The 144,179-nt window shown below is 38.0% G+C and overlaps 1 protein-coding gene across 4 annotated transcripts; it reads left to right on the top strand.

Moving 5' to 3' along the window:
• The first annotated feature begins 53,005 nt into the window (after nt 1–53,005).
• Nucleotides 53,006–132,298, top strand: ZEB1 (zinc finger E-box binding homeobox 1). Of its 4 annotated transcripts, none has more exons than XM_032234542.1 (9): nt 53,006–53,105; nt 106,622–106,822; nt 109,776–109,838; nt 112,553–112,684; nt 116,820–117,022; nt 123,065–123,170; nt 124,114–125,912; nt 128,357–128,537; nt 129,804–132,298. In XM_032234542.1, the coding sequence occupies exons 1-9, from the start codon at nt 53,048–53,050 to the stop codon at nt 130,361–130,363; spliced, it is 3,303 nt and encodes a 1,100-aa protein (XP_032090433.1). In that variant the 5' UTR covers nt 53,006–53,047; the 3' UTR covers nt 130,364–132,298. The 4 variants fall into 4 exon arrangements, with proteins under 4 accessions (XP_032090433.1, XP_032090432.1, XP_032090434.1 ...); XM_032234541.1 differs by having other exon boundaries at nt 112,526–112,684; XM_032234543.1 differs by lacking the exon at nt 53,006–53,105 and adding an exon at nt 55,112–55,552 and having other exon boundaries at nt 112,526–112,684.
• Nucleotides 132,299–144,179: the final 11,881 nt, after the last annotated feature.

The following is a 144,179-nucleotide window of genomic DNA, read 5'->3' as shown; positions in this document are numbered from 1 at the left end:
CTTCAGACAAATAACTCCAATATTAGAGCAGACAAGTCATTCAGACACTAGTCTTCAGATTATCCTGTGCAACCAGGGTTTCCAAGTAATAAGATTTTATTCTCTTTTATAAAGGTAAAGATTCCCCTCGCGCATATGTGCTAGTCATTCCCAACTCTAGGGGGCGGTGCTCATCTCTGTTTCAAAGCCAAAGAGCCAGCGCTGTCCTAAGACATTTCAGTGGTCATGTGGCTGGCATGACTAAATGTCGAAGGTACATGGAACTCTATTATCTTCCCACCAAAGGTGGTTTCTATTTTTCTACTTGCATTTTTACTTACCTTCGAACTGCTTGGTTGGCAGAAGCTGGACAAATAATGATTCGAACCGCCAAACTCCTGACCTTTCTGATTGACAAGCTTAGCATCTTAGCCACTGAGCCACTGCGTCCCCATTGTCTCTTATAGGACACAATTTTTTTGAATAATAAGATATGGATTCTCCCCACCAATCCCAAGGCTGCATCCTTCCCAGTGATTGCTTGTTTGTTTAGAAAATTTATATAGCTGCTTATCACTCACAGAGATTCTAGGCAGCTTACAAACAATAAAAACACAATATTGGGGGGGGGGGATAAAATAAACAATAACAACCTCCCCCGGCAACAACAAACAAGCCATTTGATTGTTCTCCATCTCACTCTGGGTTCAACAGGCCCACTAGCAAAATTTTGTCTTCAGGGCCTTATGAAAGAGTATCAACGTCTAATTTTTGAAAGCATGATATTCCAAAGGGAGGGAGCCACCACAAAGAAGACCCTTCTTCTGCCAGATGTATTTCCTTAGGGGAACGGGACCTGCAGCATTCCTTGCCTCCCCATTCTAATCGGTACCATTGCCATTGCTTCCACCAATTTCTTAGAGAAAACCAATCAAAAAGACATTCCTCCAATAGATTGTATCTTTCAGCTTTCTTTTAAAAAGTAGGAAGCAGATACTCCTGCAGAGCAGTTGACCAATGCTTGCACACATCACCCCATCTGAACAACTGGAGCAAAACACAATTGCAGTCATGCCAGCCATTGGTACAAACGGAAGTTCCCCATTTGTAAAATATTTTTAAAAACACACAACCAAAACCACTGCAGTTTGCAGCAACAGGAAGACAGAACCAAGAAGGATAGTACTGACTCATCTTAAAGACACCTTCACTGAACAAGTGGGATTGCGAATACATGGGTTAATGGCATGAATCTCCCACAGCATCCTGGGGTCTTGTAACTGTCATTTGCAACCCTCCCAGCCAGTTTCCAATAAGCAAAGTCAATGGGGGAAAGCTGGATTTATTCAATGGCCATGTGATTCACTTAATAACTGCAGTGCTTAAGTTATTTAAGATTATAAAAAGATTATAAAATTGAGCTTGATTCACTTTAACAACTGCCTCATTTAGCAACAGCAATTCTAATCCAATTGTGGTTGTAGGTCAAGTACTACCTGTATAAGAAAAATAAATCCATGCATTTATCTTTGATTTGTAAGTTTTGCTACAAGATTATAAGGAACCTATATATTTTGAGGCACAGTTAACAATGATTGAAGTCTGTGTCAATGTTGTCAGGTTATATTTGTGCTTTGTTGAGGTACATGTGATTTCTCCACTTCCCACCTATTTTGGAATTAGCCCTGCCAACATCTGGTCTATTGCCTTCAACAGATTATTTGTGATCCAGACCAGCCAAGTCCAAAAATGCCAGGGAATTTCTAGAAGCCTGGCACTCTGACAAATCAGCCATCAGTAGACACATGGACATTAACAACATCTATAGACTATGCAAAGAGACAATCAACCATCCCAAAAGAGAATAAAAAGACTCCAGCACCTCTCCACCAGCAATCAGCCCCCAGATCATCATAGATGAACTCCAAGGTTAACTTCAGACCAACAATCAAGTAAGCAATAGAGCACAGAGAGCACTAAGGACCCCTTAGATCTGTGATAGTAGCACGTAGATCCCTCTGCAGGTAGCATGCAGATCCCTTTCTGCAGGCATGCAAACCATCACCCCAGCTCAGCTTCAGAGTGCATTTATGCATGCCTCCCGCCAGCCAGTTGGTTTTGGGGTATCTGCTATGCATGCGCAGGAGCCAGGGGTCACATGGAAGATGCACGAAAATGCGCAGGGTGGTGGAGCACATATATGAGGGTCATATGTGCATGCATGGGGGTACATGCAGGGGTTGCATGCACATGTGTGAGGGCGGGGCACATGGGAGGCAGTGCATTGCATTACGGGTGCATGTGTGTGCGTCACCCACGATGAAAAAAAGGTTAGCTATCACTGCCTTAAATTATTTGTGAGAATTGCCCATCTCTGCATAGAACAGGGCTTCCAAACCTGGGTCAATTACTTAAAATTAATTTTCTTTTGGGTATGACACACAAATGCCATTACCCAATCACAATAGGGACATTTAACTTGACAAAATGTTTTACCTACATTTTAGAAACAGCATCATAGAAAGTTATCTAAAATTGCTCCAGATTAATTTCCTGCTAACATAAATTATCGAGGATATCTGAAATGCACTCCAACAACAAGATCTTAATCATATGTAATTTTTGGATTTTTCAGGCAGCAAACAACCAATTTGGTTTTACATTTGAGCTTTGCAAAATATTTCCAGGAATTGTACTACATAAATTGCAGGTTTCTAAATGTTAGGTTCTCCCACTGGGACACATTGGGGCCTTTTGCTTTTGTAATTCCAAAAAGTGCATTTGAGTACTAGCATGCCAGAAATGACCTGGGGCTTATTGGCCATAAGCCTACATGTGCCCTCAATCACAGGCCTAGACCTCCACAGATTATGTACATGAAACCACATCGTACAGTAGAACTGAATTACACTGAATGCATAACAAAGCATGCTATTTTTAGAACATGCTGCTTTTAAGTGGACATTTTAAAAGAGGAACCTACAAATGTTAGATGAGCTTTCTGGTAGTAATTACCTCCTACAAATATGACTCATTCCTGCAATTTGAACATATATGTTTGATGTCCCAAAATCAGCAGTCTTATAAATAAATCTCTGAATCACAAACCAAGAGCCTTAAAGTGTTCAAATATTTCTGGGTACTCAGAAAAGTGGTAAGGATTTTTCCTCCAGCTTTTAGCTTCATAACAAAATTCCAAAAGTAACGATGTTGATATTTAAGGTAGGCTAATAAATCAATAAAATGCAGGCTGGATAGTAAGAGGCACACGAGCATGATGCACAAGATGATTTTCCCCGGTTTTCTGCATTTAGTTTAGCATACACCTGCCAGTTTTGCAAAGATGGAAGTATAGAAACAGAGGAGGGCAAGGCTGTATATTCAGAATTACTGGAAATACAATACTTGCAGAGGGTGACATTTCTTTTATTTACTCCAGAATCAGAGACTTTGGAAAGTCCCATCTGAATCTTTAATAACTTGGTGCCAGACAAAACCAGATTCTTTAACAGCTGTTTACTATGCCATCCGTCTGGTAAATTTACAAGATTCGTTTTTCTCACCATGTACTAGACTGTGTTGTTTCTACCCACATATAATATATGTGGATATATGCATAATTTAATATTTATTTATTTATTTTGTCATGTTTATGTAGTGTATCTTGGAGGTAGTGATCCTTTGAGAGCTGCATGAAACAAACCTCCATTTTAATATATGTGGATTAGTGCACATTCAAAGTGACAATAAAGTTATTCTAAGTCTTTCTAAGGCTAAAATGCAATGCTGAGCTAGTGAAAGGAAGGACTAGCCACGTGTAATGGGAGGGCCTGGTCTGTTCCAGAGGAATATGCAGGATCACCCTTTTCAAGTCAAGGTTTACAGCAATGAAAGCTGATCAGATTTTGGTCCTTGAGACAGAAAATCCCATAAGTGCCTCTATCCTGACTACAAAAACGCAATCTGTTATATGAATAACTGTTTCCTGCCCTTTTACAACACTAAAGTTATTGGCCGAGTCAGCTGCTTCATTCTCCTTTAAGGCAGAGAATAGAATAGAATTCTTTATTGGCCAAGTGTGATTGGACACAAAAGGAATTTGTCTTTGGTGCACATGCTCTCAGTATACATGAAAGAAAAGATACATTCATCAAGAATCATATGGTACAACACTTAATGATAGTCATAGGGTACGAATAAGCAATCAGGAAACAATCAATATCAATATAAATCATAAGGATTACAAGCAACAACACAAGATATAAGAACTGGTTCACATTCAGTTTTTTTTCAGTAACTGTGCAATAGAAGAAGACGGCTGCCTAGAACTATTAATCTACAAACTGAAATAAATTAGACTGGATTGATTCAAAATGTTTAACGGGGAGTAGATTAAGGGACACAAGTGAAAGCAACTGTGTTATTCAGTGCAGGAGGTGTGGACTGAAGACTGGCAACCTTATCTATTCAACAAATGAACAACTTGGATATGCAGAAAGTAGACGCCAAGGGCGTCTGGAAGATATAGATAAGGTCTTAAGCCAATGGATGAATATAGACTACAGGTGCTGAATATGACAATTGCATCCAGCAGTCTTCTTTTCCCTGTCATTAGACTGCTTAGAATTTCTAAGATATTTTCCATTTCTAATAGAAAAAAAATGTAGTATTGAAATCATGGCTAGTATTATAATATAAGACTTTATATCCACCTGCTTCTTTAAGTTCCTTCCCAATTAAAAAAAAAATATCATGGATTTTTCTTTATTGTCAAGAGATTTACCTTTCTCTTTGTATAAATTCCAAAATATCAGTCACATAATAATGGATTCCTAAATTGAAGATGATTTTATACCCTACAAAGCAAACTCACGCATTTGCCTTATTGGAATTTACATATTGCAAACATATTGCTACTTTCGTTTGACTACTTAAGTGTATTTCAGTTTTTCTGCCTTATACATGTATTTTGTTTTTTGTTATTTCCTTCAGCCTCTTAAACAGTTTGACCTGTCTTACCCTTCATTAATTTGTTGCTAAATTCTACTCTGAGATTTTCAGTCTTGGTCTCTCTCTGGCCTTTATCTTTTCCTTTTCCGTTCTCCTGGGATAGTTTTCCTGAATATATTTGTCCCCCCCTCCCCCCGCAACTCTCTCTTTTTGTTTTCCTTTCTCTCCTAAATGTAGTTTTCTTCTGTTTTCCAAGAGATTTCAGTTTAATTCACCAGTGTTTGTTAGTTTAGCACTATTTAATTTTTCAAAATATATGCAATTATTTGCATAGTAATTCTGTCTGTTCTTTTCCTTTTACATAACAGATTCATTCACTCGCCATTAATTTTTTTCTGCTTTTTTCAGTCTTAGATTATAGAAGACCAAGTGCAGGAATTTGTTTTTCTCACTTGTAAGAGCAACTGTCGTGTCTCTGAATGAAAAGAAAAAGAAATCAAAACTGTTCTGTAGAAGAGTACAGTCTCTTCTCAGGAAATTGTGAACTTCAGCACAACCTGAAGAAACACTCCAAACAGAAAAAGAAATCCTTACTTCAGTTTCAAATAAGACCATTGACCGAAAACAAAACTTGAAACATTTCCTTTAAAAAAAAAAAGCATGCATTTTAACATGCATATAGCCATAATAATAAACGTATGCTTTATATATTTTATCTACTTTTTCACTGGTTGTAGGCCATTGTGAATTTTGTACGTTGAAAATAAAGTATGAAAAGACCATAGTTGAAAAATTATTTAACTGCCATTCTGGTCTGTCTTAAGGAGAAAGATATATTTCCAGGAAATAATAGCTAATAAAAAGGAGGATAAAACGTTTGATAAGTCCTTGGTCCTTCGCCTAAAAATCCATTTTCAGCTGCTTCTAGTTTTTCTGAGTTGCAGCTGTTCTTTGTGGCTGAATTTGCCTGCATGTCACTAAAGAATCCAAGGAAACACATAAGCTCTTTTGCTGCTAAAGGAAGGAGCTGTGTTGCCAGAGAAAGAGAATTGCTGATGCTGGAGGTCACTGCCAGCTGCCAAAACCCTACAGCCAGAATCTGAACGTTCTTAACTTACATCAAAAATATTCCTTTCTCTGTGAGGTCATGCTTTCCTCTGCTTTTATTCTGAAAACCATGGAATGCTCTTACAAAAAGGCTGCCCTGCCTAGCTGGAGAACACATTCTACTTGCAGTTCATGTATCAGGAAGCATATGCTCAAGTAGGCATTAAAAGCACAATTCCTACATACACCGTAATTTTTGCTTCCCCGCCCCAATCATTTCAAATAAATCTGTCCATCTATAACAGGGGTGTCAAACTCACGGCGTCAGGGCGGCATCACATAACATATCGGGACTTCCTCCCCCCTCCCTTCGCTAAACCAGCCGTGGGCATGGCCAGTGTATGATGCATCCAGCCCACGGGCCAGGAGTTTGACAACTGTGACAACTGTGAACTATACTTTCTTCTTCTTTAGTAAAGTAATTTTGGCAACTCCTTTTAAAAAAAATACATCAAACTAGATACTTGCTCATTTGCTGAGGTCAAATTTGATGGTGAAGCTAATCTCGCCTAAGACAATCCTGTTGTAGCTGCTGTATTGTAATGATTAAACATAAAGAAATTGTCACAAAGGGGAAAGTATTATTCACAATTCTACTTCACATGGGCCAATATCTTTAAACTCAGACTACTATCAAAACATTTCTTCAAAATGTGCACATTCTGGTAACTTCTTTTCATATATCCCAGTCAGGAATAACACAATCTGCTCTTGTGTTACAAACTTTCCATGCTTCAGAAACAACTGATTAATAGTATAGATCATGAGTTTAGCTTTTGGGGGGGGCGGGGGTGTGTGTCTTTGGATGGCTGCAAAGGGTATGGCTATGATAACGTACAGTGATTAGGAGCCAGATTGAATTCTCTGACTCAGTTTGAAGCTAGGATTTTCCTTATAACAGGCAACTATTTAAGAAACATTTTACGCCTTATGAATTGCTTAACCCAGCCTAACTAACTGGAGGTTTTTGTTTCACTGGGGTTTTTAAATTAAAAATGTACCAGCAGAAATCATCATTTTGCTACCTACATTTAATAGTATGTTCTTGCTTTCTACGTGTGCTGTGTTTGGATATTGCCAACATGGTGTGGCATGGCATAAAGTCACTTTCTATACTGTTGTAGGCAGACCTGAGCTTACCATAGAGTCTAGCAAAGTGACTCATTTTAAGGTTAGCAGAAAGGGGAAATGGAGAAAGATAGAAACTCAAATCTGAATTGTGCACTGACAATTTAAAAAATGCCTAACCATCTTTAATAGTTTTAGATCCCATCATTAGGTGCCCTAAAGGGAAGTTTGTCTCTGGCATTTATTATATAATCAAAATTGATTGGGGAACTTTCTTTTTTCAGGATTTTGGAGTGGTTATATAAATATATGCATGAAGTAGTAACAATTTGGGGTCAGAAAAGTTTATTCTCTTTGTTTTGCTCAGGTTCACTAATCCCACAATTTCTTAATCTCAGTGACTTCCTCTTCCTCTGTGTTAGACAACACCACTTGTTGAAAACTGCTACTGTATAATGCAAAATAGACTTTGTTCATTGTATGCCAGAAATAATAGCAATAGCACTTAGTCTTATATACTGCCCATAGGTTTTAAAGTACTCTCTAAGTGTTTTACAGAGTCAGCATATTCCCTCAATAATTTGGGTCCTCATTTTACCAATCTCAGAAAGATGGAAGGCTGAGTCAGTCTGTGGGCAGAGTTTGCCTGCAATACTGCATTGTAACCACTGAGCCAGCACAATTCTTGTAAATAGTCTGAAGCAAATCTTCTGATCATTTAAATTTCTGGTGAATCAATACCAGTTACATATTTGGTAATCAAAATGAAACAAAAACCACAGTTTCAGAACCTATTGAAGATATGAACTCAAGAAAGCATTGGGATTTATGCAGATTTATATGCACTAATTTGGCAGGATGATTTTTCTACTTTTAAGGGTCAGTTGTGAAATTGTAGGTTAAATAGCTATTTTTTAATGTTTTAATAAATGAATAATCCACAGTCTCCTAAGAATTGCTGAACTTTGACCTTCCAGTAGTCCTGCCAATGATGACTTAAGTCAAGAGTTACAGTTCCTGGAAGGTTGGATATTGCAAAAACATTCATGAACAAATCTGGATAAATACGATTTTTCTGACAGAATAATATCAGCCTGTCCTTGCAGTGATATATTTGAATTATTCAATTTCCTGGTAAAGTGGACAGTCACTAAAGTCCGGAAATTTATAAACTGAGCCTGCCCTATTATGAAGTAGAATGAAACAGCAGCAGATGCTATGTAATATCTCCTAGAATGATGTGGTTGAAGATGCTATGGAAGATACAAGAATACAATACAAGAATACAAGATATTTCCCTATTGCCAGTCCAGAAAGAAAATTCTACTGATAGTTCAGATTTGCAAACAAGAATGGATAGAGTAGTGCCTCTTTCACCTTTGGTAGAAAATCATCCTGGGAGGAACTCTTTCAGCAAACAGCAAACTGAAGAGAATTATGGCAAAACTGAATCAAGAGTTACTAATATGTAAGTCTTCTGTCTGGGTCAAAATTGTAGTTGTTAGTGAGCAAAGGCTCTTAAGGCCTGTCCAGAACTCCCAGAGAGGGGGCACCATCTGTATCTCCTGGGAAGAAGCTGTTCCACAAAGTGGGGAGGCTATGACAGAGAAGGCACAATTCCTTGGTCCCATAAGATGGCAATTTTTAATAGTGGGGATCTGGAATGCACCCAATGTACTGGAAAAGTACATATTTCCAGCAGAGCTAGTAGTGTCTATAATTTTATTTATTTTTGTCCTGTATAAATAGTCTACATCCCTGTAAAAAAGTTAGACCCCAGTCTATGTTTATAAAGAACTGGTGACAAAAAAGATTGTTAAAAGCTTTCTTTCTTTCTTCTTACTTTCTTTTCTTTCTCTTTCCTTCCTTCTCTCTCCCTTTTTGCATCATGGACAAACTTTGGTCCTTCTGTTGTATGTTTAAAATGTATATGGCATTACCTACGATAATGATAACATAAAGTATCCTTGGTCAAGATGTATCATTTCAGTTACAAAACCATTTATCCTCCTAAAAAGAATTGCCATGAAGAAATCATTATCTACATTCAGTAATGAAATAGGTCTATGCTTCAAGATAATGAAAATCCTTTCCAACTTTATAAATCAGACAAATGAAATCCTCTTTCTATGACCCATTTAGGGAATGTTTGGCTATGTTTTCTTTTTTTAACCTTATGATTATTTCTTATATGTTTTTTCTCTTAGTTTTCTTGAACTTTACCATTATATTTGGTTTTAATTTACTTAGTGCATTTTAAAATTTATCATGGGTTCTTTATTGTTTCTATAAAATGAGTGATAGTAAGTTGCCAAGAGTGATTTGGATTGTGCAAGCAGAAATTGAATGAATGAATGAATAAGCAGTAATCAGAGTTGTGGGTCCTTTTGCCTTATATTTTGTGAACCAAGCTACTTTTATGTAACCTATGATTGCTTTGTTCCTTGAACATCTGATGTAGATGATGGGATGAGTAGATAATTGCTCCCACCTTCTTGGTTCAAGACTTTGCCCAGGGGTAGGCTTCAAAATTTTTAGCAAGGGGTTCTCTGCCTGGTTGCTTGGTGGGTGTGGCCATGGTGGGTGTGACCTAGTCAGCCTCCTGCACCACATTGGGGAGGGCGAAAATGGCCTCCCCAGGTTTTGGAGGCCCTCTGGAGACCGGAAACGATCCATTTCTGGCCTTCCCGAACTTCCGGTAAGCCAGTTTTCCCCTGTCCCTGAGCCTCCGTGCATGCCCTGCACTTACTCACATTCAAAATGGGCCACATGAGGACTCCTGGGAGGGGAATTGTGGGTGGGGCCAGCATGGGATTTTGGGGTTCTCCGAACTGCACAGAATCTTAGCTAGAGGTTCTCCAAAACCCCGGTGAATCCCCAGCAGCCCACTGCTGACTTTGCCATATTACAGACAAGGTATGAACAGATTTTCTAACCCAAGTGCATCTCTCTTTGCAAATGTAGATGCTATTTAATGAGAAGGAAGCCAGCCACTTCTAATCTGGAAAATTATATATTGTAAAGTAAGAGTTGAAGTCATAAATATTTATCTAATATTAAAATTTGTATATGTGTGTATGTATGTGTATGTGTGTATGTGTGTGTATGTATGTATGTATGTATGTATGTATGTATGTATGTATGTATGTATTTTGTGTCACAATCCCTAGTATGCCCACATATGGGAGGAAGCATATTGCTTCCTTTCTCTGTCTCTCGGCTCATCCCAAGAGACCATCCAGACAGAAAGCCATTATTTTTACTGTTGCCTTTGTTACATTTGTGTTGCATTTGTGCTGATAAATAAATAAAGGGAGACTAGTATAGATCTATTTCAAGCTATTTAGCTCTCATCAGCTAGCCATACCCTTACTGGGATTTGAACCTGTGCTGTATTACATATTAGGCAGTTGTGTTAGCCACTAAGCTAATATATATATATATATATATATATATATATATATATATATATATATATATATATATATATCTGTGTGTGTGTGTGTGTGTGTGTGTGTGTGTATGTATGTATGTATGTATGTATGTATGTATGTATGTATGTGTGTATATATATATATATATATATATATATATATATATATATATATATATATATATATATATATATATATATATATATATATTTATTTAAAGTCACAACCCCTGGTATGCCCAAATATGGGAGGAAGGTCACACTTCCATTCTCTGCCTTCGGCTCGTCACAAGAGACCATCCAGACAGAAACCCAATATTTTTTACTGTTGCCTTTTTGTTACATTTGTTATATTTGTGCTGATAAATAAATAAAGGGAGACTAGTATATATATAAAGTGCCATTACCTAAGCAACACACACTATAAAAGGAAGTGTTTTCTGAAACTCATGAAGTTAGGACTGGGCTGCACTTCATTACTATTTTGTGTTCATGTTTTACAAGTTCAAATTGCAGCTTCAGAATTGCAACACTTAATTTCTACTGCTGCCGTTATATATGTCACATATTTTACCACGTAAAATATGACATATACCTCAATAAAAATGGTTTCTCAAGATAAAGCAGCATCAATGTCTTTATCTGAAAATAAAGGAAATGGAGCAATATTTTGTTGTTTAACTTTTGGATTTTTTTTTAAACCATCACAGCTCTGAAAACATCCTGAAATCAGCAAAAATGTAGTTTTAGTAGAAATAGATGTGTTCACTGAAATTTTTAAATATCCAGCAAGTCTTTGGACAGACAAAAAATGGAAAGCAGGTTTGACACTGATTAGATTTTTATTTACTAGGGCTTTGAAATTCTTATGCAAAATACTTTGAGGAGGAACCTTTAAATAAGAAATGCTTATTTCTAAAAGTGCTGAAATTTGTATTTATGTATAAAGCTTTGATGCTGTGTTGCACAGTCTGTACATGATTTAGCATAATTTCTGTCAGTGGATTTTTTGGAGTTAGCTGGAGCATTATTGTGCAGTCAACCCAGCTGCTTGCTTGATTTTTATGACGATTTTTAGCTCAAGGCTCTGAATTACATAACATTTATCTCCTCTATCCGCACCCCCATTATTTTTAACAAAGCATGCTTTTAAGTATGAATTCTGAATGACACACTCTTTTGCCCTGACCATTTTCATATGACATTTTATAATATCTGGAACAGTGCTGTTTAAAAAGACATTTTGGGGACCTGGGAGCTGATAAATATTTATAGTGATTTTGCAAGAGTTACAGGATTCTTTCAATGACTCTTTGTGATAATGATGTATCACCCATAACTTTGTAGTATTTCTTTCTCGAGGACTAGCAAAATAATGATAATAATTTACTGCATCTTTTATCTTATAGGAAGTGTTGAAAACCAGAAATGTCAGCAATTCACAGTTCCTCATTTTGTCTTTCTGGCCTAAGATTTGAAAGGAAACTTTGCTATTTTTCTGTGTACAAGTCCAGATGCATTTGCAGCCTTTTATATACAAACAAGGGTTTGGGGAGATTTTGATGCCTTTACAAGCAGTCTTCAGAAGTGGGTTCCATATATATATATACGGAATATATATATGATTATATATATATATAATCTATATCTATATATTATCAACACAAATATAACATATATATATATATAATCTATATATATAATCTATATCTATATATATATATATAATCAAATATAATCTATATATATATATATTATCAACACAAATATAACATACATACATATATATATGTGTGTGTGTGTATGTGTGTGTGTGTGTGTGTGTGTTTCTTTTTGTGCTGATAAATAAATACAAATATAACAAAGTATAAACAAAGGCAACAGTAAAAATATTGGGTTTCTGTCGTGATGGACTCTTGTGACGAGCCGATTGACAGATGTTGGAAGCAGTTAGCTTCCTCCCATAATTGGGGCTTACCAGGGGTTGTGACACTTATATATATATATATATATATATATATATATATATATATATATATATATATATATATATATATATATATATATATATATATATATATATATATATATATATATAAAAAACCCTTGGCCCCGGCCTACTACCAGACTATAAGCCATTCAGAACCGGGCTGCAGAAGTGGTAGGTGAGAACATGCACAAACATCCCCTCTTGTGTGAGAACTATGCGAGCGCATGCTTGCCCATTACTCGGGAAGAACCATATCTCCTCCTTCCCCCATTGATCTGCAAAGCTGGGAAGCTTGTGGAACTATGTTCTAGTGGCTTGTCCTGTCAGTGGGAGTGGTTCTGGTAATTTCTTGATTGGGCTGTTGTTTACTGTGAAACTGTTTGTCTGAATTGGTAGTTCCTTGATTGGGGGTATTTTTTACTTCTTTTTGGTTTAATGTTAGTCTTGATATCTTCCACAGATAGCTACCTTAGTCCTGCATTGAGTAGAACCTCTGGTCACGAATGCTTCTGACCACAACCAAATCGGGTTGGTATTGGTATTGGTATTTTATTATTTGTATGCCGCCCTTCTCCGGGAGGACTCAGGGCAGCGAACAATTCAAAGGGGGAAAAAAGGGGGAACATAAAAGACAAAATACAAATAATAAAAGTAGACAACAGTCGCACAACCATACATGTCGAGAGGGGAGGGAACTCATCACCCCCAGGCCTGCTGGCAAAGCCAGGTTTTGACGGCTTTTCGGAAGGCCTGGAGAGAGGTGAGGGTCCGAATCCCTGCGGGGAGTTCATTCCAGAGGGCCGGAGCTGCCACAGAGAAGGCCCTCTCCCGGATAATAGCCAGGTGGCATTGGCTGGTAGATGGCACCCAGAGGAGGCCAACCCTGTGAAATCTAATGGGTCTGTGGGAGGTAATTGGCAGCAGGCGGTCTCTCAAGTACCCAGATCCAATACCATGAAGAGCAATCAACCAAAAAATTCACATTTTTTTTCCCCAGTTGATTTTCCCTTCCGTGCCAATTTTTTTGTAAGCGCCAAATTTCCAAAATTAGATTTGGGTCACAACCAAATCAGGTTGCGACCGAAGTTATGGAACGAATTATGGTTGGTTGTGACCAGAGGTTCTACTATATACAGGTAAAACCACAACTACAGCATAATCCCATGTTCCCCAAATTTACTGCGTCCCAAAGATGTTGGCTTTTCCAAATTTCCAAACTTTGAAATGGCTGACTAGGAATTTTGAAGGTGGTCTAACACACCTGGTTGGAGGAAGCAGGCGTGATAATTTTTAAGGGGGGGGGAAGTGTCATTATAATCAGTAGAGCCTACTCTATGGACATTTAAATATCTTCAATGCATTACACCAGAATTCCATGTTGGTCTTTGCTTTAAAACAGAAATAGATCTTTTTGTGTGTGAAGGGCTGCTCATTATCTTCCTTCACTCACCTTTTTTCTAAGTTTATCTCCACCCTCCTTCCCTCTAAACAGCAGGCTGCTCTAAGGAAAACTAAACTTATTCCCCACCAGTAAAGTCTCAACAGGCTGCACTGAAATTAGGCTAGAGCTGACAATGAGCTTAATTATTGGAATAAAAAATGGAGAATTTTTTCTAGTTTGCAGGTAACATTTCTACAGATGCCGTGAAGTTATTTTAAAAAGTCCACAAGTTTGACTGTTTTTTCTCTTTAGCAATTAAACTCAAACTTGAATTTATCTAATTGTAGGCCTATATCTACATTAAGCTTCAAATAAATCCCTGCAAATATCTGTAAATCCCTGTTAATCATGTTTCCAGTTGTTGTAAGAAGTGTTCTTCAAAAAACCAATTAATATATTAATTTTGGTAAAATTTCAAATGCTACCAAAAACTTACAAAACTCTAAAAGTGACATAAAGTATGTTTAAATGTGAAATAATATTTCAAAAATCGGAGAAAAACATAGCAGATATATATTTTTTTTCTTAATGCCATTAAAGCTAACCAGTCAGCATGTGTTATTGGCATGGCCAAATAAGTTTTGGATTGGGCGTCACATAAATGGAAAGTCAAAATGCAATTCCCTTAAAATCATGGTTATCCCCCCTTCCCTTTCTTTGGAGAACCATTCAGAACAGTTTATATCAGGGATGGATTCCTGCCAGTTCTAACCTCTTCTATAGAAGAGGTTCCACAAATCTACCATGCCGTTTAGAACTGGTTCCAGTTCCTTCCCCTCGCCCGTCCGCACACGCTTGCCCCGTCCACCGCTCACTGATTGGCTGACTCACCAATTGTCCCGCCTACCTCTAAGAGTCCTATCTAAACCTTAAAGTCTTAAAAGCTATCAAGTTTGATCATCCCTGGGGGGGGGGTTCCTAAAGAGTTAGGGGTGCAAGGATCTTGTAACTTGACAGCTTTAAGACTTGCATGCTTCAATGCCAGAATTCCTGAGCCAACATGACTGGAGGAGGAATTCTGGGAGTTGAAGTCCACAAATCTTAAAGCTGTCAAGTTTGAACACACTGGGCTTTTTTCCCTTAAACGGTTAAGGGTGCAAGGGTCTTGTAACTTGACAGCTTTAAGACTTGCACACATCAATGCCAGAGTTCCTGAGCCAACATTTTGGTTGCTAAGCAAGAGCATTCTTAAGTGAGTTTCACAACATTTTACAAGTTGGCCACTCCCACCCGGTCACATGGCTGGGAAGCCACTCCTGCAAAGCAGGCCACACCTACAGAAGAGGTTCTAAAAAAATTTGAAACCCACCACTGGTTTATATGCTTTTATTTAGGATACTGTGAGAAACCAACCAATTGTAGTTTTAATAAACTAAGTATTCCACAGATTAGCATGTACTAATAGAACAAAGCCTTTGTTAGTACTAAAAAGACACCCAGTTTTGAAATCAGGCACTTTCTCAGGAGAGAAATGCTCTGAATTCAGGACAACACAGCTGAGAAGGCCTCTCTGAGGTTGCCATCTGTCTGACATTAAAACTAGAAGGGCCTCTGGCAAGGCTTAACAGCACACATCAACACTCTGAATTGTGCTGAGAAATGGACAAATGGCCAGGCTCATTTTGGTGCTGAGTTAATGAACCGTGATAAAACTAGTTTTGCTTTAGTCCCATTAAAGTTAATATGATATGTTAGTTACATTTTGCATATATGATACTGGTCTCAGTGGATTGAAATCTTAGCCCATGGTTTGAATACTATACACTCTACAGCAGGGGTGTCAAACTCAAGACCTGGGTGCCAGATCCGGGCAGTGGGGTGTTTAGATCTGGCCCGCAGGGCCGCTCTGGAAGCAACAAAGAACTGGCCCGCAGTGTCTCTGCCAGCAAAAACAAAGCTCAGGAGGACTTCACATGGCCCTCCCGAGGTCCGTTTTCACTGGCAGAGTGTTGCAGGAGACCGTCACAGTCAAAAATGGAGTTCGGGAACCCATTTCACTGGCAGAGTACTTGCACCACCACACGCACACCTGACACAGGTGACATTGAGCTGGCCACATCCTCCTGAGGTCAAATACAACCCTGATGCAACCCTCAATGAAATTGAGTTTGACACCCCTGCTCCACAGTTATGTTCTAATCTAACATTGGCTATGCACTTAGTCTTGGTTAGTTTAATTTGTAGGATATACCTGGAAAATGTTGGAAGTACTTACTCTAATGCATTTAGGTTTGTTTTCCTAACATCGTGGGAAAGGTGGAATGTATCAACTATACCCATGCATCACTCTAAACCACAAGATAATTTTTTTGCGTTTAACTTAATCATAATATGGAGCTTTCTTTCAGTTTTTCTATCATCGCTCCTCTCCATCTTTATCAAGTCTCGGGCATAAATTCCATTACCAGCGGTTGGCCAGCTAATTCCTCTATAAGTTTTGATTTCAACTCCTTGCCAGCAAGATCAATAACAAGGCTTTGAGAAACTTTATTTCAACATTTGGAGAACATTGAATTGTCTATTCCGGTCTATACATATAGCACAGAGTAGCCCATGAGTAGTAAATTGTCCGATCATAATATTTTACTTTTTTTTCTTTATGTGAGGTTAATAGCTATACAATATTTGATTAGAGAATCTATAGCCCAATGGATATGCACTACAACTTCTACCTTTGTCTAACTATAGATCTTGGATTCTTTGTGCTAGGGAAGGATTTAAAAAACAGCTTAAAGTAATAACGATGGAATTGTTCACATTCATTTTAAGCAGTTTTAAGTCTCTACATACAACATTCTGAATAGATTTTTTATTTTACTGAGTATAGAAATGTCACGGCGAAACAGCTCATCTCAACGAATTGCTCATCGTTTTAGAAAATAGAATTTATAAGGGGAAACTTCATTTCTAATTAAGAATTATATTCTTTATTCACTGGAAATAGTTTTATGAATAAACTATGGATGCAGAAATAACCTGCATGATCTTTTATTAAAATAGAAATATAAAATTACGTCTTTCTTTTAAACAAATTGCAAGATTCTATTACTAAATAAATTCCTTTGAAAATATCTCAAATCTCAATTCAAAATTTAAATTGCTTTCCATTGAAATATATACGCTTTTCTTTCTCCAAAAAATAACTGAACATAGATTTTAGTAGACATGTGGAAGAAATGTATATACAGATAATATGAAAAGTACATTTTTTTTCATAATAGCAAAAAAAAAGCTAATACATGCTTAGTAAATCCAAAATGGTTATTAAACTGTGCTTAGTAAATATATGATTCTTCCTGTTTATATTTTATTTAAATGTTACTAGGTAATTTATTTTTTATATAAGCACATATACCCAAGGTGTCACTCAATTTAATTGAGGGCCGCATTAGAGCTATGATTGACCTCGGGAGGCTAGGTGCCTTTGGCTGTTTGGATAGGTGTGGCCGACTGGGTGTGACCAACTGGGTGGGAATGGGTAGCTTGACATCACTCCCCAAACTGCTGGCATGTTTCCTCTTCGCGCTGTGTAAACCGGGCTGAAGCAATGGGGGTCCAATGTTTCCTCTTCGCATTGGATAGACCAAGCCAAAGTGATGCGAGCCAGCTCCTTACATTTTCCAGGACAGCCCCACAAGCCAGATCAAACTATATCGTAGGCCATGTGTTTGGCACTCCTGACATACACAAACATGTACATACATACTAAATATTTAAATACAAACTGCTCAGGGTCTTCTTCCCCTCAATGCTTCTCATATTTCATGTTCTACTTTACCTTCCCTTTAAACAAAATATTTTCATAAACATCCAAATAATCTTTCCTATAGCAGCATAGACATTGCAATTTCATCTGTAAGGATATGATATGAATCAAGAACTCTTCGTAGATACTTATAAATGTACTTTGAAAAGCGTATTGCAGTATCTTTAAACATTTTCGGTATATTATAGGCTGATTTGTTCTGTTTTAGGTTATTTGGTTTTATTGTGTCTGATTGTTTTACTTTTCACATTGTTGTATATATTTCTTATAAAAATTAATAATAAGTAGTCTTGTTAGAATTCACTCTCTCAAGATAGATTATAACTCTGAAAATAAATAAGCAACTATATATATATCTTTTGAAATTCTTGATGATATATCACAATGGATAAATATTTGAAATTGTATTTGTCCCTTCCAGTTTTATTCTCTGGATATTGGCTATGCAGATAGTGATATAAATCAAATGCGCCAACCTGGCATTTTTATGAGACTGGGTTTATGAGATTTGTAGTCCCAATATAACCGAAAAACACCATCTTAAAGATATCTATTTTAAAGTGTGCATCTTCCCCGAGAGTAATGTTATTTTCTTCTCTTTGTTTCTGAAAAGTGGATTGTGTATGCAAGTATCTAATCATGAATTAAAGTGTCATTTGAAATTCTTATCTGATTTTTTCAGACTTGACTTTACAATGAACATGTATTCCCATTTTAAAAGTTTATTTTAGCAACTAATAATTATCATCCTTAGCATAGATAAATGCATGAAAAAAAACAGAAAGCACAAGGCAGTGTAACAAGTTGTATCTGTGGGGGTGATTTCACAAAGAAATAGAAAGAAACGGGGTATTAACAATCGGAGTTAACATTTAAAAGAAAAAGACTCCCTGAAGGGAGAAGGTCCTTTTCTCATGACTTCTCTGTTTATTGATTCAGAGAAAAGAGATTGAATCCACACTGAGTTTGTTTATTAATCAGAACAGTGTTCAGAAATTTACAGTTTAAGCATTTAAAACAAGAGAAACAAATCTATTGTTCAGGTTTCTTGTTTAGTCTACCTTGAATGCCTTAGAAGTTCCCTAACAAAGTTGGAAAACAGATGGAAACATGCAAAATTGCTGTTTTTCCCAATCTTATTTATTCAAGTTTATGCTGTTTTGTTGGTTTATTTATTCATGTAACTTATATGCTGCACACCTCAGCCAGAGGTGACTCCAGGTACTTATAATTAAAAACCAATAAAAAGCATTACAATTAATACCACCATTAATTTAAAATGGACAAAAATGTGAAGAAGAGATCAAGATACAGACAAGGGGAGAGGTGGGGTCATCTCTAGTCTTTTAACTAGCTCCAGAATAAAATCCTCCCATTAGGGGCTACAAGACATTTTGCAGGGCCAACCTTCCAAAAAGCCGAAAAGGTGAGTGCATTTTTCACCTCAGAGGCGCACGATGTTCCAAACAGCACATAAACGTTATATACCCATATAATCTAACTTCTAGTTTGTTTTAATTAGCTCTAAAATATATTTTCAGCACACACTTCAAAAACTACGGTTTTGAATAATCAATTGCCTATTCTAATTGTAGCATATCGCTGCAAACCTATTTAACTCAATAACAGTGTTGGAAGGGATTTTGGAGATCTTCTAGTCCCCCCTCTGCTCAAGCAGGATACCATATATCATTATGGACCAATGGCTGTGTACAACCTGTCTACAATCCCTTCTTAAAAACCTCCAGTGATGAAGTATCCATCGTCTGGAGGCAAACCATTCCACTGGTTCACTGTTCTGTCAAAAAATCTCTCCTTAGTTCTAGGTTGGATCTCTCCAACCTAGCATGAACTTTGTCTTTCAAATGTAGGTCATTGTTTTGAAGATAGCAAAGCCCGCATTTTGGACAAAGAGAACCACTGGTTTGAAAGGTCAAAGAGGTAATCTCCCTCATCACACATTCCTTCCAGCAGTATCAAGAAGTTTCCACACCCATTTGCACTATTAAGGTGATCCTGAGGGCACAGATAAATCTCCAAGGGGCCTCAATAACTCTCAGAAAGAGTGCTAACAACCAGATGACTACAAGAAATATAAATCATTCCTTTGTCCACCATTCCTTCAGAGCTTCTTAGATGAGAAGCAAAGTGTCTTGAAGCAAAAACAAGAAGTCCAGTTGCCTTTAAAAAAAGCATCTTTGGGACACACATGACCTGGATGACCAAGATTCTCCTTAGACAGTCACTATTTTTAATTTCTCTTACAATACTTTTAAGTGCTTGTTTATTTATAACTTAATTCTACTATTATTTTAACTCACTTAAACTTTAGTTATGTCATTACCTAGAGAGTACAATCCTGTATAACATGCTGTCCAGTATGTGATTCCTGATTAGGTGGAGATAATTTTTGTGACTAAAAGTGCAATAAGTATGTGCATTCACTCTACTTGGCAGGTATTGTTCAATACTATGAAGGGGGAACCAAGAAAGGGTGTATGAAATTGCAGGATTCTGAAGTTTTAAGATTGAGACAAACCAAAAGAGAATCAGAGGACAACAAAAACAATATGGAGATTGGAAACTAAGTTATAAATACTCATATTAAAAGAATGCTTATGTATAACCTTAAGAAAAACATGTTCTGAAAGCACGTCTCTCACAAAAATATTTCATATTTCCAATATAAAAGACACAGAATAATGGTTTTAAGGTACAATTGCAAATTCATACTGAACATTTTCTAAACACCTTGTAGGCAATAAGGATAGTTCCACAGTGAAATACTTAAGGAGTTGGTAGACTCCCAGTTGCTGGATGTGTTTAGGCAGAAGTTGGACAACAATCTGTTGGGAATGTTTTTCATTCCAACACTGAGAAGCAAGTGGGATTCAAAGTCCTAAATAGCTATTTTCAATTCTAAGTATAGGATTACGAGGTAACTCTTGTAATTCAGTAAGAAATACTTTTGATCAAATATGTTAAGGAGGCAGTTGAATAGGGAGTGTTTAATTAGTTACACAATAGCAATGACTATCAATCCTGTTCACAGCAGAATTCCTAAGTGCTGAAACCACCTACATGAGTCAAGAAGCCATACTTGAATAAGAAAATAACAGAGTTGAAAGGGATCTTTGAGATCTTCTCATCCGACCCCCTGATCAAGCAGGAACCTATACCATTTCAGATAGACAGTTGTCCAATCTCTTCTTTAAAAACCTCCAGTGGTGGAGCATCCACAACTTGGAGGCAAGTCGTCCCATTGATTAATTGTTTTAACTGTTAGAAAATTTCTCCTTAGTTCTAGATTGATTCTCTCCTTCATTAATTTCCACCTATTGGTTCTTATTCTGCCTTCAGGTACTTTGGAGAATAGATTGACTCACTCTTCTTTGTGGAACACTTGGAAAAGTAGCAATGAATTGAAATTTTACATTATCAGTAATATTCTTTAATTAGATATTGTGTTTTTTAACTGAAGGTAAAACTGGTTGCTAAGCAAAAGAGGTAATTCTATTATGTGAAATAAAAATGCATTAGTTTCACTTACACTCCTATATTAATTAGAAAGCAGTCAGACAGGCTCTTATTTACTAAGTACAGTACAAGAATTTGAAACTGCGTATCTATTCATTTATTTCAGTTCTATCTGTGGGTTTAGGATTTTTTTTTTTGTCGGACTTGTTCCTTCAGCTGATTGAAGCAACCCCACTGCCTCATTGCTCTTAGTGTCCATTTCAGAGGAGAGCAGATGTGTTTGAGGTGCACACCATCGATCACTGAAACTAATGGGAAGAATAATTGGTTTCAGTTGGCTTTACACCAGACCCTTGGCTCTCCAGTACAGCATTGTGCTCTCTCATCTAAAACTTACTTCCAAAAGAAACATATTTCAATTTATGTATTAGTGTTTTATTAAAGGAGACAGGTGGATGAGTAACAACTGCCAACCTGCTCCCCACAGAAAATAAAGTTTTAATGAATAGTTCTGCTACAGGGCATAGCAGGAGAATAAATTGTTCTAAGACACATTAAGAATCAAGAAGACTAAGTCAAAATTAGACACTTGGGATGGGGGAGGGAGAAAGAATTAATCTTGGGAAAAATCAGAATATTAGTCATCACTTTGTTAGCTTCCTTGTGATTACGCCATCAAGTAACTCAGCATGCTAAAGAAATGGTCCTTAAGCAGGCACCTTTAAATTACATTTACCATATTTTTAGACAAATGGCCTTAATTGGAAACTGTACATGCTGCAGCCCAATACACTCATAGAACACTGTTTATGGAAAGTTATAATATTAAATTAATTCTCAAATTCTGTTATAATTTTAAATGATCACAGAAATTATCCTAATTGATAAGAGTTAGGAATCCTTAGCCACTAAAAATTAATTGTCAAATCTTTTAATAATTGGAAACAGTTAAATAAAATACTTTTGGAAATTTAGGGATCCTTGGCCATTATTATTTTTTTTTAAAAACCTCAACCATTAATCTGTCTGGAGATAAATATAACACATCTAAAGCAGACTGACGATGTTGTGGGCCAGTGTTCCACTTAAATCAAGTTGTGGACACATAGTAAATCATTGCCTATTCATATAGTTCTAACACATTGAGTATGACCAGTAATAAAAAACCAATTTTACTACTAGTAACAGAAAAGGAACATGTTATTGTTCTCCCATCCAATATTCCTTACCAACCTGGAAAAGGTGTATCCCATGTCAAGTTTTTCAACTGAAAACAAACTCAGGTGGAACAAGAGCCTTGATGGCTTATAAGGAGGGATATATTGGTGCCCATAAGTATCAGTTTGCATACTTCTGATATAAGTGCCATATTTCTGAATTCTAGTTTATGATTTATATGCTATTTCTTTCAGATTATATGCTATTAACATCTTTTCAAGCTATTTTCACAAACAGCTCAATATGCACTGAAATCCCAAGACTAAATGCAGGTAGTTTTTGACTTATGACCGCAATTGAGCCCCAAATTACTGTTGCTAAGTGAAACATTTGTTAAGTGAGTTTTGCCCCATTTACGATCTTTCTTGCCACAGTTAAGTGATTTACTGTAGTTGTTAAGTTAATAACACAATTGTTAAGTGAATGTGGTTTTCCCATTGACTTGGCTTGTCAAAAAGTGGCAGAAGCTGATCACATGAATATGTCAGTTGCCAAGCATCCTAATTTTGATCATGTGAGCATGGGAATGCTGCAATGGTTGTAAGTGTGAAAAGTGGTCATAAGTCCCTTTTTTCAAACAGTCACTATATGAACTGTTGAGGACTACCTGTATATGACTTGAGATATTTTTCATTCTGTTCAGCATTCTGTGCCTTCTGAGCATGTTCGGGGTTCTTCTGGACAATTTCCAGAAGCCTTTAGGGAATTTAGGCCTCCTCCGTATTCCATCGGCCAGCCAGTGCCGGCTGGCAACTACAAGGAGGAGGGCCTTCTCAGTAGTAGCCCCGACCCTTTGGAACGAGCTCCCCGTGGAGATTCGTACCCTCTCCACCGTCCAGGCCTTCCGCACAGCCCTTAAGAACTGGCTAGCCCGTCAGGCCTGGGGACAAGGATAGCCGCCCCTCCCGAATGATGAATGTATGTTGCTTATTACTTTTATTATATGTGTCTACGTTATTGTTTGTATTCCCCCTCCCTGATTTTATGTGAGCCGCCCTGAGTCCCCTCAGGGAAAAGGGCGGCCTACAAATGTTAATAAACATCTAAACAAACATCTAAACATTTGTAACTTTAGGCTGTTGCACAGGTTGAACTATGACTTTCCCCCCCAATATATAGTTCGATATATGTAGTTCATTATTAACAGGCAATAATTTCCCACAACTCCTAACTTGATGATATAATAATTGAGATGATGAGAAATGAAGTCCAGCTCATCCTGCTCATGTAGGCAGTTGAATTATATTACCTCCAAAATCCCTTCCAACTCTGTTGTTTTTTATTCTCTGTGCTATGTTCATCTAGAATGGTCCAGATTGGGGAAATATGATATAATGGAATTTCACAAACTCCTTCAAAGGATTTTTCCAGTTAAAGAAATGAAGAAAGGAAATGAAGGGAACACAATTATGAATCTGTATTCACTCCTACTGTGAAATAATCTACACATTTGTCCAGCTAAAATGAGGCAGAAGTTTAGCAAGGAAGAACAAACTTTTGTGACAAGGTCCCAATGCTATGGAAGGTCTCTCTACTCCCATCATTCTTTTGGTTTCATCATGTAGATAACATATGATTTGTGGGAGGCAACCTTTTTCCAAGGAAGTTGATTACCATTTGTGAAATTATACTATATTAATAATCTCATTTATTTCATTTTCTGTATTTCTCTCCTTTATTGTGATAGGATATTTTATTGTGATCTTTATTTCTTTGCTGTTAACATAATTCTGCTTGTTGGTAATGAATAAAATAAAGCACATGGGAAAACTTTTACCAGGATGTACTTATTTATTTAATAGAATACCTAACAGCACCATAACCACCATACATTTTCAAGTTATCCTGTTTTTCATGCAGACAAAGCTACAAAAATTCATTTACCTCTTAGTGAAAGTATTTGTTTTTCCCACAGGAAGTTACTTGGTCCCATAGTTCTAACCAATCACGGATAAACACTAGCATCCTAATTTTCATTTTTGCTTTGTTAAGATTTTCCTTTCATACAATCTTGTTTTTGCTCAATACACTATTATTTCCATTATACTCTGCCGTGGTGGATCAATAAATCCTGGTAGAAAAAAATGGAAAGAAGCATATAAGATTTTATAGCAAGTTATAGAACTTTAATTTAGAACAAATATGGTCTTGCCAAGAGTTGTCTCCAACAGATGTTTACTGAAAAGCAGTATTTATTTCCTGTTCTTAGAACCTCTTCTCCAGAGATTCCTGTACTTAGACACAAACTTTTGAAAATAACATTTTTATTCCTCTATTGGTGTTGCAATTTTAGACACTAGTACTGATGTTATAGTTGTCCCAAAAATTGTTGTAAAAACTCAGCTGAATAGACTATACCTTTCTCTCACCTAAGCCCCTTCGACAGTGCTAACAGTAGTATATCACTTCTTAGTGGCTCCTAGCTGGCAGCTATTATTTTCATTTCCCAAAGTTGTTCCTGCATAACACGTGGAACATTACTCTCCTAATGAATGACACTCTATAACAGTGATGGCGAACCTATGACACGCGTGTCAGTGCTGACACGCGTAGCCATTTGGGGTGACACGCACAGGATTCATCCCTAAGGTGACCAGACGTTCCGCTGTTGGGACGCGATGCATCTGTAGCGGAGGAGCGGGATCCCGAGGGAGGCTGTTGCAGAAGGGCGAAATCTGAGATTTCTTCGCTTCTGCGGCAGGATAACATTTGTTCTTTAGAGGAAGGGGGGGAGAGACCACTACAATTGCATTTCTTTTCTTGCTGGGGATTTAGAAGTCTTATGTTCACTTTTATTCCCGGGGAAAAAAACAAACCCGAGCCTCCGCCGTTGTCCAACCCTCGCGTTTCCTGGCAAGAAATCCATCCCCCATTATGACGAGGTACGCCGGCTTTCGATTGGTAAGGCATCCTCGGCATCCCCCGGGTGATCTCCAGGCCCCCGGCTTCCCCATCTCCTCTCCTATGGGGAGACGTGCATCATAATGTTGTAAGCTGCCCGGAGTTACCTGTGTGTGAGGTGGGCTGCCCTATGCATTTGCGTTTGTGTGCTGGAGAGAGAGTGAAAAAGAGAGGGAGAATTATATTAATTAGAAGCGGCGGTGGTGGACGTCGGCAGCGACTGTAACGACTGCTCGGGCGAGGTGCGGAGGAAGAACGGAAGGTCCCGCCCGCCCGCGATGACGGCTCCAGCCATGGACGACCAGGCTGGCCCCAACAACAACAACGCACTGCTCTTGCCGCCACCTCCGGATGGGAAGCAACCACGCCTGTGCGGCCCCTGTGCTGAGGTGGGAAGCGAGTCGGCAAGGCGTGGTTGCTTCCCACCCGGAGGTGGTGGCAAGAGCAGTGCGTTGTTGTTGTTGTTGTTGAAGAAGACGCCGGGGCCAGCCTGCTCGTCCATGGCTGGAGCCGTCGTCGCGGGCGGGCGGGACCTTCCGTTCGTTACAGTCGCTGCTGACGTCCGCCACCGCCGCTTCCCTCGTCCGTTTCGATTGCTGGAAGCAGTAACAAACGGCGCATCTACTCCGCTGTCAGCACCTTGACAGCCACCCCAGCCGGCAGCTACCGGGCCTCGCTGGAGTCAATTGCAAAACCGCGTTCAGCGCTTTGAGGACCTGAGGCATCTTGGGAAATGCAGTTCCCTATCGGAAAGAATGGAGTAGCTGCGAATTTGTAACAACAGAAGATAATAACTTGGTGCTTCGCAGGTTACGAAAATCTCAAGTTTGATTTGCACACTGTTTTTTAAAAGTTAGATAAAGAAATTATGCTGTGAAAGCGACTAGAAAGCCTCCCCTCCCCTTCCTGTGTGCGAGAAAGGGAAGGAGAGGAAGGAAGGAGGGAGGGGGGAAGGAAAAGAAGAAGGGAGGGGGGAGAAGATGGAAGGAGAAAAGATGGATGGAAGGAGAAAGAATGGGAGGAGAAGGAGGAAGATGGAAGAAAAAAAGAAGAAAAAGAAGAAGGGAGGGAGAAAAGAGGGAAGGAGGTAGGAAGAAAAGGGGAAGAGAGGGAAAGAGCAGAAAGACAAAGAGGATGAAGTTGATAGGCAAGAGGAAAGAGGAAGGAAGGAAAAAAGAAAAAGGGAGGGAGAGAGGAAAGAAGAAAAGATGGAACTAGAAAGGAAAGAAGGGAGGGAGGGAGGAAAGGGGAAGACAGGGAAAGAGCAGAAAGACAGAGAAGGTGAAGGTAGATAGGCAGAAGGAAGGAAGAAGGAAGAAATAGGGAAGGAGGGAAGGAGGGAAGGAGGAAGGAACAGAAGCGAAGAGGAAGAGAGAAATGGAAAGAGCAGAAAGACAGAGAAGGTAGGCAAAAGAAATGAAGCTGAAAGAATGGAAGGTGGAAGGAAGAGGAAAGGAGGAAGGGAGTGAGTGAGGAAAGAAGAGAGGATGGAAGGAGAAAGGAAGGAAGAGAGGGAAAGAGCAGAAGACAGATAAGGTGAAGGTAGATAAGCAAGAGGAATGAAGGAAGAAGTGAGGAGTCTCGAGGAGGGGGAAAACATTAAGTGACCAGAGTTACAATGGCATTGAAAAAAGTGACTGATGAACAAAGAAGTTACTAAGCAGGTATGTTAAATAATTTGTTTTTGGTTTATTAAATACAATTATATTGCAATTATATATTTTTGTAGTTTAAACTATAAATTGCGCAAAATTATGTTTTTGTCGAAGTGACACACAACGCGAGTTATGCTCGATTTTTTGCCGATTTTTGACACACCATGCCAAAAAGGTTGCCCATCACTGCTCTATAATGACATAATGCTATTCCTGGAATACTGGAATACTCTCTACTCATTTCTACCACTTTTAAAAGCACAGGATATCTCTGACAAACATAAATACTGAAAGTGCTACCAACTGGACTAGACATTCCAATGTTCCAAATAAATTGCATTGTATTTATTAATTAAGTGATCAAGAGTGGCATTCAGGCAAGTGCATGGAATTCCCTAGAGATTACAGGTAGTTGTTGAGTTACCACAATTGATACCAGAATTTTGGTGGCTAAGCAAAGAGGTTGGTTAAATAAATCACACTCAATTTTACCCCTTTTTTCTCTCAGTTATTAAACAAATCACTACAGATAAGTGAATCATATGGTTGTTAAACAAGTTTGGCTTCCCCCACTGACTTTGCTGGCTGGAAGCCATCTGGGAAGATCGCAAATAGCAATCACACGACTCCAGGATGCTGCAACCATTATAAATACATCCTGGTTGCCAAGCTTTCAAATTTTGATCATGGGGATGCTATGATGATCATAAGCATGAGGAACAATTGTAAGTCACTTTTTCAAGCGCTGCTGTAACTTCAAATGTTCAGGAAACAAATAGTTGTAAATTGATGACTACTTGCATGAGAAAAAAAGTCAGTTGCTTTAATAGAAAAGGTACATGGTCAATAGAAATGATGCTCCCATCAGTTCTATGCTTATTCCCCAGGTGATAAATACTTCAGTTATTTGTGAGCCTCATCTTAAAGATAGCTGTTGGGAACACACTTAATTTTTAATCCATACATTTTTAAATACAGAATCAATGACTAAGTTTTCACAAAGTGACTCACTTTCTAACCAGTGATTCAGTGACAGTCAGCCCTGTCCTGGGTTATGACTTGAGCCACTGCCACTACTGCTGAGAAAGAGCCCTGGCAGCTTCCAGTGCAGGGCTGGCAGTTTGACAAACAGTTTGAGAAACTACATCACAGAAGAAGTGGTATGTCTACCATGGAGGATGCAATCTTTATCAATTTGGATAAAGGAGGCTGATGGAGTGTCAATCACTTGCCAGGGAGGCAACAGGTGGGGCATATCCATTATAATTTGCTGTTTAATAACAACATAATACAACAGAGAGAGAGATGCATGTACACATACTATTAGACTATGTGTGAATTTTCAGACTTTGTGAAAATTTCTTTCCAAAATTCTTTTATGTATTGTTAGCAAACTATGATTATGTGACAACTTACCAACCAAAGATTCTCTTAAGAAAGAATTCTATAATGAATAATTGTAAGCAAATATTTTCTGAAATATTTTAGAACTATTGAATAAAACAATTTTATTACTTGAGCCAATGGTTAAATAAATCATGGGCTAAGAAATGGATAGAGGCAACAAACGCTGCTTCTGACAATATTAAATAACTTTAAAGTGACTGTCCATTCCAACTTACTTTGGGGGGGGGGATATTTTGCTCAATATTTTCTAATTCTCCAACTCTTGGAACAAAAACAAACAACCCAGATTATTCTTTTTTGAAACAGGAATTCATTTGCGTGTTGGGTTTTTCCCCTATAATATGCTAGATTATTCAAGTCACTTACTAAACTGAAATAGTGTAGTATCTCAAGCAAGCTAGCTCATTTAAGTAGTATTAACCCATTTCAGATACTCACTCAAATGAAATATCACCATAATGTAATGTAACCACTTCCTACAGATGTTCATATATGAAAACTAAATTAAAAACCTCTCCTAGATTGCAGCAAAGAGATGGTGAAAATTGAAGCTGAAATTTGGTAGCCCCACAGCAGATGTGTGCATCACTGCCCACGTTAACTAGATCTTATAGAGATTATGATCTAAAGGGATTCAGACAGGCTATACATGACCCTTAGACAAGATTCCTAAGAGATGCCTAGACAAAGCTTCTCCAAGCTTAAAGAGGGTGAGGAAGTCTGGAAGCTAGACTGCCTTTAAGAGAACAATACATAATTAATTTACAGTGTTTGAACACAGAACAAGCTTTCATAATTGGTTTCAGTCAACAGTTTTGCCACAGCAACTGAAGCTGGTACTGGAACCAAATGCTTGAAGGATTCTTGTTCAAGAATCCTTAACTTGAACTTAATGAGGAGATGAAAGGTCAGTTGCCATCCTGTCCATATTTACATGATAGTAAACCCAACTGAACTTTGAATACGTAAACATATATAAGATTTCATACAGTAATCCATACCTTACAAAGCAGCAATTCATTTTTTATTCTATTCATCTAGTCACTTCAGAGGCAAATAAGTTGCTGATGTTCTGATCTGACTGCCTTCTTTGCCGAGAAAAAAAACAAGTGATTCTTCTCATAGACTTAACCAAAGGAGCCTGTTTCTTTTGATCCCACTTGTGGCTGAAAGGCAAGTTAGAAATCTGTTTGATAAATAAAACAAAATGAACAGTTTCTATCTAAGAAAGTGAAACAGTTGTTCCTTAGTTCGGAAATATTGAATTGTCTCTTTTGGAAATGTTGGATGAAATAGTAGTAAATTACTGTTAGATTTCCCTAGCAGGAATTAAACACCTTGTTGTCGCAGAATGACAAGGTAAAAAGAAAAAAAATAGGTTATCAATTAAAAGCTGTTCTACAGATAGTCCTTGACTTATGATAGAATTTCCATTGCTAAGCAAGGTGGTTGTTAAATTAGTGGTGTATGATCTTACGACTTTTGCAATGGTTGTTAAGTGAATCACATGATTAAGCAAATCTAGCTTCCCCATTGACTTTGCTCATCAGAAGCCGACAGGGAAAGTCACAAATGAAGATCATATGATCCTGGCATGCTGCAATCATTGTAAATATATGCCATTGGCTAAGTTCCTGAATTTTGATCATGTGATGGGGTGGTGTCACATGATCAAAATTTGGACTCCTGGCAACTGGTATTTAAAACAGTTGTAAGTGTGAGAATTTAGGCACATTGTAACTTTGAACAGTTCCTAAACGAATTATTGTAAATCAAGGACTACCTGCATATTACTAATATTTCACCCAGGTTTCTCAGACAGGTTTCTCAATTTTATTGTTACATTCAGACATTGGAAACACAACATTTATATTTAAAAAATACACAGAGATACTGTATATACTCGAGTATAAGCCTAGTTTTTCAGCCCACTTTTTGGGCTGAAAAAAGCCGCCTCGGCTTATACTCGAGTCAGTGAAAAATTTGCCCGAAATGGAGGAGAAAAAGGGGCGGGGCCATGCCGCTGGGTGACACTCGTGAATGGCCCAGTGCCCCTGTGAGTTTCCCCTCCCTCTGTGTCAGTTTGCCGCGCAGCGCGCACCGCACCATCCCCCCTCCTCACGTTCTAATGTAATGCAGGGCTGTCTTACGATTCCCCTTCCTCCCCCTCCTGCCGCTCTGCAACGATGTCCCACCTCCTCCTTGTTATGGCAAGCAGCCACATAGCGATGTCCCACCTCCTCTGGTACAGTGATCCAATGATAGGAATCACTGTGCCGTGTGTCATAGGAGGCGGGACATCGCTCCCGCAGCTGCACGGGACATCATCATCACAGCGGGACATCAGCATCATGAGGTGAGTGAAGTATTTCATTGAATACACCGCTAGTTTACTGTTTTTCTTTGAAATAAATATTCAAAAACATTATTGGTATCTATTTTTATTTTTGAAATTTACCGGTAGCTGCTGCATTTCCCACCCTAGGCTTATACTCGAGTCAATAACTTTTCCAGTTTTTTGTGGTAAAATTAGGTGCCTCGGCTTATATTCGGGTCGGCCTATACTCGAGTATATACGGTAATAATACACATGGACTCTTTTTAAAAAGCATGCAATATTATTTCAAAAGTGAGCATTTTCAAGCCAATTTCCTGAATTAGCCATCTAGTAATTTCTATCCTTGGAACTTTTCCTAGGCAACTCAATTTAATAGTAATAAACAAGGAGTGAATAATCATAATTAGAAGAGTTTTTATTTAACTGTCTGAGCTTTCACAATATGCCGTCCCACAGTTAACCATGGTCTACTGAATAAACAATACAGTTTTTAGTTGGTCAGAACTCATGATTTGTAAAACTTGGTGGCTAGGGTATCACAATACAGTAACTCAAAGTCAAATAAGCAAAAGGATATGGCATGATATATGAATGTAGCCATTATTTTCATTTTTCTCACTACTTGAAAATAATGATTATTTTACTGTGTTGATTGAAGATCTACCAACCATGTTTATATAGGATGACAGTGGAATTGGAAATGAGATGGTTCAGAGGAATCTGTATAAGCAAGGGTTTGCACTTAATACAATACAATACAATACAATAGCAGAGTTGGAACGGACCTTGGAAATCTTCTAGTCCAACCCCCTGCCTAGGTAGGAAACCCTATACTGTTTCAGACAAGTGGCTATCCAACATCTTCTAAAAGATTTCCAGTGTTGGGGCATTCACAACTTCTGGAGGCAAGCTGTTCCACTGATTAATTGTTCTAACTGTCAGGAAATTTCTCCTTAATTCTAAGTTGATTCTCTCCTTGATTGGTTTCCATCCATTGCTTCTTGTACTACCCTCAGGTGCTTTGGAGAATAGCTTGTCTCCCCCTTCTTTGTGGCAGCCCCTGAGATATTGGAACACTACTATCATGGCTCTTCTAGTCCTTCTTTTCACTAAACTAGCCATGCCCAGTTCCTGCAACCGTTCTTCATATGTTTTAGCCTACAGTCCCCTAATCATCTTTGTTGCTCTTCTCTACTCTTCTCTTTGTAATCACCTCTTCTGTCATCTAATCACTAAGCCATTTGGCAACAGCAAAATTGTACCATTAACATTTTATAGATGTTATTATTTCTGCCCCCAAAGTCTTTCCTCTCCTTTTTACTTTACAATTTCAAGCTCCCTCTATAATTTACAAACTTACAAATTTACAGGCTTTAGAGCTAGACAATGGTTCAAAAATATATATATTGAAAGGTCTGTTCTATTCTGTGCTATTCTGTTTCACTCCATTCCATTCCATTTCTGCATGAAAGTGGATTGCTATCTTCTAAGAAGTACTTCCTAAAAGTACATTTGATGCTCTGAAAATCCAAAATACTTTTGCAGTGTAAAACAGAAGAGACAAATGACTAGAACAGATGAATGACATCTTCAGTGACATGTGGTTACAATAAAATTATAAACATGAAAAAGAATCCTGTTTGCTAAAATAATTAAAGAAATCTTGTTAAGAGTTACAGAACGGAGTGAGCCAGCTGTATAGAGACTGTTACTAAGAGAAAAATCTCCAAATGAACACGAAATGAGAAGAACAAAATATTCAGGGAAAGCATAAAGTGTACGAGAGCAAACTTGAAACAGCACATATACTACCAAAGGCAACAAAATACACCATATGGAAGAAAACATCCATTCTCAACAAATTAGTGTTTAATAACAATGAAATAGCAATCATAGCAAACAAAAAAACAAAAACATTTGTTATGCATCAAGAAACTTATTTGGATAATAATTTGTCTCAGGCGTATTAAGGTATTTGTTATAATATACAGTTTTAATCCATGAGAAGGCTTACTCTGAGGTATGGGACATCAGACACTTTTTTGCACTGTGGAAAAATAAAACCAAGAAGGCTGGAAGGGAAACATTATTTTCATTCCTAAACTATGATACATTAAAGACTCATTATTTTCTTCTGGCATGATTTTTTTTGTAGGCAAAACCCTATTTCAGAGCTGAACAATCTGCATTCCCAGGGCTCCAGGATTCCAACATAAATTCTACAGACACAGAAGCAACATTGATAGTGTTCTTGCCATAAGTAAATGCTGAAACATGGTGCATTGAGGGTAAAGGGGATGGCTGGAGCAATCCTGGACTCAAAACCATTCTACTTCTCCTATAACCTTTTGGCTTTGGCTTTTCTCATTTAAGTCAGCCTGGAACGCAGGTTGTTTATTACTGAGTTCACACATGACACTACACTGTATGTGATTTGCTTGGTTTAGGCTGGTCATCATCAACTGTGGTTTAACATAATGAACCAGATCATTTCCTCTCTCATTCAATTAAAATAGAAGGGAAAGGAGGGGGAAAAACCTGCTGGGGTCAAGGGGCTTGGACATGCCACCTGTCTACTTTGAGCTAGCAAAGCCCTGGATCTTTATAGCTGCTCTACTATTTCCCTAGTTGCAATACTCCATGGACTCCCATAGCTTACTTTTCACTGAACTAAATGGGGATAACTTAGTAGGTATGTATGGATCACATTGTATATATAAAATTTAAAATGTTCTTCAAGTTATTTTTAGTACTTGTATTTTTATAATAGAGATAGGTGGTAGGAATCTGGGAGCAGACCACACACAGCACAAAGTATTTGATACCAATTCTACTTTCTCATTCTCAGTCTTATCCCTGCTGCAAAGTCACCAGATTATCAGTGGCCTTTGTCTCCAGCAGGTATTATCAAATGACACATTGCTTTGTAGCAAGACAAAGATCCATGATCTTATTATGGATGAAACAGTCAACCTGACAAGTGTTACTAAGATTCATCCATATATGCACTCCTGGATTCTATTCATCAGTTATAATTTCAGGACAAGAGAATGTGTTGGCAATTGTCATCTGAGAAACCTTAGCAGGTTCCTGAAAACCAGATATGAGACGATACGGTTAAAGTTGGATTCTAAGGAGTAATTGATCTATGTATAAGCTGACCAATTCCATCATATAGCTGGTAGAGAAATCTCCAAAATGACCGTTGTCTTACCTGAACGGTCCTTCTATGGGTGCTGCGAAGGGAATCCAATCATGGGTTAACTTAGCCTTCTAGCCTTGAGACTGAGTATGCAAATTTCAAAGTCACGCCTCCTCTGACTGGACTTCCGTTTCCTTTCAGTTCTTTACGAAGTCCACCGAAGGAGCATTATGTCAATCCTCAAACAAGCCGCAAGTCATCCGGCACTACAGAGTCAAGTCCAGTCAGTAACAAGTCACAGAGTCACAATCAAAACGGAGCCCTGACCAGCCGAAGCTGCGGGCGGGTTTGGATTCCCTTCGCAGCACCCATAGAAGGACCGTTCAGGTAAGACAACGGTCATTCTCCTGTGTGCTGCTTCGGGAATCCAATCATGGGATATATCAAAGCAATGAACTCCCAGGGCGGGAGCTAGGCTGGTCAGGCTCCTCCGCAGACGGAAGGACCCTTTGCAACACTCTCCGCCCAAAGGACGCCTCAGCCGAGGCGAAGACATCAATCTTGTAGTGGCGAATAAAAGGCGAGGGGGATGCCCAAGTGGCCGCCCTGCAAATCTCTTCTACAGACGCTTGCGTCGCCCAGGCCGCTGTGGTGGCCGCACTCCTGGTGGAATGAGGAGTGATTCGCCTTGGAACCGGTCTGGAGTGGGTGTCATACGCCAACGCAATGCAAGCTTTCAACCATCGGCCGAAGGTGTGGGAGGACACCCTCTGTCCCATTGAAGATGGCTGGAAGGAGACGAACAGAGCCTCCGATCTTCGGAACGACGCCGTGCGCTTCACATAGCGACGAAGAGCTCTGCGAACATCCAGATGGTGCCACTGACGTTCCTGCGGATGAGACGGGTGAGGACAAAAGTCCGGCAGGACAAGTTCCTGAGTTCTGTGAAACAATGAGTTTATCTTTGGAAGAAAGGTCGGATCCAAACGAAGCACTACCTTGTTCGGGTGGAAGATGCAAAGATCCGCACGAACAGAAAGGGCTGCTAGCTCCGACACCCTCCTGGCCGATGTTATGGCCACCAGGAAGGCCGTCTTGAGTGTCAACAAGCGGAGGCTGATGGAATGTAGAGGCTCAAAGGGGGCAGCTGTTAGGGCCCTGAGAACCAAGGTCAAATCCCACGTGGGATAACGATGTACCGTCGGCGGTCGTAAGTTGGAAGCACCCTTAAGGAAGGTTCGAACTCGCGAGTGCTGAGATAAGGAGCGGCCTTGGCCACCCCCGACCACCGTCGACAAGGCTGTGACCTGACGGCGAAGCGTGTTTGGTGCCAACCCCTTGTTGAGGCCGGACTGCAAGAAATCCAGAACTTGGGGCACCGAGGCCTTGATGGGATCGACCCCGGTGCGCCGGCACCACCGGCAGAAGGCCTGCCAGGTAGCCTCGTAAATACGGGTAGTCGACGGGCGACGGGCCGCTTGAATTGTAGAAATGACTTCGTCCGAATAGTGGAGGGCCGCTAGCATCTCCCGCTCATGTGCCACACGGCTAACTGCAACAGCTGAGGGCCCGGGTGCCGGAGAGCCCCTTGGTGGAGCTGAATCTTGTCGTCCGGAATCCTCCAAGGACGCGAAACGGACAGATGGACGAGGTCTGCGTACCAGGGACGTCTGGGCCACATTGGAGCGACCAGCAGCACTTCCGCCTGTTCTGCCAAGATCTTCTGAATGACCGACGGAAGGATCGGGAGAGGAGGAAAGGCATAAAGAAGGCCGGCCGGCCAACGGCTGCGTAGAGCGTCTACTCCCTCCGCCCCCGGAGTCTGGTATCGGGAGTAAAACCGGGGAAGTTGTGCGTTGTGCGGATGAGCGAACAGATCCACCTCGGGCAGGCCGAAGCGGCGAGAGAGTTCCTGGAAGAGAATGGGGTGGAGCTGCCACTCCCCCTGATCCACAGTCGCTCTGCTCAGCCAGTCCGCCTGAATGTTGGCTTCGCCCGAGATGTGCTCCGCCCGAATCGATGAGAGTCTGGGCTCCGCCCAATGGAACAACCTTTCCGCTTCCAGCATCAGAGCTCTGGACTGCGTTCCCCCTTGGCGGTTGATGTGAGCCTTGGAGGCCACATTGTCGGTCAAGATTAACACATGGCGATGAGATACAATGTCCCGAAACTCCAGGAGAGCCAGACGGATGGCCCGCAACTCCAGCCAGTTTATGCTGTTCGCCAGCTCCTGATCCGACCATCGACCTTGGGCCACCCTGTCCAGGGCATGGGCCCCCCATCCGAATAAGCTGGCGTCCGTTGTAACTTGAACGCGGTCCGGCTCCTTGAATGGACATCCCCGGAGGAGCCTGGACGACATCCACCAATGCAGGGACCGCCTGGCCTTGCCCAGGAGCTGCACCTTGATGTGGGAGTGACTGGTATGCGCTCTTTGGAAGGGCAGCAGGAACCACTGGAGAGGACGCGCATGGAACCTGGCCCAGGGCACCGCGCCGATGCAGGAGATCATCTTCCCTAGCAGTTTGGACAGCGACAGAAGCGGTACTCGGCGATGAGATAGCACATGATGCGCCAGGTGGTATATGCTCTGCCTCCTTTCCGGGGACAGGAAAACCTCGCACGACATCGAGTTGATGGTGGTTCCCAGATGAAAGAGGGACGTGGTTGGGCGCAGATGGCTCTTGGGCAGATTGAGGACAAATCCATGGTTTCGCAATGCGTCCATCGTGACCTGTAGGTCTCGGAGGGCCTGATCTCGAGAGGACGACAGCACCAACACGTCGTCCAAATAACAATTGATGCGTATTGGAATTGAACGAAGAGAGGCTGCCAATACTGCCAGAAGTTTGGTGAACGTGCGCGGGGCCGAGGAGAGGCCGAATGGCAAGGCCCGGTATTGATAATGACGGCCGTTGAAGTGAAACCGCAGGAACTTCCGATGTGCCGGATGAATGGGCACATGGAGGTACGCTTCTTTGATGTCTATGGAAGTCATCATGTCGCCTTGGCGGATGGAAGCCAATATGCTCTTTAGAGAGTGCATTTTGAATTTTTGGTATTTGATATACTGATTGAGCTGTTTCAAATCTAGGATTGCCCTCCATCCCCCGGAGTTCTTTGGTACTAGGAACAAGATGGAATAAAACCCTAGGCCTCCCTGCCCTTTGGGAACTTGTTCTATGGCCCTGATGGTGAGAAGATGAAATATCTCGGTGTCCATAAGGCGCCGCTTTGACGGGCACCTGGGCACAGGGCACCTGATGAACCTTCTCGGGGGGATGGATAGAAATTCTAGCGTGAGACCCAAACTCACTACTTGAAGGGCCCAGGCGTCTGACGTGAGCTCCGCCCATTGGTGGGCGAAGGCCAAGAGACGTCCTCCTATGGGCCCTACCTCCTGCGAGTCAGCGGTATCTGCGAAAGGATCGGTTGCCCGCTCCTCGGAATGACCGTCTACTCTGCGCCTGACTCTGCTGGCGCCCCCTGTCTCTGGCCCCAGCTCGGTCCTGGCCACGATCCTATGCCTGGGAGAACCCCCTGGTATAGCTGGGGACATAGGGGGCGGAAGTAAACCCCGAGTCCCCAGACCGAAAGGGCTGCCGTCTACTATAAGGCTGTGGTCTTCTGGTCACACGGGCACTTGTGGAGGGAAGCACCTTACGTTTGTCCCGAGTCTCAATGAGAATGGGATCCAGCACTGAACCAAACAAGGCCCCGCCCTTAAAGGGCGTGGATGCTAGACGCCACTTAGATTTGATATCAGCTTGCCAGTGGCGGAGCCAGAGCAAACGGCGAGAAGCCACATTGGAAACCACAGCTCGGGATGCAAATTTTGCCGCGCTAAGGGTGGCATCAGCAGAAAACTCTAGGGCCGCTATCAGCTTGGTGACATCCTGATGGAGGCGCAGTTCCTCCGGGTCCAGCCTTTCCTGTAGTTGTCTCAGCCAAACTAAGGAAGTCCTATTAAAGAAAGAAGCTGCAGTAGCTGAGCGCAAGGCCCACGCTGCTGCCTGATGAGTTTTGCGAATGACCGATTCGGCCTTGCGGTCCTCGGCCTTCAATCCTTCCGAAATTTCAGAAGGAATTAACGCCGGTGAAGCAAGAGCAGCGATGGGAGCATCCACTGTGGGAAACTGGAGGAGAGTCTCCAACTCTGGAGAAGATGTGAAAAGCTTCCTATCACCAGACCCAGGGGGCTTAACTGCGGTCGGCTCATCCCACTGCTTTTGGATTAAATCAAGAAAAAGCTTAGGGGATGGAATAAAATCTTGCAGAGCCACCTGCTCAGCAAAGAGCCGCTCGGTGGCATCCAGGCCCACAGCAGCACTTTCTGCAGAAATTGCCTCCCCCATGTGGGCGGTAGTCTTGGCCTTGTACAGCAGGGATTTGAAAAGAGTGTGCCTGAAGAGCCCAGGGGCCGGAGGCTGGTCCACAGGAAAGCCCTCGTCACCAGAGAGTTCCCTATCCTGGATTTCACCTTCCTCCACTAAGGGAGATTGTGCGCTAAACACAGAGTGTAAAGGGGAAGGAGGATCAGTTTGCAGAATGGAAGAATCCCCTTGTACTGCTTGGGGAGCCAGGCCTGAGTAGGCCAGAGTAGGCCTGGAGACCTGGGATCTACGCGCTAATTCCGCACCCACCCCTCTGGAAATAGCCTCTGAGATCATGCTGTAAAAATCAGCAGGAAGGCCCAAATCCTGGCCCTCCAGAGGCCTGAGGCCTGCAGCTGTGGGGGTGAACGTGGCAGAAGGCCCAGCGCGTGGAGGTGAACGAAGAGAAGCCCCACAAGCCTCCGAAATAATTGGGGGGGATCGAGGCCCAAAAACCCCTACCTCAGGAATAGGGCCCTGGGGAAGCTGAATATCAGGGGACCAACCCTGCTCAACGACCCTCACCGGAGACACAGGTTGCTGAACCAGAACCGGAGGGGAACAAATGGGAGCCCCAGATGCCTTGGGGGGAACCTTGGCTTTGTCTTTGCGCTTGTGCAACTTATCCCGAACAGTAGATGAGGCTCGAGGCCTGCTAGTAGAGGCCCTGGTCGCGGCCCTACTAGGCCCAGGGCTGGCCCCCCCCTCGCCAGGGGAGCGGGGCTCAGAAACTGGCCCGACAGTACCTTGCACTACCGATTGATCAGCCATGATATGAATCTGAAAGAGCTCAATCAGCGAAACAAAGGAATGCAATTGAAAGCACTCGCCAAGAACGCCACGTGGAAGCAAAGACCAAGAGAAGTGACCTCCTTCCTGAGTCAGCAAACTCGAGTGAGGGAAAAGGGAGGGGCGGAAAGCAGTGCGCAAACTCAAGCACGCGGAGAAATTCTGCCTTCTCATCCCAGGCATTACTGCGCATGCGTGAAAAACGCTTCCAAATAAGGCAACCGGCATCAAAGGGGCGAAATTCAAAGAAACCGCAGGGGAAATTCCCAAACAGCCGATCCATGTAATCCTCCGGCAGCCGCTCCAGCGAGGGCACAAAGGAGGGAGGCGGGGAGGAGGGGAAGACCCGCTCCGACAAGCCACAGGCTCGGATCTGACCGCGCTCGCAGGCGGGTGCTATCCGGCGTGGAGGGCAGCGCTGGGAGACTCAGCTTCCTTGCGCGCTGAAGTTAAGGGAGGGCAGGCGGAGAACGCCCCACTCCAGCTGTAGCAATCCGATATCCCTTCAAGGGAAATAGCGAGGGAGGAATCGGCTGGCAGAAATCTGCCGCCTTACCTCCAATCCAGCAAGAAATCCACAGTGGAAACCAAGTAAATCCAGCATTAACCTTGAAAAATTAGCAATTAATCAAGAGAGAGTTGAAAATAAGTCTCGTAGGCTTTGGACTGAGTAATAGAACTGAAAGGAAACGGAAGTCCAGTCAGAGGAGGCGTGACTTTGAAATTTGCATACTCAGTCTCAAGGCTAGAAGGCTAAGTTAACCCATGATTGGATTCCCGAAGCAGCACACAGGAGAACTGATAGTTCTGGGAGAGTTACAGTTGCCCTCATGGTGTAAAGTATTGTCGAGCTCAGAAGATCACAACCATCAAGTCAAGTGTCAGCCCCACTAGGTAGACCAGATCAGGAAAACAATTCTATATCTCCATCAAAGTAATATTCTTTACTCTCAACATCAGAAATGGATGTGACCCAGATTATTGAAGGTCCAATACATATATGGCATTAGATCTGTTTTATATCTGTTTCTTTTTTAATCTCAGGGAGGTTGAAATATAAGCTAAAGGCAGAGAACATTACATTATGTGTTAGTCATGATAAAGTCACTCTCTGGTTGCTTTTTGGCTTGTTGACTTCCCCCACCCCCAACAGTTCTATTTGATCAATCTGCTGTAGCACCTTGATTAATTTGAATTGATTTCAGAGACTGTTTGAGGTTTTTCTTGGGATCTGGTAAACATTTGACAGCAATCCCTGCCTGAATGAGTGCATAACCAGATCCTCCCCCCCCCCCCAATGCAGCCTCTCTTGTTCATTGATCCCACACAGGATTCTGATTTTTCATGGCACTTCAGAAGATGAAACAACAAAAATACACCACTGGAGAAATACAAACAGCCAATTCAACCAAGCACAGGTAAGAAAGAGTCCACGTCAATGATTGTACTGTAGCAATAAGAAGAACTAAACATAGCTTCTCATCCACTCTTATCACTATTATATACAAATAGCTAGTAGCCCTGTTTAAAGTGATCCATTCTCAAGCTGGGAACAGATAGGTCACAATAATATTTACATGGCTGTTGAATAATACTCTAGGAATCTTGATTTTATTTATTGTTAAAGTTTTTAATATATTTAACATTTTCATTATTAATTGTACACTGCTCAGAATCACATTCAGTGAAATGAGCAGCCTTGGTTAGTTGTTAAATAAAAAATAAAATAAATTCGATGAATCAATTTATTTAGATCACTTTAGCACTGTTGAATCAGCAGGATCATGTGCTGTTTACTTGATAAATGCTTGATCCTCTAACTCCTGAGAAAATTGACAGCTCCTTATGTAACTCAGTTAGTTGCTCATTAGATTCATGTATCTATAGGTGAACTGTGGAAAATCCAAAGGGTGGATTTTCATTCCACTTAAGGTAAATTCATCCTTGAGCGGAGATGGGTCTGTCTGGAAGGAGGGGATAGTACACCCTCTGCTTGTGAAATCATTGCTGAACCCAACAATTCTGGGCAATGTTTATCTAGTTTTCAACCTTCTCCTTTAGGATACATTTATTGAAAGGATGATTAGACTACAGCTCCAGCAGAGCCCAGAAGCAAATCATCTGTATCCCTTTAGTACTGTTTCATGCCACGTTGCAGTATACAAAGAACCCTTTTTATATATATGTCCTTTGCAGAATCAGGGTGTGGCTCATGAAATTGTCCTGATTCTTCTTGCCAGTAGCTTTCAATATCATTGATTATGATATCCTTCTAGACTGTCTGTAGGATTTGGGAGGGTTCTCTTCATGCTCAGCTTTAGCCAATGTTGGGAAATGAAGAAAGCCCATATCAAAAAACCCAGTTTGAAGAGTGTCTCACAAGACACTGCCAACCAAGTGCTGCTGCCAAAGTTTGTATCTAAATGTAGAGGATCAAGCTTAAACTAAGTCCTGACCAGACCAAGTCACTACGCATTCATGGTTCTCCATCTCTGGTTTTTATGGGATGGCACTTATCCATACAGTATTTTGTAGTTTTGGCAGTGGGAGTGGAGTCCTTCTTGATTACAGCTTAGAGCCAAGGTGGCGCAGTGGTTAAATGCAGCACTGCAGGCTACTGCTAGATCAGCAGGTCAGCGGTTCAAATCTCACCGGCTCAGGGTTGACTCAGCCTTCCATCCTTCCGAGGTGGGTAAAATGAGGACCCAGATTGTTGGGGGCAATATGCTGACTCTCTGTAAACCGCTTAGAGAGGCCTGAAAGGCCTATGAAGCGGTATATAAGTCTACTGCTATTGCTATTGCTATTGCTATTCTGCTTAAAAAACAAGCAACTGTAAACAAGAAGCCGTTTGCACAGATTTATTTAATGCACCAATTGCTCTCCTTCCAGGACTATCTCTTTAAACCACTCATACCTTAGCTACCTTGAGTAGGGATGATTGCAATGTGCTCTGTATGGTGTCAAACCTGAAGAACACTCAGAATGCAGTGACACAAGCCATAATGGCCACACTTTAATACACCCATGTAACCCATCTGCTATATGAGATGTACTGCTTACTAGAAATTAAGATGCTGATTATCATCTATGAAACCATTTGTGGCAAAAGGGCTGAGGGACTGCCTCTTCCCATTATCTCTGCCTACCTCCAGAAGATCAAACAGAGTTGCATGCTTCATGCCCCACCCATTAAACTAGATCATTCTCCCTGCTTGAAAAGGCACATTGGTACAATTCCAATGTGTAAGGACAATTTATCAAGCACCCTTTTGCATCCCTAAAACTGGCATATATTATTGGATACATTTTTCCTATTGGATTAAGTTACTATTTTTTCCAGCCAGTCTGGCTCCTCTAATCGTGGTAGAAAACTAATTCTTTTTGAAGTCAGTTATTTTACAAGAAATTACAAATCGGCAGCTTTTTTAGGGCTGCAGTCTCCCTGATGATCTATGAATACTTATTGCTATCAACTAACATGCCTTTTCTAGAAAGATTTTCTTGAGTACCACGTAAGAACAACACAGTGTCCTACTAAATCAGATCCTGTCCCATCTATTCCACTAGTCTATATTTGCAGTGGCCAACTAATGGCACAAGGAAGTCTGTTAGTCTCCCTGGAAATGCCCTTCAGAAGCAGTCACATTGTTGTCAAGACTAATAGCTATTGATCCCCATGACTTCCATGAATTGATTCAAATCTTGTTTGAAGAAGCTGTTAGCTCTTCTCACCCATTTCAATCAGCAAGGTATCTCAACCAAAATGTAAAAGGGCCTTAGGTTTGGATAGACTCCACACTTCCCAACCTGTTACTGAGGAGAGATTTCAATTTCCTCTGTGTGTGTGTGTGCGCGCGCGCACATCCTGTGACCTGATTTTTTGGAACTTTTTTTTGTGGAAATCATTAAATGAATCAATTTTTTCTATGAGCTATTTGTTTTATGCCAGAAACTGGAAGTACACGTTGAAAACCAGCAAAAATGTCACAAATCATGGTCATGTGACCACAAGACACCACAAATGACTATAAAGGACCCAGTTGCTAAGTGCCGAAAAAGCAATCACATGACTGCAGGAGTGTATGCTGCTATTATAACATTGAAAATGGCCATTTTATAATTTTAAAGATTTTAATAATAATTAAAATACTTGTACATTTTGTGCACTTGTACTTGTGATTGGCAGTGGTTAGTATTGCAGGCTCCTTGTGCTGCCTGCCGACTGCCTGCAGTTTGGCAGTTTGATTCTGACCGGCTGAAGACTGACTCAGCCTTCCATCCTGGGTAAAATGAGGGCCCAGATTGTTGGGTGCAATTGTTGCTGATTCTGTAAATGGCTTAGATATGGCTGTAAAACACTGTGAAGTGGTCTATGAAATCTATGGAGATTCTCAGTCAACCAAGTCATGGTTGTCCCAAAGGTGCTTTTTCAAGAGGCAACTGGACTTTCTGGTTTTTCTTTGAACACACTTTGAAGAAACAAAAAGTCCAGTTGCCTCTTGAAAAAAGCACCTTTGGGATAAATCTAAGTGACATTGCTACATTTTGTTTTTAACTTTGTTTTATGCCATCCAGAATCAATTGTCTATGAAATGAATGGCCACATAAACATGACAAATAAAATGTAATTTTTTTTTTAAATTCTGTAAGTAGAGATAATGTTCCTGCAATGGACGGGCTGCCCGTAATATGTTGACATTTAGCAAGAAATGCTCTCATTTCTAGCTAAAAATTGGTTGCTTTAACTCCTATCTTAAGTTCTGTTATCAGATCAATCTGACCATATTTCAGAGAATGTTGCTAAATATTACTCTAAAATACGCTGTAAAATAAAATCTAGCAACTTATATTTCTACTCCAGTTTTTCTGATGATCACATTCAGATAAAGTTCTTATCTCTATAATACGTAGCTGCAACTTAATGTATATTTCAATTGTTCTTCTATACCTCTATACAGATCTTGGAGATATGATAAATCAGAATCATTTTATATCAAAAAAGGAGTCTCACATACAACAGTAAAACTTATTTACTTCCTTTTTACTACTTTGGGTGTTGAGTAAAACTGTTATAACTAAAGTCTAGGATAATACTTACAATTATGTTATATATAAAACTATTTAAAGTTTCAGAACGACATTTGTGAATGTTGTTCATTTACCACATAATCTAATCCAAATAGAATTCATGGGCTAAGAAAATATTTCTCTATTTAAGTCTTTAAAAATGAAGTGAAGGAAACAAACAACAGATATGAAATATTTCAAGTAATTTTTTTTGCATTCATGTTTTCATTATTTTCATTAAAATGTTAATTTTACATACAGGCAGACATATCTATTTACTAAAATACAAGCAATAGCACTTAGACTTACATATCGCTTTATAGTGCTTTCCAGTCCTCTCTAAGCAGTTTATAGAGTCAGAATATTGCCCCCAACAGTTTGGGTTCTCATTTTACCCACCTCGGAAGGATGGAAGGCTGAGTCAACTTTCAGCCTGATGAGATTCGAACTGCCAAATTGCAGGCAGCTGACAGTGAGTTGAAGTAGCCTGCAGTACTGACTCTAACCATAGTGCCACCCCGACTCAAGTAAGATTCCATAATTCCATACATGCCTATAAAGTTAAATTTCAATTTTGCGCTGAATGAAAGTAAACTGAACAAGAAAAACTAAGGTTGGTATTGTTGCCAAAGGTAAGTTATATTTAACATACAAAATAATATTTTAATAGTTCTTTTCTCACTTAGTTCTAACAAAATATCTAGGAAAGTGCATGATCAGGATAGAACCAAATGATTATTATATTAATTCCTGCATTGTAGAGGGTTTATTAGTTTCAAAATTCCACATCATTTACTGAGCCACTTATTAAGTAGAAGACGTAACCTAAAATTGCCCAAGCCCTATTTATTGGTAAATATGTTCCATGAAAGTATGTTTCTTTTTCATTTGCATTACTCTTTTAAATTACCATGTACACATTATTTCAGCACAACGCACCTGACAGGATAGCTGTTATGGGGATAATAGGAGGAAGAAGGAGCATTATGTATGTTTATTATCTTGAGTTACTTATAAAAATAATAAAGATGGGATATAAATAAATTAGTGTACTAATGCTATTCATGCTTTATTTATCTTTTTAATGACCTGTTTAAATTAAACTATGTATTATAACATTAAACAATTCCAAGAATATAAATGTAGGTATGCCTAAGGCATTAATTTTACATTTGGGCCAATGTAGTTTACATTTTATTTCACATATATTGTTTTTCACAAAGAATATTCCTACATATATATTTGTCTTCATCACACTTGTGTCTATTAAAGCCCAGAGCCTGCTCCTTTCTTAGGTTGTATAGCACATTTTGGAAAATGCATTCGAGTGTAATCCAGCCAATGCACAAGATGAGTATCGGATTTACATTACAGATTTTCATTTACATTGACTCTATTAACTTGTAAACACATGGGATAGACAGATTGACAGCTAGCTTTTTCTAGGATCACACTTGAAGAGACATGGTGGTAATAGTGGACATGGCTGTAAAGATCTAGAACTTCAAAATTTCCTTGAAAAGAGGCAGAGCTTATATTCAGAAAAGAATTGTCCTTCCTGTTCTCAAGAAATAATAATATCATGAAGCTCTGGCATTTGTCCATTTCCAAAGTTAAGTATTCACAGGCATTTCCAAGTTGCAATTGTATCATCCCAAAATTTACCAAAAAGCAATTTGAAAATCATCGATAATCATCTTCACTTCTCCCAACTTTGAAATATAGAGAACAGGAAATACAGAATATTATGAAATCATTGCCCTATCTAAGCTGCCATTGGTCCTAGAATTAAAAAAAAAAAAAAAGAACCACCTTATGTCCTTCAACATGAAAAAAGAAAATAAATTACTTGCACTTTCATGTCCTCATTTAATGTTATGTGCATTTCTCTGATCATATGCAAAAAAGAAAGTTTCCTGAACCATGGGAAACTGTGAGGCTCTTAACTCACTTTAGGGAGTCTATAGCTCAGAAGGTGGAAATCATAGAGAAGCAAGTTATTCCAAATGGGGAAGTCATGAGTTTCAGACTAGTTTTTCTGCACTCTACTGCAGCTGAGCCAGAAATAAATCAATTCAACTGCCAAATAGAAGAGATGACAGTGTAAGATCATACAGACAGAACTGATTCAGCAGCAGTACAGTGATTCAGAGCACATGGGGGAGCGTGTAGCACCTGTTGACAAATATTTAAACCAGTAGGGCCTTTGCTTGAGATTGTATGGTTACCCTCCCAGCTATTGCTCTCTAGAAAAGACACATGTGATTTAAGGAAATACTGACAAGTGCTTCATGGGTTGCCTATGTTCAAAGCACTGCACAGCCCAGCCCACAAAATAACCCTTTAGCAATACTTACAGCATCTATCCTATAATATAGTGAGAAATATTTTGCAGTCTTGTCTAATCCAAAAATTGTGGGTTTTACTTGTGTTGCCATAATTTGTAGTATTTATGTCATCTCTACAAGCTATATTTATATGATTACCAGATTATTTTTAAATGTGATTTCAAGTATTATACATACATTATCAAATCTATAAAGCAGTATTCTGTAATCCCATGCAATATCATTTATGTGTATTCTTACAATAGCAAAAATATTTCATCTATAGTGCACCACAGATGGGATTAATTTAGTTTGTATTATAAACAAGTGCATTTGTTATCGAGGATTCCCAAACTCCCAAATGTTACTTGAAATTTTCAGAAGTCTTAGTCAAAAGGCTAATTTAGCCTTTTATTCAAATGAACAAAACGTTTCATGTATAGTATTTTTTTCCCTCTGTTCAATCATGTCTGATTCTCAAAGGCAAAATGTGGACAAAACTTTTCAAAAGTAGTTTGCCATTGTCTTCTTCCTAGGCTAAGAAAAAGTGACTGGCCCAAAATCACTCAGTTGACGTTGTGCCCAAGGCAACACCAGAATTCACAATCCCTGGTTTGTAACCTCATATTTTAACCACTATACCAAACTGACTTTCAACCAGGATATAGTGTACTTCAAGAGCAGCAAACATTATTCAAGAGCTTTGAATGATAAAGTCATTCTATTATTTTTCAACTGTGAAGTGTAACCTTTAGATAGTGTCCACTATAGAACTTTTCCAATAGATTGCCACTACTATTTTATCAGGAGCCATGACTGAGAATTCTAGGAAATCACACATTTAACACATCTGATGACAGAAGAAGTTGAGAAAGATAGTTCTATAACTTGCATTGAAATTCTCTATTCATTCACCTGGGATACGTTTACTAAACTTGTGTTCAGAGTATACTGTATCAGGCTGCATTTGACTTATGGTAAAACATTTAGTAGAAATTTTTCAAATTTGAAGTCAAATTTAACCATAATCCTATACTTTTTTAAAAAAAATTACAGAATTAATGTTTAACTGTATTTAAAATGTCTAAGGCTAGTTACAGCATCTGTATAAGTGGAGGAAGTGATAACAGCTTGATATACGTCATCTCAATTACACTCAACAATTAACTAGGTAAACGACATATAACATCCTTTCCTAAATAATAATACATTTTTTTAAACTGTCTAAAGAAAACTAAACACATATTCTGTACGTTATAAATGAGGTTTTTAGGAACGAGTTCTTTTGAAGTAAATAAAATATTTTATATATACGTTTTTCTGTGTGTGTGTGTGTGTGTGTGTGTGTGTGTGTGTGTGTGTGTGTGTATCTAACATACCTGTAGCTTTCATTTAGTGACTCTTCACTTATGATGGTGATGAAAAAGTAACTTTGCGATCAATCCTCGCATGTACTGTACAATCTCTTCAGGTCTATAAAACCAAGGAAAGCTGAAGTTATAGGTTCACTTAGTGACTGCTATACTTAATGACTAAGTTGCTAGTTACATATGAGATCGCCAAACCCAACTTGGTTTGTCAATATACAATAAACAATAGATAGACAGATAAAGAATATGTATACTATGTGAAGCAGATGAATGTGATGTAACTCCTCAACAGGTAAACAATTATGCTTATCAGAAAGTTTACATAAAAATGCTTATATCAATCAAGTTTTAAAAATATTTTACATTGGGAGAAAGCACATAAATATTTTATTATAACTTTTTTCCTTAGGGAATGTGTATGAGAATAGTTATGTGAAAATGGTAGCAGTTATTAATATCTTCTGTAGCTTCTTTGAAATTACCTCAAGATTTGAATGGCTCCAAATCTAGAGTACTAGTGTTTGAATAGCCTGGAATCCTTTTGCCATGTTAGTAAGGAACTTTGGGTGCAATGTAAAGCTTGAACAATGGGAGAATATGTGGACAAAAGATTTTAAATTTACATTAAATTATGATTTAAAAGAATTTTTTATAAGATGATGTATCATTGGAATTTAACACCAGATAATTTATTAAGAATGTATAATTTCCAATGAATGTTGGAAATGCAAATGTAAAGAAGGGACTTTTTATAATTTATGGTGGATATATGATAAAGCAAAGAAATAATAAGAGTAGGATTCATATTCTATGGTAAAAGTCCTTGGGTCCAAGGCACCCTTGAATCCAAATGCAGCTGAGTGGGCTTGTCTGGGCCCGTGGTCTGCAGCTTCCTTCTCATGGCAGAAATGGCTCTTTGGGCAGCAAAGATTTTTGCTATACCGAGGAAAGACCTTTAACAAACAGTAGAACCATAGAGCAAATGGTTTAGGGTCTCCTGCTCGAGCAGGGGGCTGGACTAACAGGTCCCATCCAATCCTATGACTCAATGTTCTATGTAATACAAAAGATTCTAAAATTGAATATAAAGATAAAGCCAGAAACTTTTCTCTTGGGTGGAATGGAAAAAGACCTGGAAAAAATTGGAACATTGATGTTGTATATGTTGATGGCAGCAAGATTTACTTTATGCACAAAAATGGAAGGACACTTTGATTCCATAAATGGATGCATGGTTGCAAAAGCTGAATGAGTTAGCAGAGATGGCTAAATTGATAAAAGAAAAAAACACAAATACTTTTGTTTCCACTTGGAAAGCGCTTCTGAACTTCGTGCTTGAGGTGGTGGAAAAATGAAACCTTGATTTTTGGATTTTACTGATTAGATTTGCTGTTACAGAAAGAGCTAATTTATACTATTATGTAAAAATAAAAAGTTGAGATTCAATGTCACTTCTTATTCTACTGCCCCAAAATGAGTCAGTGCTCTACCTCCTCTTCTTCCTCCTCCTCCTCCTCAGAATTAGCAAGGGACTAAGTTGTTCTCAAATGTTATCTTGCTGTTCAGGACGCAAAAAGCTTTGGAATTGTTCCTGCATATTTCCATGAAGGTCATCTTTCCAATTCTCTACAATCATTGCATTAGAGTTAGGGTTGCAATTAGATGGGTGGCCCTGTAAATTGCTTAAATGAATAAGTAAAAGGTCATTGTGACACAAACTCTGCTTCTTATATCTGACCCAAAAGCAAGAGTGCAGAGCTCATATCATCAAATGATAGTGCACATTTATTGTTTTGAAAAAGAAATGAGTTATTTTGACATAATCAAGGTTAACTGTCTATGAGTCTGGCAAAAATAACGAATAATCAGATTTACTAAAGACACAGAAATATGTAGAATGATAAAACACTAGGGGAAAGAACACTGTCTTTAAAGAAATTGAAGGACATGGACTTAAATGTATATGAGCTTTTATATTCAGTTACTAACCATATTCTAATCCATTTCAAAACTCTTTTAGGGTAATAATTAGTATTGACTATGCAAATTATTCTATGGTATAACCTATTTTTAAGTACATGAAAAATAAATTGCTGTCACTAATCTGTAGAGGGGCTGGAGCTAACTATTATAATTAGACAAAATGAAGATGTAAAGTATTACAGATCTGCAAAAGGAATTGCACTCTAATGCACAGCTTTTTAATCAGAAGAACTCTATTATCATTCTTGTAAACAGATGAATTTCATTACCCTTGTACATTATAATTTCACTAGTTTATTCTGAACTACTTCAGTAGAATTTAAGTTTTCAAAGTGTGTTTTCTGTTTAAGATCTCAATTGCCTTTCTGGGTATTCCAAAATTCCAGGTAATCTAGCAACCATAATTTTCAATACCATTCAAGCATGAAACCAGTGGTTGTCTCTATTGGTAAAGATATACTTACCTATACATTAGTGTTTTGGAAATCTCTAATAATAGATGTCCTAGACAGAAGTATGCCAGCTTTTTTTTTAATTCTAAGATTTCGGTAATCTCCGAAAATGTTCTCCATTTTCTTTTCTTGGGCCCAAAGACTCTCACTGTAAAAAAAAAAAAGATTATTTAATAGTTTTCTTTAAATTAAGATCATTATCATATTCAACATTATTTTGCATTATATTGGTCACTGCAAGTAAAGAAAAAGGAAAAATAACTTCATACAGGTTCAAATTAGTTGTCCGTGTGTGTGTGTGTGTTTACATCTTAACATTCATCTTGAAAAATAGCTTGAAAAAGCAAACCATTCCACTTTCACCTAGAATATCTGACATGCTATTTCCTGCTTCAATCTCTTTATAGTTCAGGATCCATTCTAGAGAATTTTTGTATCTTTTACCAGCAAGAAACTGGTTGACAGGGAAAGATCTTTTCAGTATATTTTCTTGATTGCAAACTTTTCTCATTGAAAAGATTAAAGCTGGCCATTTCTTTCTTTAGTTTTAGATAATTTAATAGGCTTTTAAAAAATTTCTTCTATTTAAAGTGAATTTTACCTGGTTTAATTCTCTCATGTCTTTAACTGCAATCAAGTTGTAATTGTACATTTCTACTGTTATTAAAATTTATTGTAGATGCCCACTCCTGTCGACTCTGCGTAGCTTATAATACAATAATATAACACAATAATAAAAGCAGTTAAAATTGTTCTACTCTTTTACATTTATATGTATTTAATACTTGTATACTTGCTTAAAACTTATACAACTTTTAATTTATAGGAACTCATTTGAAGAATTTGTGCAACTGCAACTAGTCCTAGTTATGACAATAGAGCCCCAAAGTTTCTGTTGCTAAGTGAGACAGTTAAATGAAGTTTTCCCTATTTTATGACCTTTCTTGCCACAATTATTAAGTTGGTAAGTTAGTAACATGGTTGTTAAATGAATCTGATTCCCCAATTGACTTCGTCAGGTCATAAAGGGGGATATTGCAGTCATCATAAATATGAACCAGTTGTCAAGCATCTGAATTTTGATCACATGACCACGGAGATGCTGTAATGGGCATGTGAAAAACAGTCATAAATTACTTTTTTCAGTGTTCCTGTAACTTTAAGCCATCACTAAATTAATGGTTGAGTCAAGGACTACTTGTATTATCCATATTAATTAGAATTAAAACCTATTACTTCAGAAAGATTTTCTTCTAAATTTGTATGTATCAGAAGAAATTGACCAATCATATAAAATAGTATATACCAGGGCACTGACTGAAATTGCACCACAGGTGAGACTGACAGTTGTTATATTTTGATTTTACTGATTCCTGATTTTTTCATTGACATTTTTTATTATTGATAATTACTTTAGTATTGTTATAAAATAGTATATACCAGGGCACTGACTGAAATTGCACCACAGGTGAGACTGACAGTTGTTATATTTTGATTTTACTGATTCCTGATTTTTTCATTGACATTTTTTATTATTGATAATTACTTTAGTATTGTTATATACTATGGAATGTTTATTCAGAAATGGGATATAATTTCACCCAAATATACAGCAAGTGGAAATAGTGTTGGTTGCCGCTTCTAATCTATATTTATTCAAGAATGATAAATCAAATGTCAATTTGTTCCCAATTCCATTGGCCTTTCAAAAGACATGCCATAATAACCATTTTATTGCAAGAAAAATTACAAGTCTTTCTTTGTCTGAATTTGTCATGGCATAATCTTTTAGGGACTTGGATCCATATGCTAATACTGGATAGTGGTGGTCTGGGAAGTGTATTCTATTTACCTGCAGGAAATACTGCTTTCCCTTTCCTTTATCATTTCAAACACCAGAATCCACTCTGTTGATGACATGACAAAAGAAACAGATAAAAGGTTATATATGTGTTTTTCCTTCAGGAAAAACTCCACTTCATACATTTTTACTAATATGTAGTAATTAGTATACTATACTAATATAGGGGGAGGTGGTGATGTTGGTTTTTTTGGCAGGGTAAAAGTAACGCATCCCATGGCTGGAAGTTGTGCCACAGGGCAGTTCGTGCCGTTATAAATCTTCGCCAGAGCGCTCTTTTAGAATGTGTTCATTTTTGTCTTCCTTTTAACTTTTTTCCGCGTTCTTTTCTGTCACGGGCTAGAGCTCCGTGTTATTAAAAAAAGAAAATAAAGTGAGAAAAGAAGGAAAACTTCGGTAACGGAGTTTCGGGTGGCCATCTGCCGCTTTTTCGGTCCGTCCTGCTCGGCGGCAACGCCACACGGGCCATTCCCGCGCGGAGCTTGGCTTGGTGCGCCTGAGGAGACTCTCCGTTCCTCGCCCCTCCCCTTGGGTATCCCTCCTGTGAAAGGAAACTCCTCTGTGTCCCTTCGATCCCACCCCGCTCCCTGAGGGGTGTCCCGCCCCCTGCCCCCCCCCCCGCAATAAACAGTACCTGCCTACTGGCGAGCTGAGAGAAACTTTTCCCTCCTGCCGGTTCAAACGCGCTGCCGTAAAGCGGGCGTCTCCCCTGGCAACAAGGTTCCGGCGGCCGAGCACTAGGTGTAGGAAGGTGATGTAAAAAAGTAAAAAAAAAAAAAAAAAAGCACCACGCGCGCACGCATACACACACACACACACATACAGACACACTCACACCAAACCTCCCAGTGTCGTAAACCAGGTCCGGGCGGGGGCTGAGGGGGGAGAGAGAGAGCAAGGGGAGGGGGGGGAGGAGGTGACTGGAGCATTTAGACACAAGCGAGAGGATCATGGCGGATGGCCCCAGGTGTAAGCGCAGGAAGCAGGCGAACCCGAGGCGCAATAACGGTCAGTCAGCTTCGCCGGGCAGCGGCCCGAGCTTGGCTGGGGCCGCTCAATGCGCCGGGCCGGATCGGCTTGAGCTTGGGTGGAATGGGGAAGAAGGGTGGAAGAGAGAAGGGAAGGAGGCGAGAAGTAGAAAGTAATTGCCCGGGAGCTCGTCCCTAGGAGCCCGGTCCCTCTGCACCGTTAGATCCGCTACCTGCTGCCTGCCCGGCCGCCTGTCTCTCTGCGCTCCTTCCCCGCTTGGCTGCTGTTTCTTCTCCGCCTAGCGGTGCCTCCTCGCTCAGCCGGCTGCTGCTGCCCGGATGCCTCTCTTCGGCTCGGGGACCGTTACTCGCCGTCCGCAGCCACCTTGCCTCCCCTTCCTCTGCTTCGCAGGCTCCCCTCGCCCCGCTTTTTCCTCTTCCCGGGGCCAGAACTGAAGGGCTGCCCGGGGAGCTCCGATCTCCCACGAGGGGCGGCCGAGGCCGCTGCTTCTCCTCCCAGTCACCTTCGCAGCCCCAAACTTGCAAACTTATTACCTGGGCTGAGGCGGGTCTCGGCGGCTCCGAAAAAAAGGGGGAGGCCGCGCCACCCCGCTCCCCAAACTTTTCCAGGCGAGGGCTGCTGGAGGAAACGGGGGGACTCGCTCCCGACTCTTCTTCTCACCCCGGGAAAGTCGGGGGGGGGGAGACGCAGTGCTTTGTAAGGGGGGCGATCGCCCCCTTTAGCACTGCCCTTGCTCTCCCTCCCTCTCCCAACGCCCCTTCCTCTCACATTTTGGGGTGCCTGGGAGGGGACGGGGAGGACCGGTGGGTTTTGGGCACTTTTTGAGCGGAAGGTGGGAAGGAGTGCGCGCTTAACTAAGCAGAAACTCTTCGGGGCAGCGAAACGTCGGAGAAGGCAGGAGGACTGTGTAATGGGGACTCGGGTGTCCGGGAGGGTGGCGTGTTTTGGCCCCGGCGGAGGAGGAGCAGGAGATGGAAGCACTGTTGCTTGCTGCAGTGTGTATCGATTTTATTTTATTTTATTTTTTCTCTTTGCAAGGGAAACGCGCCACATGCGCACCCCCTGACATCGCCTTGAAAGGGGGACCCCCCTCCCCCTTCGCTCTCACTTTCTTCCCCCTCCCTCTTCTGCTTTTTTCTCTTCCCCCCCACCCCCACCCCGCCACTCTTTCGCCTCCGCCTCTTTTAGTGCCTGCAGTGCATGTTGATTTATCTCCGTGGCCATTGAACATATTGTTTCTCCTCTTTACACCCCGCCAACCTCCAAGATCTTGGCAGAACTATTAGAAGTGGGCTCCCCCCTCCCTCTCCCCTCGTCTTCCTTTTCTCCCCCCCCCTTTTTTTTTTGCCTAGTATCTTCTCTCCTTTATCAACGCGATGGAAAAGAAAAAGCTCCCTTCGCTGTGGGTTAGGGAGGGAGCGTGAATCAGCCAAGTTTCTCTTTCTCTCGCCCTCTTCTTGGATTCCGAGGTACCTGTTTGTATAATAATCATAATAATGGGTGGTAACGATTTGGCCGATGCGAGCCCCCCCCCCCCCTTCTCCTTCCCCCGCTTCTTCGCAATGAACTGTTAACAGCCTATATAAGGAATGGGGCTTTACTTCTCCCATTTGTCTCTTTTTGTTTCTTTTCTTTTAAGAAACGACTTGAAAAGGGGGAAATAAACACACCAAAGTTCCGCGTTGTTGGATCCACTCCCTTATTTCTTCTAGAAAATAACGGGAAAGCTGGTGATTTCATAGGATGTCAAACGGGAGGTTTTGTAACCTTTCTTGGCAGGTTTTTTTTTTTTTTTTTTTTTGCGTGTGTGTGTGTGTGTTCGTCTGGCATTTCCTGTATACGGTTATGGATAGGAAGGTTTTTAGCGGTTGGTCCAAGATCATGACGTTTAGCATGGGGTTTTGATATCCCGGAGAAGGAATTATCGTTCCCTGGGCGGGAGGGCGCCATTGGTTATGAATCGTAACGTGCGAAATGCACATATAAACACCGGCCTTCCAACCGACTAGCAAGTTGACCTGGTGTTGGTTCTGAAGTAGTAGTTTCTTACTCCGTTGTGGGTGGGTTTATTTATAGCACAAGTGTATATGTATGTGTGTGTAGCTATTTTCCTGTTTTAGACCTGTGTATATTTCATGTTGAATCTATATTATAGGTAAGTTTGGAAAGAGCCGCTCTGTTGTTACCTTATTTAAAATGTTAATGATAGAGAAAAGGGGGCTTTTCTTGCTGACGACATGCCTGTGACATGCAAGTCTGAACCACCCAGTCTCTGGGCAGGATCTGTAAACATGTTTACCTGAGCAGGAAAGAAAATGCATTTTCTATTAAAAATACTCTTGTTGGAATATTATACTTGTAAAGCTTATCAACAGATGCCTTGAGAAGTGCCTGAATATTTTGCTTTTGAGACCAGCTGGAAAAAAACCGATTCTGAGGGCTGCAGCAAATGGCAACTTGTGCAGGTAGAAAAAAAATGGTGTGTGAGGTTTCTCTTGCATGCATGTCAGCCCTCTTCTGTCTGCTGCTTTCATTCTCAAGGGAGGGATTTATTTACCATGCTTGTTGTCAGTGTTTTTCCTTTGTGCTTAATACTAGAAAACCAGATTTGAGGTTGTTTAGCGCAAATGATTTGTCTGCAGCATGCATGATTTGTAGAAAACAAAAGGTGTGTAGGATATATGCTATTCCAGGTATTTTAAATGTGATTTTGATTGAAAACCTCTCACCTGGTGTTCAGGAGCAAAACCTTTGATCTATCATTGCTTCTAATTATAATATTTTAAAATAAATAACTTAAGCTTCTATACATTAATCATCACTGGAAAAGACTAGATAATAGATGCTGGATACTAGAGATTTCTCAGCAGTAGAATTCTGTTTGACTTGCAAATGTTTACTGATCAAAATTACTGGGAGAAGTTAACCCTTAATCCTTTCTTTAAAATAGGCAGTTGAAATTATTTCCATTCTTTGTGTCTTTTATAAAGATGCCATTAATGGGTACTTTATCTATTGCTAATCTTGTGTTTTATTTTTCTTTCATTGGTATTAAGGCATACAGACTTACCAAAGTACATTTATTACCTGCATCACAGATTTAAAACAATCATTGTTTAATGGACTTGAATGTTATTTTAAGATGATGTTCATCATTGCCTCTATTGATGATAAATTGATGCCTCAACTTTTTTATTACTCCTTCCTTGACAGTTAAGAGAGTATACCCTTTTGTGCATTAACTTAAATATATATTCACTATCTTCCATTTTAATTTCTAAATATAATTGCTGTACTATTTTCTTCTTGATTGGTATGCAGAGCATGTTAATAAAAATACTTTAATACCACCAGAGGTCAATTAAAATTGTCTGATTTTTTTATCAAAGTAAATTAATCACATTTTTTTTGATAAAAATATAACTCCTTATAGTTATATAATATAAGACCATAACTATATGCAATGTAGAAAGTTCTTAACCAAACTTGTTTTGAAAGTCATAAATTTCATTCAGATGGAAGAAATTTTGTAGAAGTTTCAATGAAATTTTACCAAATTTCTTTGCTTGCTTGAATTTCTTCCACATTGTAGCTTGATGTGTTGTTTAATAGAATATGTACTTGTAGTTGTATATTTAAGTACTAAAATATTAAATATATATTTTATAGATTATATATAAGAATGGAAAAATCCTTTAGATATTGCTGACTAACTGAAAGTTGCTTTATGTAATTTTTTCTAACAGACATAATGTATGCATTACTAAAGAAAAAGATCTGAAATTGCTGAACCAAATTTGTTATCTACATTTTTCTTTAATAATTCCAAATACTTACAAATAGTAGTCTTAAATATTAACATTGGAAATGTGACTACTTGAATTAGAAAATTTGCATAATCTGAGAAGTGGGTTTCATATAAGAGTTTATATGTACTTAGACGAAATAAAAATAGCATCAAAGTATGACTTTTTATTTCATTTTATAAGAAGTCACTTTTTATAAAATATTAAACTTTATCTCCTGTTGAGTCCTTGATCTTTCTAATAGGGATGGACTAGAATCACTTTATTCATCTAGTACAAGTTCAGATACCATAACCTATGTTGTTATCGTCATTAAACTTCCAAATATAGCTATATTGCCCTTGTCCCCAAGGGAGCTGTCTAATGTCTACAGAGGTTCTAGTCAGACTGTCTTGGCCTTGGTAATGGAGCAAGGCATGTCCTCCTTTTAGACTTATCTCACTTTTCTCAGCCAAATTTAGTACTAGAACTGATGCCCTGTTTAAATTTGTACTACTTCTAACGGAAAGTTCTTTCTATAGATAGTCAGCTTTATAGCAGTAATGTTTATTATTTATTTTATTATATTTTTATCCTGCCTTTATTACTAAGTAACCCAAGTGATGAACATGTATGTCTGCATATATGTTTATTAATCATAATAGAAATCTAAATAACAGCTTCAGCCATAATGTCGGACCTGAGGTCACAGTATAGTTTATATAAACTATCTGGAGTATTTGAGTACTTCATTTGCATATTCTAGGCACACATAGAAGAGGAAGTCTTGGGGTCTGAGTAAGCTTCAACAAGACTTGAGGAGACTTCCTAGGCCAAAGGAGAAACAACTATATATTTATTTGCATGTAGATCAGTATAATTTTTACTCTAGCTGACCTCCCTGAGCCCTTATCAAATGACTACTCGCCCTTCTCAACTATGCAGTTTGATATGCTGCCATTAACAGTAAAGAATTATTCTGTACCATATATTCTCTATATAATCTGAAGCAAATCACAAGTCACTCCAATTCCTCTTATCTTAATTTGGCCCAAGGGGAATTTCAGTTTGAGTCAGTTTATATGGGAAATAATATTAGGTTTATTAGGTTTATTATTAGATTTTATTAGATATTAACAAATACATTAATAATAATCTGGTATCACACCGAAGGTACAAAAATGAGTGCTTTAATTTGTGCAGCTATAACATTAACACCTCACAGCCAAGTATTCAGATGGAAGAATGTCATGAGCCTAAAATGAAATGACAAGGAGTCTAGAACTCCTTTCCAAAACAGATCTTATTCTGCTGAAAATCTTTGCCTTTTATCTTTATCCATCTCCCTGTTGATTGCTACAGGGCTCCAAGGGAGAATCTTAAGATTATGAGAAGGTGTTTTAAATACTGAGGCTGAAATCACGGGAACCAATAGCAATAGCAATAGCAGTAGACTTATATACCGCTTCATAGGCCTTTCAGGCCTCTCTAAGCGGTTTACAGAGAGTCAGCATATTGCCCCCAACAATCTGGGTCCTCATTTTACCCACCTCGGAAGGATGGAAGGCTGAGTCAACCCTGAGCCGGTGAGATTTGAACCGCTGACCTGCTGATCTAGCAGTAGCCTGCAGTGCTGCATTTAACCACTGCGCCACCTTGGCTCTAGAACCAGCAGTTCTCAGGTTGTAAATGGCTTTTATATAAGTGTGTTGCAACAACCTGGCTTCAAGGCCACCAAGCAATGCATCAATTATAGTTAATTTTAAAGTATGGGAGGAAAATCCATGAGTTTAAATGCTTGCAAAAGATATAGAAGTTTCTGATGGCATTGCATTGCAGTGGAGTGCCAGTTTGTAGCTTCATTCTTGTCTGCACTAATGATTTTAATCTAGCCAGGATGTGTCTGTGAATCTTTTGCCAGGACAAGCTGAGAAGTTGAGCTAAGGATGAAGTGTTAGGAGATTGGTCTTTTATTGTCAAGCCCATGGGTACAATGTGACAGGCAACATTGACAACATAGGGTATTAGGCAATGGGGGGGGGTATCAAAATGATATTTGGTACGATTGACTGTATTAGCTAAAGAATTTTCGCTGGTTAAATTCTTTAGCTATTATTAATATACATGACTTAATATGTTGCAATTTGCTCATATGTAAGATTTTGGAAGCATTCGGCTGTTCAGTGGATATGGCCTAATATGCATATCAGTAACACATCAATAGTAGTAAAGCATGTAAGGAGATCATGAGAATTTGGGATTGACTTTCTGTGGTTATGTTCACCCCTTATATTACATCATTATATATGGAAACACAATCAATCATCATGGTTTATAAGTCATGGTTTATGGCTTAGTGCTGCAAATTCTGGCAACAATATCTTGTTAGAGAAACCCAAAGCTTAGCACATTATTTGGGATCAGGCAGATTTATGGAAATGAACTCTTTATTTGAGAGTGTTGAACAGCTGGGTTACTAAACCACACTAATAATTACAATTGTCCTTCAGAACTTAAATTGGTAACCTTCAGTGGGATAGTAATTTCCTAGGTAGTAATTTTCTAGGTAGATAAATAGATGACACTCTTAGAAATTCTTGTCATTTTTCAAAAAAACTTTTAAAAAATCATTACATGTAGTCTTTCATTTACAACATTTCATTTAATGACCTTTTGAAGTTACAACAGCACTGAAAAAAGTGATGTGCCCATTTTTCACACTTACAACTATTGCAGCAACACCCTGATCATGTGATCAAAATGCAGATGCTTGGCAATTGACATATATTTATGTGGGGTCGTGTGATCAGCTTTGGAACTTTCTGACAAGAAAAGTAATGGAGAAGCCAGATTCATTTAACAATTGTGTTACTAAACAACTGCAGTGATTCACTTAACAAGAATGGTCTTAAAATTGGGCAAAACTCATTTAACAGCTATCTTGTTTAGTAAAAGAAATTTGGGGCTCAGTTGTAGTTGTAAATTGAGGACTGTCTTTATTATTATTCCTTGTAGAAAAGCAGCATGCAAACTTTTTCAAGGTAAGAGCCATACTTGCTCTTTGGTAATTTAAGAATTGTACTCTGCAAATGGACAAAAGCAAGGGAGGAGAATTATGTTGTAATCATATTTTGACCATACATGAACTCATTCTATTACATAAATATTTATAATTTCATAGTGGCTTCTATACAAGATTAGGAAAGTGGAGGTTATAGTTCCCCTGTATAGAATGTAAAGTTACATATATACATCATAACACAAATTTTGATTTCCCATAATTTTAGATTTCTGTATTAATTTGTTAAACAAATAGATAATTGACAGTTTCTAATACTGCTTGAGATAGAGATTTGTCATATTTCTTGTTCCAGTTTTCATTTCATTGGAAAACATGATTAGTTGTAAGGCATTCTAAATGCACAGCTTTGTCTGTACTTGCATTGTACTGAATTCAGTGACATCCTTCAAGTTAGTATTTTAATAATGTTTTATTGAAAATCTCTATACCATTTTAAGATTTCTTAGGTGTATCATGAAGGAAATACAATTAATAGTTTCAAAATAGTCAATTATCCACTCCTAATTCTTTCATTGGTGCACTCTGTATATTTAGATGCCAATCTGAAATAATTAGTTCTGGGAATGTAGTCAAAAGAAATTTAAATTGCTCACATCATTCCAACTATATTCCAATAGCAATATCTGTAGAATACTCTAGGTAATTACTTTTTATTTTCTAGATAATTGCTTTTTATTTTCAAACATTTAAAAATAGTGCAAAGTTTACCATTAGCAAACAAAAAAACAAAAAACCCAAGATTACATTGTTGTAGTTATACAGGCTGATGTTTTCCTTTCATTTGATAAAACAGGTAGAAAGTTATTAAACATAAATGAAATCCTGTGCAATATATTAGCGCATAGGAAATCTAGGTATAATACATAGTACTGACCATGAAGTGTATGAACTATGACCATAATATTTTATTGATACTTATAGGGATTATATAACTGCATTCAGTATTTAGTAGCATACATATTATATTCTTCCTGGAAGTTTTTTATTCCACATCTCTAGTCTTTCTAGAAGGAAGGGCCATCTTCCATCCAAGCTTTGTGCAGGTGCATATAGATACAGATAATAAACCTAAAATACCACCGAATGATTTGCATCTTCACATTTCAGCATGCAGAAATCTTGCTTGCACTGTAGAAGAAATTCATCTAATACAGTTTTCTCCTTTCCAAAGTGCCTCATATTTGGGCAAATTCTTCTTACCAATCAATAGTTTTTGTGATTCTTGGGTCCTTCTAAATTTTGGTGGAACTGAAAACATTAGGATCCCGATTGGCTAGTCAGATTGGAAGCAGGCAGGTAGATTGATGGCAGAAATGTTTTGCTGTAACTAGTTTTATTACTGTTGCTGTTTCAAAAATATATCTGACATAGCTTCTTCCATGCAGTAAATAGAACAAGATCAAAAGAGAAAACCTTCTTAAAACTCTTCTAGATGTGAACTCTCAAAAAAAAGAAATGGATACTAATTTTATAGTTACATTCATTCTTACTGAAGATAAACTATAATCAATCAGGTTGACTATTGCATCAAGTTTGCAATTAAGTGAAAAATATCGAAAGGAAAATTGTCTCAAATTATATGGTTTGGTGACATTTGCACATCAGATAGAACAGTTTCAAGATTTGCCAGAGTTAGTGGATTTTGGAAGAACATCTTTAGAATCTGGTGTACATTATGAGCATTGCTTCAGCGTCTTGTGAATACTCTAAAAATTACACATTTATTTATAACTAGACCATTTGGACCTGGTGATGTGGGTTAAGATGTTTCAATTTAATGAAGGATTGCTAGATCTGGATAGAGTTTATTCTGCATGAGCAGATGCTAAATATCATAGGAAAAAGCTATAATATTTTTCTTTATGTGCTTTTTCACACAGGACCATGAAATAGGCTGAATAAAAGTTTAGCATATAAAAATGTATTTTGTTAGCTTGATACTGTAAAATTTTCAATTTAAATAAAAATTTAAAAATCTATAAAATGTATATAATAATTGCATTATACTTGTTACTATACACTCACCTCCCAGCATGCAGATTAAAATTCTTTTTCCAAAATAATATACAAAATATATTTGTTGACCACACAGACCATCAAAATTTAGAGGAAAAATTGGAAGAAGTATGGTTGTGTACAGTGGTGGGTTTCAAAATTTTTTAGAACCTTTTCTATAGGTATGGCTTGCTTTGTGGGAGTGGCTTGCTGGCCATGTGACTGGGTGGGAGTGGCTTGCAACCATGTGACCGAATGGGAGTGGCTTGGCAGTCAAGTGACTGGATGGGCGTGGCCAACTTGTAAAATGTGGTGAAACTCACTTAACAACGCTCTTGCTTAGCAACCAAAATGTTGGCATTTGAAGCACACAAGTCTTAAAGCTGTCAAGTTACAAGACCTTTGCACCTCTAACCATAGGAAAAAAACGCAGGGGTGTTCAAACTTGACAGCTTTAAGATTTGTGGACTTCAACTCCCAGAATTCCTCCTCTCACTCTTCATCTTGATGATGTCCGGATGGGCGGGGGGAGGGAGCTGGAACCGGTTCTAAATGGCACTGTGGATTTGTGGAACCTCTTCTATAGAAGAGATTAGAACTGGCAGGAACCCACCTCTGGTTGTGTATGATAGTTTGTTTAAAGAGAGTAATTCTTATTAGCTGTATATAATATTTGTTCCTTTTTTTGTTTACTCTCCTACATATTATATAAGTAAAATTTGAGGTATTCTTTGAATATTTTTCATTTCAGTCCTGTATTATGACTCTTACCTTTTGGTCCTTTAGCTTATGACCATTGTAGCATCCACAGGGCCGTGTGATCAATATTCAAGTACTTGGCAACTTGCATGCATTTTAGGCTCATATGATAGCCATTTGCTACCTTCACAGCCAGCTTTTGACAAGCAAAATCATTGGGGAAGTCAGATTCACTTAATGACTGTTGATTCATTCAACAATTGCAGTTATTCATTTAACAACTGTGGCAAAAAAAACACCTTATAAAATCAGGCACTTAACTGCTTTGCTTAGAGTCAGAAATTCTGGTTCTAGTTGTGATGTAAAGTAAAGATGTAAGTAAAGGACCACACGTAGCCAGCTCTCTAGTGGTTTCCTGAATTCAATCAATCAATCGATCAGTGACATCAGAATGGAAGCCATCCAGACCTTTGAGGAAAAGGGGGGGGTACAGGGAAGGACAACACAGAAGACCTGCTTCTTGGATCCTGCTCGATGAAAATGCTTAAACAATGGAATGTGAACACCCAGTCAGCACACTCCTATATCAGATTGAAAGAGAAATTATCTATTATTTTATTAATTATACACATGTAATTTGTTGCCATAATAAAAATGTAAAGTGTTAGAATACTATTCAGATGTAGAGGTTCTTGTTCACAAAAGTACTGTTTGAATAGATCAATAAAAGTAAAGTTTGATTTTGATGTAAGTTTTATTGTCTAACTAGAGGCTATTACCACCTTTAACATGATAAAAGAAAGTGGAAAATATTTCCAAGCAATAGAAACTGTGATGATCACAGCTATGACTTGCCCTGAAATGGCTCACCCTACATCGAACTGGAGAGAGAGGTCATATATGGAAGCTGTTACCTGATTGATCTCGGGGGTTTGAAGAGCTTGCAATTAGCTCCCTGAAGTTTATTGTCTAACCACTAAGCATTTAACTAAAAGCAATTTTACCTTAGTTGGTTTGCATATATTTATATAATTATGGGAAAGCCTAACAATTACTATTGTTTCCCTTACATCTTCATTCTTCTTCCTACAAATGGCTTATATTCTCCATGAATTTGGAAAAGTAGACTGAACAAATAGACTGACTTGAGATACATTATGATGCCCATTATTTTCTTTGAAAAAATACTAGTAGAAAAAAATAATAGCCAGTAGCTATTACATAATAATAAACATCCTTTAACTATTCAAAATGCTATTTAAATCCTAAATCCACTTATCTAAATTATGACAGCTACTTTAAGGGAAAGAAACCAATTCACATTGCAAATAGTGGCACTTTTAAATTAACTAATCAGTGAAAAACAGCAACAAAAATGAGTGTGGAATTTACAAAGTTTACCAGCAGTGACTTAGTTTGAGTTATTTCTTTTTTAAAAGCAACTAGATACCAACTTGCAGAAAGCTGCTAGTTATTGGGCTCTTGCTTAGCTGAGGATGATAACTAAGGAAGAATGTTACTGGATTTGGGATTATTTAAACAATTAGCATGCTTTTCTGATTTCAGACTGTCAGTACTGTGATATTATAAGTTTTAGACTATTCTCCTTTGCTCAAATTAAGAATTTTTTTGTATTTTTCGGAGTATAAGACGCACCAGAGTATAAGACACATCAAGATTTTGAAGAGGCAAATTTTAAAAAAAGTTTTTGCACACTGCAGACCTCCCAAAAATGGCCTGTTTTTGTCAAAAAAATGGTATGCATAGACTTTAGGAGGCTTATAGAGTGCTCTTGGGGGCTGGGGAGGCACAACTGAGAAAAAATGCACGTTTTTCGCTCATTTCTGCCCTCTTCAGCCCTCAGCAGCACTCTGGAAGCCTCCTAAGGGCTATGCACGGCCATTTTAGTGAAAGGCAGGGTTTCGGGAGGCCAAAAATGCTGTATTCGGTGTATAAGATGCACCCAGATTTTCACCCTCTTTTGAGGGAAAAGGGTTTGTCTGTTACTCCGAAAAATACGATAATTCATTCGTTCAACTATTTTTTCTTTTTAAGTAGCAGTATCCTTTACATTTTTAATGTATGCATCTTTTTCTTCATTTAATAAAATCCCTGATGTTTAACAAGGCTACAGTTAGCCTCAGCATGTCAATAAGGTGAAGTATATGTGATTACTTAAGCATGAGTATGCTATACAATAATAGCAATAGCAATAGCAGTAGACTTATATACCGCTTCATAGGGCTTTCAGCCCTCTCTAAGCGGTTTACAGAGAGTCAGCATATTGCCCCCAACAATCCGGGTCCTCATTTTACCCACCTCGGAAGGATGGAAGGCTGAGTCAACCCTGAGCCGGTGAGATTTGAACCGCTGAACTGCTGATCTAGCAGTAGCCTGCAGTGCTGCATTTAACCACTGCGCCACCTCGGCTCTAATAGGTGTGCAGCTGTGGATATATTGAAACTATCCATGTATAACTATTGCTAGTTACACTATTGGGATATCACTTAGCTGCTATGGTGCTCCAAAACCTTATTTCGGTCATCAATAATTTTAAGATTTGAGAGAGTGGTCTACTTTCTAGCACTAGGCTAGAAAGTAGGACACTATGAGTTCTAATGCCATTTTAGGCATGAAAAACAGCTGTGTGACTTGAGCCAATCACTCACTCTCAGCCCCATTCACCTTCCAGGGTTGTTGTGAGGAAAATAAGAGGAAGGAGAATTAGATAAATTCATCTTGATTTTTTAATAAAAATAGTAAAGGTAGATTTACAATTTTTTAAAAAGATCTATATCTTATCAAGGTAAAAAGATAAGTTGTTTAAATATCCATATTACATCTACTTTGAGGAGTTTTATATATATAGAATGAGGAGATATGTTCAATATTAGAAATAGTTAAAATATCTGAGGTTGTATTTACTTTAATACAGGTGTATAATTTTTTTCCAGATGAAAGGTGTGCATGGATTTTAAAGGCATCATACTCCCAACATTTTAAAGACTATATGGGACTAGGACAAAAAAGGAACCTGGGCAAAGTAAAAACTTAATACTGAGCTTATATCTAAAGCTTTTGGAAATTTCATATTACTTTTTGGTTTCTGGTTCTGTATTCCCACTTAAGAGGTTTTCTAAATTACTGGTACTTGTGAGTTAATGGGATAATTAGGAATATATTACAAAAAGCTATAGCCCTAGAAAAATAAGTATGTTTAGAATCTTTTGCTGCTGCTTAAATAGAACTAATTAACATAAAGATTAGAGCTGGTTAGCTTACTTTTCTCTATTTGAACTATGAAAAATAATAGAAAAGCTGGAATTGAAAAAGTAGTCTTTACATGATGGAATTATACTGGTTTATTTGAGCATTAAGTTATAACCATTTGCACACTGACAAATCCATTAAAATTAAATATAAAAATGACATTTAGAACTAAAATCAGTAAAACGTGTTTGTTTGTTTGTTTTGCATAACACCTAACTGAACTATGGCTTTCACTTGCTCTAAAATGTGATGATTGCTACTAATATTAAACATTTTAAAGAAAACTGGATAAATGTATGTGGCTATCAGTTGCTACTAATCTTGATTAGCTCTTTAGCTCTTGAATTGCAAATAGCACACATTAAGTACCAGACTGCTAGTTCTGTTATGCTGTCTCATTATGGCTGGGAAGAGGGGGGAGCAAAGAAAACAGGGAATGTTCTTGGCAAAAGTATATACTCTCAGCATGACCACCCAAGGTGTGAAGATAATCTCAAATGCTCAACTAAAGCAAGCAGGCACTATATTGGGTAGAGCAATATAGAAAGATGATCGTTTTAGTGACCATGGCAAAGACACCAATTTATACTGTGCAGGAAAAGGCGATAAGCCCTACCAAAGAAAATTACATGAACAGATAGTATAAAATGATACAAGATATAATGCTACATGATGGGTCCCTCAGGTTATACGGCACTCAACATGCTATTAAGGAAGAGCTCAGTATCTTTACAGTACTAATGGTGTTTAAAGCCTTTGGGAAGTCCTTTCCTGTTGCCATACAAAAAAAGAAAATCCAAAACTGCAAGAAAAGAATTATAATGGAAACTTGGAATGTACGAAGTTGAGTTAAGTGAAAAATGAAATGAATTAACTACACATTGACATCTTAGGCATCAGTAAATTAAACTAGACTGGAACTGGAGATTTGTCCAGAGTCATAAGAACATACTGTTTAATATTCAGGACAAGAAAAACAAAGAATGAAGGGTGATGCTTTCATAGCAAGAAATATATTTTGTATAACTATCCTTTAATATGACATTTATGCTCCAACAATGGATGTAGAAGAAGAGGACAGTGATGGGTTTTACAGTTAGGTTTAATCTGAAACCAACAAAACTTGAAAGCAAGATAGACTTCTTGTGATTGGACACTAGAATACCAAAGCCAGAAATATTAAGGAAAACAGTTGGACTGTTTGGCCTAGATATCTGGTAGGAAGCAAAAAAATCTTCTATTGTTTTTTGCCAATTCAATTATTTCTACATTCCAACAATTCCAACTGTCTAGGTTACAGAGATATTACCAGATGAAGTTTAAAAAAATCAAACTGATCATATTGATACAAGGGATGGAAGAGAAAATATCTACCCAGGATCTAACAATGGAACAGATCACAAATTTCCCATATGCAAATAACAAGTAAAGCTAAACTGGAGAAATTTTAGCCAACTAGTTTTCACACACTGTGCATATAGCTGTCATTTCAAGGAAAGCATCAGGAATCACATTTGACTCCTGAACCACATTTATAAGGAATCAGAGGTATTATTGAAGTTGCTCAGGGTGAATCTAAAAAAGGCAGCCAAAAATCGAAACAACCAAAAAAAGCCAACTGAATCGCAGAACAAACAGTGGAAATTGCCAAGAAGAGAAAAGAAGCCAAGCCAAGAAAGATCTTGGAAGCAATATCGAGATTTCAGAGAACTGTTAGAAGAAGGAGTATTACAACATCTGTAAAAGGCTGTATATAGAAAGGGACTGAAGATAGAAAAAAAAAGCCTTTCAAAGCATTTCTGAGTTCAGAATTCAGAACCTCAAATTAATATTCTAAAGGATGTCAGTGGACAGATAGTAATTGATTGAAAGAAGATCAAATAGACATGGAAGGAATATACATGTCAACATACAAGAGCCTTCAAAAAATATTTACTAAGTACAAGAAGTTCCAGTATTAGAAGATAAAGTTAAATCAACATTCCAGCCCAAGCCTGACATTAGAATAATTTATGATATATCTACACAAAGATTGTAAGCAACAGATTTATACAACCTATTAATATATTAATTTATAAATGATGTCAGCAAACATGCAGTATGACCTGGGAGCCAACAGATTGGAAGAAATGAATTTGCATGACAATATCAAAAGAAAAAAGGCTTAACTGAGTAAGCAAGCTATTGTACAATAGCCTTAATTTTATGTCACTATGCCAGTAAATAATGTTTAGAATTATCCCATGCAGGTTATAACCATGCATGGAAAACGAGATGGCTTTAGAATAAGCAGGGAAACAACACAGAATATCAAAAGAAAATCATCTGATTCAATGGGTATAGGTAGGTATCTATATGACAAACTGTAGGATTTGCTTATGAAAATGGGAATTCCAGAATATTTCATTGTCCTCATTCAAAATCTATACACAGGTCTAGAAGTATAATTCACACACAGCTGTGTGAAATAAATAATAAAACAGACTGGACCCCGGTCTGCAAAGAAATGAATTGAGTCTGTATATTCTTATTTATTCAACTTATATTGGAATATATATTGAGGAAATTTGGAAAGCGATTAGTGTTGTTTTAAATTTGGAAGAAGAAACATCAAACCTGAGCTATGCTGATGACCCTACCCTGCCAGTTGAAAATGATTTGGAAACTGGCGGTGAAAATCAAAAAGTACAGTGAAAAAGTAAGACTAAGACTAAATATAAAGAAGATTAAATTAGTACCGATAAATACAGCAACAAATTTAAGATTAACAGAGTTTCTGCCTTTTAGGATCAACTGTCAACATTAACGAAATCAACAGTCAAGAAATATGTTGCAGAGTAGCACTTGCTAGAGTAGCAAATAAGTTATCAGAAAAGATATTGAGATGCAAGGATGTGTCTATACCTACCAAGATCAAAATTGTACAGGTGATTGTTTTCTTTGTAACATCCTGCAGCAACAACAAAAAAGGACTTTGAAGAAGCAACATAGAGTATTTATGCTTTTGAATTTTGGTGTTGGAGAAAATGTCTGAGAATACAATGGATAGTCCAGAAAACAAACGAATCCTAGAACAAGCAGTCCAGAATTTTTATTCAAGGTACAAATGTTCAGGTTTTAATTATATTTTGGACACATTATGGAAAGGCCTAATTCCCTTGAATAGTCAATTAAGCTGTTAAAGACGGAAGAAAGAGAAAAGGAGAACAACAGCAAGGTAAATTGACTTATTTACATTTATGTTTGTAACATAACACAAATTTGGATACAAATTTGATGGATGATGTTATCATTATCCATCAAGGAGAAATAGTGAAGGAAGAGATTTATCAGCTAAGTTTGTAAAGTTCTTGTATCTCTTTGTTGGCCACTGTGAATAGAATTACTAAACTAATTGGGCCATTGATCTAATCCAATGTAGCTATATTATTGTAATTATTATTTATATTGATTTAATAACAGTGGTAGTGCCATATAACATTTTAAATCAAACAAATAAAATTTATTTTGATTCATTGTCGTGTCTAAGCCCAAAATGTCTTGTCTTTGCCTATTAAACATGAAATTAATTGGATAACTTGTTCTTATGAATGTAGTATATTGATAATAGTCAGAAAGGTAATACTGTTTTAATTAAAAGAAACACACTTTTTAATCTGCGCAGAAATAGAGTGTTTTTTTAAACATTTCTTCTACTTGCTATATTTCGGATCTGATACGTACATTTATATAGCTGATGTGATCATGGCTAGATAAGTTTCCTTACTAAAAAAGAGGGGGGAAATCACATATACGCAAAAGATTTGCCTATTACAGAATATTGAAATCTACCTATTTACTTAGCTATTTACCTATCTGTCGGTATTTCTGTCCAGCTTATTTTAATTTGCAGGAGAAACTCATGACTATGGGGTAAGTTTCTTATGAACTACTATTGCCGCATAATATATAAATCAGGATAAATAAAATGTTAGTTCATCAATCCATATTGAAATAAGAGAGAGCAAATGTAATAATGGCTTCTAGCTTGAATGATTTTTGAAGAAAATTCAATGCATCCATGGAGGATAGTTATCAATGACCTCTATGTCACACAAAATCTTAAATGTTAATACAGCTTGCTTGGTTTTGACTTACATGACCTTAGTTATTATACAAATCACGGGTAAGCCAATCATAGCATATTATATTGTATGAATCCAACTACTGTGCAATTAGGTACATTATAATTTACAATAGAGGTTGACACGAAATGGAAAAAGTTTTTTTTTATTTCAAACTTAAAAACAAACCAATGCCTCTCAAAAGTTTTGTTGAGCCATTTCAGCCTAGCTGAGGTTTGGCAGAAAGAAAACCTGAAATGATTTACCAATTAAATGTTGAGTAGAAATAAATACCTAAACAATTCAGGTATTTTGGTCATGGGAAATAGGATTCAGAGTAAGTTCTTATATTACATGTGTATGAACAAACACCAGATGGCAGTAAAGAGATAAAGAAAATGTAAACTTTTTATTGCCATCCAATGAACATGTGTATTTTTGCAGCTGAACTTTCTATAGCCTCCCTAGAATTTGAGACCATTATAAGAGTAAGCACCAATCCTGAGTTGAAGCCAATAGACCCTCAGAACAATTGCTTCTTCTATTGTTCACTTTGTAGTCATTTTATCTTCAGCTAGGTGCAGAATGGTTCTATATCCCAATTGCAAGAAATTCCAATCATAGCAGCTAAAACAGAATGGAATGGAACACCTGAAACACTTGTATCCATAAAATCAAAAAATAAACCAGGCTGTATTTCAGTCCATGTCTGAAACAGACCATCCAAAACACACATATTTCTGTTTGGCTATGGACTATTTGAAATCTTCTGTTCCATGCAAAAGACTGTATGTTCATCAAACATTTTGGACATTCTTAACTTCTACTATTACAGTGCTGAAGAAAATATGTAGGGGAATGCTGTTGCAGCTTTGTTCTCAGTTTGATATAAACATCTGTGTGGCGATGCAGTCTATACAACGGGCTAAATTTTATTTTAATGTATAAACATTCTTACTTGTCTTGATGAGTAATTACTTAAAATGCTGTGAGATTATTTGTGTAGTAGAAAACGTAAGTGGTTCTCACACATTGCTTCCCAGATAAATTCTACGTCCAATGAAACATAAGCATTAGTATATATAATCTCTATATAAAGAATCCAATATACTTAAGAGTAACATACTGTATTTTTCGGAGTATAAGACGCACCTTTTTCCTACAAAAAAAAGGCTGAAAATCTGGGTGTGTCTTATACACTGAATACAACCTTTTTTGCTTCCTGAAAACCTACCCCCTTCATCAAAATGCCCATGCATAGCTTTTGGGAGCCTTGCAGAGTGCTCCTGGGGGCTGGGGAGGGAACAAATTAGTGAAAAACTGGCATTTTTTGCTCAATTTTGCCCCCCCCCAGCTCCCAGGAGCACTCTACAAGCCTCCTAAAGGCTATTCATCCCCCCTTTTTTGACAAAAAACAAGCCCATTTTTGCGGAGAGGAAAGGGCCATTTTTTTGCTCGGTTCCCCCCCCCCCTTTCCAGGAGCACTCTACAAGGCTCCTAAAGGCTATTCATGCCCTTTTTTTGAAAAAAAATGGGCCTGTTTTCGTGAAAATCGAGCCGTTTTGGGGGGTCCACAGAGTGCAAAAACTTTTTTTAAAATTTGCCTCTTCAAAACCTTGGTGCGTCGTATATTCCAAAAAATAAGGTACATTCCTTGTTTTGTAACGGACACAGAGCTCATAACTATTAATCTACTGGGATATGGACTGAAATAAAGACTTGCTTATAGACACTCTGTAATGTCTTCCAATCACAGGGAACTTAAATGTTATATCTTGCTTATGGGCTTATCTTCTAAGATTACTATTATTTCCTTTTAGTATGATTTTGGGCCACTGTACGTCCTTCATATAAACATCATATAAACGAGGCAAACAAACAATTATTGAATAGTATCAATCTACCTCCCTATCATAACTCTATTAATTAGCCAATAGGCTAAAATTGGCCATAGTTAAATAACTAATAAAATATATTTTATGTCAAAGATAGCTGTGAAGAGATCATTTCTCTCTTATACAAGCCTATCCCTGACTACTCTAGTCCTGTACTATATGGGCGATTTGATATAATTGAGTATAATGTAAGTGGTAGATGGGAAGATCTTTTGATAGAGTGTGATGCAGATAGAGGTCCTAGCCTTTTAAATCTGCTTTTCCTAATTGTTTTAGCTTTCTTTGAACTTGAGATTTTCCACAAAGCAGGAAAAAAAAATCTTAATTACACAATATGAGTATAAAGTCTTATAAACTTACCTTGTTGCTTTAGAACTTTTATTTTTATACTTTTCTGAAAACATCCACAAAGTCAATTGAGTAGCAATGAACAGCACACTAACCAGCTACCACAAATCATAAGAAAATAAAATTTTAATATAACTAGAAACTTCAGGAAACTTAATATTACCAAAGAAAGACAACTTATGGGAAAGTATTGAGTGAGCTAGTTGGGTTACTGTCAGCTTAATGTATTGAAGTTATATCTGGAAATGCTGTAGCAATGCACATAATGCTTCAGAAAGCGATAACTATCATTCCACTGAATTGTTGCCATATGATAGCTATTGGTGTTACTGTAATTCAAAGTTACTGTGATTCGCAGTAAAATAGAGTAAAAATATCCATAAAAAGAACAAAATGTATATTTTGGGCTTAAAAATGTAAGAGTAAAACAAAAAAATTGTAGGAAAAAACAAATGAGTGCATCTCTGAAATTTCTACCAAAAGGAAGGCAGCAGAATGTGACTTTGCAAGGGATCCAAAAATAGCACTTAAACTTATATAACACTTTACAGTGCCCTCTCTTAGCAGTTTGAAGAGTCAGCATATTGCCCCAACAATCTGGTTCCTCATTTTACCCACCTCAAAAGGATGGAAGGATGAGTCAACCTTGAACCTGGTGAGATTTGAACTGTCAATTGCAGGTAGCCAGCAGGCAGCAGAAATAGCCTGCAATACAGCACTCTAACCACTGTGCCACTTGGCTCCTATCTAGAGGTGGCCTGTGTCAGACCATACTTTCTACAACCCAATTAATGGATTCTGCTCCTGGGCCAGGAATGAAAGAAAGACAATAGGTTTATCATTTGTCCTCCACTAAGGCTATGGAGATTGTCAGTGATCCTGATGCTAAGATTAGAAGGGAAAAGTAGAAGAATTGTCATTTTCACATAGTTAAAAAAACCATCCTTGCAACATCAATGCACTTAGAAAGAAATGAGGGAGGGACAGTGGGTGGAGTAGGGAAAGGTTTAGGCAAAGGATTTGCTTATGAGGAATAGCAATAGCAGTTAGACTTATATACCGCTTCATAGGGCTTTCAGCCCTCTCTAAGCGGTTTACAGAGTCAGCATATCGCCCCCACTGTCTGGGTCCTCATTTCACCCACCTCGGAAGGATGGAAGAATGAGTCAACCTTGAGCCGGTGAGATTAGGATCTCTGAACTGCAGATAACAGTGGCCTGCAGTACTGCACCCTAACCACTGTGCCACCTCGGCTCTTCACTGTAGAACTGTAGAACATTATGCAAAATGAACATCAGGGCTTGAAACGGGAAAAATTAGAAAAACTTGTTGTTGGAAGTAAACCTGAAAACCTGCACAGAGAGATTGCATTGGAATGAGAACGACATCAGGTATTCCTGCCTTCTAGATGGGTAGCTTGTTGTTGCACTGGGATAAGCTGGAAACAAATCTCTCCTAAGAAATATTTAAAATAAATATTGGATTTAGATCTTACTAGAAATAGTTTCTCCAAAATTGAAAAACAAGAATTGGTGATAGTAAAGCATCCCTGAGAAGAGATTGATAGTGTGGCACTCTGATTTTAAGTTTGGTTGAGGTCGTTTTCTATTTATCCAATTTATATAGCCATCCATCTCACAAGCAGCGGACTCAGAGAAGTGTACAACAAGCTAAAACAATGTTGCTAATATTGATATACATAAATATAAAATATAAAGTACATAGTCTAATTTGAATAACTTTTTCTTACTATGCAACGTTATGAACAGAAGAACATTCAGTTTTAAAAATTTTAAACAAAACAGTCCAAGTTACTTCGGGGATGTGAAAAGAATTTTTTTTTCCTGAAAATTGATCGATGCAATGTTGTAGATAAAGATATGGCTGCATTTTAGACTTGGTTTTGAGGGGATGGCCAGTAAGAAATTTGTAAACTAGAAACTCCAGAATGAAACTTTTAAAAAATTGCATTCCTATACAGGTAGTCCTCGATTTATAATCATTCATTTAGTCACCACTCAAAATTACAATAGTATTGAAATAAATAATTTCATATGTTGCAACTCCCCTATGGTCAATTGACCATATTTCGGTCATTTGGAAACTGGCATGTATTTATGACAGTTGCAGTATTCAAAGTTATTTGATCACCATTTATAACCTCAGCCAAGTTCAAACCAGCGGGGGAAGGGGAAGTGATTTGTTTACCACTGTGGCAACAAAAGTCTTAAAATGAACACAACTCAATTACCAAGGAGAACAATAAAGAAGCTAAAGTTTGAAATGAGGGGTCCTCGGTGCTCTCTGAGCTTGACTGTTTTATTGTAGATAAAACCAAGCTAGGCAGCATTATCAAGAGGACTAAGGACCCCTCACAACTCACTTAACTGCCTTGCTTAACAACAAATATTTGGGGCTCAATTGTGGTTAGAAGTTGAGGGCTAGCTGAACAGCATCCACTCTAAATGGAGATTAATACTCAAGTACACATTTCATACTTCATATTCATGTATTTTATATCTAATCATTGGTATTTCTACTTTCCTATTTTTTTAAGGGAGAGGTGAGATTGTGGCTGTATAAGTTAAAACTTTCTCATGATTTGCATATTGATAATAAAATATTGCATAAATAACTAACATTTAAATTGCAAAAATATTGATCTTTCTGTATTACATGTGTTTGTTTTGCATATATTCCTCCTGGTTGCGGACAGTTTTTGAAAGCAGAATTTGTTTGGGAAATACATGAATTATAAATAGGAAAAAATATATTTATTGGCTTGATATAGACTGATATTACAGTAGATGTGACTAGACAATACTAATCTAGGTATACTTCAAATAATACTCTGTTCTTTGCCTTTCTTGTACCTTGCATTTTGCTGATAACTTGAATATACCCTTCAATCTCTTTTATGGAAAGCATCTAATATTTGCAAATATATAAATTATACTTTTTCCTGGAAATTCACAGAAAGTTAATGTACAGTTCTCTTCCAATCAACTGCAGAAAGATGAGAGGTCCCTACAACATAGACCTATTGAAATCCTCTATCTCTTTCCTCCCCCTGTTGTATGTGAACCGAAATGGGAAAGAAATGTGTCTCTCTTCCCCCATGTGTCTTCAGCCTGAATGGGATACCATGGATTTTTGTTTTTCTTGAAGAGATTACAAAGAAAATGACAGATCATCTCTGAAACATTCACAAAGATGGTTTTCCCACTATGTCAATACAACACACGGTAATGTACTTATCTGTAGCCCAGCCTATTCGAAATGTCTTTCCAGATTTAGTTTGACTCAGAGATTCCAGTCTAATAAAGTTTAGAAAGGTAAAAGAGGAAATGCAACAAAAAAGTATTAGAGATGTTTAAAAAGAGCAACCTTAAGCAGGGCAGGTGATGAAGAAGAAAAAAAATCAGTTGAGCATAGCATATCTCCCATTTTTTGTGTGCGTCTTTGTTCCAATTTAGATTTTTCCTGTTTTTTCCTTTATGTGTGTGCCAGTGCAATCACTTATTTTTGAATGGATATTTTCTCGTGGTAATCTTTTATATATGTGCCCATGGAACTCTTCAAACAATTTCAAACAAATCAAAAATGTTTGGGAACTTCTGAGACAATTAGCTTATATCAGATTTTTAGATTTATTTTTTTAATTCATCTTTGAGATAGCTAGGCAATTTTTTATCCTGCCCTGGAGCTTAAAAAAACCTGAAGAATGAGAAGTCTTAAAGTTTTGAATATCAATGATAATTAGAAGCAAAGCGGTGGGTATTGTTATTATCACTTGATTATGCTGTATTAATAATTGGGAATAAGTTTGCATTTATTCTTAGAAAAAGTTTCTATTTTTCATACCAAGACAGATGAATAGTTCGTCCCATTCATTTCAGATCTTTTCTGATAGATATTTCTTAAATTCAGATATGTACCTGGCACATGCATTGAATTTTTTATGTCACTTTCATTTAATATCACATACATACTAATGTGCTCATCTTATCCCATTAATCCTTAAAAGTGCAGTACATAGAATACATGGCAAATAAGATGGAAGTAAAAGAGGAAATTATCCAAGATAATGAAGAAATCCAGTTGCATTCCAAAGCAAACCTGTGTAGAACTCTGTCTCGATGATGGAATATGGTTCTTCAGAATTTGTATATTGGAATATGGTCCCTCAGCAAAACTTCTTTCAGGTTTTATAACCTAATCTAAGAGCTACATTTAAATTTATTTTTCTTTTAAAATGTAATAGCTACTTGGAACTGTTTGAAAGCATAACAGCTGCCACATACCTTAGAAAAAGGGTTGCAAATACCTCTGGGAAAAACAGATTCTCTCTCTCCTCCCCTCCTCCCTTCCAATTAGACTTCCACATGCTATTGCAATTCTTAATTGTTTGTTTCACTCCACTCTAATATATCAGATGTCAGTTGTATGTGGATATAAAATTTAATCATTTACATTAAACTAATTATTCTGCAAAACTGGATATATAAATCATCAGAAATGTTATATCATATATGATGCTAGTTTTATAAATTCATCAGTTTTTTTAGTTATGTTCCTAAATTCCAGAAAAAGTCTTTAGCTGAATTAAAAAATAATTCAAATATAAATTTAAAACAATTCCTAATTACCAGGTCAGGATTGAATTCAACTTTGTTTAAATAAGTAAAATTCCAGACGATATGATTGTTCACACTATTAATGTATTAGATCATATCCTCCTTTGCATTTGTAAGTAAAATAAACTGCTATTCAGTTATAGAAGGATATAAAATAGAAAGATTCCATATTAGCCCACAAGGGGGCCCCAGGAAACAGCAAAATCCTTGGTAAGTTGTATGTAAGAGAAAGTGGCTTTTTAATATAATAACCAGAAAGTTACTTTTTATGGTAACAGCAATTTTGATATTTTTTTACAAATTTAGAATGGAAGGATATTTATATTTACAAAATGTAATGAAAAAAGATTAACATTTGAAATATGTAGGAAATTCCCTGAGATATTTGATGCAGAATAAACATTTATGCTGAATTTATTAACTTTCTAACAGGTATTTTAAAGAAATTAGCCTTATTTCCTGTCCAAATATATTTCTGTTTAAATCCTGGATTGAGACTCATGCCATTTTGTAGTAATAAAAGTACTAGGTATTATTTTAAAACATACTATGCAGACTAAAAAGAGCAATTATCCCAATAGCACAGATTTAAATCGGCATGTAGTTCTTATTTAGCAACTGCGTTACATAGCACCATTCACAATTATGACAGTGATGAAAAAATGATTTTGCCACTAATCTTCGCATTTATGGCCTTCACAAGTCTATAAAGCAAACAAAGCTGAAGTAAGATCATAAGTATAGTCATAATTTCAGTTAAAAAAGACTACATTTAATGACCAAGTTGCCAGTCCCAATTGTGATTGCTGAACAAGGACTATCCATATATGAAAGTGCTTTTCAGCAATTGGTCTATACCTGTTCCTAAGCCAATCTGCCTCTCCTTAGGATTCAAATCCAAACATAAGTGGAATTTCTTTGAAGGACTTTGCAAACTCTTCAGTTTACTCAATTTCTATAAAATAGATTATATGAGATTTATAAAGAATTAAAAAAAATCTTTATACAAAAATTGCTATGTGTATATAACATAAGTAGGGGTGAGCTCCATGTGATGGCAACATAAAATGACTGGGGCTAATGTATATAAAATGGCAAAAGTAGAATTGAAACAGTATGTTAAATGGAAAATACAATGGAAAATAAAACATGCGGCAAAGTTAGGGCCAAAAGATAATTAGGCTCATACCTGTGTGTGGCCAAAAGATTCTCAGAGCAGTTTACTGGTTTTAAATAAGTTATAATCACACAAAACATCTATCTTAAATGATAGCTTCTATTTATGTACACTTAGTAGAGCATCTTAAATTAATGGTGCTATAAATCTTGATCTTTCCTGCACATCTTTTGTGCAAGTGGCTAAAAGTGCTTGAATAGTACGGTAGGTTGGAGCTTTAAAGTGGACTTATTTTATTTATTTGTATCCAATCTTTATTATTTTTACTAATAACTCAAAGCAATGAACATATCCAACACACCTTACTCTATTTTCCTCACAGTAACAATCCTATGACAGGTTAGGTTAAGACTGGTCCAAAGCAGAGGTGGGTTGCCATTTTTTCTACTACCAGTTCGGGTGCGCACTCATGTGCATGATGCTTCTGTGCATGCGCAGAAACATCCAGGTGGGTAAAAAGAGCCCCCCACCGGTGCTACTACTGGTTTGTCTGATCTGGGGTCAACCGGCAGCAACCCACCTCTAGTCCAAATTTATCTGGCTTTCATGGCTAAGGGGGAACTTGAACTCACAATCTGCCGTTTTCTTGCCTAGTATCTTGTCTTCGTAGTATAAAAAAGTAGATTTTGCAATTTATTTTTATTTTTTGCCTTTTTTCTTTGTAAATTGTGAGTAGAATTTCTGCTTCATTGCTTGAGAATGTGCTCCCCCCCCCCCCGGTGCCCCGTTTTTTGTTCCAGGAGGCTTCAGGGAGGCTTGCCAGCACCAAAATGGGGATGGGGTGCACTGCAGTCCCCCAACTCCCATTTTGGTGCTAGCATCCCTCTCTGAAGCCTGGGACAAAAAATGGGGTGGGGTGTGGCATGTCCCCCTACACCCTGTTTTTGGGCCCAGGAGGCTTCAGGGAGGCCTGCTAGCACCAAAATGGGCGCGCATGCTTATGTGGGAATGGGAGGAGCGTGGGGAGGTCATGCGCAGGGTAGGGCCTGTGGGGGTGGCATTAGATTATAGGTGTTGGCACCGAGGAAAAAAAGGTTCAGGCAAATGGTTATCCAATGTCTTCTTATAAACTTCCAGTGTTAAGAGCATTCACAACTTCTGGGGCAAGTTGTTCCACTGATTAATTATTCTAACTGTCAGGAAATTTCTCCTTAGTTCTAAGTTCTCCTCTCCTCAATTAGTTTCCATCCATTGCTTCTTGTTCTACCCTCAGGTGCTTTGGAGAATAGCTTGACTCTCTCATCTTTGTGGCAACCCTGAGATATTGGAATACTACATTTCTGTATAGAAGAGTCCAAGTGGTATAATTTAACTAGTTAACGTAATACTCATGTAAATTTGAAAGTTACAGTTTGTATTTAAATTACTTCTTACGTATGTATCTTGGTAATATTTCCCTTCATCATATGCAAATCATATTTTGTCTTATTAACCTGCACTGTATACTTTGATATTCAGAAATCTCAATGTCAGGGATGGGCAACCTCAAAATTCCTTTGACTATAATTGGTGGTTTCTGCCATTTTGAGGCAGGAAGTCTGTGGAAAGTGTGGTATAAGGCTTAACACAGTTTAACCAAAAGCAAAGATTTCAAAGCAACGCTGTTAAAAGCATGTACCTGGGAGGGCAAAATTTACCATCTTTATCTTACCATATCTTTATCTTGTCTACTATGGCTTAGCTTACTATGTTAAATATAAAATTATCCACAAGATAAAGTAAAAAGTGAAATTCAAACTTCAAAAATCATTTACATTTAAACATCCTGTAGAAAGGCATGTCTAAATGTCTCAGCTAGCCTTTATATTTTTATAATTTTTTTACACTTTGTAGGATGAACTATGAAGATGAGTATTATTGACAATTTGGAGTAAATACTAAACCTCCATAATAGTACATAATTGTTAATATCTGAATGGCAGTTAGATGAAAGTAACTCAGGTGTTCTACTCAGTGCAATTGATATTCTCTCTTCTGCATTCAAGAATGTTTTCATTATAATTGACTATTAAAATATTTTGGATTTTTCAAAGATCTTGAAAAAAATTGTTTAATGTAATTCAATGGCATCTAAATTTCATAACAAAGCTATCGTATTTTTCGGAGTATAAGATGTTCCGCACCTTAGTTTTTGGGGAGGAAAATAAGAAAAAAACATCTGCCTCTGCCTACCACATATTAATCTGGTTAGCATCCTTAGCCTGGTCAGCTTCAGCACATTAGTTTGCTGGTTGTGAGCCTCATTGGGGCTGATATGCAGCTTCAAAAGCACAGCGGATCGTCGCAGGGAACTCCAGTGAGTAAAGCAGGCAGAATGCGGAAGCGATAAGACAAGACAGCAACTGTTCCGGGTTGCCATTTTGGCCTCCAGGCCTTGTGTTTTCAGCCTCCAAATGCTCTGTTTGAGACTTGTTCAAGGCTGGGGGGATAGCCAAAGCATATCACCAGTGATCACCATCCGAAAACATGAGTCTCAAATGGAGCGTTCAGAGGCCAAAAACGCAAGCCACGGAGGGGGGCGATGGACTGTGGCAATCCCTGCAACCTGGAACAGGTCTAAAACGCGATACATGGTGGCCGAAGGGTGGTGGTGCTACATTCAGAGTTTAAGACGCACCTAAATTCATCTTTGGGGGGGGGGGGTAGTTCCAAAAAATATAGTATATCATTTGGCAAACAAGAGTAATATATTTTATTCGAATATTCAGTTCTGTTTCATTCTGTAGCAAAGAATGTTGGTGCTTGTCTGATTTTATAATCTGAAAATAGTTTTCTTGCGTGTCTGCCCGTTGGTGGATGAAAAAATCCAGAGCAATGAAGCCCCAATGCCCTAAAGATCAGGTAACATTTGCCACAGGATAGACCCTGCTCCAGATAAGGAAGGATAGTCCTAAACTGTAAAAGAGGATAGATATCACTGTCATCATTAGTGTATTTCAGTTTCTATTAATGAAACTCTTGAAAGATTTTTAAAAACCCTTAAAGATAATATGAATTGGCTAAATAATTTGTGTACAGGTGGTCCTTGAATTACGACCTCAATTGAGCCCAACATTTCTATTGCTAAGTGAGACATTCGTAAAATGAATTTTTCCCCATTTTACGACTTTTTTGCCAGGCTGGTTAAGTGAATACCTGCATTAAATTAGTAACATTAGTAACATAGTTATTAAGGGAATCTGGCTTTCTCCATTCACTTTGCTTGTATGAAGGTTGGAAAAGGGGGTCATGTGACTGACCCTGGGATGCTGCAACCGTCATAAAACATGAAGCAGTTGCCAAGCATCTGAATTTTGATCATGTGACCATGGGGATGCTGCAATGGTTGTAAGTGTGAAAAATGGTCTTATGTCACTTTTTTCACAGCCATTCTAACTCTGAATGGTCACTAAATGAACTGCTGTAGGTTGAGGACTAGCTGCAATGTGAAACTTCCAGCAGGGTACTCATGAGCAGTATTGTGCCTGCTTTTTGTTTACTTTGTTTATTAGATTTGTTTGCCACTCAGGTCATTATGAGATAACTTTGGGAGGCTTACAATATTAAGTTGCTAGTTCTTTTGAGGACTCCAATTCTGAGCTTTGAATGATGTAATACATTGTATGTGGTGTGCTAAAAAAATCTCAGGCTGTAGTTTTCTACTTTTTCCAAAGAATGTCTCTGGCTCTTCCTCAGGTCTGTTAGGCAATAGAAATGTATACCAGCATATTTTTGTACTTCCTTTAGTGCAGAGCCCTATTCTGCCTCAGAGGTGAGGCCAGCAGTTGCTGTTTTCCTCACATATTTAATGCAAGACAACTTAAGGAAAGTGATTGGTGCATTTCCCTGGCATAAGCTGCTTATGGGAGAAACATTCATCATTCAGCCTAAGAGAGTGGGCGGGTTTTGACAGATTTCTAGTCCATCTATCAGATGGTACGTCTCTATGGCAGATTCTGCTTAGTAAAATACTCAGGTCTCTACTGTAGGTAAAACCTGCCTGGAGTCATGAATAGACTTTCTTGTAACATTAGTGTCTTTCTGCTAAAGGGAGGGTTTTTTAAATCAAATTATGTCTATCAAATTATGAGAATATTTATGACATTTCTAAAATTATGTCTATGTTTAATGGGGTCCTGTAATATCAGCTATTGCCTCTCAGAATTAAGTTAATTATTTTCATTAACTTGATTTTTAGATGGGTTAACATTAACAATTTAGTCATTTCATAGCATTTATTGTTAAAGTAGAATAGAATAACAGAGTTGGAAAGGACCTTGGAGGTCTTCTAGTCCAATCTCCTGCTTAGGCAGGAAACCCTACACCACTTCAGACAAATGATTCAAATAAAAGATACTGAATATACTTGCAGATAAATGGAGAATGTTAGGTTATATACCCCAAATTACATTTGGTTTATTTACAGTGGACTTATGTTCAAGTAAATATAGTAATATATAGTCACACACACACACACACACACACACACAAAATACCCTTATATACTTGTGGATAAGCCATATGCAAATGATCAAACCCTTGAATTTTTAATTTAAAATACCATGAAAAATTGCACTCCTCCAGATAACTCAATTGAGAAAATTAAAACATATGATAAGACTCTGAAGGTCACTTTAGCCATGGATGGGCTTATCCATGAATATATATGTCACTTTGTGAAAGAGATGGGTGGTTTTATAAGTTTGATATAAATAAATATACACATATTTGTGTTAGATATGTAGTTCCCTTGACCAAATCAACATATTTGTTTCTAGTCTGTAAAGTGTAACTATTATGGCAACTGTGAGAAATTAGGGAACATTTATTTTTAAATACCAATACATAGTTCTCCTGTGCGCTGCTTAGAGAGTCCAAGCAAGGGTTAAAGTCACTCTATTCGCCCAAGGACTGAGTTAATTTTCTTAACCACGCCTCCTCTCCTCATTGAGATCAGTTTAAAACTCATTCCAGCCCAGTTCAGATGTGTTTTGGAGAGTTCTTCAATTTTTGTGTGAATAGACTGGAATGATCCTTAAATAGTATAGAGTTTGTTCTTTTTGTAATTGTTTTTTTGGTAGTTAGCTAGCAGTTTCTTTCACGCTTCTTTAGTGTTTAAAGTGATTGTGAGGACTTCGGGGCTTCGTGGCTCCGCTTTTCTCCCCAGAGCTTCCTGTTGCTGGGGCGCTTGTTTAGCGGCTGCTGGTGGGCACGGGGGAAGTAGGAGGCTTCCTTTCCCCCAGCTGTCTTTTCAATTGACTGTTCATGCCGGAGACTTCGTTGGAGGCTTCGGCTTGCATTTAACAGCTTCCTCATTACCCGAAGATCGCGGCCACCATTTGGAATGGTTTTTCACATGCTTTTCAGCCGGACTGTTTTCCATTTGCCGTGCTTTGCCTCACAAACTACAGATCGCCACTGGGGAGTGCTTAGCCTTCATTTGGGCTCCAGCAAGTCTTCCTCCCCACAGAAGACCTCCCATTCTGCTGCCTGTTAACACCATGGCTGACAGTAATCTAAAAGCACCAAAGGAGCAGCTTGAACCCTCGTCTAAATGCAGTAGGCCACAGCCCCCTGACAGAGAGGATTGCAATATAGGCACAAAGAGGAAGGAAACACCCAATCCCAGAGGGGGCAAGGCCTTGCCTAAGGCTGAGGCCCGCAGGCATAGAGCTTTGGAAAATTTTTTGAAAGGGCCCAGAGACTGTCTCTTTCTTTTAGGCACTAATTCCAGGGCTCAATCCCCTTACCACATCCACAGGTGGCCAATGCCATCCTCTTCTCGAAGGGACGTTTCTCCTTTCCTGGTGGATGCGGGATCCGGGGCTCCTCTCCTGCAGCTTCCCTGGGCTACCCAGAATCCTCCTCCTTGCAGGAGGAGCTATGCCCCTTCGCTTGTTCCATTGATGAGGAAGTACAGGGACCCTCAGGGAGTTGCAGGTTCAAGCATTACCGAAGTTCAAGAGTCCAATCTGTCTTCTGCAATGCAAAAGATCATAGAGCAGGCCATTGAAAGGAGCATTGAGGCTGGCCTCCACAAGAGGCTCGCAGACCGCCCCAGAAGGCCAGCCATGGGGCTGGGGCTCAGGGACCCGCCTCTCTGGGCACTTCCATTGCCACAGAGAAATCTGTCCTCAAGGAGGACAGTATAGGGGAAAAGGAATTATCAGAGGATGAAAATCCTCCCCCTGACAAACCTGCCTTCACTGGCTTGTTCTGCCCTTCTCTTTTCAAATCAATCCTGCACAAAGCTAAAGCTTCCACTGACTAAGGCACTCCCAGCCAGGGAACAGTAACTACCTCTGGATCTCAGGATCCAAAGGAAAGCTCTTCAAGGAGAACACTCCTGCACAGGAACTGGTGCCTGTACTATATCTGTTCGTGAATGTTGTTCAGTGCCAGTGGGCGCAGCCTGGTTCACTAACAAATCCCAGTGGGGCTGATAAAAACCTCTATTCGGTTGACAGCAGACTTTCAAGAGGACTTATTGAAGGTCCCACAGGTAGATGCCCCAGTTATTTCTCTAACCTCCAACTCTGTCCTACCAGCGAACCTTCTCGAAGGTCTTAAGGCTGAAGATACGAAGGTGGAGAAGGCATGCCATAAAACCCACCAGGTGGCTTCTTGATCAATTAGGGCATCCACCTTGTTATTCTTCTTTACTGGGGCCTCATTGCTTTGGCTTTCACAGTTGAAGTCGAATCCTCCAAGGAGGGTTCAAGATGGAAGCATGATCTGAACAAAATCATTGCAGCTGTCAAATATTCAGCTGATGCTTCCCTCAACGCCACCAAGTTTGCCTCCCGGACATTAGCCTCCAAATTTACTTCACACCATCTGCTGCGGCTCCGCCACTGGCAGATGGACATGAAGTCGAAGTGGAAACTAGCTTCTGCTCCCTTTAAAGGAGGACAGTTGTTTGGGGAACCCCTAGAAATGGTCCTCATAGAAACTAAAGATAAATGTAAGTTCATTCCAGCCACTAGGAAGGCAGACAAAAAGGGCAATAATTTTTTTCAGAAACAGCCCTTTCGGGGCACTGACTCCTCAGGAGAGGGTACCTCCTACCAGAGATTCTTCCCCCAGGGCAATGACCGCAGCCAGGATAGGGGAGGCTTCAAGGAAAAGTGCCGACAATAACAGCAGCCCTTTGAGCGTTCATTTTGTAGAGGCTCCAGCAACCGCCCTTACCATAGGTCCAAGTGACTACCAATGGGATCCTCCCATAGGCGGACGTCTCCAACTTTACGCCACAGGTCCCACAGGAAGTTCCTCGGGTTCCACTACGACGGCAAGTATTACCAGTACCAAACTCTGCCAGTCGGTCTGTCGTCAGCACCGAGGACTTTCACAAAGATATTGGCAGTCGTAGCAGCCCACTTGTGCTCCCATCCAATACGTCTTTTTTGTTATCTAGATGACATATTGATTCTATCTGCATCCACCAACCAAGCTCTCAGAGATCTCTGTGTCACTATCTCCACCCTGCAGTATCACGGGTTTTTGGTGAATCGGGAAAAGAGTTAGCTGACACCGTCAACTTGCATCTTGCACCTGGGAGCACTCATAGACTCAGACAGTTGTGGGGTATTCCTATCCCCAGACCAAAGATGCAATCTCATCACCCGCATGCTGCAGGTGAGAGTAAATCCAGTTGCATCCATCGTGTCTCTATTGCAACTTCTGAGACTCATGATTTCATGCATAAACATAGTTCCCTGGGCACATCTTCATGCAAGGGAATTGCAATGGTTCCTTCTACCTATTCAGCAACTCTCCCAGGCGTGTCAGACTGCTCCCGAAGGTGAAACAGTCTTTCCAGTGGTGGGACTCTCGCTCCCTGACGAGGGGATGCCTCTTCAAGGAACCAGACCGACTGGTAGTCACAAGAGACGCCAGCCTCCAGGGTTGGGGTGTCCACTTCCAGGAGCAAGTGGCACAAGGCAAGTGATCACACAGAGAGGCAGCCCACAACAACTGGCTAGAATTGAGGGCTGCCAGGCTAGCCTTACATCGATTCCAGTGAGACATTGTGGGTCGCCATGTTCTGATGCTTACAGACAACATAGCGACAAAGGCCCACATCAACCGCCAGGGGAGCACCAAGTTCAAAGCATTGATGGTGAAAGGAGAGGCTCTAGGGAGTCATCTGGCCTCCTTACGTGTGGACCATATCTCGGGAGTGAACAATGTGAGGGCGGACTGGCTGAGTCGGATGACCATTGACAACGCAGAATGGCATCTTCATCCGTCAACCTTTCATCAACTGATCATCAAGTTCGGCCTACTGGTGATCGATCTGTTTGCCAGTACAGCCAACTCCCGAGGTTTTTCTTGAGATACGCCAATCCGCAGGCAGAGGGGATCAACGCTCTGTGCTGCCAATGGCCCAAGCACCTTCTGTACACTTTTCCACCACTGCCTCTCATCCCGCAGTTGGTTCGCAAGATCTTGTTGGAGGAAGCGGAAGTTCTCTTAATAGCAACTCACCTGGTCATCCTTTCCATTTGCAGACCATGGAAGATACTTCAGGAGCTTCTCTCCCTCAGCCAGGCGGCCATAGTTCATCCGGATCCCAGTTGGCTCCACCTGGCCGCCTGACACTTGAGGGGGAACTCCTGAGGAAGGACAATTTTTCAGACAAAGTCATCTGCACCATCCAGGCGTCTCGCCGTCCAATCCACGTCTAGGATTTATGACGCCACTTGGACCCCCTTTGCTAGTTGGTGCAGGGTTCATAACATCAAGATCATCCTGGAAATCATTCCGCAACTGCTAGACTTTTTGCAGGAAGGATTGGATAAGAGGTTATCCCCCAACACGCTTCATCGCCAGGTTGCAGCTCTCTCTACCATGTTGACAAGAAATTCATCGATATCGTTGGCACAGCATCCTCAGGTGAAAAGCTTCATCAAGGGTGCCACCAATCTGCATCTGCCTGTAATTCAAGGTTTCCTTCATGGGATCCCCCGCTTGTCCTGTGGGCACTGACCAAGTCATCATTTGAGCCCATACGTTCCGTCGACCTTCAACATCTCACTCTGAAAACGGTTTTTCCTATAGCAATCACATCAGCTAAGAGGGTGTTGGGAGCTGGCGGCTCTCTCGGTCCGTGAAGATCTGTGCATTTTTCATGCTGACCGAGTTGTCCTTCGGTTAGATCCAGCCTTTTTGCCTAAAATTAACTCCCTATTTCACAGGACTCAAGAAGTGATACTTCTTAATTTTTGCCCTTGTCCTCACCATCCTCAAGAACGAACTTGATACAAATTGGATGTGCGGCGGACGATCCACAGATACATCAAGAGGATGGAAGAGTTTTGCAGCTCCGAATCACTCTTTGTTTCTTTTCAGCTGGGATCCATGGGACGCAAAGTGTCACAGTCAGCCATTGGGCTGTGGTTGAGGGCATGCATTAAGCTGGCTTACCAGCATCAGGGCAAAACAGTACCTCCAAGAATTACAGCACTCTCCACGAGGAGCGCCGCTACTACAGCTGCATGGATAACGCAAGCTCCAGTAGAGGAAATTTGCAGGGCGGCTACCTGGTCATCCCTGACACTATCGCATTGACTCTTACACTGCAGCTGAGGCTTCCTTTGGGAGGAGAGTGTTACAACGGGTCGTTGTGGCTCCACACACCCTGGACAATTCTGCTTCCCTCCCTAGGACTACATAGCTTGGGTATGTCCCTTGCTTGGACTCTCCAAGCAGCACACAGGAGAATGACTGTTGACTTACCTGAACAATCATTCTCTGGGCGCTGCGAGAGAGTCTAACCCCGCCCCAGGGTTCTCTTCTTCTCTACAGATCGCCTCAGGCTGTGAGGAGCAATGACTCTCTTGACTGAACACACATTGTGGACAAGTCCGTCACAGACTACCACCTTCATTTTTAAACTGATCTCAATGAGGAAGAGGTGTGGTTAAGAAAATTAATTCAGTCCTTGGGCGAATAGACTGAATTTAACCCTTGCTTGGACTCTCTAAGCAGCGCACAGAGAACGAATGTTCAGGTAAACCAATGGTCATTTTCTTTATCAAGAAAATAAGTGTAATAGGAGGTAATGCTAAATATTGTTGGAACTTAAAGATAATTATCTACATCTTTCACAACCTTCTACTTTTTCCAGTGCCACTACAAAACAAGCTGAAGGTTTTGTTCCTAAGTAAGTTCAATGTTTGGTCTGCACCCCAAATGGCCCAAAGTATATCAGTTTATGAAAATACAAAATGAAATTTTTATCAGATATCAATCACCAAATAGACATAGTATAAATTAAGTAATTTTTAAAAACTTAATAAATTGGTATTTCAAATGGGCTCTGGTTCCCTAGAGTTTCACCTAACCCCACTGAAGCCTTTTTATACTTCAAAGTACAACTATAATCTGGTTTAAATGCAGTTTGATGATTGATCCAAAGTTATTCAGAGATTTTCCAATCCTGATAATGGAATTGGACCTGGATCTTTCTGGGCTTGGCTCAAAATCTCTACACCATGCTGGATCTCTATATACATGGGCTATATAGAAAAATAAGCTTTGTGTTCTTGCTTTCCCATTCCTTTCTCCTATCTATTCTGTACTAAGTCTCTATTTAGACTTGTACTGTAGATTAAATATTGTTTGTATTATTGGTTTATGGAACACAGATTATTATTTCCTGAAAATAGCATTTGGTTTGTTTTAATAATTACATCACTACGTATAAACTATTTATAACATTTAATTTAATTTTTGCCCATAGGGTAACTCTGGGCACTTACAATCATAAAAATATATCTATACATATGCAATTAAAACATAAATTAAAACCAAGCATTAAAACCTAAGGACACATGGGAAGTGGAGTAGGAGGGGGGTGAGGTGGGATCTGTTATTAATCAACCATCTCTACTATGCTATTCTCTCAGTGGAGTCCCAAGCTAATTGGCCCAGCCATGTTTTTAGGCCCTTACAAAAGAATAGGGGGGTAGTGGCCAACCTCACATTGGGGGGGGGGAGGTATTCCAAAGGCATGAGCAACAGCAGAGAAGGCTCCTGAATCCTGTCAGCCAGAAGGCTGACCCACAACAGGCTTCCTCTGCCAACATGAGTGGAGCGGGCCAATCCTAGTGGTTAAGACAGTCTCACTAGTAACCTGAACCCAGGCCATTAAGGACTTTAAAGGTGATCACTGACACCTTGAATTGCACCCAGAAGCAGATCAGTAACCAATGCAGCTTGCAGTGGTGTTACAGGGGCCATTCTTTGGAACCCTAAAACTGTTCCTGCTGCATCAGCTGTAGCTTCCAAATGCTCTTCAAGGATAGCCCATTTTAGAGCACAATAGTTCAGTTATGGGATGACCAGGGATTGAACAACAGCACAAGGAATCCTGATCCAAGAAAGGCTGAATGTGACCCACAACACGAAGTTGTGCAAATGCTTTCCTAACCACAATGCCACCTGCTCCTCGAGCAGGAGTCACAAGTCCAGGAGAACCCTCAAGTTTCTCCATTCCTTCTGAATGAAGTTTGATTAACTATCATTATATGGGATGGCTAATTTACTTTCTAGATTAAATGTCATGCTGATTTTTTAATTTTAATATTTATACAGAAGAGAATTATTGGAAAATATTCTTAGCCTTTACGTACTTTATAAGCAATATTTTGTAGACATGTATTACGGTTATAATATAAAATAGGTTTACAATGTGTATTTTACTCTCCTTATTGTGGCTGGTTGGAGTCACCAAAGCTGTAGGCGCAGGGGTAAAATGGTCTTAAGTGTGCTACTGATTCAGTTTGCTACTAGCTTACTTTGTGCACACAGGCACACTGATGCACTACAGGCACTAATGCCCAACGCTGAAAAAGGAGGATTAAGAAGCCTTTTCTGAGTCTGCAAAGGTAAATAGCGGGGGAGGAGAAACAGCTGTGTCACGCAATTTAGATTCTCTAGAAAGCAGGATTTCCTGCTTTCTAGCGAATATAAATCGTGTGGCTCAGCTGATTGTTGCACTGCTGATCATCTGAATAACCGTTCGCTTAAACTGGTAGTAAAAAATGCTAATAGTTCGTGCGAACCAGTAGTTCTGACAATCAGCTGTGCGACAATCAGCCGTGCCGCTCGATTTCTAAATCACGTGACACAGCTGATTGTCTTATAGCTGATCATCAGAACTACTGGTTTGCCTGAACCGGTAGCATTTTTTACTATCAGTTTGGGCGAACCGGTAGTTCTGACGATCAGCAGAGTGACAATCAGCTGTGCCACTCGATTTCTAAATCATGCAATACAGCTGATTGTCGCACAGCTTATGGTCGGAACTACAGGTTCACCCAAACTGGTAGCATTTTTTACTACGGATTCAGGCGAAGCGGTCCGAACCAAAAGCATTTCAACCCTGAGTAGGTGTGACCTTAAATAGACTGAGGATCGTAGAGGACAGGAAGGCCTGGAGAAATAATGTCCATGGAGTCGCGATTTGGACACGATTTCACAACTAACAACAACAATCAATACCCTAGTTTCAATCTTTATATTTTCCTCAGAAATGTTCAGGTGGTTATTAAAAACCAGTAGATAAAGATAAAATAGATACAAATTGTTTCAGCACAAAGTACAGGTAGTCTTCGACATAAAACAGTTCATTTACTGACCATTCAAAGTTACAACTACTGAAAAAAGTAACTTGTTTACTTTTTTCAGATCATGTTTGTCCCCTTTGCGACCTCCTGACAAGCAAGTCAATGGGAAAGCCAGATTCTCTTAACAACTGTGGCAAGAAAAATTGTAAAGTGGGACAAAACTCACTTAACAAATGTCCTGGATGATTGAGAATCTCTGTAGACGTCCACTTAACAGATGTTTTGCTTAGCAACATTTTTTTTTTACTCAATTGTGATTGTAAGTTGAGGACTGCCTATAATTATATTTTAATCTTCATCAATTTTCTTAGAAAATTTTATTGTTTCCTTCATATCACCTGTTGATGCAATGCTGTATCTATATTAGCAAGTGAGAATGTGGCTATTCACAATGATCACTGGACATATAGAATAAGCACCTGCTAACCTGTATTAGCCACTTTCTGTTTTAGTAATTATCATAGTTCCTTCTAATACTGTAAATGATGCTAGGGTGATTCAGTAGGTGTGCATAAACAAAATGGCTTCTAACAGTATTTGCAACCCTAAATTAAGAATTAATATAGGAATATCTACACTGCCCTCCACTGTTCAATCCTGCCAGTTCAGATCTGCATATAACATTTCTGATTCAGTCACTTTATACATTAGATTAATGGGAAATACAATCTACTGTATATAATCTGTATAATCTACTTGAACATACTCTTCAAGATGTATGAAGTACCGGTTTTATTTAGAAATGTTTGTAAATAACCCTAGATTTTTATTTACTCAAAATTTACCAATGTGTTTCCGGAGTAATTATTTCTTAAATATAATTAAGAATTGGATGACTATTATTACAAATTCTTCATTCAAATTCCATTTTTAAAAATTACATATAATATATAAAATTAATTTTATACAATGCGCATGCATGGCAGACCCAAAAACCAGCTGGTCAGCAGGAGGCGCGCACGCATGCACAGTGGAGCTGAGCTGGGATAACAACTTGCATGCCTGCAGAGAAGGCTCTGTGTGCCACCTGTGGCATGCATGCCATAGATTCGCCATCACTGGTATAAATTATTTATTTGAAACCTTTATCAATTAATTCTTTTCAAATCTATACAGTAATTTTTCTACAAGCTTCACTAGTGCAATTACGGATGTTGATTCATGTTCATTTCTTAGAGCTTCAGCATAGATAAGAGATCAGCCTGCCTAACGTTCTACCTAGTTTAGTCAGTCACGAGTGTCCAGGGGGAGGAATGGGTAAAAGAGCCAATAACAAAATGAGTATTGTAGTCCCATGATGCAAACTCCTCCCTTTGAATCACTTGAAATCCATGAGACCCACTGTCAGGATTAATCTTTTAATTACATTAAAAGAATCAAACCTGCAGATATTAAGAGTGACAACATCTTAGCAATTCTGTTTTACTTGTGTTTTAATCTGAATTATTTACTTTTTTTCTTTAAAATATTCAGTTTCCTGCATTTTTAAACTTGATTTTTTAATATTAATATTTACTATCATTGTTTTATTTCAGAATGGCCTTATTTAAAAATGTATGAGGCTATTTATAATTGACTCTGTGGCAGTGATTAAAGAGGTGTGAATAATAGGTTAGAAAATGTTGACAGCTCCTTGTTTGCTAGTCTGCTGTTAGTACATTTATGATGCTCAATCCTACCTCATTTATTGTAAGACAATATCTGCATTTGGCATCTGCTTACTAATGTTATGTATTCTTGGGAGGCAGCTGAGTTTTGAGTTAGTAAATTACTCATAAATCATTCTATATGAGCATTTCACAATCATACTTCATTTATGAGTTGACAGGTAATATTTGTTGATTTATTCAATTTCTATAGTAGCCCATCTCAAACAGGTGGCCCTGGGCACCCATATATCAGTTCTAATTATGTATTTATCAGAAATATTCTGACTAAAATTTATATATTCAAGTATGAAACCAATATTTTGATATCAAAATTTGTATTGAAGCACTCAAAACCATGGTAAAAATCTAAATCCATATTTTAAACAATACATTATTTGTTAAGCAATACATTGTTTTTTAGATATGTTACTGCATATCTAGCTATATAGGAAGTAAAGTTTTGAATACATGATGAAAGTAAGAGGTAGTAGGGGGCAGGCTCTGAAAATTAGGAAAACTATCATAATTGAATGCATGTTTTCCTTTTTTTTTTCTTTTGGTGTATACCCCAAATAATTGAATTGGGCTTACTTGTCAATAAATGAACGTCAAATTGCACTGCATAATAAATAATGGAATACAAAATATTCTGGTGGGTTTTGTTTGTTTGTTTGTTTTTGACAATAGCAACTGCTATATGAAGAGAGCAGACTCATTGGGCATATGTTCCAGTTAAATGGATTTTGAAAAAACTAGGATTCACCATGTTCTTAGAACTTTCACACATGCTTTTCGCTTACATCTCCTGATCACTATAGATGTGTCTATGCTAAGGTACAGATTACAAAATCAATATCACAGTTAAGTGATTTTTTTTCCTGATTGTGCAATATCATCTTATAAACTGGTCATTGCTATCGATGTTTTTCCTATGTAAAGAACTTTGTCCTGTATCGCAAAATATAAAGGGAAGATAGATATATGTTTATATTCTTTTTAGCATTATTTTTTATATAGACAGAAATGTTTTAAAATGCAAGAGTACCATTTTTGAGTGGTAAGAATAGACACATGACTAAAATACTACAAAAGATCCATTTACATCTGATCTCTATTAAGAGGTATAATTTTAAACAATGTTGTTCTTACGATAGAAACTCTGGATTATATTTCTTTATCCTCTTTTTCATAGACATATTGAAAGAGATAAATATGTCTCTCCTGTGCTTTTTAGCTATTCGGAAAGCATTGATTGCTACTTAATATTTTTCCTAAGTAAAGGAAGATAACCAGTGAAGTTTCTGACCAGGAAAATCCCCAGCCCTTTCACAGTCTATTATTATCTACCTTTTTCCTAAAATAGGAAGTGTCTGGCTCATCTTTATTGAATATTAAGTAGGTAACGTTTAATTTATGGTAACTGTTCAGCCATACATAGAATTGCAAAATACTGTGTAAAGGTAAAAGGTTCCCTTCGCACATATATGCTAGTCGTTCCTGATTCTAGGGGGCGGTACTTATCTCTGTTTCAAAGCCGAAGAGCGAGCTGTCTAACAACTTCTCCATGGTCATGTGGCTGGCATGACAAAATGCCGAAGGCGCATGGAACACTGTTCCCTTCCCACCAAAATGGTCCCTATTTTTCTACTTGCATTTTTATGTGCTTTCGAACTGCTAGGCTGGCAGAAGCTGGGACAAGTAATGCACACTCACTCCATTACACGGCTCTAGGGATTCAAACTGCCGACCGTTCTGATCAACAAGCTCAGCATCTTAGACACTGAGCCACTGCATCCTTCAAAATACCGTGTATCAGATATTAAAAGTAAATGTTGGTTTTTAGACCATGTATCACAGGTAATACAGAGAAATACCACAGCTCTTCTATTTTTATTCTAAAGCAGGGCAATATTTCTTGCAGCAAACATTTTTTTTTTTTTTGAAGCAAAAGCAATGGCAAAGTTACTATATAACTTCCAAACGGGTTTTTCGCCTCAGCAGAGGGAAAGTGCTACCCAAATTTGTGGGATCAGTTTTGCAAGTCCCTAAACATACTTTCCTTGCAGTTCTAAAATCAGAATTGGGAATCTTGGATCTGGATTGCTATTCATAGCTATTTCCCTATTTTATCCAATCGTAGAATTGGAATATAGATATTTAAAGTACATTTTTGCTGACTATGTTCAGGAGACTGGGCAGCAATTCAGGTTTTTATTATAGATTGGCACAATAATTGCCATTGCTCAGTCTTTCAGAATATGAGCCAAATTGTCAGGAAAGGTAAAGTGTGCTGCCAGTGTGGAGTCAACCAATTACTGCACAGGTAGTCCTCAACTTACAACAGTTCACTTAGTGACCTTTGAATTTACAATGGCACTGAAAAAAGTGATTTATGACCCTTTTTCACACTTATGACAATTGCAACATATCCAGGTCATGTGATTTATATTCAGCTGCTTAACAACTGACTCACATTTATAATGGTTGAAATGTCCTGGGTCATGTGTTCACTTTTTGCAATCTTCTGACAAGAAAAGTCAATGAGGAAACTGGATTAATTTAACAACTGTGTTACTAATTGCTGCCGTGATTTACTTAAGATATGTGGCAAGAAAAATTGGAAAAAAATTAATTTAACAAATTTCTTACTTAGCAATATACATTTATGGTTGTTAAGTGAGGGCTGCCTGTATTTTTTTAATACCTCAGCAAGTTATTACCAAGGGTTTTATTGCTTTTCGGATGATTTATTAGTTGTTGCACCTTCCTTACAAAACTTTTTTGCCATCTTGAAAGTAAGGTACCTTGCTAGCCTCCTGCTCATTTACCTCCCACCCCCTATCAAAATCAGCCAGCTTGTTATTCTCATTAAAGTCGAACAAATTTGCTAAGCTGGTTAGAATGCAACAATTGAGTGATTATCTTAATCAGGCATTCTGTCCGTTTAGCTCTCCTGTCTCTCTTTTCCCTCATAAATGAACTTGATGAAATTTGTCAATATGGGTCTATGTTTCAGGAAACATGAGAAACAATTTAAAGAAGTAGGGGATGATTACTATCTGGAATTCTCGTTACCTGAAATTAGACTACTAAATTAAACACATTTTTTTCATACAGTAATATAGTTAAGTGTTCCAAATTGTTTAGGAAAATTACCTTCTGTTGCTCCATTAGGGGTGCTCCAATTTAAGCAGTAAATTAGTTGGGGTAAGCAGAAGGGAAAGCCAGAAAATGTGGAAGTTCTATCTTTACATTTGCTTTTTATGTATGAATACTAATTTTGCAGACACTGATGGAAACTTGCATACAAGGAGCACAATTTGGCATTGAAATCTTCACCAATTACAGGAATAAAAGCCAAAGGAAACTATATCTTTACCAGTAGAATTTTGGTGAAATTCACCAATAGAAGTTTATTGCACTAGTGATAAAGATTGACAGACATTGAAAATGAAAAGACAAACAGACAGCAGCAACATTAATAACAATAGATAGTCATCATTGAGTGTCTGCAAGATGGAGGGGATGGAGCTTAGCATGTAAAGCTGTAGATACCGTTATGCCTAGCTCCCACTTGGTCTTTTTTTTTTTTGGTTGATGTTACCTTTAAGGTAAATTTAATATAGTAAACCCATGAAACAGGATATTTTAATGGGTTTACTATATGCAATATAACTAAATAGCAATAGCAATAGCAGTAGACTTATATACCGCTTCATAGGCCTTTCAGGCCTCTCTAAGCGGTTTACAGAGAGTCAGCATATTGCCCCCAACAATCTGGGTCCTCATTTTACCCACCTCGGAAGGATGGAAGGCTGAGTCAACCCTGAGCCGGTGAGATTTGAACCGCTGACCTGCTGATCTAGCAGTAGCCTGCAGTGCTGCATTTAACCACTGCGCCACCTTGGCTCTTAAATCCAATATAATCAAGAGGCAAGTTTCCTGCAAGAGAATTACATTATATTTTGTTAGAGCATCTGCAAATGCAGCATTGTTTCTCTTTTTATTATATCCAGTGATATTCCAAGAGATAAGTAATAGGGCCCTTGTCAAGTTAAATGTCACACTTAACAGACTATATGATTTCCTGTTACTAGTTCCTCTTTTGATATTAGGCCCAAGCCTGAAGACACTACAGTGAAATCCAATTGATTACATTCTTTATTTGCTTACCCCTTTCATTGTTCATTCTCTAAGTCATGTCCAAATCTTCACAATCCTATGGAGCATAACATGTAATTGCTTGCATTTAATGTACAGAAACTTCCAACTAAAGCTATAGCCCTCTGTCCTAATACGGATATCTTTGACAAACTCTAGGTGTGGCTACCCTGAACCTCTTCCCCCATCCCTCATCCATCCAGGAACTGCACCGCCTTTTATTTTGGGCTTCTCTCTGGAATGAAGTACCAACTCTCTGGGAAAACTCTATGCTGCTAAGACTTTCCTCAAATGCTTCACCAACAGCACAATACATCACATCTGGTTCCTCCAAATTCCAGTTAAAATAGATCTTAGATGTTGTTGCCCTGTCAGCTCCAGCACACATGCGCGCACTGGCCAGCTGATTTCAGCCTTCTTGTAAGGCTGATTTTTGCCCTCCAGACAGCAAAAAACGGCCCTACAGACAAACCAGGAGTCACCGTTCCTGAACTTCCGGGTTGCCTGTTGGGCCATTTTTCACCCTCTGGAGGCTTTCAGGGAAGCTCCTGAAGCCTCTGGAAAGCCTCCGGGGGAGCGAGGGAGATTGTTTTCACCCTTCCCAGGCTCCTAGAAAGTCTCTGGAGCCTAGAAAGTCTCTGGAGCCTGAGGAGGGTGAAAAAGGTGCACCAAAAACAGGGGGCAGCGATGGTCACATGCGTGCGGAGGAAGTGTGCATAGCATTATGGACGTGGGTACACCAGTGCACAACCCCCCTGCGCTCTCTCCACTTTTGGCACACGATCCAAAAAAGGTTAGCCATCACTGCAATAGGCCAGAGGTCTGACCCTGACTATCCCAATCAAAATGTTCATATAGCAAGTAATTTGGAGAAACTTCATCACAGGTTTTGAAAACTTTCATCATGAGATTTTAATATTCTGTGTCTTGAGGCCTCTTAAATGGTATTGTGATTAAAAATTTAAAAATCATAAAATTTGTTCAGTACTATGAAGTTTGAAGAGGGCAATGTACTCAAAAACCTATGTAATCTAGTTTACAATCAATGCTTGTCGGGTTGAAGAATATCTCTAAAATTAACAACTAAAGGAGCAGTAATAACAGGAAGTGGCTGGAAGATAAAGTTTGCCCTTTACAGAGAGTTCTTGATGATGTATCAGGCTTTCTTTTCTATATTATCTTTCCTGTTAACAAGAAATCTGTCGTAAAGAAGATTAACTATTATTGACTGACTCAAAGTAACCCAGTTCTTCTATTATTTAGATTAGGATCCTACAGCTTGTGCTGCTCCACAATAGAAATAACCAGGTTTTAATACCATCCATAGGAAGTTATGCCTGATCTCTATTTCTACCGAGATCCTGAAGAGATTGAAAAAGAAGAACAGGCTGCAGTTGATAAAGTGGTTACCAAGGAGGTTCCATGGTGAATGGACAGCATATGCCCCTGAATTCACTGCACCTCCACAACCGGAGGTGTCTGATTGGTCTGAAGGTGCCTTCTGTCCCAATTCAACCTTACCCCACTGAGGATTGGAGTTCACAGACTTCCACTGAAGACTGATCTGTGGCTCCCACAGCTCAAACTATTGAGTGGGTTGGTACTGCCACAGAATGGTCCTGATTAAGCAATAGCAAATCAAGAATTACAATTGAAGAATAAAATATCTTCCTTGTTAACTAAAAAAGAAAAAAAATAACCACGTGGAACAAACTTATTAAAACAATCCACGTTAAAAGGCATCGTTGTATTACTCCAATTGACAGATGTTATTCAAATAATGATTTGAGGATACTTCTCTCAAATAACTTGACTTGAGACAATTTATGTAGATAACAAAAAGAAGGTCATGTTCTGATTGAAACCTTAAAATGGATTGTCTGGTAAACATGGCCTTGATAACTTTTCAGTTCAGTTATGCTTCAAGAAGTTGGTGAAAAATGTGGTATCTAGATTGCTGACACATAAAATTAAAGAGAAAGTATTATTCTTCTACTGAAGGTTCTGTACTAGTTGCACAATTTAAAATACTGGCATTAATGTACCTATCTAAAAGATTGCCTTTCCTGTTATGAATCTATTCCATTAAGATGCATTGGAGAGGTCTTGGGAAAGCATCTCCATTGTCAGTTCCATATTTCTGGTTCAATTAAAGAGCCTTTTTTGTTGCAGTCTAAGGATCTAATTTGCTAATAATTGTATTTGATTGCCACTTTGTCAACATTTGGAAAACCTAAAAAGATGCATAATATTCACCATACATTTTACTTTTTTATTTCTTTTAATAGTCTTGATCAGTTTTTAACTTTTAATACTTTTAAGTTTTTTAACTGCCTTGGAATGCTCATCACCGTGGAAAGGTATGGTGACAAACCTGAAGTAGATATGGCCCCTGTGCTGACTGATCAGATCACGTATATCCATGTCCATGAAGACTGGACAGATTGCTAGGAGGAGGCAGACTCCAAACAATTAACATGCTGGAGCTTGTTTTGTAGAAAGAGATCGATCTCTCATAGTTCAGGAACTTAAGCCTTGATAAAGGCTAGGGGGGAAAGGCGGATTCAACCCTACCTGAAGGACAAGGTTTGGACCGAACTGTTTCAACAACTGCTTAAGAAATATAAAATGAGTTTTGCTCAGGTCTGTAAAATATAGCAATAAGCAATAAGACTTTACATGCATCACTTAGCAACCACAATCCCAGCACTTCCCATTGCTGTCGTTAACTGACAATCATGGATTCTTAAGCAAGTATCCACCCCAATCCAAGCCATTCTGGCGTTGGTGCCTTCTAGCCCAGAATGGCTTGGATTGGGGAGGCAAACATCCCAGACAGCCCTGAATCTGTTTGCCACACCCCAGGAGTCTATAGTTGCCCCAGCCCAGTTCCAGCCATAGTCAGTCTTGCCAGCCTGCATGCTGTCTTGCCACCCCTGCCATCCTGTACTTTTGGCCCCCAGATGACCTTCATTGTTTTAGTATTCCGGATGATGATGAGGCATGCCCAGTTTGGACATGTGGAACAAAAACATAAAAGCATTGCCTCAGCCAGAGTATAATAAAAATCCCCTTTGCAAAAAGCTTCTGGTTGAGGTGGACTTTGACCTGCAGGAAGGCTGTGGACCAAAAGGGCATAGGTGGGTGGGGGAATTGAAGCGTACCTGCGGTAATAAGTGGTGGTGGGTTGCCAATGAATTTTAGTTGTGTGACATGGGACTGTAACAACTGTAACTTCAGGCATATTGAACGGACCCGGGGGCGGGGCGGGAGGGCATACTGAACAACCATCTTATTTATCACATTTCTATATCTCACCTAATTGACAGTGGGTGGTTTACAACAAGCTTACTGGCTGGTTGCCATAAGTTGAGGACTAATGTACATATGACTCAGAGGAAAGTTGCTATGTGAAAAAATATTGGCTACAATGCAAGATTCAAATTAGAAGGATGGAAGAAATACTTCCCCAGTTAGATTTAAAATATTTGACTTGGAGCAGTTTACTTGGCTAAAAATTATGTTGCCACTTGGAAAATTTAGAAGCACAGAAGGAGGCTTCTCAGTTTGTCAGTCATTTAGAGGTTTGGGGTAGAACTAAAACCAAAATCCAAATTTAAAAATCTAAGCTTTTTACAGGGCAGTGCCAGAAAAAGAGCAAGTAAAATCCCCAAAAATGAGACGGCAAGAACAATGTGAATAAAGATTGCCTGTTATAGCCTGCCATCTAAAAGACATCTAACTCCACTAATTCAACTCTACGGCAAAATTCCCTCTTAAAAAGGAATTGTAATTGTAGAGGTAAAAAAACAGAATAATTTTTGTATTCTGGCAATGACTTTATTTAATTCAAAGGCCATCATTAATATTTTTCAAGAAACTAGAGAAGTCTCCTGATTAAAATCTGGATTCAGGCCTGAAAGTAAAAGCAAAAAAACCCACTGATGATATTTTTGAAGAATTGCCCTACGAAATAATTATTGGTGTTGACTTGCCAGTTTATGAACAACTGATTCATAAAACCCTGCACTGAAAAACAAGAAGGAATAACAATGGCTACAAGAGCTGAAGATAGCTTCAGAAACTGGCTTAAGAGAAATAGAAAAAGAAAGCAAAAAAAAAGATTCTGATATTTTTCCCTTCATCAAGGCCTAATGCCAGGAACAACACCAAGGAAAGAATATGCTATTAACAAAGTAAGCAAGAGCCAGAAGACTAAACTTTAGACACGAAACAGGAATATTGCTATTAAAAGTTTTCAAGAAAAAGGAAAATTGCAAAAGAGCAGTAACTGAAAAGAGGATGACAAATAGAAAAATGGGCAGGGATCTTATACAAAATTTGTCACAATTGCCATTCTGAAGTTGTTATACTCTACAGCTTTACTGACATATGTCCATAAAAATATATTCTCAGATCACACAAGGCAAGAAAATGTTTTAATGATGTTCAGGGACAGATTCATTTAGTATATTTTTTATTCTTACTCTATTTTCTAGAATTGCAATGGATACTTTTAGCAAATAAGCCAAAGAATATCATTATGTAGTTCTTGTTTCTCATTATACTACTAGTAATAATTACTAATTACACAAAAGTGATTTGCTGCATACAATCATAGCAAAAATTATGCCAGTTGATTTCTTAATATTGTTCAGTAGAGTAGGAAACTCTAATGAGATTCTTCTCACAGATCAAACTTCCTGCTTTAAATCTGCTTTCTGAAGCATTTGTACACAAATTTGGGAATATTTATCCTTGATAGAAATAAGATATTGGCTGTGATATCATCACTGATTTATATCAAATTCATGTATATTTAATCAGAATAATAAGGAAGTATAAATAAATTATTTCTGGAAAAATCTCACTTTAACAGTGAAGCTAAAACAAAACAAAACTGAATTAATGCTATAGATTTCATCTTTGTATTTTAAAGGTTTTTTTGAGGATATTCACTTTTCTGTTCAACTGTAATTTCATATACGCACTCACACAGAAATACCTTTTATGATAGAAGCCAGGAGCTCTTGCAACAATCAATGGTCCAATGTAGCCTACATGTGGAAATATAAGGAGTTCATCCATCTCAGCGATGTAATGCACTGTTCGAAAGAGAATAATTAAATAACCCTTATTATTTATCCAGATGAGATTGTATATTTTCTGCAATATTACATGCTAAAAACCCTGTAGTACTGATTTATACAATACTACTGAAATACTAAGCTATACAATTTCCTTACACATGAGGTACAATGATATTTCAACCAGGTATATATTTTTGATAACATAATGGAACATTACCCACCTAATACATGGACATATACAGCAGTTCATAAAACGAATTAGAAAAATGTTATCCTTTATTAGGAAAATTGATTCTAGATCTGTATTTCTAATTCACATTAAATCTTTCTCTGAATATAAACTGAGCATTTTAGATGTGTTAAGTCCAGAAGCTTCTAATTGTGTCTAGTTCTTTTTTTAAAAAGATGTATGGTTCTGAAGATTAGTTCTGTAAGGTATCACACCAATCAGGTCAAAATGTGTTTATCCCTGAACTGAAAGACAGTATTTAAAAAACAAAAATATAAAAATATATTGTTATTGTAAGTATTCTGCACTACTTTCAGTATTTACACAATATGTGTGTTATTTCTCATAAAATATGAATTAATCAACAGGAAAAATTACTTGTCAAATAGGTAACCAACTGTTTCTGAACTGTTGGAAATATGTTTTTCCTCATATTGTAAAGCTGAGAGAAGCTTTGTTGTTGCAATGGTCCATCAATTCAGCGTTGACTCCTGGTGACCTAGGAACAGGTTCATATGTTATTATTATAGGGGAGGGGGGATGTTAATATTACTTCCAATAGTTTCTTGAAAGTGATTTCCAGTTTCTTCTTCCCCGGACTGAGAATGATTGATCCAAGTTCACACAGCTGACTTTCATGCCTAAAGCAGTTTTTTTTTTTACAATTGTAATTCAAAAATGTTTTGGTGATATATAAGGCATTAAATCATTTCAATAAATACAATATAGCTGTATAATAAACAGCAGGAAGTCTGAGGAATTAAAGACACTAGAACTGTTTTACTAGGGTCAGGATAATTAGAGTTCCCTCTGGTGGAATATTATATTTGAGTTTCTGAGGACTAGTTAATTGTTTTATTTCTATTTACTTGCCTTTTTTTCCATTTTTATTTATTTTTTTGCATTTATTTAATTATTTTTCTACACCAGTTGTACTGTTCAAATTAAGAGACCATAGAAATGCTTTAAATAAATAAAAGGCATAATGTTCTTGGCTTTACAAGGAATGGACTTGCCACAGTGTAGCAAACCTATACACCATGCTGTACTACAACACACACCTTCCTCCCAACAATAGACTTTAGCTTAACTTTACCTTTCTAGATTTTGCAAGTTGTTGTGACCACGTGATTGTCTTTAATACTAAGTCTGTTAATACTCCATTCAAAGAAAAGTCTCAAAGTTTTAAAGTAGCATACAACCTTTGTTTTTCCCCTCCCCCCCAACATTCTTACACTAGATGGGATGAGGTGCTGTTTTAGTGTGGTTGCTCCTTTTTCAGTTGCTGCTGAGCTCCAGACAAAGCTCCAAACAACTGCTACCCAGATATGCTGGTCACCATATATTGTTGCCTGGCAGTTGAATTAAAATCCTCTTACCTGCTTGTAATCTCTGCCACATGTTGCTTCCACTTTCTCCTCTGTAAACTGTTAGCTTTTACCTTTCCTACACATACCCTCTTTTCCCCTTTGATTTAGCTTTTGCTTTGTATGGTTAAAGATTGGGTGGGATAACACTGCCTCTGGATTTCAGCAGGTGCTTGCAACACAAGGGTGTGGCTTAATTAGCCAGCAGCTGAAACACCTACTGGAATACATGTGAGTGCAGTTGATGGATGGAATGGATGAATGCTTAAGGAAGGGGCGGGGCAAAAGTTTGCCTCAGTGCAATTTTTGAAAAGAGCAGACAGCAACCCCAACTTCATTACCTCAAACCAGGCAATTAAAAATATTTTGACCCAGTATTGAAAAGATTGCTGTGAAGTTACCTGTCCAAATTCCTTAAAGAATACAGTGTGTTCCAGCTGAGGTCCACCACAGAAAAGGCCTTTTGCTTTATGCATACATAATGCACTTCTATTGCTGGCTGACTCAAAGCATCATTAAAAGATCTTAATCCCAGGCATCAAAAGAGGTTACTGGAATCTCCCAGGGGGGTTAATTCAAGGATTACTACATTAAATAGAATGTAGGATAGATATCATACATGTAACTCTGATATTGCTAATTGCAGTTTCTAACATGGCTAATGGTGATGGATCCTGAGAGTTGCAGTTTAATAACTATGGCTGCTGGATAGTCAGTAGTTGTCCATTGCTGCATGTTAAGTTTCACTTAGCTAATCCGAGCTTGAATTTTGCTCTACTTCCAGTATCTTACAAGTGGCCCTCATGCAGTCCAACCGTATCAAAGGAATGGGTGACAATAATATTAAAAACAATATTATTAATATATTAATATAATATTAATAATATTAAATAATATATCAGGGGTGTCAAACTCGATTTCATTGAGTGCTGCATCAGGGTTGTATTTGACCTCAAGTTGCCAGGGTGGGTGGGCCAGCATGACATCACTCATGGGGGGAGAAAATCTGTGGTGGCCCAAGTGTTCTGCTAGTGAAAATGGGCTCCTGAGCTCTGTTTTTGGCTGGGAATGCCAGCAAAAACAGAGTTCTGGGGGACTGTGCATGGCCCTCACAAGCTCAATTTTTGCTGGCTGAGGCGCCACGGGCCAGTCCTTCGCTGTTTCCATGGTAGCCGCTTGGGCCAAATCTAAGCACCCTGCAGGCCAGATCTTGCCTGCAGGCCTTGACTGACACCCCCGCATTGTATGGTAGCAATTAGCAAAATAGTCAAAACTGATAAGAGATAATAGCATATGTACTATAGTTTGAAATCAAGGATATGGTGCTCCAAAGTAGCTTTAACAGCCATTTCCAAGGACTAATAAGAACACTGACTCAGAGGTTTTCTGTCTTCTCAAAATTCAGCTTCTACAATATGAATTGGACTTCATCCAATTCTTTTCTACAAACAGACATTCAACATTTGTATTGCCAATAGTAAAGACAAATAGAGCTGGACATATTAGATCCATCTCATCCTGGGCATCCTTTTTTGAACTTTTACCATCTGGCAGACAGTACAGGATAATAAAAACAAGGACAAATAGGCTGAAAAACAGCTTCTATTCCAGGACAGTAACTATATTGAATTCTACTGTATAGTGCAATACTAATGCAATATCGGTTTTCAATTCAATTGTATAGAATGTGAAGGATGTGTCTTTGTGTTTTATAATTATAATGTACCCTGAATATGACATTTAATTTAATACATCATTGTTAGCACAGTGAAAATCTTGCTGGTACTTTTTTTTTTAAAGGGAAGCATGATGGCTCAGTGGTTGTCAGCTGCAAAGCTGAGAACCCATGTTTAAAACCTAAGTACTGCGCAATGGGGTGAGCTCCCATTCTTTCCCCAGCTCTTCACCACCTAGAAGTTTGAAAGCATTCAAAATTAAGTAAATAAATAGGTACCATTTTGGTGGGAAGGTAAGAGCATTCTGTCCACCTTTGGCATATAACCATACTGGCCACATGACCATGGAAAATATCTTCACACAATGTTGGCTCCCTTGGCTAAAAAACAGAGGTTGAGCACTGTACCCTAGAGTTGGACATGACTGGACAGGAAAACCTTTACCTTTTACTTTATTTTTTTTAATAAAGTTGTTGCGATATCAGGTTTTATATATCACATTCCTTTCTTAGAATATGATAATATATGTGTGTGGCTGCTGAGAATAGGAATATAGAATCACAGAATATCCAGGGGAATAGAAATATTACTATGTTTTGGTATTTCCAATTTAGAATTGATATCTCTGTTTACTGTATGTAGACATTGATCAATTTGTCCAATATAAAATACAGCCGTACCTCAGTACTTGTTAATTGGTTCCAAGAGGAGTGATGAGTACCAAAAATTATGAGTATAATTTTTTCCCATAAGGAATAATGTAGTCAGCCAACATGACAAGTTCTAGTTTGTTCATTGAGTACCAAAAGAACCATGACTACCGGGACAAAATTTTCACACCAAATTGCGTACCAAATTCAACGAGTTTCAAAGAGGTTGAGTACCAAAGTTTCAGTGTATGGTGGAACATTGCTGATTGACTGTAGCATAAAGTGGAGTACATTTTGAAATGAATAGGTGCAAGTTTTGATAGAAGAGAATATTTATAGCTGAGGATTGAACTGTGAAGTTCTTGGTGCTCTCTGAGCTTAGTAGTTTTCTTGCAGAGATTTCGTTACCAAACTAAGTAATATCATTAATGCTACAAAGTGGAAGTTTCCTTGATTAGTGATGCAGTCCAATCCCAGGCTTTGAGTGGAAAAACAGGTGTATTTCTATTACCGAATTGTTTTTAGTCTGGGATGCCTGTATTATATTTAACTGCTGTTGTAAACTACCCAGAATGTACTGAGTAGACAGTCATTAAAAAAAGTAAAATAAACAAAATCTAATCCTGTAATGATGTTTCCAGAGTAAACTCACAAACAAAGTTGAGTGTATTTTATTTTTTCTAATTGATTAAACAAATATTATTTCCTGGAGTTCATATAGCAAGTTATGAATTTACAAGAAGCATATATTAATAAAGGACAGATTATAAGAATTTTCCCAAATTCTCTCCAAGAAGATAGCTGGTATGGAGCTATGTTTGAATGAATGGTCTCATCTCTAGACAAAATGACAAAGTTGTTTGTTTGTTTGTTTGTTTGTTTGTTTGTTTACTAGACCTGTAAGACATTAAACTACTGGACATCACACCTGTAGGAAGATTATACTATATTTACTTGCCTCAGTAAGAGTTACAGTATGTTTCAATATTTTTTAAAATGAGGGCTGAATTCAGTGTAGTAGTTATACTTTATTATCAGTATTTTTATTAGCAATGAATCATTCCTAAACTGTAGATGCATTGATCTTTTCTCCTTATATTTCCACAGTTACCAATTACAATAATGTTGTAGAAACTAATTCAGATTCGGATGATGAAGACAAATTGCACATTGTTGAAGAAGAAAGTGTAGTAGATGGAACCGATTGTGATAATAGCGTGCCAGACGATGATTTGCCAAAAGACCATGCAGTATTACCAGAACATAATGAAAAAGAAGGAAGTACAAACAGTTGTTGGGAAGACGAAGGTAGGTATCAAAAAATGTATCTCTTTATAAACTTAGAAATAAAGCATTAACCTCTTTTAAAAACAGCGTAGCACAGGCATTTATGCCCTAGTATAAAGTGTCATTTAATCTTTCAAACTCTTACAGTTCATAATTTGATAGCACAAACTTTGTTTATAGATCTTTTATCATTCAGCTTAATGATATTTGTTTCTCAAAACACATTCACAAATATTACAATATCAGTAATCAATAGTGAGAATATGGAACTCACTGAATATGCAACTGTATCTCCATTTCCAACTAATACCTCAGTGGAAAGACGGGTGGCCAAATGCAGCCTCCCTGTCTTTATTCATTGCATTGTCCTTCCTTATTCATAGAACTTCAGTATTCTCCATGATGGGGAGCAGGAGGTGGTACCATAGGATTGTTATCAGTCCTGATTTGTCCATAGACTGAAAGAAAAGTGTTGCAGCCACACCTCTATTCCTTTTGCCGATTTTCTTCTTGTTCTATGGTCCAATTAGTCTGGGAAATCCCGTAAGAAGATTAAAAATTGTGCATTTGGGAAGAATTGGCCTTGAAGGTTATTATCATTAGATATTTTGGTAAGGGTAAAAGTAAAGGTTCCCTTTATCTTTGGGATGCGATGGCTCAGGACCTAAAATGCTGAGCTTGTCGATTAGAAAGGTTGGCAGTTCGAATCCCTAGTGCTGTATAACAGAGTGAGTTCCCGTTACTTTTCCCAGCTTTTGCTAACCTAGCAGTTTGAAAGCATGTAAAAATGCAAGTAAAAAAATAGGGACCACTTTAGTGGGAAGGTAACAGTATTCTGTGCGCCTTAGTCATGCCAGCCACATGACCACGCAGACATCTTCCGAGAGCAGTGGCTCTTCGGCTTTGAAACGGAGATGAGTACCACCCCCTAGAGTCGGGAATGACTAGCACATATGTGCGAGGGGAACATTTACCTTTACCTTATTTTTTTAATCAAATTTTTAGGTACCATAGGCTTTCTATTCCCAGTGAATGCATATAGTACTGTATTTACCAAGTAGCCATCCTTTGCAAAGATAATGATCTCTTTGAGATAATAGTTGCTTAATCACAGTAGGAACTACATTGGAATAATAAGAAAATTGTTGCCCTCAGCCTGATCCTAGTAATAACTATACAAAAGTAAGCACTACTTTCTCTATCTGTTTATTAGCTCAGGAAGGCCCTTATATTGGGGAAAAGACTTATTTTGCAGAAAGGAAATTAGTAACAAATTGAAATTAGCAACAAACACCGAAGAAAGGGTGCCTAATATGTTATCTACCTTTCTCAGAGAGAACTCACCTCGTTTTGTCTCAGTATATATCTTTTCTGTTTCTCCTGTTCTACTTATTGCTTTCTTATTAGATTTTTGGGGGGTTGTGTAGTTATAACAAATATAATAATGAGCTTACTGCAAGAGAATTGGACTCTTTATAAAATTGCTGAATAAAGCAAATTTTCGTAGAAACAAACTCTTCATACTGAAGTACCCTTATTCCCATTGCTATTTTCAGATACAATTTTAGATAACTATAGATCAGTAATGTCAGATGTGTTATATATAACTGAAGCAAATGCTTCTTTATGTGTAATAAAGAAGCTCTTCCTGTAGAGAAATCAGATGTTACTTTTTAAATTTTGATTTTCTGTGAATAATATTTCAATAACTGGTTTGTGCTGCTTATATGCCATTTACCAACAGCAATTAACAAAAGCATGTGTATGTGTAGTGGATAATTTATTTTCCAAATAAGAAACTTGGTTTGACCATAAAGAATAATTCAATGGTCTTTAGTAGTTTCAAATATTTACTTCAGCATAGTTTTTAGATATATATTTAAAAAGATTAAAGATTATTATAGAAAAGCTTTGAACTTTTTAGACGAAACCTTTCAAGTCACATCAGCAGCAATTCCAAGGTCTAGACTTCCCTACAATCCTAGGGTTTTTTAAAGAATCTTTTCTTTTTAGAGTTAAGGATCCTAAAGACTCCAGTCAAATGAAACATGTGAATCGTTTTTCTGTGTAGGATCTCATTTGCAACCATCTCTTTTTTAATTGGCTATCATTTATACATACATACATACATACATACATACATACATACATGCATGTGACCAGATATCCCGATTTCAGCGGGATAATCACGCTTTATAACAATTTGTCCTGTGTCCCGGGCCATTTTAAAAAAGTCCCGATTTTCTGGCTTCGTGCTGAAAGCCCAGTGGATTTGCTTAAGAAATCCTAACCGGGGCATGACAAAAGACACCCTGTCTAATCCCTCTCTTTCTCTGTCTCAGTACTTTCATTGAAGATATTAAAACGTTAAAGCAACAAAACAGACCCCCCCCCGCACCCCTTTTACCTCATTTTATAAGAAAAAATGACCAAGTACCATAGAGCTCCAGGAAACACGTGGCTAGAGAGGTCGCGAGTGTTACTTCCTGGATTTTCTGGAGGGGAGGGGCACGGAGGTTGGAAGTATCAACTCGTGCTGACAGAGAATAGAGAGTACCAAAACTTGGATTCAATTTATAAGCCAAATCACTTAAAAGTTAGGAATAGCTGAAGGAAAATCTATGAATTTAGCTAATTATTATAATTTTCATCAGAAACGTTCACCATTATATTCCCTCTTGAAGTGAGATAAGTAAGTTACATAAGATAGGCATTTTTTGATGTTATTTCATTCTCTAGCAATTCTGTAAAATATGTTCACATGTTTTGTTATTTATTCATATATTATACAGAAAAATGATACGTATGTGTGCGTGCGTGTGTGTATGTCATTTTTCTACAATGTGGTTGTAGAAATTCAATTAAAAGCAACAATATCATATTACAGTATTATGAATATTTATTTGTATGACTTGGATAATTTCAAGTAAATAAGTAAAGGATTGGTCTTCATTTGTATCCCATTATGTTGCAGGTAAAAAGGAAACAAAGGAAATCCTGGGGCCTGAAGCTCAGATAGATGAATCTGTATGCCCAGGTATTGTCATCAGATTCCTTAATTTTGTTTTGAGTATTTAGAATATTCTTTGGGTTAGTACAACTATGCATTTTCAAAAAAGGAAATTACTTATTTTCCACTACTGTATCTTTTCCTCCCAATCTTTTTTTTCTCCTGTCTGGCACCTTTCTACATGCACTGCACTTAATGCTTTAAACCATGGATATACAGTTACTGAAAATGACCAGATTAGGCTCCCAATTGTGCAATTTAAAAGTGTTGCTGATAAATTATGCACAACAGCTACTTCCCCTGGCTGCAGTGCCTCTGCAATTTCTTGGCTGTTATTCTTAGCAGAACAGCGGATAAAAAATTGATTTGGGTTCTGTTGTAAGATTATAATGCAAGATTATGAGCCACAGCAAGGGTAACAGTTACCCTTTTTATTTAGACTTGTCTTCAGTCATGTAGTTAAAATCAGTTGATTTTAAATCAGCAGCATATCTCAGCTCTGGAGTAAGTGACATACAGTATGTCTTTGATATATGTTATCACGTAGCATTTCTGTGCATCTTGAAACCTCCTGCAAAAAAATATATTCACATCCATATAGATTACGTCTATATTACAATATAGATGACAATCTTGGGGAATTCAAAAGAAACTCTCAGATGGCAAATTTAAAAGTTCTTAGTTTGTGTACTATAAGCAAGGGATCCCTGTTTCCAGGATGGAGGCAGGAAGAAGACAGTACATTGTTCCTGTAGAAATCCCCTTTGATACTGGTGATGCCTCACTTGTACATATATGTAGGTAGGTATGTTTGTATGCGTATGTACATTGTGTATGTGTGTTTTTATGTGTGTGTGTACATACAATTGATGCATCACCAGTATCAAATGAGATTTCTACAGGGACAATGTCTTCTTCATATATATGCCTCCAGCATCATCTTTATTTCAAAGAATTACTCAAAGTTCCAAATGGGTCTTATAAGCTTTTTTTTTTTTTTTTTTTTTTTTTAGAAAAGAAGGCGATGCGCAACTCTACTTTACTTGGCTTTGTTTTGTTTGTTTTCTCTGTTTTTGGAAGTTTGTCCAATGTCTGGAAAAAGAAGGAAGGTGATAAGGAACAAGTTATAGGAGAAGAGAGACAGAGGAGGTGGAAATTAGTATCTAGTTAGAGATCATGGTGGGGCAAGAGAATTTGCTTTCCTTTTGAAAGGTCAATTTTCCATATTCCAGAGATTTTTCCCTTTTTGACTGATACCTTCAAGAACAAAAATCCTCTTCATCAAATCAGCTCATGAAACACTTAATTAGATCCTTTTGCAATTTTTACTGTCCAAATAAATGATTTTTAAAAATAATTCTACCCTCTGGAAATGCAATTTAAAGGGAAAACCTTGTTTAATTCAAATATAAATGTTTTAAAAATGGATAATATACTGAAACGTTCATATCAAAATGAAATTATGAATGCTATAATATATGTCTAATATACAGATCTTGCTGAATGTTGTTTAAATTTTGAAGACAAATACTATGCTTTGGAACAGCCTAAAATAATTTCTCACTTATTTCCATTTTTTTATCATATCCTCAGCCATGTACTACAACCAGGTGCTATTTTGAATTTTTTAAAAAAACTTAAATCACATTGCTGAAAAATGTGGTAAAATATTGACCTATCTATTTAAATTTGGTGGGTGATAATAATGTTATCAAATAAAGCCCTATTCAGAGTGAGGCAAACTAGTCATGAAGCATACTTTTATGAAAATATACTTTCTATACATAATTGATAAAGCAATTATTTTCCTGCCCAGTTTGGCATCAATTTTAGTTAGTTTTCAACATTAACTAGGATCTTTCTTCAATCTCCCCTCCTTTTATTTTTCTTTATTTCCTTCCTTCTTTTTCTTTTTTTTTCTAAATTTATGCTACTGAGTAATTTTGTGTTTTTCTATTCTTTTTGACATGTTCTTGTTTATAAAGCTAAAATAAGAATTAAACTCAAGACTTTTTATTTCTTTTCATCTGGAATTTCACCTAATTACTATCTGAAATAGTTTGGAGTACCACGTACATTGAATAATTGCAAAATATAAGTTATTCGGGGTAAAAGGATCATATTTGTCAAAAAATAATAGGTTTTTTTGAATGGGGAACTTCATCAGAGCTCTAAATATATTATTGCATCTGTGTTTCTTAAAATATTTCAAATGTCAAAGGAAAGTTTAAGATGGTGTAAGTAGAGAATATGATGGAAATTGTTTAGAAGTGATCTGTACATCCAACTATAGCATGCTAAAATAAACCTTGGTAAAATACAGAAATCTTAACACTGGTTACCAGAATCCATTTCTGTATTTTCATCTCAGTGTTTACATGTATCAAACTTGTCCGAGGTTGATAAAAGCTATCAAATTTGCTAGGGGTATCCACAATGGATGTAAAAAGTCAAGATGTCAGCCACAACCATGCAAGTGAAGCCCCTCCCCTTTTTAACATGTGTTGAGTATAATTAAAAAGGGACATCACTTTGATTGCATTATTGTGGCCACTATCTTGATTTTTTTGACACACAATACACAGCCACCCTTTCTTAATGTTAAAACTTATTTTGTGGTTACTTTACCCTAATTTTTATTCATCATCTTGAGCACTCCACTTATAAAGACATAATACAAATAATTACAGAATATTATCAATCCTCGTTTCTAGTAAAAGATGAATGTGATTCTGATGCAGAAAATGAACAAAATCATGACCCGAATGTTGAAGAATTTTTGCAACAAGAAGATACAGCAGTGATTTACCCTGAAGCTCCTGAGGAGGAACAACACCAAGGTACACCTGAGGCTAGTGGTCAGGATGAAAATGGTAAGCCCTGTTTGGCTTTATGTAAATTTTTCAGATCGTGTAATTAGAAGCAAGTCTGTAATTTTTAAAATGATGGAAATTAGAAGCAAGAACTGAATAAGTTGCATCTAAAGCAGTGGTTTTTCAACTTAGCTGTTTTAAAATGTCTGGACCTCAACCCCCAGAATTCCCACATAAACCAGCATGCCACACATGTTAAAGTTGCCAAGTTGGGGGAGGGGGGAAACCTGATCTAAAGCTATATAAGCCATCTGTGAGAGCATTGTAGTTCTATAATATCTAACAAGCAATCCTTTGAGATCATGTTTTCAATTCCAGCAACAATCAACACTGTAGATTGAAGAGAAAAGAAGTCTCTGTAAAATAATACATAAATTAGTGAAAATAAGTGAACATACACAGACATGAATCAAATTCCCCTTTATATGCACACACGCGCGCACACACATACCTGTTTGAAATATATATATACTGTTTCTATTACAGTGCTCATTCCAGAAAAGAAAAGAAAAAAAAGCAGCTAGCTTTGGGGAAAAAACATACTTTACACATGCCTAAAATATTGAAGTCATAGAATCCCCAGAGGACTCAAAATTTTCCTTAAACAAAAAACACTGAAGAAAGAATTGATGAGAAATTCAGTTAGTGAAAATTGGATAGAGTAAAATCTGATGGAATGATCCGGTAAGTATCTGGAAAAGAAAAAGATCTTTTTTTGAAAAGCAAGAATCAAGTTTGATAGAAGGAGAAATGGCAAAAAGAAAATTTCCACCACATTTACTAGAACACTCTTATTTCTGCCCATTCCACTCCCATTTTCTTCTTGTTTAATATCCAACTTTGTGATAAATCAAGTATAGAAAATTAATAATCACAACTTTTCAGATTTTTTTTCTCAGTCTATCATGAACTAGCATTCTCGCTTCAGTACTTAGCTCTTTGCTTGCACCAACTGCTTAACTGATTTGCTTCAATGAAATTGCTTTATACACCACTGAATAATAAATTTCAGATTTGATAGATATTTTAATTTGAGAAATTAGCTTTGGAAACCCAATGCTTATCAATGCCAATATTTTGGTGAAAATTAGGCCCCTGTTTCCCTTGGTTACTTTAAGGAGAGGTTATTAGGCTCTTATAAGTTATAGACATATAACTTATATGCCTATAACTTATGTAGTCAAATACTATATTTTGGATATTGTTAAAATTAATGATTTGTTGCAGTAGTATATTTCACTAAAAATTCAACACTTGTATGGATGTGATAATGAAATAGTAATACATTGTCATGAGGTATTATGAAAATAACATTACATAAAGAAACATTATATAAGAGCAACACATAGAGTTTAATGATGGTAATTGAGACTGCAGTGTTGCTAAGTGACATGGTCATAAAGCATATCATGACTACAGTTCTTAGTAACAATCAATTCCAGCACTCCTCATTGCCAGGGCGAGAATTGTTGCTGTTAAGTACTAGGCTTAATAATATGTTGTTAAGCCCCAGGCAGTTTGCAAGCAGGCTAAGAGGTAGGTGTCTATTACCAGACAGGGGAGAATGCATGGGGGACCCTCAAGGCATTTCACAAGTGCATCAGGGCAGGGATAGGGAAGAATGCAAGCAACTTATCAGATCACTTGCAATCTTGCCTGCCGGTTTCCATTCACTGACAATTATGTGAGTGGGGCACTGCAATCATCATAAGCATGAGTCAGTTGCCAAACATCTGGATCACAATCTTCAAAGACCAGTCATAGATGCCACTCATAGATGCCAGTGTTGTAACTTCAAACAGCTGAAAAGGTCACCATTAAGTAAGAACTACCTGTGGTAAATTACTTGAAACATACTTTAAGGTGGTGCAGGGGTTAAAATGCAGTACTGCAGGCTAGCTCTGCTGACTGCCAGCTGACTGCAATTTGGCATTTCAAATCTCACCGCCTCAAATCTTCCATCCTTCTGAGGTGAGTAAAACGAGAACCCAGATTGTTGGGGACAATATGCTGACTCTATAAACCACTTAGAGAGGACTGTAAAGCACTGTAAAGCGGTATATAAGTCTAAGTTCTATTGCTATAGCTTATGTAGATAAACTTTTCAAAAGAAAAATTTTCTTAATATTTTTCTTAACCTAATATCTTTTCCCACTATTGATTTAAATACTATTCATCCATTCAGCAGAAAATTATATAGACATGACATTTGCGTTCCCCACAACTGAAATCTCTTCTGGTTCCCTAGCTTTGATTCTAAATCACTGTAGAATGGAGCTGTTCTAACAGGCAAAATAGGATTTGGGCTCTTTAGTTTTGTTGTCCTTGCATTTAAACACCTTATTAGCCATTCATAAAAACATCTGCCTATCCAGGCATTGCAGCAGGAACTAGAGTAGGTTCATCACCATGCCCTATGAGGCAGGAGTTTTGCCCCAACTATATCTTGCTAAGTAACATGTTAAGTCAATTTTGACCATTGGTAATAATGCCAATAGCACTTAGACTTATATACCACTTTATAGTGCTTTATAGCCCTCTCCAAGCAGTTTACAGAGTCAGCATATTGCCCCCAACAATCTGGGTCCTCATTTTACTGACTTTGGAAGGACAGAAAGCTAAGTCAACCTTGAGCCTATGAGATTCAAACTGCTGGCAGTGAACATAATTAGCCTGCAATACTGCATTCTAACCACTGTGCCACCACAGTGCTTCAATAAGGAGGAGCTTATGGTTTTTCTTCACAACAGCTTGAAAGTGTGACAGTAGTTCAAATCAATGTGTCCAGCTGTTAGAGAAGAAATACAGAGTAGAGAATGGTATAAGACAGTGACGTGCAGTGAGGTTTATGGCTGGTAAGGCACTGATACAGTGGTGGGTTTCAAAGTTTCCTTCATTCTTTTTCTTCTCCCTCCCCCTCCTTCCTCTCTCTCTCCCTCCCTCTCCCCTTCCCTCTCTCACTCACTCACTCTCAAATAAACACAAACACAGAAGTTGGATTGGATATATTTTCCAATGGCTTGAAAGCAGCTCCTCTGCCATACCCCCACCCCCACCCCTTTCCCCTCCACCATTGCAAATGCAGCCTGCTGTCTGGGTGGAAAATGCCTGAAACGCAATAAAGCCCACCCACCCACTCACCTCCTGCTTGCAGGCTGGGGTGAGAGAAGAGGCAGAGAAGCCAGAGGGGAGCCAATCCGAGCCTTTGATTGCAGGCCATGCCTTTTCAAACTTTTAATCAGTGAAGCTGGACTTATATAGTTTTATCTAGTGTGTGTGTGTGTGTCTATGTGTTTGAAAAGGCAATGTGGCTCTGCCTGCAATCAAACTACACTTGGGGAGGGATCTACACTTGAGGATGAAGTTTGAATTCCTCCCCCTTCCTCCGACCCACACGTACCTTTTCCAGCTGTTTCAGAGAGGATTTCAACTCTGCTCTTGCCTGTTATGATGAAAATTAAAAAAAATGTAAAAGGAAAAAGGCAAGAACTGAGGTCAGGCTGAGCTAGTTGCTGCCAGAGTCACCGTGGATGACTCTACTTAACTGTTTTAAAAAGCCTCTAAAAAGCACCCTCTACAGGAGGAGGCAGGAGAACGATGTGCTTCACCTATGTCAGGAATTTTTCGGCTTTTAATCCTTGCTTAACTCTGCTTGAGTGATCATAAAACGCCTAAAGTCAGACTAGATGAGGCACGTCGTTCCCCTGCTTCCTCCTGTAGAGGGTGCTTTTTTAGAGGCTTTTTTAAACAGTTAAGCAGAGTCATCCACGGTGACTCTGGCAGCAACTAGCTCAGCTTGACCTTTTACATTTTTTTTTCTTTTCATGACGACAGTGGTGAGGCTCTGCCTCCCCTGCCTCCCCTGACTGCACGTCCGTGGTATAAGAAGTTGACCAGGTAGTTATTCAGCTGTCATCACTCCTGCAGACATAGACTATCTCTAATTTTGCTATTTGAAGATTGTTTTATGCTTTTAAACAGAATTAAATGACAGGAATCTGTGCAGCATAGATAGATACGTTTTACCATCACTTAGTCCTGACTAGAGGTGAACTGATGAAAATAAAAAGCCAATTTTGAAATAGAATGACTGTAATAATGATCAACAAAATAATACTTTGTTATTCTCATTCAGGCACACCAGATGCATTTTCACAGCTACTTACATGCCCTTACTGTGATAGAGGGTATAAACGCTTTACCTCTCTGAAAGAACACATAAAATATCGCCATGAAAAAAATGAAGATAACTTTAGTTGTTCCTTATGCAGTTACACATTTGCATACAGAACACAACTTGAACGCCATATGACATCACATAAATCAGGAAGAGATCAAGTGAGTAATGAATTCCGCGCTCATTCTGTTCCATATTAGTAATTGCTTTAGATGGATTTCATGTTTGTTTGAATTTGAATCTGACTTTGTGCATAAATGTTTTTCCTTGCAGTATTTTATGCTTCATGCACAGGTTTTTCAGTCAGTATTATACTAACTTTTTCAGCTCTCAAGCTTTGTAAATATTCCCCTTGCTTTCTGTAAATCTGTATTCTACAATTGATCATTTTCATCCAAGATTTGCTTTAGGCAAAAAAAAATTTTTTTTACTATTGTGTGATTTATGCCAGTTAATCAATTAGCATTAAAGATCTGGAAACATTCCAGTACTTCTTGTGATCTAAACTGTTTGAACAGTTTCCAACAAAATCTCTTTCTGTCCTCATTCCCCCATTTTCTTTTATTTATCCTCTATTTACTTCTGTACTTGAAATAGTTATCGCTGCTATTATGATGCTAAAATAACCATCAAAATCTTGTCCAACTTCTTATCCAAAAGGAAAAAGACCTCCTAACAGTTGAAACAAATAATGCTCATATTATGTTGACCTCTTGATTGAGGTCCAGCCCCCCTTTGATTTGGTGCATGTTGTGTTTTCTTCTTAATCTTGTTGTATTTTATTGTTTTAATCCTTTTTTAACATTTTTCATTTCTGTAAGCCGCCCGGAGTCCTCCGGGATTGGGCGGCCTATAAATTCAATAAATGAATGAAATGAAATGAAATGTTGTAATGAGACTAGTAAAGGATCCTCAGCGCTAGAATAATTAATTTAAATTAAGTAACATCCTTACTATTTGCAACATTACAAAGAATGCTAAATTTTGTAGTGCTGTAGTGCCTTCTACCTCTTTGTCTGTGATAATACTATAAATCCAGTTGCAGAAAATGTTGTCACTGCTCGACATGAAACAAGGAATAAAACATTTGAATATGTAGTGTTTCAGAGTAAGACTCTAAAAATGTATGAGCACATTTGTCAAAGCATTTAGATTATAAAATTTGGCACTATACCCCAAAACTTCCTTTTTTCCATTGGATCAGTGACTTGCTTTATTTGAATTCTTTTCATGCAAATTTTCAGGGAATATTTCTCTAGCATAAAACAAGACAAATCTGTATTTTGGTACTTCCCATAACTTTAAATATTACATTTTGTATTTACTTATTGATGAAATATTTTGGAACAATTATTTCATTTTCCATTTTAAGTATTGATAAATTTTAGAAGTTAGAAGTTTACACTCTGTAAAGCTGAAATGATATGTTCTACTTCATACACTGAAAACTGCAAGATAAGAATAATTAGATTATAATGGCCCATAATATTTCTTGTAATTATAAGCATAGAATTTCAGACCTCCTGTTAGAGAAGTCCAATCGTTTATATGTATTTAATAGTTGTTCCAAACTATTAGGTTTTTGAAGGGAAATGTACCCTAAAGAGGCTTGCCTCTTAAAATATGGTGGAATATAAACAGGTAAAATTTTAAGCAGATATCAGTATATATAAATTTATATAATCTGAATAATGTATATTGTTTCTATAATGATATGTTAACCGAGCATTACATGCATATGGCATGGCTTTCTCCATACTGGTGGGGGATAGGTATGGAAAGGGCAAGAAAGTAGCAAAGTGGCTGATGATTTAGTGACATCTTTGTCACTTTCAGTTGGCTTGCTGGCTGTATAGGTTAGTTCAGAGTTCAAGGGGAATTATAGTCCATAAATGGAACTGATCCAAAATATTGGTATGAAGGTTTTTATAAAGGCACCTGTGGTAGTGATTGTTGATTTGGAAGCCTTGACTTGCTCTCAGCCATAGAGATCATATGATAAAAACTAAGGGTGCTATAGATGTCTTATTATAACCAATCGCCATAAAAATAGTTTCAGCATTTCTGTGGAATAGATTTTCTGATCTGGTCTTTCTAGAGCATGGTGTCAAACTCATGGCATCATATTACTGTCACGTGATATATCGCGATGTTTTTCCTCTTTGTGAAACTGGGGTGGGTGTGGCCTGCGTATGATGCATCTGGCCTGCAGGCCACCAGTTTGACACCCCTGAACTAGAGTAGCTGAAACTCATTGAGGATACAGATCTGTAATAAAGCCAGTGCATGACTCAGATCTGATCCAAGGCAATAGTCCAGGCTGTAGTCATCCAAACTCTCACTAGGATCCTTTTGGACTATAGGGTGCCTCTAGCCATTAACCAGTATTTGTCTGTCCAAATGGTTAGGCTGTGACTCTGCTCACTTCCCACCATACAGTTATGCTCCAAGATAAAATCACTTCCAAAAACCACATTTGTATGCATTTACCATTAACCTTGTTTCTCCTTCATTACTGTAGCCCTCACTACACTGCCCCATTTATTCCAATGAATCCTACACCCCACTCTTCCTATACTACTTTCTACAGTCTGCAAAACTTTATTCCATATTCCTCTATTTGCTTTCCTGCTCCAATGTCATACTTATTTTTTCCTAAATTCCCCGCTTCAGTGTTCCTTATTCATTATAGCAATAGCAATAGCAATAGCAGTTAGACTCATATACCGCTTCATAAAGCTTTCAGCCTTCTCTAAGCGGTTTACAGAGTCAGCATATTGCCCCCAACAACAATCCGGGTCCTCATTTTACCCACCTCAGAAGGATGGAAGGCTGAGTCAACCCTGAGCCGGTGAGATTTGAACAGCCAAACTGCAGAACTGCAGTCAGCTGAAGTAGCAATAATAGCAATAACAGTAGACTTATATACCGCTTCATAGGGCTTTCAGCCCTCTCTAAGCGGTTTACAGAGTCAGCATATTGCCCCCAACAACAATCCGGGTCCTCATTTTACCCACCTCGGAAGGATGGAAGGCTGAGTCAACCCTGAGCCGGTGAGATTTGAACCGCTGAACTGCTGATCTAGCAGTCAGCCTGCAGTGCTGCATTTAACCACCGCGCCACCTTGGCTCAAGTAGCCTGCAGTGCTGCATTTAACCACTGTGCCACCTCGGCACTGTGCCACCACAGCCTCCCCTTGAGTATCTGAACCTTGACTTCCAAATTCCAGCCTCATCCTCAAAATGACAACTATCACTGATCCAACATACCTTCATTTCTTTCACACCAGTCTCCAAAGCCTCTGTGTTCCTGTTTCATTTCATTGCTTCATGTTCTTCTTCTGCCTTACTATATCCTTGCCACTGACCACTAGCCCCAATATCCAAATTTGTATACAAATCCTACATTGGTGGGATTCATTTTTTTTTTTACTATTGGTTCTGTGGGCGTGGCTTGGTGGGCATGGCAGGGGAAGGATACTGCAAAAATCCCCATTCCCTCCCCACTCCAGGGGAAGGATACTTTAAAATATCTATTCCCAACCCACTCCAGTGGAAGGAAACTGCAAAATCCTCATTCCCTCCCGATCAGCTGGGACTCGGGAGCCAGAGAATAGATGGAGGTGGGGTCAGTCAGAGGTGGTATTTACCAGTTCTCCAAACTATTCAAAATTCTAAACTCTGAAATCCTAGCCAGGATTGGAAGAAGCAAATGCCCAGCTTCATATGTAGAATTATTCAATATATGATCCATAGTTTGAAATATCAAATGGATTGACAAGTTTCATTCAGAAGAACAACTAATCATTTAACATGTTATATTAATTTGAACTTCTACAAAATATTAACTAGATTAACTTAATTTATCTGCAAAATAAAAGTAACTACTGTAACCAACTCTTACTTATCCATATTTCCCTTTATGAACACAATCTGTTTCTGAATACTGACATGAATTGAGCAGCTTTTATTAATGTAGTACTCCATTACTTTCTTCTGTTCCACAAATAGATTTTTTTAATATAACCTGCAGTTGGAATGTAATTAATTGTCATACACTGGAAAATAAAACTGCATCCAATGCATAGACAGAATTTCATGCAGTCCTTCATTCTAAATACAATCAGACCATAAAAATGCCTATTTGATCCCTGGGGATCTTTGAATTTGGAGAAATGCTAAGTTTATTGATTCAGATAATGATGAACTATTGAGCTGGAAAGCCACTTGATGCATGGTTGTTGTTATTTTCTTCAGACACTAAGAATCAAGATGGTTTATGGAATAATTCTTAGAATACAATGAATTTAGTTAAATATAGTCCAATATATGTTTAAAGAAATGTCTTGAAGCATAAGATAAGTACATTTTCACATGATAATAAAAAGTATGTTTAATATCAATATTTATATTCATATGCGTCAGTCAGTACACATATGAATATGGGGGACATAATAAATCCATTCTGAAACTGAATATTAATGGTAGACATTTCAGCCTTACTTGTCAAAGCCTGTTGAAAAATCATTTTAAATATTCTATGGAAGATAAATTAGGAAAGCTCTTGCTCAATAGCTGTAATCAATCAACTGTTGCTAATTTTGAAAAGACATTTATTCATCTGTACACCCTAGTACACTTTCTAATACGTCATGTTAATCTGTACCCCAGAATGTCTAGAACAAGGTAAGAATTATGTAGAACTTAAGTCAGACAATCCAAAAATGGCAAATAATAAAAGATTTAGTAATATTATTACCAATATACATATCTAGTGAATTGAGAGAGCAAGCTAAGATCTGTAAAACCAATTTGCACTATAGAATCTGTTTTATTTCAAGAACTGCAATCTAGGCTGGGAGAGTTGTTCTCACATACATTGTGTTTTGGGGAAATCTTGGTTTTAATGGAGCAGCTTCTGAATGGGGGGCTAAGATCATCCTCTTGAAAAAGTAGTTTGTTTCTTTTTCCCTTAAAAAAAAGTTCAATGTTTCTGTGATGTACCACAGATTTCAACTAATGAGGTAGTGGTCTCAATTCTGGTTCTGGCTAAGGGATTGGTATTTAATCTCCTGGTAAATCAGTGGCAGACAGAACTTTTCACAAGTGAAGTAGCTGATGGCAACTTCTCTAGTCAACTTGCCCCACAAGCTTGGGGGGCTAGGGTAGGTGTCGGCAGGGTAGGTGTGGTCACCTCAATATCACTCATATCGGGATTCATGTTGTGACCCAAATGCTCTTCCAGTGAAAACGAGATCCTCAGCTCCGTTTCGGCTACGATGGCCTCCAGCAACCCTCTGCCAGCGAAAATGGAGCATGGGAGAGTCACACACAGACCTACCAACTCCATTTTCGCTGCGAGAGGCACTGTGGGCCAGTCCTTTGCTGTTTCCAGGGCTAACAAGACATCAAACTACTAGATTCCCTATAAGCCGGTTTGTTTCTGATCACTATTGCCTGCAAGTCTTTCTTTCATTTATGACATAAGGGGAGTTTAGCCTCATCAGTGTAATGGGTAATACTTTATGTAATAGGTTTTTTAAAAAACCTTTTCTATGTGATTTTCCCATTTCCTGCAGCAGAAAGGAAGGTCACAAAAACCTACATTCTACATATTTCAGAAAAGTTATTTTTAAAATTACAGCAATTATAGTAACTATAAAATTATAGTAATTTTATTTTAATGTTGTTTAGGAATATTGATTATTAAACTTTGAATTGTGCTAACTTTTGAAATAAGATTTATTTGGAGAATAATTTGTAACTGAGTATATTTGTGACTGGACCATCTTCTCTAGAACAGTCGGATGGTGCAGATGCATAAAGGAATTCAAGGCCAAGAGTAAGAACAAGAAGCATGTAAATGGAAAAATCAATTCCAATAATTAAAAATAATGTTTCTATAATATTTATACTGTTTCTTTATTCAGATTCTTTATTGATAACAGAATGCCTTACGGAATTTCGATTGTTACTCTGCATGAAATTCAGATAGAGGATTAAGTGATTTTTGTGGCTTGTTTATCTAATATGGCTCACTTGCTTTCCTTGTCCTTTTTTCACAAGCAATATCCTCAATCATCTAATGATTTTTTTCTCTGTTAAAATTCACTGTATTTTATTATAAATAAGAGATTTCTCACACGTACAAACTTCATCATTCCTGATTCGTCTTCTGATTAATTTTCATATTTTGTCTGACAGAGACATGTGACACAATCTAGTGGTAATCGAAAATTCAAGTGCACTGAATGTGGAAAAGCTTTCAAATATAAACATCACTTAAAGGAACACTTAAGAATCCACAGTGGTAAATATCCTGGTATTTTGTTTTTCACAGTATATATTTTTAACTGATGTGCCATAGCATAAATGTTGTATGTTTTCAATATGATTTTTCAATGAATAGTTAAAATAACATTGTATAAATATAATTAAATAGGCAGCAGTTAGTTTTCAAATAATATTGAAATAGTTTAATCTTATCACTTTATGGATTAAGCTTATTGCTTTTACATTTAATAATTTAATTGAATCAAAATATATTGTCTATGCACGGGCTATCTTATATTTCCTCTGTAATCTGCTTCAAGAATAGTTATATTAATTCACAGAAATTTCATATACACCAGTTTGTTTACCTTCTTGTCTAAATGATTAGAATTACTCCATGTATATGCATTTACATGATGTAAAATGCCTTGACATAATTTTCCTTCCAATGAGTTATTTGCCTCCAGCACAGATTGAGCACTATGTCTGCTTTATATCATTCGTCTTCGATATTACCATTTAAAATGTTTTGACATATGTGTTGTTTACGATACTATATTAGTAGTTCATTTGAACTACTGGCATTCAAAAAGCCAGTGAATAAACTATTGTTTTTGAAAGCATTTTATGCAATGTACATATTGAATAAACGCAAGAAACAGAGATCCTTTGCAGAAAAATTGGGAATATTTTCGTTATCATTGGAAAGAAGACGAACTGTGAGTTGTAAATACCATTCCTTTTAGAGTTGTGTTACATCCATCACAAAGTTTGAATTGCATATCAATCAAGTTACATTAATTCTATATCTGGAAATCCGAAGGTATTGCTATATAGGTATCAGGAAGATTCTTTCCCCATCTGGAATGCATCTTTTATTCATAGAACTATTTAAGTATTGATTTTGTAAATCCATCCTATAACTCTAAGTAACATTTCTGCATTATAATATTTCTTTTTTTATATATGTATGTATCCAGGAGAGAAGCCATATGAATGCCCAAACTGCAAGAAACGTTTTTCCCATTCTGGTTCCTACAGCTCCCATATAAGCAGTAAGAAATGTATTGGAATGGTGCCTGTGAATGGCCGAGCACGATCAGGGATCAAGACATCTCAGTGCTCTTCTCCTTCTCTTTCTGCATCCCCGGGTAGCCCAACAAGACCACAAGTACGACAAAAGATAGAAAATAAACCCTTACAAGAACAACTCCCTGTAAACCAAATTAAAACTGAACCTGTGGATTATGAATTCAAACCTATAGTAGTTGCATCAGGAATCAACTGTTCAGCCCCTTTGCAAAATGGGGTATTTAGTGGTGGTAGCCAATTGCAGGCAACCAGTTCTACTCAGGGCGTGGTGCAAGCTGTTGTTTTGCCAACTGTTGGTCTGGTATCTCCAATAAGCATCAACTTAAGTGACATTCAAAATGTACTTAAAGTTGCAGTCGATGGTAATGTGATAAGGCAAGTATTGGAGAATAGTCACACCAATCTTACATCCAAAGAACAAGAAACAATCAACACTGCACCCTTACAACAAGCTGGACATTCCCTTATTTCAGCTATCAGTCTTCCTTTGGTTGATCAAGATGGGACAACCAAAATTATTATTAATTACAGTTTGGAGCAACCTAGCCCTCTTCAGGTTATACCACAGAATCTGAAAAAAGAAACCTCTGCCCCAAATAACAACTGCAAAACTGAGAAACTACCAGAAGATCTCAGAGTGAAGTCTGAAAAAGAAAAAAGTTTTGAAAGAGAAACCAATGATAGCACTTGCCTTTTTCATGATGACTGTCCAGAGAAACCTAATGCACTTCAAGAATCAAAGCACTATGATGTCAAAAATTCCACTCAACCGTCTCAGCTCAGTGGTGCAGAAGTTGAAAAATCTGAATCCTCTGCTTTATCAGAAGCAGGGGAGGCTAACCCATCTCCTGGTCAACCTCCTTTAAAAAACCTTTTATCCCTCCTTAAAGCCTATTATGCATTAAATGCACAACCAAGCTCAGATGAGCTCTCCAAAATTGCTGATTCAGTCAATTTGCCATTGGATGTTGTTAAAAAGTGGTTTGAAAAAATGCAAGCTGGCCAGATTTCTTTACCAGTATCTGGCCAGTCTTCCCCTGAACCTGATAAATTAAAAACCTCTGTTAATAATGATGACCACATTGGATCTACAGCTGAAAATGAACAGGATAGCCAATCTAATGCTGTAAGTCCTCTTAAAACCAATAAACCACAGACTATATCAACAGGATCAGCTCATAATGGCTCTCAGCATAACACACCATCCCCGTCACCCCTTAACCTTTCTTCATCTAGAAATGCACAGGGTTTCTTGTACCTTAACGAGAGTGCCCAGGAAGAGCCACAAATAGAACCTCTTGACCTTTCATTACCAAAGCAACATGGAGAATCATTGGAACGATCCACTAGTGTTTACCAGAACAGTGCATATTCTGTTCAGGAAGAACCTTTGAACTTAACTTGTGCAAAAAAAGAACCACAAAAAGACAGCAGTATTACAGACTCTGAACCAGTTGTAAATGTAATCCCACCAAGTGCCAATCCCATTAATATTACTATCCCTACAGTTACTGCCCAGCTACCTACAATTGTTGCCATTGCTGACCAGAACAGTGTTCCATGCTTAAGAGCTCTTGCTGCTAATAAGCAAACAATTCTTATCCCCCAGGTAGCTTATACTTATTCAACCACAGTTAACCCTACAGTTCAAGAAACACCAAAACAGATGCAGGCCAACGGAAATCAGGTACCTAAATATATACCCATTTATATCTGAATGTTTTAGCTTATTAGCAATGTTATAAAAAGAATACTAGACCAGATATAGAAAATGTAATCTTAGTTTTGCTAATATATGCTACTATCATGTGGCTGATAAGAGTTCAAAACAATTTTTTACTTCCTGTGTAAGTACTTTGTGCTGAATAATGTATAAAGATTCTTTTATATCACTTCCTGGATGTTCTTTAGTTATATCACATAGCCTACAACCAAAAGTGGACAGCTCAAATCAAAACTTCGTGATTGATGCTGCCATTGTTTCGGTTTTCTCTATGAACCTGGCTAAACTGTGATGTTTAATAGTGTAAGACACATGTCTAGCATGCATTCTTACATTATAATATATTTCTGAAAAGATATAACTAAAATTTTGAAGAGACAGGCTATGGTTTTTGAATCTGAAAGCGATGGACATGTTCATACTATGTCAAATATTTCGGAAGATGGATATTTATCAAAAGTATTGCTTATTTGGCCTATTGGAATAAATGATTGAAAAATGTTTCCATTTGAATAGTTGCAGGATATTCACTTTTTGGGTATCGTAATAATCCGTTAGTTGATTTTTTTTTGTCTACATAGAGTTCTGTTCTTCATCTTCCCCTTTGTTGTTCTCTGCTTCAGTTGTTATATGCATCATGTATTTCCCTTTAATAGTTTTCAGCACGCCTCATTATTGAACATTAAAAGTATTCCTGAAGTTTTCACAGTAGGTATAGCATTCTGACTTTATCCACAACATTGATGTGGCAAGATGATTGGTAAGATGTGCCTTAGACATCTCAATATGGAGTAAGTTGGTGAAGTCTCCATTAATATGCCTTCCCTTCCCCCCTCCCCCCGGTCTCCTTTTAGACCGACTTATGGGTACCGTTAAGCTGTTGCTTACATTAAACCTCTATAGCCTGGTGAGAAATCTATGGCCTTTCAAATGCTGAGAACTAAATTGGCTTGCTATCTCAGATCAATGGAAATTTTGGTCCACCTGTTTCTCCAATCTATTCTGCTGTATAAAAAGAAAGCAGACATAGTATATACCAGGAGTGTCAAACTCAAGGTCCTGGGGCCATATCTGGCCTATGGGGTGCTCAGATTTGGCACGCGGGACTGCCCTGGAAACAGTGAAGGACTAGCCCATGGTGCCTCTGCCAGCAGAAACAGAGCTCGGGAGAGCTGCATGCTTTGTTTTCACTGGCAGAGGATTGCAGGAGACCGTCCTAGCTGAAAACAGAGCTCAGGAGCCCGTTTTCAGTGCACTCAGGTCACCACAGGTGTCCCAGATATATCAAGCTGGCCACGCCCATCCTGGCCATGCCCACTCGGCCCCCCGAGGTCAAACACAACTCTGACACAGCTCTCAGTGAAATTGAGTTTGACACCCTGGTCTATACAGAAGCCACCCCAGAAGACTCTTGTTTTGCTGAAAGGCAAAAAGAGAGGTATCTATTTCGATATAATGGTTTGATGTGGAGTAATAGTTAGTAATCTTACAAACTCTTGGCCTTTTCTATATACATGAAGCTGTTGACTCTTGTTCTTCATGTATACATGTGAAACATTCCTAATGACTTTATATTTCACGTTGCACTGATTGGGGAATTCTTAATGTCATAGCGAAATTACTCAGATTTTCCACCCATCCAGACATAGTGCAACTGTAATTATGTAATTGATACAAATCTAAATGTAAACTTAATTACTAAGGAAAATTCACTTTGTAAATTGCTGTGGTCATATTATTTTAAAAACTGTTATGAAGTTCTTTTTTAAGCTTGTTGATATTGTTAGAACAGAGCAAACAATCAAAATTGGTTCTGGAAAAAGTAAGTAGCATGGGAGCTAAGCAAACTGTGTGTTGGAAGGCCACAAAGATGTTTGATTTAGATAAAGTTCTTTAAACCATCTTATTCAGATGAAGTTCTATTGTGCAGCAGCACTAGCATTACTCTTACTTTGGTATGCATTGTTGGGCACAAATTTGAACATAATTGCACATATTGGGAGGGATTATTACCATTTATCACCATGATATTTGTCAATAGTTGTCTAAAGGGGAATTACTAAATGAGGACTGCCTGTCATACTAGTGATCTTTATAGCATAAATATTATGAATGTTTACAAAATACTAATGAAACTGCCCTCAGCATTTTTTTTTCTTACAAAAGCTTTATTTTAAACTAGCATTCCCTAGCTTAAGCAACATCTATTGGGCTAGTCTTGAACATAAATATTTCTTATTCTAAGATGCATATATTCATGGACTTCCAGCTATTAACAGAACAGTATTTATGGTTATGTCATAGTTGAGATAAAATTACTTAACAAAGTGCAGTAAACATTGATTCTGCTTTTTATTGCATAGCCTATTACAAATATTATATTTTAACACTGTCCCGTGGTTTTTTAGGATGAAAGACAAGACACTAGCTCAGAAGGAATATCAAATGTAGATGATCAAAACGATTCTGATTCTACACCACCGAAGAAGAAGATGAGAAAAACAGAAAATGGAATGTATGCATGTGATTTGTGTGACAAAATATTCCAGAAGAGTAGCTCACTTTTAAGACATAAATATGAACATACAGGTATGAAGTTACCACAATTTTTAATTCGGGACTTTACCAGATACACATTGGTACTGATCATAGATTCAGAGGATTGCAAGGACATTTTCCTTGCTAGTATGAAACATTTTTGAAAAATGGAACAAGTTATAACTAATTCATTAATTTAAATTATACTTCAGAGATAGAATATTATAAATACTTTCTCCATTAAGGAGGCTAAAACAGAGGAAGTAACTTTGAAGCTGTTGTACATAATTGAAATGTGATTGGGATATCCACATTGGTAGCTCACATGTCTGAGCCGTTCACATCTAGAGCAAGGAAAGAATTAGGAAAATGAAATAAAAATGTCAGAAGCAGCAAAAAAAAGTGAAAAAATAAGTTCTCGCTAATATAAACTTCTTTTTGTAAAAGATGGATCATGCACATCTCTAATTTATATTTGAATCCTGCACAGGAATAAAAGATGTAGTGTAATTTCCAGTTTCATATGATATAGTAGCATAGCTTTATCATTAGTTCCAAATAATTAGTTTATTTATGTATTTATTAATTTTTTATGCCACCCATTTCCCCTATCAGGTAACTCTATGCGGCTTAGAGATAACTAAAAAGACAAACAAAAAAATAATTAAAATATTAAAACCATGCACATTAAAAATTTAAAACTATATGAAAAACCAGAGTGAGAAGGGCAGCATGGGGCTGAAGTGTATGCCAATATTAATTATAAAAGGTTATTTGTCAGCTATTCATACATGGAATACTTAATTTACTAAGTCTGTAGACTTGTCTGAAAACAGAGTCAATAACTTGCTAACAGTTGTCTCATTTTACGAATTAATATCTTCCATCATTATTATTATTTCCTCACCACTAAGATGCTATAAAATGCCATTAATTTTCCATTTAAAAACCCATAACTTTTTTCCTTAGGAATTATATATCTGTTTATATAACATATGCACCATCACAGATCCTTATTTAGAACTTTTGGAAAACTTAAGAGCCTGCAAACCTATGATACTATGATAGTTCCAACTCCTACTTACATTCTATAAGAACAAATCCAACAATTCTCACTCTCTCTTGATGCTTGTGATGAGAAATCAGTAATGTGCCTCTTGTAATGGTTATTGAGAATGGTACCCCATTTTTGACTTCTGATGAACTAATTTTTGTTTGAGATTCCCTTAAGAAAATCCAGCAGTACTGGTGCAATGAGCAAGTCCACATTCAAGCAAAATATACTCCAGGGAAATAATTTCATTTTTATATTTTCAGGTAAAAGACCTCATGAGTGCGGAATCTGCAAAAAGGCATTTAAACATAAGCATCATTTAATTGAACATATGCGACTGCACTCTGGAGAGAAGCCCTATCAATGTGACAAATGTGGCAAACGCTTTTCTCACTCGGGGTCTTACTCTCAGCACATGAATCATCGCTACTCCTATTGTAAAAGGGAAGCTGAGGAACGTGACAGCACAGAACTAGAAGGAGCCGCACAGGAGCACCTAGGGAATGAGAATGCAGAAGCAGGAGCTTCTCCCTCACAGCTTGACTTTGATGAGAGAGAAAGCTTGACAAGAGAGGAGGAAGACAGTGAAAAAGAGGAAGAAGATGAAGACAAAGAGATGGAGGAAAAAGAAAAAGAATGTGGAAAATTACAAGAGGAGGAGGAGGAAGAAGAGGAAGAAGAGGAGGAGGAGGAGGAAGAAGAGGAAGAAATAACTGAAGAAAGCATGAAGGGCAAAGAAGCCGTAGATGAAGGAAACAGTATTAAACCAGAAGTTATATTAAAAGAGGAGCTAATGTCCGAGGCAGCAACAAGTAAAGTTTAACTGATAAGATTTTGTACACAGAGAAAGAATCTCAATTAATAATGAAAGTTGTTCTATACTCTACATGCTTTTTATGGAAGCACAGTAGTCTGTGCACTGTGATTCCTGTTCACTACTGTGTAACAAAAATTAAAAAAAAAAAAAACAGAAAATATAAATATATATATATATCCAGGTGTGCCTGAATCTCAAATCTCGTAATTTTTCACAGTTTTCAAATTTAGAAACAAGTTTGTGACCCGAAACAGATTGGAAGAAAATGATGACTTTGGAAGCAAATAGGTTAACATGTTACAGGAAACATTCGGTATGTGTTGGACATCAATTTGTTACCATCAGTATTCTTTTTTTTGTTTTGTTTTGTTTAATATTTTGATTGTACAATTGGGAGATATTTTATGTTCCTTTTTTTTCTATCAGTGAAACAATTTTGCTAATTCCGCTTCAGTATTTTATTATATGTTTAAAATGTGAGAATTTCTGCACTACAGACTTCCCTTAAGCAGAAAGATATGACACAGTTCCAAACAGTGTTTGACTACCTTTGTAAATTCAGCTTAGAAGGTAGCAGTTTATAACATTTAGATGTTGCTAGTAGAACATGTTCTCATTTAAAGTGTATTGTTAGCCTTAAGGGAGCAGCTGATAGAAGGACTGAAGTTTACTCATGTGGTTGAAAATATAGTTTGAAAAGAAAGATTGTGGTGGGTTTCTGATTGCAGGGACTAACAGTGTTAATACTGGTGAGGACAGCCAAGTTGTCAAAATCAGTGTTTGTAATTGTGTCTGGAGTGTGTAGTAAAAAATATGAAGGATATGACATGAAGCTTTGAATCTCTTTTGGCCTTATGCAAGACCCTGTGTGCTGTAAGTGCCATTTCTCAGTATTTTTAAAGGCTTTGACCAGCCTTTCTCCAATGTGTGGCCTACAATAACTAGCATTTGTTGATTTGTATTAAATTTCAGTAAATTAAATCATGGGACAAAAACAAACAAACAAACCCAGCCATCAGAGAAGTAAAAGCACTGGTACATTTCATAAAGTAATTCTTCACTCTTAGTTGTTGCTTTTTCATTACTTATCTGGATAATTTCTCTACAATAATTATGAAGGGAAATTTCTAATCTATTATATTGGCTCACTTTATTTCAGACAAATACATGATATATTATTGGGCTCATATGTTTCCAAATGTTAGTTATTCTGGACCCCATTTATTGACAATGTTAGCTGATTTAACCTATCAGTATTATTTTCTTTCTTTTAGTTATAGATCTGTGCAACATTTTGTACTGTATGTTTTCAAATCTGGCAGTATTAATACCCTTCTTACTGACATATGTACCCTTTAGGTTTAGAAAACTTTTATATTTATGTGTCTTATTTTTATATTTCTTTATTTATTACACAGTAGTGTATAATACAGTAGTTTGTATTAATACAATAATATATTTTAGTATGAAAATTTGGAAAGTTGATAAGATTTAAAGTAGAGAGGCAATTGGTTCTCTTGCATTGAGATTTGATTTAACAGTGTTATGTTAACATTTATACTTGCCTTGGACTGTAGAAGAGAAGAATTAAAATGGGAATGTATCAATTTACAATTGCAATCAATTCATTTCACCTTTTCCCAGTTTTTACTATAAAGCTCTTAAATTTTGAAATTCACTGTATGACTAAATAGCATGATGCTCTGCAGTTTTATTAACCTTACCATAAAACACTCATTTCTTTAAGGAAACCGAACTAGAGTAATCTTCTAAACAGTGTGGGAACAATGTTTAACATTTCTGTGCCAATTTGTTCCTGTATTCATATATGTGAGTTACAAATCTGAAGCTTCATTTTTTTAAGTTCCTTGTTATATCATGGTCATTTTCTAGTTTTTTACCAGACTCCCCATCTCACAATAAAAAGCATCAATAAGCCTGCTTTACTGTCATTATTGTGGTAATGAAGTTTATCTTTTGATATATTTCTATGGGATATTGCTGAGGTTTTATCCAAACAATAATCACCAACTCCTTTCCCCTTTACTGCTCTCAAAGTACTCTCCTGCCTGACCTAGGAGCTACCATGGCTATAGAGAAGATGTCCTGAGAGAAAAACATTAGGTTTTCTTCCTAATGAGAACATTTTCACTGAGTTCCACAAAAGTTAGTCAAGTGATGACGTGGTGTCTCAGTGGCTAAGATGCTGAGCTTGTCGATCAGAAAGGTTGGCAGTTCGCATCCATAGTGTCGGATAATGGAGTGAGCGCCTGTTACTTGTTACAGTTTGTGCCAATCTAGCAATTTGAACGCATGTAAAAATGCAAGTAGAAAAATAGGAATCACCTTTGGTCGGAAGGTAACAGCGATCCGTGCACCTTCGGTGTTTAGTCATGCTGGCCACATGACCACGGAAACGTCTTCGGACAGCGCTGGCTCTTCGGCATTGAAACAGTGATGAGCACTGCCCCTAGAGTTGGGAATGACTAGCACATATGTGCAAGGGGAGCCTTTACCTTTAAATCAAGTGCATAATCAGCCAAACTGGTTTATACCAGAGGAAATATAGTGTGTGTGCATATTGCTATAAATTAAAAAGAGTATGGCGGTGTCTTATCTTATTTACAAGTAGAATTAGAATGCAATTTGCTAGCCATTTTTTAAAAAAAAATTATTTTGAGCTACAGTTTACTCCTTTTCAAACATTTTATTAGTTAGAGAATTTGCTACTAGTCATCCTGATTTTTGCCATCCTAGAATAACAAAGCCTTCCTATAGAACATGCAGCTATGGATCATTCATATTTTGAAATAGTAAAAAGCAATTCCATAGATGCTGCAGAGATGGGACTTACATTGCCAGGAATTCTGCAACTTCCAAAAATGTATATTGTGGAGTCTCCAATGCTCTCTGAATTTGGATGTTTTTTTGCAGATGTTTCATTACCCAACTAACTATCATTTTCAATAATAGAAGAAAGTGGGGTTTGGTCCCTGTTTATATACAAAATGGCTTTCCCTATCAGTATTGGTAGGAGTCTTCTTGGTAATTTCTTTATTAGGTTGTAGTTTACAGTTTAATTGTTTGTCTGGGTATCTTTGACATATATAAACAGAAAGCAAACTTCACTCCCTTCTAGCACTGATGATATTACCTAATTAGATAATGAAACAACCGAGCTCAGTGTACAGCAAGGACCCCACATCCAATCCTGAGCTATTCTCTTCCATTGGAATGTATATTATCCTCTATTAGCTGACTTTGCATCCTTCAGAAATGTTGTTAATTTTAAATTCTAAGCGTATTAGAGATTTATTAACAATTAGTGATACATAAAAGGCACTACTGATCCTGCCAGAAACATCACCATTACAGAATTGTTCAGAGTTCAAAACAGTACTACTTCAAATATGAAGGAATTGCTTCAAGCATAGTCAAAACAATCAGTGAGGTTGAAGCCACTGCTTTGAACTTGAAATGGAATGCTACGTGTAAAAAGCCTTTCAAGCTCATAACAGTTTGCACACAACTACTAAAATCATGGCAGTCAAGAATCTATGCATTAATAACAAAGTAAATACAGCAAAACATGGCTAAGATTTCACTGTCCTGAAGGATACAATTAGCTAAGCTGAACTAGAAGGGGACCTAATTATTAGAAAATGTATATGCTGTACAGTTGAAGTATCTGGATTTTATGAGGCTATGTAGAGTAATAATTACAGGTGCCAGAAATTCAGGTGGTACCTCATAGTTGCCCAGCCTAGTGTCAATACTACATGCTAGATCTATCCATCCACACAATATATTATGGATGGAAACAGTCTTATTGAGAACAGACATGTGATATATCAAGAGCAGCCTAAGTCCATGATGTTCCAGAATTGGGCCAATAGGCACAATTCCACACTAACACATGGTGTCCCTTTCCTGGAATGCCAAACTAAGCCCACTGTACTTTCCCAGTCTCAATAAAAACCTTCACTAGTCCATCCCTAAAATCTCATCCTAGACATCTTTCCTCCGCCATCTCATTGGACGTCACCATTCATCCTTTTCACCAGCACTAACGGTTGCATGTGTATCATTTCAGTGGGTAGTTCCAAAGCATTCTTTTATAACTGCTTATACATAATCCTCAACCACAACGGGCAATTGGGACTGGAGTTTCTATATCCATGCAATGTAGCCATGAGGCACAATCACAATCGCTGCATTCTGGTTGTAGTTGTTAACTGAATTCCACAGTAATTAGGTGAGGCAACTTCCTGCCAGCTTCCTACAATCAAATCCATAGGGAAACCAGTAGGAATCTACAAGTTCCAGGTAGTTTGCAAGCAGTCTATCAAGCAGATATGCCGCTATTGCTGGGTATGGGGAGCAAAAGCGTATTTGCAAGGGTTAAGAGGATACAAGGGGATGTATGAGGATATGAGGAAGGTCCAACAAGGGGATAGTATAATGGGCTGGTGGAAGATGTGCTGGTGGGGGCAGACTGACTCCAATGACATACAAATTTCCCTGCTAGCTTCCCCATTGATTTTCTGGAGAAGCCTTCAAGGAAGTTTGCAAACAGTGATTATGTGATCATGACGAACTGCAATGAGTCATGGCTGTGAGCCAGTTGCCAAGTCCTCAGTTCATGATCATGTGACCATTGGACAGCCAGAACTGTCATAACCACCATTCATTCAAAACCATCATTACTTCAAATGGTTGAACAAATGATTGTAAGTCAGGGACTACATGTAGTCACTCCCTATCATCTGTACTTTCAGAACATAAAACATGCAATCATCCTTCACTCCCAAGCACCAATATCATAAAACTATTCAGCCTGACATATCCATCAGATTCTAAGTTTCCCACACCACTGCACTGCCAATGTACCAAGACAAATCCAAGAGAAAGAAATTAACATTCCTTCATTCACCCTGTCCAGTTCAAACACAGCTTATTATTCACCATGCCTACAGTCTCAGTGTCCAATCCTGATTGCTTGGTTGTTCCAAACTCTGATTTCTGGTGCACTGGTTTCCATAGCAGCCTCTCCAGTTCACCCAAATCCCTAACTTGCATTTTACTTCAATTGATTTTTGCCACCACTTTGCAAGACTCCATTTCCATATCATTGCCTCTGCTTCCATCTCCCTTTCCTGGGTACCACAACTATTGGCTTAAATGTAAGCTTCTCTATCTCATCATCTTTTCATTAATATCCACCTGTGCTATAATGGTGGCCTTCTTATTGCTTCATTGTCCTACTATGACAAACCAGCAGCTCTTCCCCATCTTTTACAGCAGCACCCCAGTATCTTATTTTCAGGAGCAAAGCAGAATCTAGTAGAAGTCACCTTCCTCCTCCTCCTCCTTCACATCCTCCTCCTCTAAAAATAACAAGCACTAATCCAAAAACTCCAGTTTACTTTTCCTAACACATCTCATCAAAGTTCTGAAGAAAAGCAAAATGTCTTCAAGAAAAAATCTAGTTACCTTTTGAAAAAAAGCACCTTTGCGACAACCATGACTGAGAATCTCCATAAACAGATAACTTTGATATTTTCCCACCCATACCAAAAAGTAATATGCAATAATTATTTACGGCACAACCACAATTAGCATGTATTTAGATCAGAACCCATGGTCATGTGATACTAATAGCATTATAATTATAATACAATTGCTCAATAATTGCAAAATTTGCTTAAAATCTGCAGTGATTCGCTAACAACCGCCTTGTTTAGCAATGAAAACTTTTAGTCCCAACTGTAGTGGTAAATCACAGACTATTTCTAGCACTGATTTTTTTAAGTGTTTTATTTAAAAATATTTGTTTTATTAAAAACAAAAACAATGATTAGTATTATTTTTAAATAAAACCAACATTTTCCACAAAAAATCAGGTTCACAATCTTTTGGCTAGAAATTATTTCGTATTATGGTTTATGCCAATGTTGTAATCTAGTTCACAGACTCCTTATTCTGATATATCACTTCTATTTTTAAAAAATGTGTTATCGATGCATTCTAAGTAATTTGGCTAAATCGACTGTTTCCTTTAGAGTATTTATATTCATTGTTAAATCTCCTGTGTCCTGTTGCCTTTTATGGGTTTTCTTGAATATTTGGAATAAAACTGTTAAATGCTAGCTGTAATTCTTGGCATATTCTTCCCTGGTGGGATTATCCTAAGAGATCAAAGTTTCTGTTGAGCCAAAGGATTCAGTAGAAGCATTTGATTGAATTGCATGTTTGGGTTTTGAATTAATTTCTTCTGATCAAATTGGTTGATATATCATCCTACAATTATGCGGCCCATCCAAACTAGACTTAACTATTTTAGCATTTGAGTTTAAAAAGAGCAGTGAAATCAATAGTTACAAGTTTTCCTTGCCTTCAGATAAAAATATATTTTTCCTCTTCTCCCCAACATCACAGGTCAAAGGAGAATAGCAATCCAATAGTTTGGATTGAATGATTGAGTCATTCATTCATTCATTCATTCCTGCAATAGAATAGAATAATAACAGAGTTGAAAAGAACCTTGGTCTTGTACTCCAGCCTCCTGCTCAGGCAGGAAACCCTATTTCAGACAAATGGTTGCCAAATCTTTTCTTTAAAATCTCCAGTATTGGAGCACTCACATCTTCTGGAGGCAAGCATTCCACTGATTAATTGTTCTAACTGTCAGGGAATTTCTCCTTAGTTCTAGGCTTCTCTCCTTGATTAGGTTCCATTCATTGCTTCTTGTCCTGCCCTCAGGTGCTTTCGAGAATAGCTTGACTCCCTCTTCTTTGTGGCAGCCCTTGAGATATTGGAAAACTGCTGTCATGTCACCCCTAGATCTTCTTTTCGTCATTTTTTCCTGTTTTACCATTCTGTTTTAAAGAGTGTTTTGCCATTCCATTTCTTTATTCAAATGCAATGTTTATTGAAACACACCACAATGTGATTTAATAAGCTAATTTGTCTATCACATTTGTTATTACAATCACACTTAAAATGCAAAATCTTACGGCTGTGAATTCTCTCTCATATGAGTAATCAAATCCTGCTAAAAAAAAAAAAAAGACTACCGAGGATGTTGCTTTCTCAGTTGCAATTTGCCAGCCATCCACATTGCATTTAACAGGTACAAGTTGGTTTTGCCCCCTTTCAAATGCATTTTTCCCCCATTTGGTGGATACAGAATGCTCAAAATTCTGGATACATTGCAAGTTACAGAAAGGCATTGCATAACAGTACGATATCAATGTTACACTATCTGCATACAGAAAAGGTGATTTTTCCAGCCTGGAAAGGAAATAATACATTGACATTAATGCTCCAAAATCTCTTTGATAGAGCATGCTCCCACATCTCATAACAGCAACTAATGCTTTTATTTGCTTATTGTTGGGAATTCTGTTCATGTTCCACAAAACAAGCTTTCACCCATCAAAAATAGGAGACATAATGATCAAGCACTTCCAAGGTCTCTCATATAGAAATTCTTACAATTGTAAGGAAGGATATTTATCCAATTTTACCGAGGTTGGAGTTTTATCAAAGCCATGCTGTTTTCTCAATGTCAGTAGTTGCATTACATTAGAAGCATTTCTCTTGTCATCACAAGAGAGAAGTCTATAAATCAAGATTATGCTTGTAGCCTTCACTATACCTTTTTTATAGAAAAGTAATTTTAATTAGTTGCACAGTCCAATGCTAGCATATGTATTAGAATATTTCATCTGCACAGAAGAAATATTATGGAGCTTGGCTTAAAATGTTAGTAAGCCAATAGAACACACTCCTCCTATGAAGAGGAAGATTCCATAGGCTCTATCCTTTCAGGGCTGCAAATGCAGTGATAAAAAATTCAATTTGCAATAACCAGATAGGATGTAGGCTGGGTTAATTGTAGAGTGCTCTAATCTTTGCTACAGGTTTAAAACTGGGAGTGTGTGTGTGTGCGCGCACACACGCTTCCTTCGCTCACATGCACAGCTTCTGCATATGCACAGAACCTTCTGCGCATGTGCAGAGCATCTTTGATGACATCTGGGCAGGTGGGCGGAGCTTCCCGCCACCACCACCTCGCCACCGGGGCGAACCAGCAGAATACCACCTCTGGTGTAACCAGTGAGAACATAAATAATTGCTTCTAACTGCATTGTTATTTGTTTGGGATTATTTCTATAACATCCTTCTGATGATTCCTAAATTTAAAAATTAGCATCACATCTTTGCCCAAGGACTTTGATATCATTACAATGTATTAACAGAAAAGGCTGGTTCTCCAGGCAAGGATGTTCACGCTGCAAGGATGCAACATACCTAAAAACAGAGTTTTAATTGCATCTTTTAAACTCTGCCAAGTAATTGCACCATTCCCCCAGGCTAAATGAATGGAAATTACAGCTGAATGCATAAAACCTGAAAAATACTGAATGAAACAAATACATTCCGTAGTGAAAGCCACAAACGTGGTAGTTTTCATAGCAAAGTCTTCCACATAGTTTCATCATGTTAAATCAGACTTTATTGGGTGGTTTTAAAAGATGCAGCCTCAATAATACCCCAATTCAGCTGCCAAACCTGATTTTTTTTAAAATGACCCCGCCCCAGAAATATACTTTTTTTTAAAAAAAATCCTTATTGAATTCCAAGGAAATTAGCTGCAGTTATACTTTATAGCACATTATAAAGTTAGGAATGCATATGATCTATAGAATTTTTGCAGCTTGTAAATGAAAACTACGGTAAATGAGATTGTGTTTATTAGTTGCATTTAATGATTTCCATCGTGAGCTCTGTGACTTCTGAATGTATCCATTTGTTACTTAATTCAATAATACAGCAGAAAGTGATATCAGCACAAGTGCCTAAAAAGTTGTTTAAAGAATGATTTATTTCTCTTCATCAAACAGAAGCATTAGAACTACTGAGGGAGTCAAAATCAACCAGATGGCAGAGTGTACCAATGCACAGCCTACCCATTTTAAACATCAACACATTTCAAAAGGGATAGAACTGGCTGACTTTGATCTTTCTTGAAAACGCTGTAAGGGGACCCAGCTACTGAGATGTTTTCATAACAGAACAGTAACAGAATAACAGAGTTGTAGGTTATCTAATCCAACCCCACCCAAGCAGGAGACCCTTCACCATTTCTGACAGATGGCAGTCCAATCTCTTCTTGAAAGCTTTTGGTGATGAAACTCCCAAAACTTTTGAAGGCAAGCTCTTCCATTGGTTGATTGCTCTTTTAGGAAATTTTTCCTTATTTCTAAGTTGAATCTCTCCTTGATCAGTTTCCATCCATTCTATCTTGTCTGGCCTTCAGGTGCTTTGGAAAATAGCTTGACTCCTTACTTTCTGTGGCAGCCCCTCAAATATTGGAACACTTCTATTATGTCTTCCCTGGTTCTTCTATTCACTAGACTAGCTATGCCCAGTTGCTCTAACCATTCTTCATATGTTTTGGCCTCCAGACCCCTAATCATCTTTGTTGCTCTTCTCTGCACTCTTTCTAGAGTCTCAACATCTTTTTTTATAGTATGGTGACCAAACTGGATGCAGTATTCTAGGTGTGGACTTACTAAGGCTTTATACTGTGGTATTAGTACTTCACGTGATCTTGATTGAATCCCTCTTTTAATGCAATTTAGGATTGGCTTTTTTGGCTGTCGCTGCATATTGTTGGTTATATTTAATTGGTTGTTCCACTAAGATTCAAGATCCCTCTCACAGTTATTGCTATCAAGCCTGGTTTCTCCCAAGGCAGTGATCAGTATTTCCCATTCTTGGAAACTAAGGTTTGTGGACAACAACTTAAAATTCTTGAGCCAGCAATGCTCGATGGGGAATTCTGAGAGCTGAAATCCACACTTCTTAAAAGTTCCCAAATTTGAGAAACACTGTTCTAGACCATTCAGATACATGTCTGTCACTCCTATGGTTTATCCTGATGGAAGAACAAGTTTTATAATCTTGCTCTAATCTCTTTTGCAATTTTCAGAAATTATATTATTGACCAAATCATAAATTAAACACACTCCCTGGGTTAACCCATCATGTCTTCAATGAGCTGTATATCTTGAGTCAGAATTTTCTAACTTCATATCTACCTAAGAATTACCTACATTTATCTGCTTCATACAAGTCACTCATCTTACGATAAAGAGTATGAGAAATAATGGTGACATGGTGACTTTTATGACATGGTGAAAAAAATATGAATTCCTCAAAGAAATCTTTTCTTGGGTGACTGCATTCTGATTCTAAATGAGAGAGAACAGGTGGGAAATAGAACTAGTACTTCAAAAAGTATTTTAAAGATGCTATTTCTTTTAAGCGGTGCCAGGCCTGGGATTTATGTGGGTGTGATTTATTGTTCAAGCCTCCATCATATTGTTTTCTGCATTTTTGTTCTATGTAATTGTTTTAGTTCAGGCTGACTATATTTTGTGGGCTTTAATTGTTTTACTCTTTTTATGGATTTTGTAAGCCACCCAAGTTTTCCATACTTGGGAGGGGAGGCATAATTAATTAATTCAGTATTAGCTTGAGATCTGCTTATTGAATCTACTGAGATCAATGATACTTAAGTTAATAAATATTCCAATGGATCTATTTTGACTATATTTAAAGCAGGATCCAATCTGCTATTTTCATCTCACACTTTCCTGTTTTTCTGATATTTGTTAGGTTTTCTTGAACACAATATAAAAATCATAGTTCAACTCTGTAACAATTACTGTGGTGGACAATATTATAAAATTACCAAAAGCAGGAAATCTTGCAATAGGGTGATATCTGGGTAGAATTCATGGAGTTACAATCTTTTATTACATATATAATGTTGTTATTGTTTTTTTAATTGTCTCTTGGCCTTTCATGAAGTTATACCAAGATCAACAATGAAGCCACAGCCATCTAGTAGGGAAGTTATGCCACCAGGTTTGAAATTTTGGGCTTGGTCAATCTGGAGCTTCGCCACCTGCGGTTCGATCTAAGCATAGTACATAAAATTGTCTGCTATAACATCTTGCCTGTCAACAACTTCTTCAGCTTCAACCACAGTAACACACAGGCAAACAACTCAAGGTAAACCACTCCAAACTCAATTGCAGAAAATACGACTTCAGCAACAGAGTGGTCAACGCCTGGTATGCTCTACCCGACTTCATTGTTACAGCCTCAATCCTGCACAGCTTCAACCTCAAATGTGTACCATGGATCTAACCCCATTCCTAAGAGGTCCATAAAGGGGGCGTACATAAGCGCATCAGCGTGCCTACCATCTATCTCTTACTGTCCCCATTTATCTGTATTTACTTCCTTTATTCATGTTTATGTTCATATCTATACTTGTTATCTTGTACATGTTTGACAACTAACTAAATAAATGAATAAGTTTAAAAGCATTTAAAACAGCAATTGAAAGCCTGTACTTATTTTCCCCATACTTTTCACACATGCAATAGACATTACAAGAAGTTCTCAACTTATGACCACAATTGGGAGAAGAATTGCTATTGGTAAGCAAGGCAGTTGTTAAGTGAGTTGCACCCAATTTTATGATCAAACAATTGCCATTACAGTCGTTAAGTGACCCAAATGGTCATTAAGCAAATATGGTTTCACCCATTGATCTTATTTATTGGAAAGGTTGCAAATGGCGATCAATGATTTGAGGATACTGCAATAGTTAAAAATACATGCCTATTGCCGTTCACCCGAATTTTGTTAATGTGACTATGGGGATGTTAGTTATAAGTGCAAGAACTGGTTATAAGTCACTTTTTCCAATGCCATTGTAGTTTTTAATGATTATTAAATTAATAGTTAAGTCAAAAATTACTGTACAAAGTTTTTATCCTGATATTTTGACACATACAGGCATGCACACAATGAACGTTCCTGTGTGAAGCGCATATTTATCTGCAGATCAGTATCCTCCTCAGATAAGTGCTTTTGAGGATGTGTGTATATATCTATTTTAAAATCAGAAGCTGAGTAAACTGAATCACGCCTCACCATGCAATGGAGCACTTAAGACAACACTGCTCAGTTTTTTCTGAATTAAACCCAAAGGCCTTGTTGCTCTACCCCAGGGGTGTCATACTCCTGATATCACATGGATGTCACGTGATGTATCATGACTTTTTTCCCCCCTTGCTAAACCAGGGGTGGGGATGGCCAGTGTGTGACACATCTGGCCTGTGGGCCATGATTTTGACAATCCTCTCTACCCCATCACTTGTCCAAATTGCTTTCCTGTAGGGACCATGGAAGCCAAAATAAAATATGTATTTGATAGATTATGCTCACAGGAAAACACGATAGTAGGTTGATATTGCTCTATCAGGGTAGCTGATTGGCATTTCTATGTTTTGCAACATTCATCATAAGAACTATTCTAATTTATCTGAAGCCATCCAGCAGAATGGTTTAAACAGAGCACAGTACGTGTTCACTGTCCTACAACATGCCAAGAATGGATGGGGTCAGAATCATCCCACCCTTCCATTTCTCAGTCCTACTTTTACAAACATCAGTAGTCTTCATGTCACAACCATAATGGAACCCATCCATTATGGTCATAAGTCATAACGGTCGTAAAACAGATCAGTTACATTACCAACCCAATTTTGTAACGTTTGCAGAGATTGTTAAGTGAATGCAGAAGTAATAAGTGGGAACCCATTGCTTATTATGCATGCAGTTCTGGTATAAACTGGAAGTGCAATTTTTCAGCAAAACTATTGTAAAACCTGATCATGTGACAGGGACACTGTAAAAGGATATAAATGTAGCCATGACATGCAGGAAGAGTCGTAAGTCACTTTTTTTCTGACGTATTGTAACTTTGAATGGTTGCTAAGCAAGCAGTCGTAAATCAAGGACTACCTGTACGTGTGCATATATTCCCAGGGAATTTCTATACATCAGCATTATTGTTCTCCAAAGTTGTTCTCACCTCAATCTGTGCTTTGTCACAACTCCTAGAATAACAAAAATCCTTTCTCTTGCCTAGCCTTTTCATACAGAAAGGGGAAGGGAAGGCACTAGTCACATTATCTATGTTTTTTTTACTATAAGTTGTAAACATTTCTTTGGATGTTTGCAAAGCAACTGGAGCAGTTGCAGAAAGGGAAGTGACCTTGTTGCAAACAGGCCACTCCTCCAGTTTCTATTTAAAGGCCACTGACTGCAAGCTGTGAAGCCGACAGGAAAGCATGTTGGCTGCCAGGTGCCTTCCACAATTGTACTAACCAGAAATGGAGCTGAAACATTTGCAGATCTTTGCATATCATTCTGGAAGCATCGTAGAATAAAGAGAATCAAAGGTGTGTGCAATTTTTATCCGGCTCCTGATTCTTTTCGGAAGGACCCCTGCAAATGGAAAGAGACACTCCCATTGTCTCTTTCCAAATCGAAACTCCAATGACAAAAGAAAAGAAAGAAAAAAGTTTGGAGTCAAGAAAATCAAGAGGGTCAGTCACTTCTGGACCACCTGAAAGCTCTGAATTTGAAGGGAGGGAGGGAGGAAGAAGATTATAATGGGAGGGAGGGAGGGCCTGAGGGAAGTCCTGTCTTAACACTTGGCCACCACAGGTGCCCCTGACACAAATGACATCGAGCTGACCATGCCCATCCGCCCCCCCGCCCTCAGGTCAAATACAACCCTGATGCGGCCCACAATGAAATCGAGTTTGACACACCTGATTTAACTGATCAGTCAAGCACAACACAATTTCATCCAGTTCACACTCAAAAAGCATTTATGTATTTCCATGAAAGAGTCTTTTTTGACCTGGCCCCTTCCATGTGGATT

This window comes from Thamnophis elegans, chromosome Z (assembly GCF_009769535.1).
Source record: "Thamnophis elegans isolate rThaEle1 chromosome Z, rThaEle1.pri, whole genome shotgun sequence".
NCBI classification, from domain to species: Eukaryota; Metazoa; Chordata; class Lepidosauria; order Squamata; family Colubridae; genus Thamnophis; species Thamnophis elegans.
This window is presented reverse-complemented; position numbering and strand designations above follow the sequence as displayed.

Excerpts from the sequence above, each read along its gene's own strand:
- ZEB1 (XM_032234541.1), top strand. The coding sequence starts at position 53,048 with ATGGCGGATGGCCCCAGGTGTAAGCGCAGGAAGCAGGCGAACCCGAGG. Across the intron at positions 106,823-109,775 it reads CAGTTGTTGGGAAGACGAAG|GTAAAAAGGAAACAAAGGAA; the intron begins GTAGGTATCAAA and ends ATTATGTTGCAG. Across the intron at positions 109,839-112,525 it reads AGATGAATCTGTATGCCCAG|TAAAAGATGAATGTGATTCT; the intron begins GTATTGTCATCA and ends CCTCGTTTCTAG.